The following is a 140663-nucleotide window of genomic DNA, read 5'->3' on the forward strand; positions in this document are numbered from 1 at the left end:
ATAAGAAGATATCATCCACACTTCATCGAATTTATTAAGAGGTGCATTGGTAGGTTTAATCATACATGAGGTAGGTTTAATCATACATGAGATGAGGGTAATCTTATCTCTTGAGAAGACAGAATCCACCAACCAGATATTACTCAAAGTACAGCTTTAACATACTCAAAATACTATACTAAAATTGAAATCAAACTTGAAATTGTGTTGAGGTAAAAGAAGTTTGACCCTTTAAGCTTGCAACTTGGCAGACAACACTGAGCTTGAAGGTCCACTTCCTCTATTACTCGTGTCCAAAAAGATAGCCTATTTATTGCCCAAATCAATCCTGATCTTTTCAGGGCACGTTTCAGCCGAGATTTTCCTACTGAGAGGAGTAAAGGTTGAGAAAGAAAGAGAGAGAGAGAGAGAGAGAGAGAGAAAGGTCATGGCCAAAGTTAGTGGTGTTGTCTCTGCTGTATTCATGGCTAAGGCAAATGGTAATGGTGTTGCCTCTGCTGAATTCAAGGCTAATGGGAATGGTTCACCTGAGTTCCATACAAATTTGCATAGAAAGGAGACAGTGGGAGATGGGGTTATGGCTGAGCATGGAAACACCATTGTCTCATCAGTTTCTCTGTTGCCTCCTGAAGCTGAGAACAGCAGCAATGGGGATGTTTGTTTCTCGTCTGCAATTCCTGGATGGTATGCTGATGCTCCCCCACTCTGGCCAGGTCTGCTTCTCCTCAACTCTTGTCACCTTTCTTTTTTTCTTTTCTTTTCTTTTCTTTTCTTTTCCTTTCTTTCCTAAGTATAACATTGGTATTTTATCGTATTTTCTTCTGGGTTCAAGTACCCTAATGGCCCGATTTCCCAAGGTTTGTATGCCAAATATTCTCAGCTTTGAGATCAAAGTGTGCAGATTTATAAAATTCCCAGAAAACAAAACTACTTCTTTGTCATCTTTTTATCATCATTATTGACTGAATTATTTTCCTAAAACCAGTCTTACCCCTATGGTTTGAAATTGACTGAATTTTCCTGAAACCAGTCTAACCCCTATGGTTTGAATAATGAAAACTAGGAAAAACACCCATCTTCTGGAGTGATCATGATTCTTACAATTTTTTGGATCCCCAAAGCAATTTTAACTCCATTGTCTCTTAGTCTTTATATTTAGTTCTTAACCATAAAGTTACAAAAATCCATTTTTGTTTTATTTTACGTAAATGATACAATAATATTTTAAGTCCGTTTGACGGTGTTTTTTAAAAGTGTTTCTAGTACTAAAAACATTTAAAAATATTTTTAAGGTAAAAATTAGGTATTTGATAATATTTAAAAATTTATAAAAACACTTAAAAGTGTTTTTTAGAAAAGTATTTGAGACGTATTTCTTAGAAAAATAAAAATAAAACACTTCAACAAATTTAGTATAATCCTTAAATATCATTTCCCGTTATCCTCCATTTCCCTTACACTTTTCGCATCTTTCTCACTTTTCTCTTTCTCTTTCACATTACTTTCATTAAAATAATTTTTTAACTTTTTTAAAATATATAAAATTTATATATTTTTTTTTGTAATAAAAGTTTTCAATTTATTATAATATTTTCCTTTTTTAATAAATATCATTTTTAATAATTTACCATTATTAAAAGTGTTTTTATACTTATACAATATATTATAAAAAAAACACGTTATAATCATTTTTCTAACAAAAGTGCTCAAGAAGAAAACAATTTCAATAAAAACACTTACACATGAAGCAATGCCAAACAGGCTCATTATGTTCTTTTGCAGCTAATTTTTAAATTAATTTTCATTTATTTACTATGAGTTGACTGGTTCCATGGGTCAAAGTTGGAATCTCCCAGCAGTGAGCCTCTTCAAGAGGCCACCACCATCTTGAGCACCTACTGTCCAACCTGAGAAAGACAGATCTATCATAAATGACAAGTTTAATTAAAAGTTACGTAGTAGGATCCCCTGCAGACAGCCCATTTCTTTTAACTCACCGTCTTGTTGAAACTTGATCCATTAGAAATTGAATGGCTCCATGGTGTTTTTCATCAACAATTAGAGGGGAAAAAATCTATCCAGAGGACACTGGACCAGTCCGATACAGATCTATAATCATAAGAAAAGGGCAACTCAAAGTCATATTATTTGGTACTTGTGGGGATCTTTTAATCATGGACCTTTGACTTTGTTTCCAAATGGTATGACAGTAATCATGTTTGCTATCACCATCGCAATCTGAATCATTGTTGTCTTTCTCGTTGTCCTTGTCGTGTTCCCTACACTAATATTCATGTGATTAATAAACCATTTTAATATGAAATGGCTGCATTAATTAGCGGTGGATAGGGGCCTATTATTCACAGTTCCTTGTATGATCATTTTCCATTGTTCAGAACCAATGCCTGAGAATTTGGTGTATATCCTGGCTATGGCTTATGAGAAATCATCTAAAATTCTGCAGGAGAGGCACATGTTTATAAGGTGGAGAAGGTGTTATTTCGAGGAAAATCTGAATACCAGGAGCTTTTCATATTTGAGGTGAAGTCGAAGGTCTTTGAGTTGGCTTTCATATATAGCTACTCTCCTCCAGGAATCATACACTTCCCGATGCTTATCACTATTACCTGTTGTTTATGTTTACAGTCAGCAACATCAGGGAAGATTGTTATCTTGGATGGGTATCTCCAACTCTCAGAAAAGGATGAGTTTGTATACCAAGAGATGCTCACTCACCTTGCCCTTTGCTCCATTCCCAACCCCAAGAAGGTTTCTTCTCCTTCTACTATCTCACTATCCTCGGGCATATATATATATATATAGATTTTGTTCATGTGCTCACCTTTAATCTTGTTTTCGGATAAAGAACTTTCTTTCAAACCTTTTTTCCTCAGGTACTGCTCGTAGGAGGAGGAGATGGAGGCATTTTACGGGAGGCTTCTCGTCATTCCTCCCTTGAGCAGATTGATATATGTGAAATAGACAAAATGGTGATTGATGTGAGTCGACTGTCAACCCTTTTTTTTTTTTTATCCCTGTCCTTTTCTTTTCATAGAGAGATTGCACTAATTCGAATCATATTCTCTGCTTGTGTGTTGTCTTCTAGGTTTATAAACAATTCTTCCCTGACATAGCAGTTGGGTTTGAGGATCCCCGGGTGTCTGTCTACATTGGTGATGGTAGGTTCAATTTCCTATTCTAGTGATTCCGGTAGTCCTCCGAGGCTCATTCTGTGTTGTTATGAAATATGCAGGAGTTGAATTTCTGAAGTCTGTTCCTGAAGCTACTTATGATGCCATCATATTGGATGCATTCCAAGAAATGGGTATCTCTCTCTCTCACTTCCTGTGTCCAGTTCACTTATTGAGGTTGAAATTATATACTTCAATTCTTACTGACATCAAAGTTGTGTTCAGGGCCTAGTGCACAAGAGCTTGCTGATAAACACATCTTGGAGTCGGTTGCAAGGGCTCTTCGGCCGGGGGGAGTCCTGTCTACTCAGGCAGAAAGCATGTGGAATAAAAACTTTATCCTCGAAGACATCATTGCAGATTGTCGCAAGATATTCAAAGGCTCTGTCAACTATGCCTGGACAACAGTTCCTGTGTACTCAAGGTATGCTCCTTTGGCCTCCTTTGGCCTCCTTGGATTATTTTTCATCGGGTTTAGCTATGAAATCACGCTTGTGAATTTTATTTGTAAATGTCATTTTCAGTGGGGTAGTTGGATTCATTCTTTGCGCCACCGAGGGGCCACCGGTTGACTTCAAGCACCCGATAAACCCAATAGATGCAGTGCCGAATCATGGTGTAGCAAAAGGGCCCCCTAAATTTTACAACTCAGAGGTGATCTTTGACATCCACGATTGATTTCATGTACATTCTACCATGTATACCGAGTCTTGATCTCTTAAGGAAGTTGCTGTGGTTTTGCTTCTTTTCCGTTAGGTCCATACTGCTGCATTCTGTCTTCCATCATTTCTGAAAGGGGGAAGCTCCAAGAATTGACAACCAGCTTATAAGAGTGCCAGGAAATCGCAGTAACTACGGTAATTTATCAGATTCTTCCATTGAAGAATTGGTTGGCAGTGGAACATGTAATAAAATGCTCAGTATTAGTTTTGAGTTGATTATGATCTTTAATTCAGTGCCAGAACTGATAGCTTTAGAGCTCCATTTTGTTCATTTTGGAGGAACATGAAATGCTGTCAAGAGTAGACTCAAAAGTTTAAAAACAACAAAGGGACTATCTCATCTCAAACGGCTTATATAGCAAATCTCATTCACTGGCAAGAGCAACAAGGAAAGTAGTCATTATTTCTTCAATGCAGTATTCAACAAGGGTAAAAGGAAAAAAAAAGAATATCACACTCTATCATGGTGGCTTAGAACCTGGGTTCAATCCCTTTACAGATGTACAAACTTGCAAAAACAAAAAATAATCAATAACTTTTAAGCGGTTAGCCAAGGAATCATGGGAGGCCAGGTCCACTGGACAAGGGAACTGTTGCTTCACAAGTCATCGTACCTCAGGCAGAAGTGTGATGTTCCCAAATGTCGTAATGATAATGTTGTCAAATTGGGAGTTGCTCCATGTCAAAATGATCTTTTAGATTCATGGACATTATGCAGAAAGTGTGTGGAAGAAAGAAATAAACAGCTAAAAATACAAGGACTCCTAGATCAGCCTCTTCACCAACTGCTGCCCTACGGGGATTTACCCAGTATATCTGGCTAGCACACCATAAACAGTAAAGGGTTGCAATGATTGCAATAAGTTTCACCGATTGACTCGTTTGTTTCTTAATGGACTTCGAGGGCTTCAATCTGCTGGATAGAAAATTTAAGTACCGTGACTGTGCTAATCACATTGATCCTATGAAAAAATGTGACACTACTGCCTGAAATAAAGCTAGGCAAGACTGGATATTTAATGTCACAGAAACAACACCTGTTGATGTAGATGAAGCCGCCAATTAGAGAAGCACATAAGAAGCCAACTACTACAACAGCATCAGGATTGACAGGTGCACGGTTCTTCCACCAGCCAGTGCTCAATATCCAAGTATACATGGAAGAATGTCCATTTTCCTATACATTTAGAAAGCAACTTATGATCAAACCATTTGAAGCTCATGTCAGCAAATTCATTAATTAGCAAAGAAAACAGAAGGTTCTACAGAATTGGTGATCCTCTCCATGCAATGCCTCTGTGCTGCATTTAAATACTTTATGCATCCTCAACTATTTCCCTAGCCAGAATACCTACTTATTCCAATAAAAAGATCCATCTCAAAATGAAGGAAATCTTTCCCATACAAGCATGAAATTGTTTTATTGAAACTTCCAGATATCATCGCTAAGAAAGGTTGGGGTGCCCTTTTGATCCAAGGTTACCAAATGACATTTTTGCTTGAGCTGTACAGGCTTCATAGTATAGGTTGGAAGCCTAAAGCATCAAAATTAATTTCTTAAACTTCTGCAAATGCATTAATGAGTTATAAGACCAACAGATGCCAAAATGTTCAATTCATGGCACGAAGAGCTTAGTTCATCAAGATATGCCATAACATAATTCATAAATTTTCCTAGCCTCAATTGGAATAGCACCCACCTTTAAAACATTACTACATGTCCTCAAAATTCTCAAAGCTTCTCTAGTTCCATTTTTAAGGCTATGTTTGGTTCCTGGAAAGTTTGAAGGAAAATGTGAGGGAAAGAAAATAGAGTTTCCCTAAAATAGAGTTCTCCTTCAATCTTTCCAAGAACCAAGCATAGCATAAGTATCCATCATCTTCATTCTCATCAAGAGTCACCTATGTCTTAGATAAAAAACATTTGAAAACAACCCACCTCATCTTAACACAACCAGCCTCACATGCAATATCCATAAAATTCATAGAACAGAATCATGAGATCATAATTCTAAATGAAAAAACTTAGACAATAGCCCTGTGTACTACCTCAAACAAGTGGTCCAAGAAAAAGTGTGATAAAGAACCAGCCGATATCAACAACAAGCATTGCCTTCTAGTAAGGGGTACCTGGACCATAACACCCACACAAGTAATAAAACTTACATTTGCAGTTCTCAACCCTTGTAGTATACACATAATAATACTACTATGGTGATGAAACATTTTAATAAGTCTCTTAAAATCATGATGAGAATGCTACTGTGTGCATGAAGAGTAGAGTTGTCAATGCATAGATAGGAAAAGTTGAAACTGAATCAAACTGATAACTAGTTGTATTAGGCTGAACCTGGGTTTATACTTTCTTGGCCAATTTGGAACCCTTCTCATCTGTTCATGGATTTCCAAGTGTACTTCATGGCACATTATGCAATTAAAATATCTCCAACTTCTAAGAACATTCAACTGATACTTATTTGTGATTTTGCTTATTCACTACATTCAAATTCAGAACTCAACTACCATTTCCAAACCATTCCAACATTCCCAAACCCTGATCAGAAACTCCAAATTCAACATCACAATACCCCAATATTTAATAAAAAAGATAAGAAAACAAATTGGTCCGTAAATTGGAAAACCAAGATCACAAATCCCTAAACTGAACACGAACAACCCAAACCCTAAACCCTAAACCCTGATAAGATACCAAATCCAATATTTCAAAGCCCCGATATTTAATCAACAATATGAAATAACAAACTGAGATGGAAAAATGCCAAAAACCCAGATTCTATATTCGTCAACCGAACTCAAACAACAGAACTAAAATCCAAAACAACCCAAATGATCCAAATTCAAACTTTCCAAACCCCTACCAAGGAAATAAAATAAGATAGAAAACAAACTTCCAATTAAGTAGAAAAGAACAGACCCCTGAAACGGAATCCAGAAAACCCCTTTGGAGAAGAACCCTGGAGAGCCAAGAGTAGAGAAAAGAGAGAGGAAGGCCCAGAATCACGATGTAGAAGAAGGGGTCGTGGATTACATCAGCCAGCGCGGAGCCGAAGGAGTGACCAAAGCCAAGGGTGGAAGTGAGCCACTCGGAGAAGGAGCCGAGGTCGGGGCCGAAGAAGGCGTTGATGGCGTAGGCGAGAGAGTGGTGAGGGCTGAACCGGCCATTGGAGGTGGACATGAGCCCTAGGCTCGACCCCAGCGCGTACATCATGTGCGGACCTGGTCCTGGCATTGCGCCCACCCCTGACTCTGATCAGCTCAAGAGATTCATCATTTTTTCAGTAACAGTCTAATTCAGTCTCCACGATATTTTGATTATTTTCACATCCTCAATACAAACAATTTTTTTCATATGATAATTTAAGCCTGGAATTTGTACGAGAAATATTTGTACAGTCTTGTCTATTGGGTTTTAGCCTTGATCATTCTAGCATGGATGTGGGCATGACCTAGGTAGATTGGGCCTTAAAGTTTTGCGTGGACCTAACCGTTCTTTAAACTTGAGACACAATTGAGCCCAGCTAAGCCCATCACTAGTTGGCCCAACCTAACCCAAAAGTTTGCTTGGTCCTTTTACTGTCCTCCTTGTGTGACATGTGGCTTGACCGCTAAAACAATTTAGTCTATTTTAATGGTGTACTTGTCAAATCCAAGATATGAAAAGGACATGGAAATCTCTACAAAGATTGATTTTCGATTAAAGAAAATTCTAGTTGAAGATAAAACCAAATAAGTGTCGATTAGATGTTCCGTCAAGGAAGTGACTTGGCTTCATCTTTAATGAGAGTGATTGAAGTAGACCTCGTCAAAATCATGATCATATTGGGCCTAGAGCTGAGATCAGGCTTATATAGGCCCAAAGCATACAAGTCATTCTTGGGCGGAAATCAAAGGTTACAACAAGAATATTTGCCCATTGTAATCTAAGGCTTTCATTCTTGGGCCCAATGAGATGGATTGATGACCAATGGAAACCCCTAACACGCCCAATACGGCAGCACTTCAAATGAAGGGTCCAAGATTGGACTACAGGCGGCTCGGTCTTACAGCTAAAGACAGCCAAGTTTCAGGACTTATCCCTGAGCCAACTCCTCAACCTAATCCCAAATCATCTCAAAAAAGAAAGGGGGAATGGGTCTGATAAAAGGAGACAAAGGTAGAAGATTCCACAAACATCCACTCAGGCTTCTTTGAACAATCCTTGACCCGGCGCCCATAATACCATTATTTTCACACCTCTCCCTCTAACCAGGTCTTCAAGCATTATCGTCAACAAATATTTAAAATTTTAAAATTTTAAAGATATATATATATATATATATATATATATAAAGAAAAGTGGGATAGTTGAGATGGGAGGCAGGAAAGAAATAACAGGATAAGCGATAGGGAACATTCCAATAAGAGGCAGAGACGGGGGGGAGGGAGGCGCGTGTGGGTCCCACCCGCTCCCCGCTTTTCTCTTTTAAAGGATAAGGACGAGTGAGATTGGCACGCCCATTCCACACGCATTGACCACGACACTCACCGATACGATACGACACGACACGACACCCGCCGCGAAACACGCCTTTCCAGATAATGCGGGTCCCACCCTCCCTCTGTCCGACGTGGCTCCCATCCAGCCAATCAACCCCCTCGCTTGGGACCCACATCACCGTCGCCCCCACACCCACGTCACCCACCCCTGTGTGAAAAGTGGCTGGGAATTGGCAAACAGTGGGGTTTTGGATTGAACGAGGAAAACCGAAAAAGACGGCCCTACTCTCTACTCCCCACCCCCTCTCCTGATTTTATCCACATCGGACTCCGCTACTCCGTTTCGCCCCTCCCTCTCTTCATAATGACGACCCTGCCACTCCCTCCCCTCGTTCCCTTACGTGGCACCCTCCCCCAAATTCCTCGTCACCCCAGTCAGACTTTTCGGCAGCCATGATGCAACAAAGCCATACGGATTGCTGACTTTCCTTTTTTTTAAAATACCCATCGAGTTATTGTGGTTCATGAAATTAGCCTAAGTTTTTTTTTCTTTCTCTGTTTGGCAGAAGTTGTTAGCAGAAAACTTTCCCAACTAACTTGCTTGAACTTACCTTCAATCGTTGAATTTCACAATCCAACGTTGTTTTCAATCCAATCAATCCCTTGGAAGCAACCGATTTTTCTAACCGAGTTTACCCCTGTTTTTCAACTTCATGAGCTTCTTGGTAACTATTGAAAACCGGCGTTACCTTGTATTGCAAGAAATCAAAAAAGATTTGTATGCGTAGAAGTGAGATAATGGGCACTGTAACGGAGTGTTTGTCGGTGCTTATGGTTTAGCGTCATCCAGTAAAAAAATTTAGAAGAATGAAACTTAAAAATGTGGATGCAACAAACGGACACTAAAATCCAATTAATAATTGAAATAAGGTGGGAATGGAATGGAATGAATGAAACAGCTGATGATGAGCAAAAGAAGAAGGGAACACAATCATAATTACTGTTAAGGAACAGGAGTTAACCGTGGTTAGTTTTTGACTTTGGACAGAAAGGGCAAAAAATAAATAAATGACAGGATAAGATAAAAGCTGTCTTATCCAAAGCGCCAGGTTGGATCATGGCGGTGTCGAGCGGCCGCGTGCCGTGTGTTCTTCACGCTCACGCTCTCCTGCCCCACCCGTTAAAGTGTTCCTTTGTTTCATCTCACCTAACTTATCCATATCTTTTTACTCACCTCTATCTTTACCTCTTTACACCTTTTTATTTATTTATTTATTAAATATCTTTTTACTTTTTACCTAAAATATTATATTATTTTGCTTCCTTACTTTCTTTAGGGTTGTTATTTATCGACAACTCATATGTATTTTATTTTCCGTAAATATTATTAATTTTAAAAATTCACTATAATTAAGAACTTAATAAATATATTTAGGAATAATATTGGATTATAATTCTTTAACTTAACTAAATCTTTATTTGGATCTAACAATCGTGAAACCCATTTTTAGGCTGTTTATTTAATAAATTTTATTTAAAGAGGGTATAGTTAAAAAAAATTAAAGTAAGAAAATAATTTTTAGAAACAGTTTTCTATATTTGAAAACTTAAAATATTTTTAACTTGTTTTTAATATTTTTAAATATAAAAATAATTTTTATTTTTAGTATTTTATTTTTAATCATTTTAAATGTTTATATAATTATTTTTTAAAACAACTTTTAAAAAATAAATTAAAACAACAAAAAGATGTTTTTTAAAAACATATATACAAAATGTTTAATAAAATTTTTATAATATCAGAAATTGGGATTTTGATTTTAGATTTTGCTTTTTTTATTAAAACAAAATCTAGAAAATTATTATATCATACTTTATTTATAAAAAAAGAAAACATTTTCTGAAAATTTTGCAATGCTAAAAATGTGTTAAATTACACATACTCAAATTTGAAAATAAAAGACAAGAAACTTATTTCAAATTCTATACCATTAACACATTAATAATGACATAAATGCACAAGATAAACCTGAAAATACTCAAAAACTTGAACATTCATATCCTCAAATCCTCAACATCATCATCATAATAGTAATGATTATTTAATATACAAGACATGAAAGTAATTAATTGAGGACAATGACTAAGATCACAAATGAGAACCCATTAATCCCCTTTTTTGGTCTGCAATTTGCCCCCAATTAAAAAATTATCTTAAATTCTTTAAGTCTTAAAAAAATATAAAAAATAAAAAATAATTCCTAAGATGAGTTGGTGGGGGGAAGTCTATGGTTATCTACATGCCAAATATAAGGCATTATTAAAAAGAGGAATGGGTCAATTTTTTTATCATGGGAAAAGAATATAAGAAGGTAGTCAGGCCAATAACACTATTGTAGGATAATATTCTTTATTCCTATGTTTTTATTTTTAATTAAAGACCTCGACTTTCTGATACCTAAACAATTAGGTTTTAGGTCACCCTAAGCGGCTGCTATCTTTATTTAATTTCCTACAAGCTTTAGCAAAATGGTCACATAATGGTTGAATGGTGACACATTGGAATTGTTCATTTTATAAATAATAATAATATTAAAATTAGATAGAAAATATAAATATATTTATTATTTTATTTATAATTGTTTAAAAAAATAGCTCTACAAAACAAATTTTTAATGTGTTATAAAACAAAAATTGGTTTGATAACTTGAAATGTTTTTAATATTTTTAAAAATGATTTTTATGTCTCGTGCTTTATTTTTAATCATTTTATATATTTATGTAATTATTTTTAAAATAATTCTAAAAAATAGTTTATAATTGTGAAACATGTTTTTTTGATTTTTTTTTTTTAAATAGAAACAATTACCAAATGACTCAATATATTTTATTTTTCAAAAATAGAAACTTCTATATGGAATGTATGAACTCTGGTTAAGTAATATAAATTAATTTACCTTATATAGTTAAATTTTTTAAAAAATGTGAAAAAATAATTTTTTTTACCTATATTTTCGACTTTCTAGAAAATAATGCATTTAAATTTATATGGTAAAATTTTAAAATTAGATGATGCTAGATTAATATTTTGATCAAAAATAATTTTTTGTGGATAAAAACACTATCCAAAATTATTTATATTTAAATATTAATTTATTTTTGGTAATATATGTTTCTAGTAGAAATATTACCTCAAAAACTCTAGATGCCAAAAAAATTATTCCCAAAATTATTTATAAGAAAATCTCAAGAAAAAAGTTGGATTTCACCAAATAATTTTTGGAAAAAAAATCTCACTCTTTTGAAGCAAGAAAATATATATATATATATATATATATTTAATAATTTCTTAAAAAAAAAGAATTTACACAAATATTTTTCTAAAAGAAAAAATGAAGAATAAATTAGAAAGAAAAGAAGAATAAGCTTAGGTAATGTTTGGTACCTAGAAAATTTGAGAGAAAATGTGAAGGGAAGAAAAAAGAAAGGAAAGAAAAAAATTAAATTCAATAAATTATTTTTATATGTTTTTTTAAATATATAAATTTAAATTAATTTTAATTATATTTGATTTATTTATTTTTATATTTTCTACAATTAAAAAAAAAGGGAGAAAATTATTTTTCTTAACTTTTTTATTTACAGTAATTTTTCGAAATCCAAAAATATCTCCCTATAAATCCATAAATTCTATAAAAATAATAAAAAGAGCAAATTATTTGAAACTGATTTTTTTATTATTTTTTATTTGACTTTCCTTATTCTTCTTTGCCTTATCCCTTCACTATAAACGGATAAAATAGGGGCAGTTACGTAATAAAGTTGGAATGAATGGGCATTAAAGAAGAAACCCAGAAAAAAAAAAAAAAAATCAGAGAACCCTAACGTGACTTAAGGCCAACCATGGTTAGATTCTGCAATAGAATAGCAATAATAGTAATAACAATAATAATAATAAAATCTCAAAGTATATCCATAATATTTTTTGGAGTCAATCTGGAGAAGCCATTAAGCTTCCTTTGTTGAACAAAACGCAGATTTTATTCAATAAAACGCATAAAATCTCAACAATATCCAACCTAACACATATAATCCATAAAAGTCCCTGATTATAATCTCAACAACAGTAGAGAGACTTTGCATACATGATATTATGACATTGTTGGTGTTCTCTTGGTTCCCTTTCTTCACCCTCTGAATTCTCCTATTTTCTTTCCTTCTTCTCTTCTTTTTTATTTTTCTCTCTCTCTCCCCCCTTTCAGGAAAATCTCTCTCCCACTGTGTGTTGACGTATCTTGATTCTTGCTTGCTGCCCTCTTAAGGCTTCTGCTCTTCCTGGGATCAGTTTCTTTTCAGGTACCCTTCTGTCTCTTTCTCTCCGTATGTGTGTGTGGATATGTCGTGATTGTGGAGATCTTCATCTCTGGGTGTGGGTTAAGGTTTGGGAATGTGAAGCTGTGGGGTTTTTGAGATCTGGGTGTGGTGTGTTTGTGAATTTTCTAGCTTCTTTCTCTATATGGGTTGCAAGCATTCGCTTTTGTCATTGAAACTTGGAAGTGGATTTCAGTTTTCATGAATCTCACTTCTGGGTTTCCAACTGTCAGTTCATGTTCTCCTTTTTTTGTCCCTTTTGTTTTCTGTTTTCTGTTTTTTTGGGTGGTGAATTGGCATTTTGTTTAGCAATCGATTTTGTTGTATTCGAATTACACGTTTGAAAAGTGTAAGAAGCAGGGATTGTATTTGAGAAATTGAGTTTCGTTAAGCTCTGTTTGTTTGGGCAGAAAATCTTTCCCAAGAAAAAGTAAATTTCAAGCGTTAAGAGATTGATGAATTTACCCCAATCTTCACAGTAAAGTATCCATGGAGATAAAGAGGGCCTTGGGGGTTAGAAAAGATGTAGAGAGTTTTTTGAGTTAAAAACAATCATAGTTGTGAAGGAAAATTAAAGTGAACCTAATGAATGAGATGTGGGGACAAAAGGATTTTTCTATTAAAATTCAGGTATTTTTTAGTTTTGGGGTAAGGTTTTATATAAATGATGAAGATAAGGATGAACTCCATTAATGTTCATACGGCCCGAATCTGTGTCATTGATTGAAAATCTTCCTTGTGCCCACAATTGAAAGACAGGTAAGATAAGTATATGATTTTGCTGGTGCCAAAGGGATTTGCGAGGATATTTGTGGGGATTACGGCACTTAACTCGATTTCCTTCTTGATGAGAAGGGATTATTTTTATCCGATTGGCTTTGTAAATTTAAACTTGAGATATCATTTCAGGCATCCTTTTATCAGTTGCCTACAAAAACAGGTGCCCATAAAAGGCAGAGGGCAATGAAAATCCCTGAAGCAGCTCATATTACTCTTTGCCAAGCTAGCAAACTTCCGTTGTGCTAGGGAGATGTAGGCATATGGTAGTGCTATTCACGATTCACATCTTGATGCATCTACACATGTGTATGTGTGTGTACACGCACCCACGCAATTTACGCCGATTTCCTTCTGGATGAGAAGGGATTATCTTTTATTCTATTGGCTTCACAGATTTAATTCCAAGATAGCATTTCAGGCATTCATATATCAGTTGCCTATAAAAGGCATGCAGTAATGAAAATCCCTAAAGCATTTTTAATCACATGTTTCCAGGCCAGCTAAGTTCCTTGGTACTTGGGTAGGCATGCACTAATAGTAGTGCTGTTCATGGTTCACTTCTTGATATAGCTCTTTGTAATCCATCACACACACACTTGCCTTCACATAGCCTCATTTTCATTGTGGCTTGTGAAAACTAAAAAGGGTGTGCCGGGTGCTGCTCATTTTATTCTGTTTTCTTATCGCTAATATTATTATCATGATTCTGTAAGTGACTTTTAAATTTCTTTACGTGGTTAATATTAGATGACCAAAGAATGTTAGAATAGATGGGGCAACTTGTGAATATGCCTCAACATATAAATTGCTTGAGGTTCAATGGGCCTTGATGATCCCATCATTTTTCTTTAGAATGATCATTTATTATCTTCATATTGAGAACAATGGCTTCTTCATGGTAACTTTTACCTGCTTGTTAGTGTTTGGTTCATGCAGTTGCTTACTCTTGCTATCCTGATATGTTTATGATATTTTCCTTTTCTGTTGATGTGATTATTTTTATTTTTAATTAGACATTGGTTTTGTTAAACATATAAAAGCAAGCACTTTCTTTTTCTTCCTAGAATTGTTTAGAATATATATCATGTTGAATTGAAGATGATTTCTAATATCAATGAATAAACAAAATCCTTTATGTTTGGAATAAAGGATGTGATGGACAAGATTTTGACGGTCCTATTTACATGTGGACAGAGTCCTTCTTCTTAGGTTTTTCTGCATCTACCCTGGATTGGTGGTAAGATCTATCTAGAAATCTTGAAAGAGTATGTATTAACTTGTTAAATATATCACTGAGGCACTTTGTTTCCAATGAATTGCACTCTTCAAGTGCCACTTGGAGAATTCACTTTTCAAAGTCATAGGGGTAGCAAGTGAAACTTCAAAAGATCATTTTGATTTTTTCCCTCTTTTTTCATTTTTCCTCTATTTATCTATAGCGCAAACATTTACTCCTGTATTAGGATTTAGGGTCTTAACTGAATCGGAAACAAAAAAATCCATGATCCATGGGGATGAACCTTAGATATGCCCATATTTTTGTGTCTGCATTATCCTTTGAATTTTTCATAATAGAATTTTTTTTGCCCTCCCCAGACATGACAGCTAATTTTGCCTTTTCTACAGGTAGTTGGTTACCTTTACTTGAGAGCATCCCTTCAAGACATTTTTTTTTGGTACGAAGGGAGTTGGTGGTACATCATTTTGTCCTCTTATAATTTGATAAGCGTCTATACAAACTCTTCTTGGTAGTGATGGTGTCAAGATCATCATATACAAGTTTCTTGGATGCGGCATCTGGGGAGCTGTTGAATTTCCCTCAAACACCTAGAACCCTCCCAAGGGTGATGACAGTTCCAGGAATTATTTCTGATGGTGATGGAAACGGAAGTAACGACGAGGATTCAGACATTTTCTCATCCAAATGTCGTGAGAAGAAAATTATAGTGGCAAATTTTCTTCCTCTGCTTGCTCAAAAAGATTTAAACACCGGCAGATGGTGCTTCAGTTTTGATGAAGATGCGCTTTTGTTACAAATGAAGGATGGTTTCTCATCTGAAACTGATGTTGTTTATGTGGGATCTCTGAAGGTTGATGTAGATACCAGTGAGCAAGAAGAAGTTGCTGAGAGACTACTAGCAGAATTTAATTGTGTGCCTACTTTTCTTCCTCCTGACCTTCAGAAAAAGTTTTATCATGGGTTCTGCAAACAATATCTGTGGCCTCTCTTCCATTATATGCTCCCCATGTCACCAGAGCACTGCAATCGCTTTGATAGGTTTCTTTGGCAGGCCTATGTTTCAGCCAATAAAATATTTGCAGATAAGGTCATGGAGGTGATCAATCCTGAAGAAGATTATGTATGGATTCATGACTATCACCTTATGATTCTCCCTACTTTTTTAAGAAAGCGCTTCTATCGAGTTAAGCTTGGATTCTTCCTCCACAGTCCATTCCCCTCATCAGAAATCTACCGAACTCTGCCAGTCAGAGATGATATTCTAAAAGCATTGCTGAATGTAGACTTAGTTGGTTTTCATACATTTGATTATGCTCGCCACTTTTTGTCTTGTTGCAGTAGAATGCTAGGCCTGAACTATGAATCCAAGAGAGGTCACATTGGACTTGAGTATTTTGGCCGCACGGTTTATGTCAAAATTTTGCCTGTGGGAATTCATATGGGCCAACTTGAATCCGCACTAAATCTCCCCTCCACATCCATCAAGGTCAAAGAAATCCAAGAACAATTCAAGGGAAAAAAGATTATTCTGGGTGTTGATGATATGGACATATTTAAAGGACTAAGTCTAAAATTACTAGCCATGGAACACCTTCTGCAGCATTATGAAGAGTTGCGGGGTGAACTAGTCTTGGTTCAAATTGTAAATCCTGCAAGGAGCACAGGTAAAGATGTTCAGGAAGCAAAAAGGGAGACATATGCTATTACCGAAAGGATAAATGCAAATTTTGGTTTTCCAGGCTATGAACCGGTGGTCCTGATTGATCATCCCGTGCCTTTCTATGAGAAGACTGCCTATTATGCTCTGGCTGAATGTTGCATAGTAAGTGCTGTGAGGGATGGAATGAACTTAATGCCATACAATTACATAGTTTGCAGGCAGGGGACTCCAAAAATAGATGAAGCTTTGGGAATTACCTCTGGGTCCTCTCGTACTAGTACACTTGTTGTCTCAGAATTCATAGGTTGCTCACCGTCACTTAGTGGTGCAATAAGAGTCAACCCATGGGATATTGATGCTGTGGCTGATGCACTAAACATAGCCATCACAATGCCTGGTTTAGAGAAGCAGTTGCGGCATGAGAAGCACTATCGGTATGTCAGCTCTCATGATGTGGCATATTGGGCATGCAGTTTTATGCAGGATTTGGAGCGGGCATGCAAAGATCACTACAGTAAACGTTGCTGGAGCATTGGTTTTGGTCTGAGTTTCAGAATTGTTGCTCTTTCTCCCAATTTTAGGAAACTTTCCCTTGACCATATTGTCAAAGCATATAAGAGGGCGAATAGAAGGGCGATATTTTTGGATTATGATGGAACAGTGGTTCCGCAATCTTCCATTGTTAAAACTCCTAGCCCTGAGGTTATCTCTATTCTAAATGACCTTTGCAATGACCCTAAGAACACTGTGTTTATTGTTAGTGGCAGGGGGAAAAACTCTCTGAGTGACTGGTTCACTCAATGTCAGAATTTGGGAATAGCAGCTGAGCATGGATACTTCATTAGGTATGTTCTTGTCTAATGCTTAATATTTTCTTGACCAGTGGTATTGCAGCTGGTCTTTGTGATAATGAGACTCCTTGTGAATTGAAAGAGAGAAATTTTAAAAATGCTGCCTTTCCTTGTCTATAAGTGGCTGTAAATTTAATTAATTCCACATGAAATAAGGGTTGCTTTGATTCTTCGTGCAGGTGGAGTCAGAGTTCCAATTGGGAATCAAGACCTTTACTCATGGACTTTGACTGGAAAAGAATTGCAGATCCTGTAATGCAATTATATACTGAGGCAACTGATGGCTCCTACATAGAGACTAAGGAGAGTGCCTTGGTATGGCACCACCAAGATGCTGACCCTGATTTTGGATCCTGCCAGGCAATGGAGTTGCTGGATCATCTTGAGAATGTTCTTGCAAATGAACCTGTGGAAGTTAAGAGGGGCCATCATATTGTTGAGGTTAAGCCACAGGTATACATGCTTTCTTTCTGCTCTTCTTTTACACTTCTGATGTTATTGTGGTCAAGGGGGCTGGGCCTCATAGTTGCATGATAACATGCAGGGAGTCAGTAAAGGTCAGGTTACAGAGAAAATTCTTTCCACAATGATCAGTGATGGGAAACCACCAGATTTTGTGATGTGCATTGGGGACGATAGGTCAGATGAGGACATGTTTGAGAGCATATCAAGCACCATTTATAGTCCATCACTGCCTGCACCCCCAGAGATCTTTGCATGCACGGTCGGCCAAAAACCAAGCAAAGCTAGGTACTACCTTGATGATTCTGCAGATGTTTTGAAACTGCTCCAGGGCCTGGCCAGAGCTTCTAGTATGAAGCCCAAGTGTAGCACACAAATACCGTTCTCCTTTGAAAGTGTTGCTTGAGATGCAGCACTGGTCTTTCTTTGAATCGAAGTAGAGTTGAAAAACAGAACGCCCTGATGGAAACTAGATACATGGTTGGATAGTTTTTCTACAGAAAAATTCTCTTTCAGGAAGTGGGATTAACTTTTTTGTTCACTGATATTAACGCATTCAAATATACATGTGGGGGCCTGGCTGATGGAAAGGTAGGTGGTGGACACAGTGGGGGACTGGGGGGTGAGTTTGGCAAAGGAAAGAAGTGGAGTGGAGGGTACGTACAAGTTACAACACATTTGTTTTTTCTTTTTCTAAATCTGATGGAAAAATGAAAGTGGTTCACTTATATATCAATCAATTCCTTGGTTGCACTGCATGTAAATGTCATCTTGTTTTGGAGCAGATTAATATTAGAACTCCAGATTTTCTCATGTTTATACTCCATACTCTTACTCATATATACGTGGCCTTCATTGGTTTGTACACTTCTAAGCTCTTACAGGGAACTTACTCTTATTTCTTCTCTGAAATCGTTTCTTCCTTCTTCTTCTTTTCATATGGTCAGACAGATGCCAACAAAGGCATTAGCCCCCTAGGGTGGGAATTATGTTGACTCGTGCCCAGAAAAAGAAAATCCCATAGAAATTAGCTAAAAATTTATACATTTTAATTTTAATTTTTGAAGATATAAAATTAATAAATTTAAATGGGTAACAGAGGACTCGTTTTAACACATTAAATAAATAAATTAAACTCGAGGTTGTCATTTTGATTCTTGAAGTCGTGTTGCCAAGCTTGTTTAAATGGCTTAACTATCATCCCTGGGGCCTGGGCCTGAGTGGGCTTTGTCGAGGACCCAAAAACGAAAAACTGAGTTCACTTGGGCCCAGTTGAACTAGCCCACAATATGTGGCTTGACCTGGTCGTTGACCCATGGACGCAACCTTCACTCCTAAGTAAAGTGATCTGATGATATTCTCATCAGAGAAACACGGAGGAAAAGAAGAAAGAAGATGGGTCGCTTCATTATTCTCACCCTTTTCCTTCTAGCAAAATTTTCAGCTTTTCAGGTAGGTCATTATTTATTTATTTATAAAATTTAAACTGTAAATCCCGATTTGGTTGTTGAGAAAATGTAGGAAAAAAGGAAAGAAAATGTAAGTTTTGATGGTAAACAATGCAGAAAAGATGATATTGTTTTCTTTGCTACCAAGCAGAGGGTGGGTGGAGTTCTCATTTTCATTCTGTGTTTATGTTGCTGGTTTCGCGCAGGCACACGCAGGAAACGAAGTTCGTGATCCGATCCTCAAACCCTCGTCGCCATTTTCATTGGCTCTTGAAACCCTGCAGAAACAAATCGGGCAAGCTCTCTCTTTCTCTCTCTCACACCGACTCTGCTTGGTTGCTGAGAAAAGGAAGGAAAAGAAAGGAATATAAAGTTTTGAAATATTGGGCTTTTGTTACTTGTTTGATTAAATTGGGTTTTCATCTTCTGCAAGCCAAATCAACCTAAAACATAAGCTGCTAAGGAATTTCTCTTCGTTTCTTTCTTTTCCTCAGTTTTCCTACCATCCAAATGGATGCTAATCGTGTGTGTGTTTTTTTTCTCTTATCTCCAGCTATACTTTTCAGAGCATTGGTCTTCTTCGCCGGGCAATGACTCACTCCTCATTCTCCGAAGAAAACAACAAAGCATTAAGCATTCTGGGTGCCAACACGATTGAAACTTCGGTTTCTCTCCAATATCTAAAGAAAGACATTGAAGCTTCTGCAAAAGATTTGAACCGCCGCATTTCAGAGATTTCTCAAGTGGAATCCTCTTGTGCTGTTGATGCAATGCGGTTGGGGTTGCAGAAGGTGATCAGAGTTTCCCCCAAGACCAATGCTTCAACCCCTGCAGTGGTTTGTGGTGCTTTTAGAGCAATCTTTGGTGCCATTGCAATGGATACCGGGAAATCCGATGATGCAGGAAAGGTTTTCTGGAGTGTCCATGGTAGTGAGGTTGGAGGAGCTGCTGCACTGTAAGCCAGTATTTTAGTTTATCTAGCATTAGATGATCTGTGCTTTAGACTCATGTCCTAGTTATGATTTTCGACTTCTAGCTGCAGGAACTGTCTGTTTATTGCTTATGTTATTCTATAGTAAATACCTCTATGTATCGTCTATGGTTATTCTAAAACAAACCGATCCTTGGGAACATGTCTCTGTGAGACTGCATCAAGTCTTTGTAGTGCTGTGTTTGGGGAATATTGTAATGGAAGTCTGTTGATTTGGTTTGTATTTTGCTGAGGTTTTTGATTGATTTCTTGTCTTATGCCAGCCATGTTTGTGGTGCTTGTGGATTGAAATTGTCTTAACTCTTAAGGATATTTAAGATTGTAGCATACCCTGTAGAGGGAGGTGGACATGACTTTTCATCATTATTTTTTGTTAACGATTGTCTTTACACCAAGTACAAAAGAATCAACTAACCAAAGATCAATCAAGTCCATTGATAACAACAATGTCTTCACAATTGCAAGTTATGAACATATGGGACTAGGCACAATGTTCAAGGGTTTTGTGTCAATCATACATCCCCTCCTGATATCCTTCCTGATGCCATCTACAAGTCAAAATAGGGTTTCCTGGTTTACCCACAATTGTGAAGAACTAAACAAGAGAGCTAAACCCACTAGAGCTTATAGCACAAGCTCACAAACCAAAATGGGAATGATTTTCCTTAGAAGCTATCAACTATCTGCTACCTATCCTTAGCAGATCCTCATTCTTCTACAATGATGCAACTAATGCACAATGGCTTAAGGAAGTTCCCTGAAAGAATATTATTGAAATCTAAGTTTGGAATGTTGTGTAGGGGGGTTTTTAATAGCTCTCAAAAGTATTTAATGTTAGGAAGAATTTCTCTGAGTTTCTTAGTCTCTAAATGGAGCTCAAACTGAGAGAAATAGTGTCAAACAATCCCAGAGGGGTAAAGTGAAGTGCATTAAACAATTCCAAACAGTCAGAACTCCAGCTCAATTGGCCCTGAATATTAACAAAAATTTAATCTTACATACTCAAAAGGGCATGGTTTGCCTGGAATTTCAGACTAAGGCCAGTTGACAAGAAAGAGCCTGGTTGACCCATGGGAGGCAGTAGCCACGGGTGCTGCAAGACTGGGGCCTCTGAACCCAACTGGGCTGGCCTCCAGGGAAGCCCCAAACTGCCAATCCTGGTTGACTGCCCAAACTAATGAGAGCTTTACTGTTTGCATCAACGAGTCAAGTAATTTGCTTAAAAGGATGCCACATAGTTTTCAAGTAATTTAAAGTGATTTATTTATGCTTCAAATCTCTTCAACACTTGGAAGTGAATTTGAATTTAATTTAATTTTTCAAAATGCCACAATTGTCCTTTGTCTCTAGTGAATGCATTTTTAAAACATGACAGGCAAAATTTAAAATTTTTTGTCTTCATATTTTCCATGAATAAGTAGCTTTAGTTATTCTTTCTTTCAACTTCTATTGGACAAGAAGCTAACTAAGAGGGTGTTTGATGTATCAGCTTAATGACTTAAACTAATTTAACAATTTAATTTAAGTTATTAAGTATATTAAAATAAATTATTAGTACAAATTGAAGTTAAATATGATTTTAAGTATTAAGTCAAAATAATTAACTTGGTTTTATTTTTTATTTTTTATTTTTTTTATCTTATTGAAAATAATTATAATAAATATTTTATTGGTTAAAATAATTATAATTAACTAATTTATTTTTTATTTGTTAAAATAATTATTTTATTCATTTATTTTTTGTCCACATCTAATAAAAATATATTTAACAATTTGACTCCAAATCCATTACTCAATTTTTGTAGTAAATATTTTAATGTTATCTTACAAAATATGTTTAATGAATGAATTTATTACTTAAAATTAATGAAAATAAATATTAATTAATTTTTTAATAATAAACCTTAATGACAATTAATGGGTAAATATGTTAATTTAATAATTTATAATAAATTTTAAGTTAATTTTATCGAAAAATCTTAATATTTAAAATAAAAAATGAGTAATAAATTAACAACTTAAAAATAATTTAATTTAAAATTAATTTAAGTTATGAAATAATAAGTACTAAGTTTTATCAAACACTCATAATCCATGAAAGTCATTATTGTTGGTATCAAACATTCATAATCCATGAAAGTCATTGTTGTTGGCTTAAATTAGAATTTAATCTTAAATCAATGCATGAGTTAAAATAAAGCTGGCCAGGAAAGGGGAAGAAATAATGGAGGTAAAGATGGAAAATCATTCATTTCACCAAAAAAAAAAAAAAAATCTTTAACATATGGGGGAAAGGATGGAAGGACACAAGAGAGTGTCACCTCAATTTATCGTGATATTTTGGTGATAAATAGTGGATTTTGTGAGAGAATCGATTGCTTATCTCTAAACAGCTAAAAACACTTATTAGAAACATTTTCTAAAATTCAATTCAATGGTTAGATTTAAATATGGATACAATCCAATAGTCATAAATGTTTTATACCGTTCAAAGTTTTTCTATTAGAACGATTCATTTGACTCACAATTGCTCCAAAATATTTTTTGGTTCTCCCAAATTTTTCTAGAGATAATATAATTTATAGAAAATATTAATATTTAATGAAATCAAATCATTTCAATAAATAGATTATTGCTTATCTTATCATATTTTCCCCTTTTTCTAACATTTGAATGTCCATTTTATTTTTCTTTCAAAATTTCGTTAGATATTTTTGGTATTTCCCTAAAGATTTGAATCCTTGATTCAATTATAAGATGAAATTTGAATTGTATTGACATTATCCAAGCCTAATTGACTTTTCATGGGATGGAGCAATTGAGTAGTGTGGATTGAGTCTTGAGTGTTGAGTGGAGGAGTGAAGTTGGTAATAAATTTTGGAAACCCGTGCATTGTAGAAACATTTGTCATTTTCAATTAGGAGAACAAGTTTGGTCAATTTGAACTCACCAAAACTTGAATGGTTTGGTCAATCCCCAATCTAGATTTTGGATCAACTTGTTGCCCACCACTTGGTTCAACCACTCACAGCTATACACATAATAAAAAGCCAAATGCATTTCCTTGTTTGTTTACACGGAAAATTTGGTGAGAAAATTTTGTGGATTTCACTCGAACAGAGGATGTTACCACTTCCTCAATGAAATCACCCAATAAAAAGAAGAATCATATAACATCTGATGAGGGTTTTCCCAGCCTGGCATAATCTCCCTCATTTATTTATATTTTTATTAGATGGTTTCCAAGTAGGCCCTGACCCACCACCTACCTGCTAGCAACGGCTCATACGCCATGTTAATTTCCCACATCACCCCTCTCCCCCGACTATGCACATGTTTGTTACCGGGGCCAACCGGTGAATAATGCCTAAATTTACCGGGATTATCCGGTCACCACACACACTACATATCACTCTCTCTCTCTCTTCTTAGTTTCCGTTACCATCTTCCAAATTTCCTTGTATATATATATACGCGTGGTACTGGAAGTTATGGAGATCGAAGAGAATTAGGGTTTGTTTTCCGGTGAACCACGGAAAACAATTCTCCGATGCCGACGGAGGATTCAAACATGGCTCACAAAGAAGTGGAAGCGCAAGCGGAAGCGGAGTCACCTATGGACGCTACCACCGGTCTCTTTTCTAGTAGAAGCTGCTGCTTCTGCATCCCCTGCTTCGGCTCCCACCGATCATCCACCGTCGGACTGGCGTGGTGGGAGAAGATGCGGACGGCCCAGAACGAAGACACCTGGTGGGGACGGAGCCTGAGAAGTTTCAAGAAAGTCCGGGAGTGGTCGGAGCTTGCTGCCGGGCCTAGATGGAAGACTTTTATCCGGCGATTCAACAAGACCAGAAGCGGAGGGGCCAGGCACGGGAAATTCCAGTACGATCCGCTCAGTTACTCTCTGAACTTCGACGAAGGCGCAGGGCACAACGGTAGTTCGGACGACGATCGTGGCTACGAATTTACCGCCCGGTACGCCTCAGTATCATTATCGTCAAAGTCGTCAATGGAAGATAAGGATGCAATCACACTCACGTGACCGGATTGGGCGGAGGAGGCTGCGTGGGGCTAAGGAGCGCCGGTAGATCGATGTGGTGGGGGAGGAGCGTCAACGTCATGAATCGTGTATGAGCTGAAAGCTTGACTTTGTGACGTGAACAGGCTTTTGATCCCAGTCATCACTCATCATAACAAGTTTCTGTTCCATTTTTTTTTTTTTTAAAAAAAATAAAATATATATAGTCGTTTTGTTTGTTTTCCGAAAGCAGCTGTGGTGTACAAAAAAGTGGCGAATCATCGAATAGAAGAAATCTTTAGAAGCAAAGGGTGTAGGTTGGCTGTTTGCATTAAAATATTTGTTTTTTGTTTGCTTGGTAATAAGGATCTTTGGTGGTATACAAATTGATTTTGAAATCAATGGAAACACATATTGGAAGCATATTCTCTCTCTCTCTCTCTCTCTCTCTATGAGCTGTTTTCTGCATCAATTCTCTTTTCTTAGTAAATAACATCCAATTTACATATTCTGCTGAATACAATTATCTTTCGAAGTTTCAGATTTTCTGCTATTTGCAGACTTAATGACCAGCAAAACCTCTCCCACAATCCAAGGGAAGCTCAAGAAATTAGGGTTCTCTGAAGAGAAAGTAGAGTGATAAGTGACATGGTACCAAGCTGAGGCCATTTTCTGATGTTGGTGTGGCTTGCAGCTACCATACAACCATTCTTTGGCTTCTTTCTGTAGGCTCTTAACTGATATCAGTATTCGATCCTTCATTTCTGTGAATCTCCTGTTATCCCGCTGCAGATACATCAACTTGTTTCGCAGATTACCAGTCAGCATTTCATCCTCACTCTCCGCCCCATAGAAATTCATTAATGTGGCCATTTTCTCTGCATACATCTCCTTGTGAAGTTTCGCAATTTCGAGAAAGGTTTCGAAGCCGTCCACTTCAAGATCATGATCATAGGCAGCGCCTGGGATCGTCCCTGACCAAACACAGCTGGACTTTTCATTCGCTCTTGAGGCAATGGTGGCACGGTAGAGCTTCCCCAGTGCTCCATTGGAGATGTACATGGGTTTGTCTACTCTCTCCATGAAATCCGGAAATTCCTTTGGTTTTAAAACCCTAGGCATCTCTGCTGGGGCTCCCGTCTTTGCAAAGTCCACGGCCATGGAGTGAAGGGTTGCCAGCTCAAGACATTTTTTACTCCGGGCTTTCTCTGGTTCGCGATCTGCATGTACCAAATGTGCAGTAGAGATGACACCCAGAGTGTCATTGATCATGTAATCAACAAAAAACTTTTGGATTTCCTGCAAATTTCAGCAAACAAACAACTTTTCACAACATATTATGGGGTTCTTCTCAGTTCCACACTGGTAGAAAATGGGTTCAGTTGAAATTACCTCTAAGGTCACATCATGATCCATTATGCGAGGTCTTCTGCTGGTGTAGTCCATGGGGGCCTCAGTTTGGCTTGGGATGAGACCTTCATCCCAGCATATGAAAAATTGATCTCCGTCGAGATCGCCACCAGAACACTCATTTGGATGAGGCCTATAGATTTGTGATTATCATTGTTACTATTCAAAACAGAAATGGTAAATGCAGAAAATCGGTGAATGAACTAGAAGAAGCATCTGTTTCTCGGTATGAAATATTAGAGTTCTTAAACAGAGAATGCTGAAGCCAGACTACTCAGAAGGCAAAAAAGGGCATATCATTGAATTCAAATATACGAGACATATATTCTGGCACTCTGCTCTCCATCAATCAATAGCAGTAGCAGTAATAATACATTAGAAAACTTAGCCTATATGATAAAACATGAAATAAACTCTCTTTTTCTTTTCACTATCTGATCAAATCATTCAGGGAAAGATCTCATATTATGGATCTATTAATTGGATAATTTGAATTTGACAAGCATCTCATATCATGTTGGGGAAGGAAGGAAAATATGCAGAGAAATGCAATAAGCCCTGTAAGGAAAAATTCTAAGTTACCGAATCAGTATTATTCATTTGTTGTATGTTTGAAAAATCAATTTCATCTGTTGAGAAAGTAAAAGAACAAAATTTGAAATATCAGAACCTATAATGAGTCCTTAATTGTTCAACTTGAATTGGGAGCTATGGCTCCAATGCAGTACAATAGAATGACTCAACATATAATTCTTGTCTAATCATCCAAGGATAAATTATATCCTTGATGAAAATATTTCACTGAAAAGATGTAGTGTGTGTGTATAAAGAGAGGTGTGTAGGACAGAGACAGAGAGGGAGATGTGCTTCATACCTTTCCCCTTTCTGAGGAAAAAGGATACAATCCACCAAACCTTTCTCCTCCAATTCTACCTCATAAACTGCATCAAGAACTCTGATATCTCCTGGATGAAGACATGGGTTTTTGGTTACAATCACCTTCCCTATTACTACAGAGGTCGTGTCATCCACCTTCTGGAAAAAACTCTGATTGCAGCATTTGCGCTCTGCTTTTGTCATGGTTACTCGGACATAAACTTGGCCATAGTTTAAAATTCCTGTCTCGTCCAAGCACCCAATTAGAACACGGGCCTTTGGGACAAATATCCGGCATCTAGTTCTTATATCAGACAATTGGCTCTCACGATAAGCTTGAAGCATCATTGAAAGGTAAGGCTCCACATTTGGCTCGTAACCCTGAAGCAGCATCTTTGCTAGAATGTTTTTATTATCAATCCCACCCATGCTCTCTAAAACATCCAGAGCGGCCTGCCTATTTGACAGCATTTTGTCGAGAAGATGCATTTGTTCATTTAGCAATGCTTCAAAATTTTCATCCTCCACTCCCAGGGTAGACAAGAGGGAAACAATCTCCCGGTTCAAATAGCAAGGCGTATACTCACTCCACTTAGTGACATTAAGCATCCTGTTTTGTGATTCAAATTTTAACATACTACTGCGTAGAGAGAGCTTCCGGAAGGAATTCCGGTCAACAGCTATAACACCTTTATAACCACCATATCGAATTTGGAATGCTGAAGGTGTTTGATGCAACCCACACTTCTGAGCAACTTGCTTAGCAAAAGAGAGTGAAATTTTTCCAATTCCATCTGAGAAGCAGTAGCCAAAACCATCAGAGGTAACTTCAATATCAGGAATAACCTCAACATCTTGTACTGGGACAGGGAGAGTTTGTACAGAAGAACTGAACAATTGACCCATCCTTGCTGCACATTTTGACACACTGCGGATCTTTTTGAAGCAGCCCATCCATTCTCTAATATCATCTACTCTTACTTTGTCATTAGAAGCAAACATCCAAACAGAATTTGAACGGAGTTGACTAGCAGAGAATGCAAGAAACTGAAATCTTTTAGCTCCAATTACAATTCCCTCACGGAGAATAGATAATATTCGATGATATATTTCAGTTCTGAAAGGGTCGGCAAAGAAAGCTTTACGAATACTCATGGAAAGGGCATTTGAAGGAAGTTTACTCCAATCTTCTTCAACAAAAGAAACTCTCACGAAATCTGAAGCATATGCTGCATAGTGCTTTACAACATAATTAGAAGACTCAAGCTCAGGACCCAAGCAATAAATCTTTGACGGGGTAACAAGGACTCTATGGCAACTCATTACATTATTGTTTGTTAACCTGCTGTGAGATGATGGTGGAAGATTCTTAATGTTCATGTTGATGATATGTGCCTGAGCCTTAATAAATGATATGGGATCATAATGAGTAGACTTCCGTTTATGCAACTTCTGAAGAATCATAATAGCAGTGTCTACAGGTAAATTGCTAAGTATCTCAATCAAATCAGTGTCAACTGCAGCAAGGCTAATCTTTTGAGCATGGACAAGGGAGTTGAGCTGGAAAAGGATTTCATATTCTAACTTAGGACCTGATTCACATTTCACAAGAGGAACTAGCCCAGAATCTGAACAAAATGCTTCCCCTTGTTCTAAAGTTAGCTCGGTCAGATCTTTATAATATGGGAAACTAGCAAAAATATCTAAAGCTGGAAATCCTTCTTTAATTTCCCAACAAAATGAAGTTGACTGTCCAAGTGACTTTATACTTGAAAAATCTGTCGTCCGTAGCCAAAGGAACTCAGCATCTTCCTTGGAGATATGGTACCGATCAGCACTGAACTTTGAAGCTATATTAGGGCCTGCAAATTTTTGGAAGATCTTTGGTGCATACTTGAGCTGGAACACAACAGTTTAATGTGAGATAATTTTCAGATAAGATCTAGTCCAAACAAATAAATAAGATCCAAAGCCTAACTCTTTAAAAAAAAAAAAAAAAAAAAAAGAGCATTATCATTAGGGAAAAAAAAATCACATAAACTTGTAAGTTTCACCCCAATGCCATATCTTATATGTAGCTTTATCCCTTCACTCTAATTTTTCATTTCCCATTATTTTCGACCCGGGTGAAGGAGAATAACATTGATTCAGAAGATTCAACATATACTAATAACAATGTGTCCTTCATTTTCATGACATCAGATGAGTTTTCCATGGAGCAAGGATGACATGGATACCTATTTAATATTTCCTAAGTGAATAATTCAACATAAAACTTATAAGCTTCTGTCATCCTGTGGCCTGGCTTAAGTGAGTGTGATTCCCATAAATCAAAAAGGGATTTTTTTGAATCCCAATGAGTTGAGGCAAATAGAACTATTTGGCTTAGTGGAGGGCAGTTTCTTAGCAACCAGCCCAAAGTAAATATCGATATTATCAGATCAAGACCTAGAATTCAAACAAGACTGAGACATAGAAGAAGATAAGATACAAATGTAATGAAAAGAAGACAGCCCAATAGTTCAAATAACACAGCTTTCTTTCTTTTCCTCCTCAATTCCAGACAAAAATTATCAAGAAGAAGAAGGAACTACATTGACTTTTCTAACTTTCCAAACAACACAAATACCTCCAAAACATGATCCCAGATAAGAACTAACAAATAAAAATTTCATACACGGGAAAAATATTAGAACATTGTTGGTGTAGTGCCAATCGGATTTGGGTCTGTTTAGCTTCCCTGAAGTCAGATGGACTTCTTCCCTGCACAAAACGATGTCCGAACAGGTGGTCCGGGCATGCCCTTTCGAAGCTTAAGTCAGAAAGTAATAAGGACGAATCCAATTATTTTGAATGGCTCAGTACCCGCGTACCTTTTTCATGCTTCTCAGGGGGGTTTTATAGAGTGGATGGCACCATCGCCATAGCGCTGATGGTGCATTCATGCCTTTTTTGTGATGATGATTGCCATCAGGGTGGAAATCAAACCTTAGAAAGAGAATCAACGCCATCATCTCTGCGCAGATTGGACAATCACACCAAACAAAATCTGCAGATTGGTGTCATTTGTTGGCTGTCGAACAAGAGTCTTGAACCATGTAGTTGACTATGTATTTACATTTGTCAATGTCGCTGATTGCGCGTAACAATTACTAGACATTGACTTTTAGGTGCAAATGTCGTCGCTCAAGCACAAGGTGTGATTATCCATTTATTCAATGTCTGGAATCTCCAACTGTGTTGGTTGGTTCATTTGGAAATCCCAGTTGGCTTAGTTTGTCCATTTCATCTGACATTTAGAAAGAAGAAAATCTATCTCCTCTTGCGCTAGACAAAGCTTATTTCGGTTTAGACAGATTGATCTCAGAAGGATCATCAACTTACCTTGGACGGACCAAGGGTTTTTGATTTAGGGGAGGACATATGAAGGTAAACCCCCCACAATGCCCCTTTAATTTGTCTGCTTCTATCCGGTCGGGTAGCCAGCAGGTTGAAGCAGAACGGATTATTTGTCTCTTCAAGTTATTTGGGTGCCTAGGAACACGTGTCATTTGGGGATGCAATGATGGGTCACATCAATCAAGGTTGGTTGTGAAGCAACATGTCTCTTCATTTGGCTTTGGAAAACATTTCCAAGTGGCTTGTCCTTTGGAATACCTAGGTTTTTGGATCCTTATAAATAGTGGAGCTCCATACTTTTTGGGTCACCTTTTGGCCTTTTCCTACTTTGGAGTTTTCCTGCCTGCGTTGCACTTCCATTGCCGCTGCGCTTGCCACCGGTCGCTGCTCTTCGCCTTCCTCGTCACCGGCCTTAGACTTGCTTCCGGTGGATTTCTTCCCCACTAGAGAGTGTTCATCCCTGACTCTGGTAAGTTTTCCATCGCTCACTTTTCCTTTTGCAATGCTTGTTGTTCTTCTTTGGACCGCGTCGACGGTAGTTTGGTTAGAGAGAAAATGGACACCTTGGCATCCAGATTTAGGGTTTCTCAGTGTCTTTGCTTGTTCTGGGTGCTTTGTTTGAGAGAGGATGGATGTGCCAACGGTTGGATTTAGGGCTTTTCGGTTTCCTCTTTTGTTCTTGTGTTGTCGGTGCATTTGTGTTTTTGTTGTTGGTTCCTGTTTTTCGTTGTCGTCGCGTTGGGGCGGTGGGAGCGATTCTTCCTTAGTCATTGGCAAAGAGATTTGCTCTGCAAGTTTTGATAGCCAAATCCATCTAGTTTCAAGCTTTTGGTCCATCTAGGTTCATTTTTGTATTGCTGAGGCAACACTAAACGGTGGATGGGTTAGGTGATTGGTTCTGATAACTGCGTTGACCTGTGCAGGTTTCCACACGGCCCAGATCCACTTAGCATAATGGCAAGAAGAGGAGTCGCATCTACTAGCGGAAGGCCTCAACAAAGTGGATGGAAAAACACTAGAGTTGGGCGCTTCAAATTAGAGCGTCCGGTTGGTGTCCTATCTGAAAGGGAATTCTAGACTCATTTTCATATTTCGGACAATATCCCGATTCAACTAACAGACGACGAGGCTCTATCCTTTGCTGACTTTCCCAATAACATGATGTATTTTACCAAGGAGCAATTCGCTGTTGGGCTCCATTTAACTATCCCTTCTTTCTTCAAACTATTCCTTCATTTCACATAAATCCCTCTAGCTTTTCTTCATCCAGATGCTGTCTGGGTGTTAATGGGGTGTAGTGTGCTAGACATGCTCTTCTAGCTGGATCTTTCCCTACTAGAAGTCTTGTTCATTTATACTCTCAAGATGAGCCAGAAAGAAAGGTTCATCTTATCTGCCCATATTCCTTCCCTCCAACTGGTGACTGGTCTTCCAAATTCATGCAAAGGCTAGGCCAAGGGGCATGTTCTAGTATCCGGTCCTTAGAGTGGTTCGTCCGAGGGACCGGATGGAGTTTTTTCTCCATAACGTTCGTTGGAGATTCCGAGTAGGCCACGTTTCTGTCACTTTCTTTATATCTTGCTATCATTTCTTCTTTGCTGTAAATTTACTCACGATCTTTCTGTTTGTGTAGTACAAGCAAGGAGTCTGTCACTTTCTTTATATCTTGCTGTCATTTCTTCCTTGCTGTAAATTTACTCACGATCTTTCTGTTTGTGCAATATAGGCAAGAAGAGGCGAGAACGCCTTGTAGAGTGGGTGGAAAAAGCTTCATTCGCCCGGCTCAACAAGCTATTCAAGATAGACGCGGCCGAACGAGCTTACAAGGTTTTTTTATCGGACAAGAACTTGCTAGCGCTGATCAACAATCCCAAACCGTTTATCATCCTTGTATTTCCCCAGCTAGCTCCTCCATCTCTGGTGCTTAGTGAACACTTCGTGCTGAAGGATTTGCCTTTCTACGAGATTGCTCGTTTAGCGGATTTTGAGGCACGCCAGGCTCGTCTGGAGGAGCGGGAGAGAAAACGTCAGTAGGGGACATTGAGGCAAGCTCCGATTGCATTTGGTGACCTGGCAAAGATTCCTTCTTGGATTGTCTTGAATAATTGCCAGAGGAGAACTTTGTGTCCCCGGGGTAAGATGCCTCAACAGTCCGTCTCGAGGTAATTTGTCAGCTTTGAGTGTGCCAACTTTGAGATGGAACCACTGTCGATATTTGAGCCCGCAATTCTTCATTCTCTTCTTTGAGTCATTTCATTTGACAGAGCAGAGTTTATATCTGCCGATCATTTTCTCATTGACGTCTCTCCATCCTTTTACACCATACAAAATAATCCTCGCCACCCATAGCTGATGATTGGCTTCTGGAGGGTGTTGACATCCTTAGTTTTTTCGGTTTCCACAGACGACGCCAATGTTGGTGTAGTGCCAACCGGATTTGGGTTAGTCTAGCTCCCTTAGAGTCAGACAAACTTCTTCCCTACACAAAAGGATGTCCGGACAAGTGGTCCGGCCACGCCCCTCCAAAGTTTAAGTCAGAAAGTAATAAGGATGAATCCAATTATTTTGAATGGTTCTGTATGAGCGTACCTTTTTCATGCTTCTCGAGAGGGTTTTTATAGAGCAGATGACACCATCGCTATAGCGCTGATGGTGCATTCATGCTTTTTTTGTAATGATGATTGCCATTAGGGCGGAAATCAAGTCTTAGCAAGAGAGTCAATGTCATCATCTCTGCGCGGATTGGGCAATCACAACAAAAAAAAATCCGCTGACTAGTGCCATTTACTAGCTGTCGAGCAAGAGTCTCGGATCATGTAGTTGACTATGCATTTACATTTGTCAATGTCGCGAATTGCATATAGCAATTACCAGACATTGACTTTTAGGCGCAAATGTTGTTGTCTAAACCGTCGTTCAGGCACTGAGTGTGATTATCCATTTGTTTAATGTCTGGGATATCCAGCTGTGTTGATTGGTCCGTTTCAAATCCTAGTTGGTTTGGTCTATCCATTCTATTTGGAATTCAGAAAGAAGGAAATCTCTCTCCTGTTGCGCGAGAGGGAGCTTGTTTTGGTTTAGACGGATTGATCTCAGAAGGATCATCAGTTTACCTTGGACGGACCAAGGGTTTTTGATTTGGGGAGGACAAGTGGAGAGAAACCCCCCACACATAACTAGAAACCCAGTAGTAGCTTACCTTGGACGAACCAAGGGTTTTTGATCAATAGTTCAAAACACAGGGCTTTACTTCCTATGTCCCATCAAAATCAAGCAACCATGATAAGAAAGTATACCTTCAAAAGCAGCGCATTAACTTTCCCACCTCCCAAACAACATGCAGAGCTCTCCAACACATCGTCAAATGGAACCTCCAACTTGTACCGCTCCCCATCCTTGTCCACCCAAAACTCCACCCTATTCCTCTCAGGCATAACCAAAGTTTTCACACCCTCCCACGACTCCAAAACCAACATGCAATCGTCTTCAACTAAGAAGCCCACATGGAGAACCCCCGAGTCGACTTGGTTTCTGGGCTCAACGGGTCGAACAATAATGTCATCGAAGGTGGCAGAGATGGAGAGGCTTGAGCCCCGGAAAACGAGGTCCCCTTGCAGAGAAAGGAGGTCGGCAGCGCGCTTGGCTTGGAGGGTCTCGAACTGAACTCTGCCGAAGCCTCTGGACTTCCAGTTTTTGTGCTCAGTGGCGATTTCCAAAGCGTAGATTGTATTGGGTCCCAGCTTGGACTCCAGGAAGCTCCAGAGCTCCTTGGCTATTGCTGTTTTAGGGATGTTTGAGACCTTCACTGTGGGTCTCTCCCCTACGGCCATTGTTGAGAGAGAAAGAGAGGAGTACTATGATTTGGACATGAAATTTTGTACGAGGGTTTAGTTGAAAAAGAAAAGTTTCTCCTTTTTATTTCTTTCCTTTTTACCCTGAAATTTTTATTATTATTTTATTATCGATTATCTTAAACATTAATATTTACCTAAAATTGGAATAAATTCATAGAACTCAACAGGGCATCAACAAAAATTTCTTAAAATTAATGGGGTTAAAAGATATTTAGATTTGAGCTTTCTTAAGTTTGAAAATTTGTTTGTGTCAATGAAAATTTTTATTTTATTTTATTTTATTTTTTATCTTTTATTTTAAGAATATAGTGGAAGTCTCCTCGACATACATCAAAATGAATGTTGTGGATGTGCTGACAGGGGACTTAAAAGACACAGATTTCTGAATTTAACTATCAAAAACATCAACAGATTTTGGTAATTAATTTATGCATTGATTGATCTAAAGAATACAGAGAGTTTTCATCACATGGGCAAACCCCATATTTATGGGGCAAATGGAAGACTCATATGGGGGTCTGAAGAGCTTGGGACCTTGTTCTTCTTGGGCCAGAGCCAGATCTTGGAGACTGAGAAACTCTCACCTCTGATCCTACTGCTGATTTTCTTCCCTTCCGCATCCTCATGATCAGTTGAACAATTCCCATATTGGTCTCTTGCTTTGGCATGCTTCTCCTCACTGCTAGCACCATTGTCATGAGACAAAGCCACTTGAAGGTTTGAGTCGCCAACCACATACTGGCATGGCCCCATTGAGTAGCATCTTCTGGCATCCAAATAGGAGCTGCTAGTCCCCTCTTGTTCTCTCTCCCCACTTTGTGTTCCTTCATTATTCAAGCTTCTAAACTTACCAAGTCTCACAGGGAAGACCCTCCTCTGGCTGCCAGTTTCTTCCACAGTCACTGGCTTCTGACTAGAGGAACACCCTTCATGATCTCCTTCACTAGGAAACGTGTTTGATGCTTCTCTGGGATCATCTCCATTCTGCACTGGATTTTCAAGAGGAAGGCCAGAGCTTAAAAGAGTCCCTCTACATAGAGGACATGTAGAGTTTGATAGGAGCCACGTGTCTATGCAGTTGATGTGGAAAGCATGGCTACACATCACAAGCAATCTCAGCTGATCATTTTCTGAAAACTCACTTAGACAGACTGCACAATCAAATGGCTCTTTCAAGCCCACAATATCCTTGTAGGTGAATACAGGTAGAGCATCTATGAAGGCTTGGTCTAGACCTCTGTCATGTAAGCGAAAGAGTTGCTGCAGTTGTCTTTGGAAAGCATTAGACCCAGAGGTTTCTATGTACCTACCAGATTGATAAAGTAATGAAGATGGCCTCTTCATGAGAAATCTAACAAGGAGATGGAGAAGGCCAGAGATGAAAAATATGATAGCTAGAATCACTATAATCAGAAGAAGTGTTGGACTAATTCTGCTAACAGATGATGATGGTGATGGGGTTGATTCTTTTTCATAGATAGTGCTACTATAGGGGTATGAGAATGAAGAGACAGGAGATAGAGGGGGTGGGTGGATCAATATATCATCTTTTTGCTTGAGTTGAGATGGAATTCTAGACATTTTAGAAGATGAGTATGCTCAACAACACATCTTTTCATCAGCTTTATGAGATCAAACACTCCTTCATTCAGGAGTTACTACATGCCCTCTGAAAGGCATCCTATCTTGCTGGCTTAAAGAGGAAAGAATCAGTCTTTTTTCTCTTTGGGAATTGAGTTTGATAGCTGAATAAATGTAAAATTCTCCTTACATGTATGAGAAAAGCCTTTGCTTTAAGAAGGTGATTCTGTACTAGAAAATGTTCACTTCTGAGTTTCGTTGCTTTGACATGAAAGCTTGGTGATCAATTGTGCAAGACTAAAGAAGAAGATGAGCTAGGAGATTCAGAGATACTGAACTGCAGATTACCTACCTCTCAGTTCAATGACACCATTGACAGAATCCCAATGTGTTTGGTTGATGATGATGATTGGTTCTGCTTTTAAGTTCTCTTCACCCCAAATAAAGCAGCCTTCTTAAAAGGATTTTCAATTTCTGTTATGTAGTATGAAAGGTGTAAGGTGGTTGAGCTGTATCTCATGTGGATCCTTTAATCTATAGACTTTGAATTCAAACACCTCTCAAGAGAAAAAATAAGAGGGAGGAGACCACAAAGAAAATGAGAAATGATTAAGAGGCCCCCCACCATAGACAATATGACTGTCTACAGTTGTGTGTGTGTGACTGTCTACAGTTGTGTGTGTGTGACTTCTTTATTCATCAGGATTTATCAAAATAATTGTCTACCCATGATGACTTTCCACAACATTACCTACTAATAATCCCTGAAACTTTCCATCAATCTCGGGTACGGGCAGTTTCCATTGTTTATGCTAGTCAAAAATCCATGGATGAGAAATGAAACCAAAGTCTACAAATCCAGTGGTGCAGTATATGTCAAGCTAGCTAGACTGTCAAATGTTTAAACTCTTGGCAGTTTCGAGTGTGAGCACTAGAGACACTAGTGCCTCCCTTCATATATCATACATGAAGTGGACGCCGACGCGTAGATATGATGACAGAAGAGAAATCCATGAGGTAGACAAAACCTAATGGTAGGCCCATTCTCCTTTCCCTGTACAGCGCATGGCGCCTCATTAAACCGATGATTGTGCCCACTTTTAGCCTCATGCTTGTAGTGGCTGACAGTTTATCCTGGTTGCAGTGATGTTTGTTAATGCCCAACCAAGAAGGAAGTTGGAAAGTTCCTCTGTTTCTTTGGATTTTGATGTTCTCTCTTCTTCACATCAAACAAAATGTACTGCTCCAAAATTAAACCCCACTTTTGTTTTCATTGTGAACTAATGTTGTTGTTGATGTCTACTTACATAACAAGAAATCAGCAGTAAGCTCCAAGTGAAAAATGCATTCCCTCCCAATAGGTTACTTCCAAAGAGGCAAGTGTGAATCTGTTCTCTGTACAGTGCAATCTCCTAACTGTTCTCTGTGGAGCACAAAAGAGATCATTACAAAGTGGAAATGCACATTAGCTGTATAAAAGTGAAGTTGGAACCATCTTATCCTTTCTCCAAATGAACAAAGTTGGATCCAGTGACATCTTTTAGAGCCTGCTTTAACTTTCCATAGAAAATAAAACCAGTCCATTTTGCTTGAATTTGAAGGAAAGTAGGGAACGATATTCGTGATTCCTATCACCTTTTTTCCTTTCTTTTTTGTGACTTCTCTTTGTTTTGTTCTCTTTTTTCTCTTCCAAGTGGACACACTGCTAGAAATGTTCTCATGAGACTTTTCTAATAGAAACTTGACAAATTTTGGAGCAGATATCTTTCCCAATTAGGTGAGTGAGCGACCACACATTCATGAGGAATGTGGTAGGATTACAAGAAAAGAGTGCAGGATACCTAAGATGAAAGATGTAGGATACATCAAAGAAAAATACAATAATTCAATGATAATCTTGGGAAAAAAAATTGTGTTTGATAAACTAACTGTATTGCCAGATACAAATGGATCAGTGGTGAAATATTTTCTATAACCGGCGTTTTCATATTCTCTGTTTCTTTAAAGCATATGGCTGAAGTCTTCATCATATGGAGACTATGGATCTTTCTTCTTCCTCTTTTATTGTGTTTATCATTCCAGCAACTTGATTTATGGTTGGCCTCTCTCCGGGAGAAGGATTTATGCACTTCAGTGCAACCTGTAACAAGTTCACCATCCTCTCTTCACTTGCACCTTCCAAAATCAGGGCCTTGTCAAAAACTTCCGCTGTCCATTCCTCTCTAACCACTGAATGCAGCCATCTAGCTAAATCAAAGCCACTGTTCTGGACAAGCTTCCCTGTCAGCAGTTCAAGAAGAATCACTCCAAAACCATAAACATCTACCTTGAAGGTGCTATATGCAGTGTATCCACTTGGACCATTGGATTTGAGATTCTCGGCTTGGGCAAGGAATTGTTGGTCTTGGTCTTCAACTACCATTAGCCCATATTCGCTGATACATGGATCCATGTCCTTTCCAAGCAAGATGTTTGTGGATTTTAGGTTTCCATGAGCAATTCCATCGTCATGGAGCTCACTGTACATGAATGCCAATGCCTCAGCAATGCTAGCTGCAACACCTAGTCTGCTTCCCCATTCAAATACTTCGCCATTTTGGGTTCCTGAAATTAAGATGCATTAGGATACTTGTGCTATTATCTCCTTTACATTCGAATGTTTAGACACTTGGATAAAAAAAAGGATAGAAGAAGGAAAAAATCAAAAAGGAAAAAGGGCAGATCAAGGGAGTGGAGCAGTACTGATAACTCAAATATGGGGAATATTCAAAGTTCTGGGACAAATTTTTGTGTTGGGTAATTTGTTTTTCCCCAACATAGAAATCAATTAGGTTTTTCAGCTAGCCAGTTGTGGGGTTTGAGTTTAATGACTTCAGTTCTAGACTGTATATGCTTCTGCTCATGATTACTTACTGGGTCATTTTTCTAGTACAAGCGCTTCAGCATCATTCATGACGGTGGACATAACCACAAAAGTATGATTTCTGAAAAGCCTTGTTTTCTAGTTCTCCTTTTCAACTTTTATTTCCATTTTGTTTGAACCCTCTCTCAGGCCCCCTAAGATTGCTTTTTAGTACCAGAAAGTAAGCTGTGATGAAATTCTACAATGAACATTGTGGAAATGAAGTTACCATAGAGAAGCTTGAAGAGGCTGCCATTTTGCTGATATTCATACACAAGGAGCTTCTCCTGCTTGGAACAATAAAAAGCGAGGGGAGGCAATACATTTGGATGCTTCACTTGATCTATCTTCTGCATTCTCCTCTTGAAATCCTGACTAGAAATCCCCCAATCTTTGATCCTCTTCACAGCCAAGACCATCTTGTTCTCCAGCACAACCTTGTAGAGGCTTCCATGCTTTCCTCTCCCAATCAATTCAGCAGGAGCTCGGAGCAAATCCTCAAATCTCAACCCATTTATCACCGGACTTGAAAGAACTGTAAGCGATGATGAAGTCATTCCAGCTTCAGCAGATGTTATCGAATACTCCGATCTATTGTCACTGGTTTTTAGCTGGCTGGAAACACTGCTGGGCTTGTTGCTACTAGACTCCATGCTCACTCCCTTCTTTATAACCTCAACCTTTTCACCTTTCGGCCTCTTTTTTCTGAACAATTTGTAGACAAGAAAGAGCACAATAATCAGGCCAAGGATTATATACCCTGAGTAGGTGAGAAGCTGCTTGCTGGAGAAACCTTTTGATCCATTTTTAGAAGGCAGAGATGGTGGGCATGTGTTTGAAAGCGGTGGTCCACATAATCCTGGATTACCAGAGAAGCTGCTGGCAGAGAAACGTCCATCGACATCTGGAATAGGACCACTGAAATTGTTGTTGGAGACGTTGAATTGCTGGAGGTTGGAGAAATCAAATTTTGGTATTTCCCCACTGAGTTGATTGTTCTGAGCAAGGAATGATATTAAGCCTGAAATTCGTGGCAAATCTGGCAGCACGCCGGAGAAGTTATTGTTGGATATGTGAAGCCTTTTCAAGTTACTCAACCGGGAAAGACTCTGGGGAAGCTCGCCTGAGAAATGGTTTCCACTTGCATACAAGTGGGTCAATCGCTTGCAGCTTGATATCCCTTCGGGTAACTTTCCAACAACACTGTTGTTGTTCAGGCTCAATACTGCAAGTGTTTTCACTTTGCATAGAGACTCTGCATCCAGAATTCCATCGAGATTGAGTCCATCAAGAATTACTTTCCTCACATATTTCGACTGGGAGTCACATGTCACCCCCTCCCATTTGTCAGTGCAGGGGTCTGAGTTCATGCTCCAATTCGAGCTTCTTCCTGCATTTCCAGGTGAAATGTTTGTCATGAATTGAATCAAAGACCGGTTAACCTCATCTTCTTCTGAGTTTCCCACTGGGAGGAGAAGTAAAACCAAACCAGAAAGTACCCAGATGGGAATTCGATCCATTTCCCGTAAATGAGATCAGTTTCTGCAGAGCTCTTGTATATGAGGTAGACTTGAATCATTGGAACTGTGGAACAAGAAGGAGCCAGCATTGTTGATATGATTTCTTCATCAGTTTTGAATGCCATTTGGCTGATTTTACAATGACGGTTTGCAACTTGTGAATAGAGAAATAGGCCCAAAAGGCAGAAACCAGCATTTAAATATTATGCGCCGGCAGATAGAACAGGGCCAAATCCAAGCAGATTTGAGTGTTTGGTGGTTCCAAGAACATTATACTAATACTGAGAATTTGCGGATTGATTCAGACCTTTCCAACAGGCGGCCACAAAATACAAATTTGAAGACAGAATGGAAGGTCAAGATTTGGCCGGCCGGCAAAGTGGTTGTCCATCTTCTATCCAAAATTCTTCATCAGTTAATTCAAGCATGCATTTTTCTCTGACAAGTACATACAAATGGAGAAAATGAAAAACAAGCTTAGAGGAGATTAAATAAAATTTGAAAAATTAGAAATACAAGACAACATATATTACTGAATTTAGTCATTAATTTCTTACAGTTTTACATGTAGGTAAAACTACAAGTAATTGATTTTACTTATCACTGAAATTACTTATGGATTTTCCTGTTCTTTCAAATTTTCATTTGATCCCCTGTACCAAGTATACCAGGGCATAATTCTTAAACAGTTGTGATTTTACAGGCAAATGAGAAATTGTAAATTGTAATACAATCATGGGAAGGACAAACTGGTGTTCATGTGGGGTCTTTGTGCCAAGATGACAAATCCCCCAAGAATTTTTCTCATGGATCTGCATGTCCAGCAATATCTTCGTCGCTTGATGCGCTTTTTCCATCACTGAAGTCCTCATCTTCACTGTCCTCTTCAAGTCTTTCATTGGTAATGTTCTCCTTCTTTGCATATCGCTCACAGTACTCTGTTTCCACACATAAAATGGCAAAACTTAAATTCAGTATCCTTAACCCAAACTTGCTCAGTATCCACACATGTTCCCTACTTCTTTCAGACTTTAAGGCCTATGGGTATTGTGAGAAACAATCTCATGGAAGAATGGGTTTCAATAACATACAATAATAACCAAAATTTTAAAATATTAAAGCTCCTCTGAAGTAGATGCTCCTACTAACAAGAAAAGGAAGTAGATGCTATCCACTTCTAGTGCAAATAATTTCATAGCAGAGCTGGTTTGGTCAACTAAAATTCTAAGGAAGCATCTCATATCTGAGCCTTTAGCAGGGCATGGATCCCTGAGCACAGTAACTGTTAAACACCTCAAGTTCATTCGTGGACCTGTCTCCAATTAGCCTTGCCCAAAAGACTTTTGGTTTCAAAATTATTGGATTTTGTTTGAAGACTTGGCCCAAATTATCTTACCAATCAAAAGTTCTCCGTATTTATATGTTATATGGGTCCCCTGCTAAACAGTTTGTCCAAGTATTGTAAGAGCAGTGATGTGCTTATAGACTTCCAATCAAATGGAAAGTTTTGGTGAAGTTCTAATTCAAGTTGTTATACTCTCCTAGATGCATCCACATTTATATGTGTGAAAAAATTTTACCTTTTACTTTTTTCTCATATTGATCTTTGTTCTTCATCATCATTGATGCTGCATCACCATTAAGTGGGTCTGAAGCATTTGGATAAAGCAAGAGCTGTGGAAGAAAGACTTCAAAGACATTTAAAAGATCTGTGACAAGCAGGAAACATAATTAGATAAATAATGCCCAGAAACTGAAAGATATAAAACAAAAAAAATATTAATAAAAAACAAGTCTTGGCTGACTCAGATTAAAAGATCTGAGACTGTAATTGTGCATAAGTGAACATGAAGACATGGAAATATAAGAAGACATGTGCACATATTTTGCAATCATATGATACTCAATTTTTATGGAGGACTAACAAGCAATACTGACCAAACATTGGACTCCATGATTGGTTAATAACATCCAAGCATACAGAACCTGACCTGCAGTTCATAAAAAAATATGCAACCAATTTAGCTGGGACTTGCCAACTACTTCAAAAAAAAAATTAAAAATGGAAACAAAGTCGTCAAATCTGACAGCGTAAAGAGATTTCAATAAACCAATTATATACTCTCATCACAAACAAAAAATATTCTATGAGAGAGCCAATTACAATATTTTGAAGAACAAAACAAAGTAAAAGTTCAATTTTTGGGGGATCAATTTCTGGAAATTAATTCTCCATGGCTTGGAGTTCCAAAAGCAGAAAATTTAGTATACTGAAATCAGAGATGAATCTGCTTTCTAAGGGTGAAAGAATGCTCACAACTCATCAACATTTGGATGAAAAATCTTGTTGACAAACCCAATAGAAGGAGACTTGTAAGGATAAGCATCTGGGAGTTCAACACGAATTTTCCACACCCCACCCTCATAGAGGCCTGCAGCCATCACAGCCAGATCACAGTTAAATATCAAATACAAAAGAACATAACCTTAAACAGCCAAGTGGCCTTTCTGTCATAGAAATTCAAATTTCCTACAAGGTTTTCTCAGTCATATATCAAATGCCAAGTATAAAAAATAAATAAAGTAGTGTAAAATAAGAAGAATTGGAAGGTAAATGGAATAAATTTCTTCCTCCATTTTAATCTGTACATCCCACATATTTATACAAATACTCCTAGCACAAAAAATAGAAACTTCCTACCAATTCTATCAAATCACCTTGATTACAGGATTGTCCTAATCCTCGCCTTAATTACAAAAAATATACAACTATAATATTTCCTAATTACATTTTTCCACACTCCTCCTCAAGTTGGTGAATAGATGTTTTCCATTCCCAGTTTGGATACACTTGCTTGAAACCCTATACTACTTAAACCTTTGGTAAGAATATTTGCAAGTTGGCAACCCATAGATGCATAAGGAGTACAAATCAACCCACTATCTAGTTTCTCCTTAACAAAATGTTTGTCTATCTCTATGTGCTTCGTTTGATCATGTTGCATTGGATCATGTGCAATACTAATTGCAGGTTTATTATCATAGTAAAGTCTCATTGGGCCATCCCATTTAATCTTCAAATCTTCCAAAGTAATCTTCAACCATAGGAGTTCACAAACTCCTTGAGCCATTGCATGGAATTCTGTTTTTGCATTAGACCTCGCCACCAAACTCTATTTCTTACTTTTCCATGTTACTAGATTCCCACCAAGAAAGGTGCAATACCCAATTGTTGATCTTTTGTCAACCACAGATCTAACATAACCTGCATCTGTGTATGCTTTAAGTACTAGTCCTGAGTTTTGTTTAAATAGAATGCCTTTTCTTAGAGACCCCTTATGGTACTGTAGCACTTAATTAGCAGCTTGCAAATGAACCTCTTTTGGATTGTGCGTGAACTAGCTAATCACACTCATAGCATATACCACATTAGGTCTTGTGTAAGAAAAATAAATGAGTCTTTCTACTAGATGTTGATACATCTCTCTATCTAATATAACATCTTCCTTAGCCTCTCTAAGCTTATGATTAGGATCTATTGGTGTGCTTGTTGGTTTACATGTCAACTTCCCTATTTCCTTGAGAAGGTCCGTTACATAATTCTATCGAGAAATTAAGATTCCCTACTTAGAATGTGCAACTTCAATTCCTAAGAAGCATCTCAACTTTCCTAACCCTTTAATCTCAAACTCCTTAGTCAAGCATTGCCTCAAAGTCTATCTCTCTTTTTCATTATTTCTTGTCACAATGATGTTGTCCACATATACTAGAAGAGCTGTAACTCCCCCCTGAATCTGAATGTTTGATGAACAACATATGATTTCCTTGACTTTGTCTCTATCACATGTTTTTCATTATTTTAGCAAACCTTTCAAACCAAACCTTTGAAAACTATTTTAGCCTGTATAGAGCTTTCTTCAATTAACACAGCTTTTTAGTGGCTAGATCACTTCCAAATCCAACAAGGACTTCCATATAAATCTCTTTTTCCATATCTCCATTCAGAAATGCCTTTTTGACATTGAACTATTGTAGATACCAGTTATAATTTCCTGCCAATGATAACAAAACTCTAACTGTGTTCCTCTTGACAATTGGGGCAAATGTCTTCAAATAATCCACACCGAGTATATCCTTTAGCCACCAATCTTGTCTTGCACCTCTCTAATGTCTCATCTGCTCTATACTTAATAGTATAGACCCACTTATGTCTCACTGGTCTTTTTCTTGCACGCAAATCTACCAACTCCCAAGTTTAATTTTTCTCCAAGGCCTCCATTTTTACATTCATGACTTGTCTCCAATTTTCATTAAATAAAGTCTCAGACAGAGCGGTAAGAATATAAATTTTGTTCAAACTTGTAAGAAAACTCTTATGGGAGGAGACAACCTTTTGAATGATACAATATGGGAAAGTGGATACAAAGGATGTTTAGTACATTCTCTCGTTCCCTTCCTGATGGAAATAGGGAGGTTTTAGTCTATGGGTTTTTCAGACTGAAGTTCTAACTTAATTTGTAAGGGAGGATGAAAGATTGTTACCTCATTTCTAAAAGTTGGTTTAGATTTCTGGACTCGTATAAGTCGAGGAACTATAGCTTTCTTCCTTGAGTACGCTTTGCCAATCATTTGATTCTCAAGAGTAAGCTCAATGGATGACTCGGGTTCAAAGGATGGTATAGATATTGGATCGGACACTTTAGGAAGGTCAGTAGGGTCGATGAGAAAGGCATCACTGAAACAGAAGTCTTGATCCTTGTCTTCTCGATGGAATTCTCTTCCTAAATATAAGAAGTGGGAAAATAATACTCACTTTCATTGAAAGTAACATCAGTTGAGAGAAAAAAAATAAAATTTGGATGGTGGATGGTAACACTTATATCCCTTTTAAGTTTACGAATATCCCACAAAAACATATTTGACTACTCCTGGGTCCAATTTTCCCTTTTTTGGACTGTGAATATGCATAAAGATATCCACATTAGTTCTACACTCACAACACCTCTGATTTGCTTGGTGTCTCAAGGTAGTACAGCCCATTCCGTTCCTTAGCAAGTCTAATTATCTTCCTTAAATTCTAGTCCTGAAATACATAGTGAGCATGGTAAAAAATCACATTACAACCCAAATCTTTTGTAACCTTTTGTATACAGACAAGATTAGTAGTTATCTTTGGAACATGAAACACTTTTCTAAATGTGTGTAGAACTAATGTGGATATCTCCTACACCTACAATGGTGGTTAATGAACCATCAGTTGTGGTTATTTTCTTAATGCTTGGACAAGGGTTATAATTGTGAAATTGGTGCGTCGAATGAGTCATATGATATATGACATTTGAATCTATAACCCATGAATTAACAAAGGTTTCATCTAAGGCTTTTAATCCAATGGAAATAGGAAACTTACCTGAAAATACCAGTGAGGAGGTACGCGAAGGTTTCTCAAGTGTTCTCAACAAAGTTCTTAGTTTTTCAATCTCCTCCTGGTTGAATTCACCTTGTTTAAGGGATCTTTCTTCAATTGGTTGAACAAAAGACAAGTGTGCTTGTCCAATATCCTTTGGTTGCCCTCCATTGTAACCAATTGTCATTTTTTCAGATTGAGCAGTGGTTTCTAATACCTTTAACATACCTCTTTTTCCTTCTTCTTTTTTTGTTTTTGTTTTTTTATTGTTGTTTTTTAATTATTATTATTTTGTTATTTTACTATAAGGCTTAAATAACCTAACCTAAACACTTAACTAGTATGATAGCCAAACTTTAAATACTCCTATTAGAGCCCTCGTTGGCAATCAGAGGTGTTGTCGTGAGATAGCAAAGCTGATGGCAACGACTAGATCCTAGGGCAACGACAACGGCAACGCCGACAGCAACACAAGGCAAAGACAAAGCTGACGGCAAGGGCTGGCAGCATGATCTCCTCGACGGTGAATGATAGCAGACGCTATCCTTTGTTGTTTCCAGTAGCGCAATGAGGTTTGTCATCATTGGCAGAGGCTTAGAAAACTTGTGAGAGAGATCAATGATGCCGAAGAAGACGAGCAAAGCTGAGGCAGATAGGGCTAGTAAGAGTGCTACTAAATTCGATCACAAGGAGCGTGAGGCTTGCGAGAAGGAAGATCTATACTAGTGCGAAGCCGAGGGCATGATTTTGATTTTGTGAACAAGGGTTTTAGCATGAGGACAACGACTGAGGTCTCCGGTTGTTGAGTTCATGATCTGGGTTTGCGGCGCAAGTACCAAGATTGTGTTTGCAGCAATGGCATAACTTAGACGAGAGAGAAACCTTAAGGTTGACAATGAAGGTTGACTCAAATGAGAAGGAAACCGTCAAGTAGACAATGAAGGCCAACTATGATCTTCAACTTAGCAATGAAGGCCAAAAAAATTCTTTCCAAATTTAAGAGCCTAAGGCTTTGATACCATGTAGAATAAGAAGAATTGGAAGGTAAATGAAATAAATTTCTTCCTCCATTTCTATTTGTACATCCCACATATTTATACAAATACTCCTAACACCAAAAATAGAAATTTTCCTCACCTAATTCTATCAAATCCCCTTCATTATGCGATTGTCTTGATCCTCTCCTTATTAGAAAAATATATTCTTATAATCTTTCCTAATTACATTATTCCACAAGTAGGAGTATTAAACACAACAGATATAAAAATTTGGCTCATCATAGAATATGTTTTCCCTGATATTCAAGAACCATAGCTCCAAATATGTGGTAAATGTCTGATCAAAAGAAATTTGGAAAATGTGCTGACACCAACCACAAACCACCCAACAATTTCAAATCTGGCACATTTATAATAACATCTGAGTTTCTTGTGTCTGTAATGAATTTGAGGGGTGAGGGTTGACCCAGAAGATACTAGCTGGTCCAAACAATCTCTGCACAGCCACAGGACAACAGATAAAAACTAACCAAAATGTGGCTCTCCTTAAATCTAGCAGTTTAACATTTAATGTAATAAGTTTTAGAAAATCATAGTCATGAATCTAGTGGCCCAGAAAATATTGAGATGTAACCAGAAACTGAAGGATATGAACATCGCACAAGAAGTAAATGCACCCGCTCCAATCGAAGGGAAAATTTTGATAAAAAGGCAAAGGAATAATTTATACCTACCGTTTGATTTCCTGAAGCATTCAGGAAATGTGACCTAATAAATTTGACTAAGAGAAATAAGTGATTAGCTAGAATAACTTGTCCACAAAAAATATTTCTATCAATAATGAATGCAAGACGAGGGGAAAATTAACTGAAAACTCTTCATGATGAACCACAGGAAAAGGGAGGGGAAGGAAGAACAAGCTATTTGTGCTCTTTCCAGCTCAACTTGACAAAGGTAACCTAAAGATTTGGAAAACCAACAATCTATTGGGTCCATATGATTCAAAACCATAGCTCTCAATTTGGTCTGGACTAACATCCAAAGCCTAAAGAAAAGAAAAATAAAAAACAAAATATCAACCAAGGCCAAGAAAGATGAAAAAAAAAAGTTCATAACATTTCTTTTTTTGTTGGTATGCTAGGTAAAAATTTGAAAATTTCAAATTTCTTAATCAATATAACTCAATCAGCCAAATTGAAACGATGTCCTCAAATAAATCTATTCCAAATTCCTCACCATTCCACCAACACTTGGATAAGCAAATATATTAACAGACACATATGTGCAACTGTACAATCTCAAATACAGATTGTATCCATCAAAACAAATGGAAAGCTGCCCTAAAACTACAGATTCTGCATGTTACTAAGAAACAGATCACTTAGCCAAGTGAGGGCCTAGACACTTGGCATCCTTGGTGACTCAGGGATTTTGTACCTGCTTGACATGCATAATTCTCTTAGCTTGTACATTATTTCGGTTTTCTTCATAAGATAATTAGTTTACTTTGCTTTGGCATAGACATAAATGCTCTTTTTCAGTTTCTTTGTATATCTTGAAAAAAAAATTCATCCTTCGCTGCATTCCTTGTACTTAACAAGATGAATCTAATGAATTTTATTGTCTTGTAGTATTTAATAAAAACAAAGATAAGGAAAAAAAGACACTAAAACAATATACTAGAGAAGTGGAAGGGTAAAGACAGTACTTTCTTTTGGTCCATGGAATTCCACATTGAATTCATTGAGTCCATCATTTATCGTCTCCACGTTGTAATCACTCATCATCCTAATTAACATAACAAAAGTGGTAATATGAGCCACAACGAAGATAATTCTGAACTGATGCAGCTTCAATATCTTAAAGTAAGTCTCAAAATCTAGATTAAAGGAACTAAATATCCTGCAAAAATAAGAATGGGAAAAAAGTATGATACACAAAGTAATATAAGTTTGATATGATAGTGCCACTAAGAGCCATAAAAATCTCTTAGCAAACCAAATGGAGGAATGCAATTTCAGAATATTTAAATGCAAATAGGCACTATAAATGAGGCACAATGGTTACATATTACCTAATATGCAAGACACTCATAGTAAGCAGTGTGGTAACTTATAAAAATAGTTTGCAAAAATATAAAATTAAACAATTTCAACATTTGAAATGCATCATAGCCTGGTTGGAGTGTCATGCTATAACATGGAGGTCACAAGGTCTGAGGGTTCAGAAAACAAAAATCATAACACATTTTGCCCGGCAGGAGTGGATTGCTGATCAAAGTTCAGAGTAGAACTCCAAATTCATGGTAACATTGAGGCTTCATGACCAAACATATTGTCTGATTGCCTCAATCATCACTTTAAAGCTCTCTATAATGTAAAAACTAAATCTTATCTCTACTAGATAAAACCAGAAGACCAATATATGAGTGTTTGATCCCTTTTTATGCTTGCCTCACTTGTGGTTCCTCCTTAAAAGGCTCATATTATCCAGTTTCTCTTCACTCCAAATATACAAAGTAACATGTCCCATGTCATATGATATTTTTTTCTGTAGTTTAATCAAAAATATATTTTTTGGCTTCCCGCCAATATTTAACTCTCCATTATTATTATTATTTCAATATGCATGTAAAAGTTTCACCCTATCCAGTTGTTTAAAACAAAACAAGTCTGCAGTAATTGGAAACTAAAGATAGAATATACTGCACAATAAAATAAATGGTATTTAAGCCCCAAAGATTTGGTTATGAAGAGAAAGTGTTCCTGAAAATAACAATTGATTGAACAAGAATGTGGGTTAATATGGTAAATAAGGGGCAAAGACAGAAGTAAGAAAATGAGAGTTACATTGCCAAAGAAGTGAAAGAAGTAAGGAAACATGCACTCTTGAGGCTTAGCTCAAGTGGTAAGGGGTTAGGGCGGTGATGTGGGAGGTAAAAAGACAAAACATAAAGACGAGCAAAACAGAAACTCGTGTAAAAAGATACGAAAAAAAGCTTTTGGTCATTCCATGGTAGTAAGTTATAATACACGGACACTTTCATTTCAGCTGAAATACCCAAGTCAAACGATGTAGCTGGATGATATGGAGATACAGCTGCATTATTATCTCTTTAATTTTTTTTAAATTATATTTTCTCTCTAAATTTTTTAAAAGTTATGCTAGATAATAATATAACATTATCTCATCTTTAACTAATACCAGGAGTTTGAACTGCATTATTTCTTTTAATTTTTTTAAAATTATGTTTGTATTGGTTCAAATACATTTATTTCTCTTTTTATCTTTCTTAATTTTTAAAAATTATACTAGATAAAATTTTAACATAAATATAATAATTAATAGTTCCTTTATCTTTTTCTCAATTTTTAAAATAAAATTTAAAAATAAATGTAATAATTAACATTATATAACATTACAGAAAAATATCAAAATTAATATCTTAAAAAAAAATCTATAGATAAATTATAATAATTATTATAAAAAAAAAAAGTCAAAAAAAATTCATATGATAAGAAATTAAATATGGATTATATTTTTTTAATATTTAATTTGTTAGAAAATTTGTATTACAAAATCAACATAAAAATTTAAAATTTTAAACTAATCAAAATTATATTAGTCTTAAATATTTTTCTCATGTACCATCAAATCTTATTAAAATATAAAAGACATAATAAATATATTCTCCAATTGCAATTGATGGTATAGTATTACAAATGAATTATTATCTTACTTACTATACTTGTATTTAGTGTTAATTCACTTTTCATTAATGTCATACCCGAGGACTTGCACCCATAGTTGAAATCATTTTCACTTGAATTCTCATGTCCTAAGATTTTAGGATGCAAAGGATTCGACGCATAGACATGTACTTGCACCACCCAAACCCATGTCAAAAAATAAAAAATACATATCAACAGGATAATGACTGATGAGACTTCTCCACCTCCCCCCTTCTCCTCTTTGTTCATCATATCCTCTACCTCCTCTTTGGTCATTGGAGCCCAAAACCCCAACCAATTAAGGGGAAAAAACAGATGCATGAGTGATGGTCCTTCCTTTAATACACGAGATGTGCTTGGACATAAGTTTTCCTTTTACAAAACTCATAGAAAGACTAACTTAGTGAAACTAAAAGACAATATGTATACAGTTTATGACCACTTCCTAGCCTTTTTTCTTTTTTTCTCCAAAGCTAGTGAGGCACTTGACTTAGGCATCTCTGCCCCACTAATTTTCTATTGCCCTAAGACTAAGGCAATCCATTTGAACCTCCCCACATTAGGGCCTAGTCAAGTGTCCAAAACAATTGAAAGTTATCACCAAACTTCCTTCCAACCAAATGTCATCAAACATGTAAAGAGAAACTAAAATAGTAACAACAATGAAAAATGACTTAAAGTGGAGATATAAACAGCAATAAGAAGCTTACAACTTCATGACATCCATTTCTCTCCTCTTGCTTGGAGAAGACATTTTTATCCTTAAAATTTTCCCAACCAGCTACAAATCCATCAAAGAAATCAAAATTTTCAGAAAATATTCCCCTAAATTTCATGTGAAATTAGAAATATAATGGTTGAGCATAAAAGAAACCAACATATGGGATTAGAGAAACAACAACATACTGTCCTCAAAGAGATCCACAAGATTATGTGATGATCCGAGATGGTGAAGTAGATAGCCTCAGTTTTTAATGTCCAAAACTAGAAACAGGTTATTGCATATATCAGTCGGAAAGAACAATATCAGAAAAGCAAGACATTGAATAACAAGATCATGCACAACATTGCAACTTCAAACAGAAGTTCAGCTTATGCAAGCCATGTAATAAAAAGAATAGAAAATTGTTACATCTAAAAATTTTCAACAGCTTTAAACTGTAATGGATTTTTTGTACAAACCTAATGCATGTCCCTTTTCTAAAACTTTCAAGTAAGATAGATTTCCACACTAGAAGCATACATGATAAAGATATTGTGGAAAGACTAGTTCAGATTCACTGCTGAAAATTACGAAGTATTGTCCATATTTAGAAATTTTACAATATTTTATTCTTTGAATATTTTAGAATATTTTATTCTTTGAATTTGAATTTGAATTTTAATTATGTCCTGTAAATAGGTTATTCCCTTAAATAGATTTAAACCATTGTATCCATAAATATGATTGTAGGTCCTATGTACATTGTGGTAATGAGAATCAAAAATTCATTCTCAATTTGTCTTTGTGTTCAAATATCATAAAGAAACCACCTGAAGTTGAAGATATCCTATGTACACTTATTTACCACTTATTCTCCATGTTATGGTCACTTAAAAATTAGAACTGCAGATGGTAGCTTGTATCTGGTTGCAGGGAAAGGTTCTATATTTATTTCAGAAAATCTATTTCTCAAATGTGTTCTCCATGTTCCTAATCTTTCTTACAATCTTTTTTCAGTTAGCAAAATAGCCAAAAATTCTAACCGTTTTGCAAAATTTTGTGACTCTAATTGTGAATTCCACGACCAACATTCAAGGAGGATGATTGGTAATGCTAGGAAGGCTAATGTACTCTATTATTTTGATAACAACTTCCTCAAAGGTGGAAAAGCTCAAGCTGCGAGTAGTAGTGTGATTTTTATTCTTGTTAAAGATGAAATAATGGTATGACACAACAGGTTAGGTCATCCTAACTTTTCTTATTTGAAACAATTATGTCCAATTCTATTAAAAAATTTGAATCATTTGATATTTCAATGTGAAGTTTGCCAATTATCTAAATATCACCATGTTCATTTTTTGCCTCATCCTTATCAAGAATCCAAACCATTTTACCAAATTCACAATTATATATGGGACCTTCTTGAGTCACAAATATAAGCGAAACCAAGTGATTAATTACATTCATTGATGGCCATACTAGAGTCTATTGGGTGTATCTCTTAAAAAAGAAATCTGATGCCGAGGAAATGTTTAAAGAGTTCTATTTCATGATTAAAACCTAGTTCCACACTTGAATACAAGTCTCTAGAACTAACAATAGAGAGGAATATTTCAACTCTATTCTTGGTAGATACATTAAAGAAAAAGGCATTACCCACCAATCCACATGCTTTGAAAATAATATAGTTGAGAGAAAAAACCATCATTTACTTGAGGTGGCTATGTCTATAATGTTTGCTATATGGGTTTTCCAAAATATTTGTGGGGTGAGGCTTTTCCCATGGCATCTTACTCAATCAATAGGATGCCCACTAGAGTCTTGAAATTTGACACTCCTCCAAATAGATTACTGGTCATTTTCCCACATATTTGCATCTCTACTTCTCTACCTTTGAAAATCTTTGGTTGCACTGCATTTGTCCACATCCATAAACAAAACCCTTCTAAACTTGATTCTCAATCAAAAAAGTGTGTATTTTTTGGGTATTCTCCTAAACAAAAATAGTACAAATGTTATAATCCTATTTCAAACAAACTTGTTATGACTATAGATGTGACATTTTTCGAAAACCAACCTTATTTCACCAAAAATCATCTTCAGGGAGAGAGTATTGAGAGAAAAGATCCTTTTTGGGAAGTGATGGAACCCTTACCCATGTCATTGTCATGTCACCCACAAAAATCCCATTTAGAAGTGTTACTTATTGAGCCTTTATCCATTGTCCAGCCTTTACCCAATGGACCAAACATTATAGATTCTAATTCACTAGCATAACCACCATAGAAACAAAGTCAAACTAAGTTGTGTCCTACTCTTGAAGTAAAAATAATCAAAATAGAGAGTCACAGTCGAACATAAGCCAAGAAACTCCTCCAAATGATGGCCCATTAGATGAAACAGGTATCTCTTTGCCAAACCCATGTTCAATTCCTAAATCTAGTAGTTTAGAGGGTGCTTCACATGACTTTAATGTTCCCATTGCACTTAGAAAGGACGCACGTTCCTACACTATGCATCCTATTGCAAAGTATGTCTCATTCCATAGACTTTCTCAGAACTATAGAACCTTTACGTTTAATCTCTCTAATGTTGCATTGCCTAAAACTATACAGGAAGCCTTAGGTCACACTAAATGGAGGACGACAATCATGGAAGAGATGAATGCTATTAAGAAGAATGATACTTAGGGAAATTATTAAATTGTCAAGAGATAAAAGGATTGTGGGTTGTAAGTAGGTGTTTACGATTATATACCAGGCAAATGGAAGCATTCATAGGTACAAGGCAAGGCTTGCAGCCAAAGGATTCACCCAAAATTATTTTTTTGATAAGAAAAAGTATTGTAATGTGAAGAGGGGCTAAAATAGCGACTCAAGATGTACAAAACAGAAAGGGAAACACTCACTCCCTAACATCTGAAACAAAAAAGAAAACCGTCTACAAAGATATACAAAAAACAATCCCTCCCTCAATGGGAACCCACCTAATCAATGAACTCAAAAAAGGTTGATGGACCATCTTTTATAGACAATTTAGTCTCCGATCAAAGTGAGTTAAAAAAAGAAGTTTTCAGCCATTGGATGTCCACACATCTTCAAAGGCGATTCTATTCCTTGTCTTCCAAACTGTTCAAAAAATGCAAAGAGGACCCGCTCTCCAAACTATCTTGCTTTTTTTTCCCATAAAGAATCCATTCCAACCCAAGAGGGTTTCCCTAACTGAAAAGGAAACACCTAAGACACCCCAAAAAGAGTGAAATGCATCTCCCACAATGTCCTTGTATTTTCACAATAGAGAAGGAGGTGGTCAATGAATTCCTCATCCGCTTGTCAAAAATAGCATCTATTTGCTAAGGCTCATCCCCTCTTTTTAACTTGGTCCAAAGTTAAAACTTTGCCTTATGATGCTTCCTATGCAAAGAAACTTACTTTTGGTTGTACACATGATTTCCAAATGATCTTCATTGGAAACAAAACTGAAGCGTCTGTCTTTAAGGCCTTGTAAAGCGACTTTGTCAAGAAAATTCCATCATTTCTTTCCATTCACCGCACCCTATCCTCCTTTTCCACGATCACTTTCTGACCACACAAGCGTAATAGAAGACCTTCCACCTCATCCATCTCCCAATCATTAAAATACCTAATGAATCGAGGACTCCAATGCCCCTTTCCCCTCTACTGTCCTGGTCCAAACATCCTTCACTCAAGCTTCTTTGGGATCAACTAGGGCAAATAAGGAAGGGAAAGAAGCACATAAAGGTGTAGCCCCACACCAAATATCCTTCCAAAAACTCACCTTTTGGTCATTCCCCACCACAAAGAAGAGTCTACTGCTAACGATGTGCCCAAGCTTCCTAATTGCTTTCCACAACCCTACACCATACCCTTCTCCGACATCCCAAGAACACCACCCTCCTTGTTCCTCCCCATATTTCCCCTTAATTACTTGGTTCCATAAAACCCCACTCTCATTCGCAAACCACCAACTCTATGTGCAAAGGAGGGCCTTATTGAGCATAAAAAGGCTCTTAACCCCCAAACCCCCTTTTCTCTTATTAAGACACACTGTTGCCCATCTTACCAAGTAAGGTCTCCGTCCTAGGGCCCCACCTCCCCACAGGAATCCTCTTTGAATCTGCTTCATCCTTAATCTGACCTCTCTTGGCAATTGTAGAATAGACATTAAATAAATAGGCAAGTTAGACAATGTGCTTCTAATCAAGGTAATTCTTCCTCCCTTATAAATATATTGACATTTCCACATAGCCAATCTCTTAGGGAATCTCTCCTCCACTTCATCCCAAGCTACCACAAACTTGAAGGGAGCACCCAACGACATCCCCAAGTAAGTGGAGGGTAAGTGGAGGGCAATTGAATTGACTCCCAAGAAACCTTTGCCCCTATTGCAAAGATTAATTCAATTCAAGTACTACTATCTCTTATTACAAATTTGAGATGGTTGATGCATCAACTCAATGTGAAGACTGTTTTTCTAAATGGAGAGCTAGAGGAGCAGGTTTTCAGCTGATCAAAAAAAAAAGGAGCAGGTTTTCATGGACCTACCATCGTGTTTAGGAAGCGTGCTTGAAGCTGGAAAAGTATTTAAGTTAAAGAACTCTCTCTATAGACTAAAACAATCACTAGAGTTTGGTTTGATCAATTCACCAAGGCTATCAAAAGGTGTGGATATTGACAAAGTCAAGCCGATCATACGTTGTTCCACAAGCACTCAACAACGGGTAAGATAGTCATACTCATTGTATATGTGGATGATATTATCTTTACCGGTGATGATGAAGGGGAACTAAAGGTCTTGAAGAAGTTCCATGCAAGAGAATTTGAAGTAAAAGACCTTGGCATGGAGTTTGCAAGGTCTAAGAAGGGAATATTTGTGACACGAAGAAAGTTTGTACTTGACTTACTTGAAGAGACCAATTTACTTGGTTGCAAACCAGTGGAAACCCCTAATGGAGCCCAAATTTAGGCTACAACTAGCAAGTGCAAATAAGGTGGTGAATCAGGAACAGTTTCAAAGGTTAGTTAGGAGACTCATTTATCTAGCTCATACTCAATCGAACATAGCGTTTGCTGTAAGTGCTGTGAGTCAACTTATGCACTCACCAGGGGAAGAACATTTTAAAGGAATTGATCGAATTCTCAAGTATTTAAAAGGGAAACCAGGAGTGGATTTACCGTTTGAGAATCATGGCTACTCACGAATCGAAGCTTACATCGATGCTGATTGGGCAAGAAGCATGACAGATCGACGGTCCACATCAAGCTACTATACATTTATTAGAGGCAACCAAGTGACTTGGAGAAGCAAGAAGCAAATCATGGTAGCTAGAAGCAGTGCAGAGGCTGAATTTAGAGCAGTAGCTCATGGGATTTGTGAACTTTTAGGGCTAAAAAATTTACTTGAAGACCTCAGCCTATGAAGCTCTATTGTGACAATGAACCAAGGATCAATATAACACATAATCCATTCCAACATCATAGAACCAAGCATGTAGAAGTTGACCAACACTTTATCAAAGAGAAGTTAGATGGTGGACTGATTTGCATGCTTTATATCCCTACAATCAAGCAATTTGCAATGTTTTTACCAAGGGACTACACAAGGGGCAGCTCGATAGCATAACTTGTAAGCAAAGTATGAAAGACATTTTCGAGCCAGCTTGAGGGGGAGTGTGGAAAGATTGTTCAGATTCGCTACTAAAAATTGGGAGATTCAATGATGGAAATTAGGATATTTTATTCCCTTAAATAGATTTAAACCATTGTATCTATAAATATGATTGTAGATCCTATGTATACTGTAGTAATGAGAATCAAAAAGGCATTCTCATAAAGCACCTGAAGTTAAAGAAAAAAAACAAAATGAAATTTTTTATCTAAACCTATATGACAAAATTTACAAATAATGACACTAAAAACTTTTTTTTGTTGCAAAACATGTATATATGATCTCAATTAACTTTACCACATATTTCCATGATAACTACAGGATTTGTGAATTTATGACCCATGGTAATGATTGAACTAACATAGTACCATTCTCAAGTGGTCACCACTTTTAAGTATAGGAAAACTAACAACTCAAAGCAAAACTTCAATATCACCACATGAGATAAAGTGAATCCCGGAAGAAGTGTAGGGAGCAATGAGAATTGAGATAGAGTAAGGCCACAACATGGTACATATAATAGCAATGGTAAGAGTAAACTTTTATTTTGATGATTTTTGTTAGCCTCACTGCAATGACTCAACCAAAAGTACTTCACTTTTAAAGTAAGATGTGCTCCCATCAAAAAACTTGTTAAGCCAAAACACTTATTTCCCTAAACATGTAGGGGAAAGGAATCATATCCTAAATCCTAACAGGAAATATCGTTTACTTAACCATAAATGATGTGATAAAACACCTTTTCTTATTCCTGCTGAAAGTTTCCACAAAAGAATTTGGATCTACATTAGCCCTGATTTTTCATTCACCTATTACTTAAGCAAAATTAAATTATGAATACTACATGGGCATAAAACCCACTACAATCATAGCTTTGTAGATTTGGGTAAAAATGGCATGTATATAAATACAACAATTCATATTATATCTACCTTTTCCCATACCATATTGCAGAAGTAAATAATACTATGATTTCACCAACAGCTATTCAATTTGTAAGTTTCGGATGATAGGAGATTGAAGTCAAAATCTCAAATGTCACATAAAATTGGGAGAAAATTTATTCAATGCTAAATTTTCCAGTGAAATGGAGAAGGCACTAAGTACAAAATATAATCCCAATTAATATATGAACACCGATTCAAACTAAATAATTTTAAATTGAAGAAATTCAACAACTACTATCTTCTATCTTCCTGTTAAAGCAATTGCACCAAATGAGTACTTGATCATATGTTAGAAAAAGCAGCACATTACATCCAATCGACGACAAAAGAGATAAAAAAAAATGTGAAATCTTGCAACAACAATTCCATTCCCAATCAGTTGTACAGTCTAAAATTTCAATTTTTTCTGTCCTCTTATCCTTTTCCACCAATTTCCTTATCGCATTACATAACAAAACAGAAGGGGAAGCACCGATACAAAATCCATCATAGCATCATCCAATTTCAAAAACTCCACAAAAAAAACATAGCATTTCTTTATCAATTTAATCATTTCAGAGTCTAAAGCTTGAGAAAGCAAACCAAAATCAACGAGTAAATAAAACAATCACCCCGATTTGACCGCCGAGAAAATGAAACAATTGAAACCTAGGAATCTCACAATTGCCACTCAAATTTCCTAGATCGATGCTTCACTTGTTTTTATCTTATAAAGAAACCCTGGTTTTTTGTCCGATCGGGAAATCCCAATGTCCAAACAGAAAAGAAAAGGAGAAGAAAATGCGGAGAAGAAAATGAAAAGGCGATCTCAGCACAGAGAAATATATATAGGGTAGAGATAATGTCGACATTCTTACGAGTACGTGTTGAAATGATAGTATTGCTACGTGGCACGACATTTTTTGAATTTATTTTCTCTTATTTGAAGTAATTATCTTTTGTATGAGTTTAAAATCTCATAATTTTAAATTTTCTTTAACAATTTTTTATTTATTTATTTATTTATTTATAAATGAGTAAACTTTCATGTCAAGTTCTTAGGACTTTTTATGAAGACCTAAACATCGATATACTGATCCTTCTACATCAATCAGTAGATATGATTCAAATTTAGGACCATATGTCATTTAGTAAAATCACACTTCTCAATATTCATATTGATCAATTAGGTTACCTAACAAGTAAATTTTATTTAATAAATTTCATACTAAAATAATAATATTTAATGTTTCAATGGAGATGTTTTAACATTATTTTTTATTTTTTATAATTGATTTTTTAGTTGAAATTTGGTGGATTTGAAATCCTCTTTGATTTTGAGGTAATAAAGAGATGGATAGGATAAGATTTTTAGCATTTATCATCATAAAAGGCCCATACTTCATAGCCAGACCCAAAACCCCTTGCAGAGAAGAAGAGGACATGTTCTCCGTCCTTCTATTGTATTGTGTCGATTGTGGCATGGTAACAACATTAATTGTGGCAAATAAACACCTATGAGCAAAGAATATTTATCATTAAAAGTGGTAGAAATTCAGTGAAATAATATGATTTTTATAATTATCAATTTAGAGGATGAAACGAATATATCTTAATTTATAACTCTATAATCTTGGTGGTTTTCAAATTTCATGTCACATTGGATTTTAACAATTTCATTTGAAAATCAATTAGTATTTATAAGGATAAATTAAATCTTTTATGATATTGAATGTCATGTCTTATAGACCAATTCTAAGAGATGAGACCTAATTTAAAAGTCATTATTTGGGTAATTAATTTTCAAATTTAAGAGTTATATTATTGCACCCCATTAATGTGATATCTCACATCAGATAGGAAAATTCTTGCTACATAAGTATGAGTTCTTCTTAACCCTATAGACACGTTTTAAAACTGCAAGGGCTCATTTGAATCCAAAACAAACAATATCTATATGATTGAGTGCAGATTGTTATAAATGGTATCAAGACTCAATCCCCAATCCCGATGTGAGGGTTTGTTTGACAAGGTATCTATATATTTGACCTCCACAATTTCATGGGACACAATGAGGACATTGTGTTTGCATGATGGTATTTGTAATAACCTACATCAGATAAGAAAAGTTCTGACATTATATAAGTATGAGTCTCTTTAACCCTATAACTCGTTTTAAAAATGTAAGGGTCATTTCAGGTAAAAAAAAAAAAACGATATCTACACAATTAGGTGCAAATTATTTGTAGATAATGTTTCCTATTTAATATTTGTCTAACTATATTTTTGACATTTCAATTTTTTCTAATTGACATACATAACTTTCTAGGTAAGGATTTGACACTATGCAATTAGAAAATCCCCAGTAAGGTACATTCTATTCATGACTTAAAAATAATAAAGGGTATTATGTAAAACATTCATATTGCATCAAATTTCAATTTTAAAACTTTTTTTATTACTAATTTTGATTTGAACTCACAAAGATATACCTATGAGATCTAACTTAATTTATCCACCCTTGGGTTTAACAATATTTCAAATGCCATCTAAGTCATGTAGGAGAAAACTAAATGGGAAACATCAATCAAAAGGCCAGCTGAATAATTATAACATTTTAAAATAAATAAATAAATAAAGGAATTTCACCATGATATTCAATATGTATAAATATTAAAAGAGGTAAGGGAAGTGAAATTCAATCATTGAGTTTTATTATTTCTTTTCAAAAGTTTATACAAGAGTTTGATTTGAGTTATACAAAGAAAGAAAGAAATAATAAATATTTGAAAATTAAGAAAAACAAATATTTTATATATTAAGGTGTAATTTGTTTTTATATTTAAATCTAAATAGAATTTAATTTAATTTAAATCTAAATAAAACTTAATAATATTAAATATTAAGGTGTTCGTTTTTTATTATTTTATTTTATTAAATATTAAGTATTAATATGGTGAAAGTTGCGTTTTGATTGTTTTTAAAAGTTATTTTTAGCATTTAATAAAAAATCAAATATTTTGACATTTTTTATTCAATCAAAATATTAAAAAAAAACATTAAGTAAAAAAAATTAAAAGAAAAAAGTTGAAAACAAATAATTTGAAATTTGAAAGCAGATTACATTTAGTATTAAGTTAAAAAAACAAATACCACTTAAGATAATACAATATTATTAATATTTGATTGTCCATAATTTATAGAAATATCCATCAGAATGAATTCTTTTTATTATATATTTGATTCCATTTTCTTCTTAATTATTTTAATTCTCTTATGTCATTATGTGTCTTCCCCCATTATTTTCATTTTGTGTATCGCTCTCATGATTTCCCTTATTACATATAAACTTAAAAATGCAAAAATTTTAATATCTCAAACCTAAAATGAGAACTTTGTTAAAAATAAAAATAAAAATAAAGAAAGACAAATAAATAAATAATAAAAATAAAATATTAGAAATCTTAAGTCTATATATTTACACCCCTATTCTAATTAATTAGACATCATTTATTAGTGTTTCTAAAAGAAGGCTTTAATTTTGTTTATCAAAGGAATTACTTTCAAGTCATAAAAATATTATAAATGTTTCCTAAAATCACTATCAAATAAATTCTTAGTATTGAAGGATTTGAAGGAAGGAATTCCTAGCGTATACACGTAGGTAAGCTTAAATCTTTGTCTTATCTTATAATAAAACAAATAGGAAATTGGTTGTATAAATTCTCACTTAAGGAAATTAAATAATTAAAATTGGTTCAAAATTTATGTATTTTAAAATTATTTAATCTTTAAATATATGAGGAAAATAAGTGAAATGAATTTGGAGTATATAAAAATAATTTATCGATTTTTATTTTATTTTTTATTTTTTTTCACTTTTTCTTTTATTTTCTTTTTCCTTATATTTTTCTTCAAAATTTTCAAGAATCAAACATAGCCAAAATGTTGTCCATGAGACCATGACTCCGGTGCAAACAAACCTATGTTCTTTTTTATGCATAAGAATCCAAAATTTTTTATTATAGATTTTCTGACATTACAAGGAAAAAGATATATGGTGATATTTATAATGAGTCACTATAAACATAGGGTGTCGCTACAACATAACGTCACTTTATCTACTGACACCATAGAGGGTACCAATTGATAACGTATTTGGAAGCAACACCAAAGCAGATAAATGGTGACACATTTAGAAGCGACACCATATATTTCTAGTGATGCTTAATTTGATATAGAATTGTGTGAGATATATCAGGTGTTGTATTAAATGCATCACCTTTGAGTTATGGCGTCATGTTAAATGCATCACTTTTTAGTTATAGTATCACATCATTGTAAATGATTATGGAAGATATAGTTGTTTTTGGTTGATTAGCCCATTAATAAATAAGATTAACCTATGCATATTTTGTCCATAAATATAATAATCATATCACATTTAACTTATATTTCGTAATGCTTATAGATTAGCCTATAAAACATTACATCATCTAGTAATATTTGTATATCAAATGTTCACAAAACGATAGTACATCAAACCCACCAAAACTAATAAAGAAATGTGAATGCACATTAAAACACGATTTAGAAATGTTAAGCATCCCAACATTCATGTATACCTTTGCATGTCATATGTATAAAATCGGCTAACCATAAAATGACACAAGAGTTGCATCCAAAAACCAAAAATTTTCAATACCAAATAAAGTAACATTTATGTCCTATAATGTATGACATAAGACTCATATCTAAAAACCAAAAATCTTGTTGTCTCTTTCTCCTTTCTTTTTATTCTTCATATTGTCCTCCCAATAATGTATCTTGCATTTCATAGTTTAATGAGTTATTGAAAATAAAAATTAATAAATGTTATAAAAAATAAACAAATCTAAGTACTAATGTTTTCTTTTTTATTTTCTCCATTTTGATATAAAAATAGTTCGTAAAGAATAAGTAATGTCATACAATACTAATAGAAAATTCATATAACAACTAAGGGACTCACCATACATGATCACGATACATCAACATGATTCATGATTAGTTATAATATAAAAGTAGTCAATTCTCCTCTAATTTCATCAAATTCTACTTAAGGATATATTTTTTATTTTATTTTTATCATCAAACTGAAATCAAATGAGAATAACATTAATATCACAATAATTGAAAATATGAAACTATGTACAATTCATTAAATGAGTAAAACCTTTAATGCAATAACTGTAGAATCAATAATTAGCTCTTTAATGAATCTCATAACAAAGTAGTCACATTTGAACTCAAATAAAAATAATTCAAGAAAATAAAAAATAAATCAAAACTATAAAATCAAAATATAAATCTAAAATTTTAGAAAATACTACTCTTCCACTTAAAATCTGCACTTTTTAAATTTATTTTTTATATTTCATTATGCTTTTAAAAATCATTTTTAACATTGAATTATATATATATATATATTTTTTTTTCTTGGAAGGATTTTCTTAATTTTGATATTTTTTTAATGTTCATTTTGTGAAATTTTAGTAACAAAATATAAAAATGTTTTCAACTACTAATATGATAGGACATGATATTATAACAAGCATGAAATTAAAACAAAAAATATAAGATGAGATATTAACCAAAATACCATGTAAAAGAATAAATAAATAAATAATCAAAATATAAGATTTGATCATTTTTATAATTATAAAAATATTCATTCCTATTTAAATTTTAAAAAACAATTCATTTACATTAATAAATAAAAAAATAAAATTAATTTTTCATTGTTAATTCCAACATTCCAAACCAATTCCAACATGATATGAAAATTGTTTCATTTTTCTTTTTGTGGGAGATGACAATATTAAGAATAAATTTCTAAAAAATTATTTTTCAAATATCACCAATACATATTCTTATCACAATATACTATAATATTCCTAGAAAACAAACAGAAAGTCTCATCAAAGGAAATTTCTTATAAGATCAAAAGAAAATTTCATACTATAAAATGTTTATCCCTCATTCTGAGTATAAAAGATATTAAAAAATTATTCATTTATCTTATTTTCATTCATTTTGGGGTTTATGGGTTTAACAATGAAACAGAAGATATGGTGGAATGTTAAACCTAATTTTTACTTTCCTATAACTCAATAAAAAAACACTATTTACACAATCCACATTACAAATATACCAAATCAATTAATATAAATCAATTATGTTAATAAAGATTTTGACATTAATTTTTTTAAAAATGAAAATGATAGATCTAAGAGATTTTGGGTTACCTGAGAGTTCACGAAATAGAGAAGAACAATTATGTGTTAACTATGGGTGTGAGAAAGGTAGAAAAAAATTATGGTTAGGATTATGGAATGAGATTTTCAATGAATATTAATCAATTGTACTAATAAAGATTTTGACATTAATAAAAAAAATAAAAATGAAAATGATAGATCTAAGAGATTTTGGGTTACTTGAGAGTCCACAAAGTAGAGAAGAGCAGTTGTGTGTTAACTATGGATGTGAGAAGAGGTAGAAAAAAATTATGGTTTGGGTTATGGAATGAGATTTTTTTGGATAGTGGGTATATGGAAACAATAAGTTTTTTTATATACTATTATTATTCTCAAAGTGGACCCATTAAGTTATAGTATTTAAAATTTTTTATTTTATATAGTGTTACTTTTAAAAAATTGACATTATAAACTTAAAATTAATATCATCTATCTTAATTAAAAATTTTTACATGATGTGTCATCTTTATGAGTTTTAAGTCATATGATGTATAAGATACATATGAAAAACTAATTTCAAATATCATAAGATTATGTTTAATTCTCGAAAAGTATTAAGAAAATAAAAAAATATTTTAAAAATATTTTTTTCATATTTAATTGTATTATGAAAAATATAAAAATAATAATAATAATAATTATAATTAAAATTAGTTAAAAACTTATATATTTTCATATTATTTAATTTTTACATCAAAAAGTTAAAATGAGTTAAATAAATTTGAATTATCATATAAAAATAATTTATTAATTTTAAATCTATTTTTTTATTATTTATTTATTTTTTATTTTTGTTCTATATTTTCTTTGGCTTGGATTTTACCTCAAATTTTCAAGAAAGCCATGGGATCATGTGAAGAGTTGAGGCTTCCCATTTCTCCCACAGAAACAGTAGCTATGTATTCTACTCTGGCCAGCAATCCCATCATGTACAGGATACAGTACTTAATTGTTTCCTCATCCCCAACTGATCTACCAAAATTAATTATGAAATTAGGTGCCATGGCCTGGTAGAAGAACATGCATGCCTTAACCTCTTTCAGTATCCTCTTCTTCAACAGCTCAACACCCCCTAATGGGTTGAATTTCAACCTAGTCTCACTCTCTCAATAAATGACCTGTTTCTTGGCTGTAGGATAAGGTGCCATACAACTGTGCAAAAATGGACTGAGATTTTGTTCTTTTTGAGTAATATTATTAGTCAAACTGTGACATTTAGCTAGCCTTATCTTCACTATTCCTGCTTCATAGCCACAAAAATATGCCTCCCATTGTTGAAAAATTAGAGGAAAAATAAACATAGAGAAGAGTCATATCCAGGCTATATATATAACACACACAAATCATTCAATTTACAAGAAGGCAACTTCGATTTGAATCTAGTGCACAAAAACCATGAAAAACTCATATTTGTGGTACTACACAGAGAAAAATATGTAGGAAATAAAAATGCAGTGATTCATGGCCCATGCAGCTTGAGAATGGCTTCCAGTACATTAACTTGCAACTTCAAATGCAGAATGTAATCAGCAGTCTGCAGGAAAAGCTGGTCCGGCTGCAGCCCATGCCCACCAGGCACCAGCCTCTGGAGCTTCTGGAACTTCATTAGAACCTTTCTTGGCGCTCCCCTCCTCCTTGTATTCTTTTGAAGACATACATTTTTGTATGAACCCATAATGTAAGAATGGAGAGAAATAGAGAAAGCCGAGATAAGAGTAGTGGGTTGTGTTGGTTTGGAGTATAATATAAATGATAAGAGTAGTCAAGAGAGTAAGCATGTTGTGATGTTTGCTAGCTACCTAGCTAGCTTTGTCCTTGTGGGCTTAAGACTTGTGGAGAGAAATCTGTGTGAACAGGTCCCATTATTTGCTGCTATCCAACACTGGTGGCTGTGAGTCCTGTGAGTCTGTGAGTCTGTGACTCATGATCAGTCCAATGGCTTTCAACCAGCCCTGACAGCTCTCGCACCCTCATTCTAGCCACTAGTTTTGGCATCTGGACAATATCTGTCCTCGTAATCCTCGAATCCTGACAGCTGTCCAACTCCCGTCCTCTATTTGATCTCCACGTCAGATCCTGATCTTAATTTCCATTGCCGGGAAGAGTACTGGTTAGTTAGCTGGCAAACCAAAAGCAAAGGCAGTACGTGGCTGACAAATCATGCTTTTGGCCTAAAAGATCAAGAGCCCCAGGTGTGGATGTATACATGTGATGATTCCGTGTGTTTCAGAAAGGCTTAGTTACTGTTAACGCATGTGGCTTTTACAAATTCATCCACAGGTATTCTGGCTTTCCTTCGCTTAAGCAAAATATCTTTCTGCTGCCTGCAACCAAGCGTATGGGGATATGGAGATAAGGCAGACCACCACCATATAAAGGCGTTGGTGGCCTACTCACGTCCTTTGCTATTACTAGACCTTATCCCTCCTTTTGGGGAGAGGCAAGGAGGAATTTATGGTACCACCAGTCATTTTCTATAGCAATATTTGTGATATACATCATCCCCGTGTTTGTATACTGCTGATGCTTACTAAATTTTCTCTTGTAACATGTTGGTGTAGGTAACCTTGCCCCCCTGTCTGATGAATGGATGAATGAATGATCGAGCAAGTAAGAGGTACTGATCCACTAACACAAATTCCTACAAGTTAGCAAGGGTAATCAAAGAATTCTCGAGTGTGCCTCTCCAACGACCAGGTTGGTACAAATTTACACAATGATTGGTTCAAAGTTACTAGCGAAGTTGCACAAAAAAAGTTTGCATAAAATGATTGGGTCAAAGTTTGTAGCTCAATTTTAAGACTAAACATGCTAGGGATTCTGGAAACCATTTTTAATATTTTTAATAATTGAATAATACAATTTTTTAAGTATTAAAGATGTTAAAACCGTTTCCTAAAATTACTATCAAACAAGTTATAAGAGTGTATTTATAGTGATTTTTGAAAGTATTTTTAACTTTTTAAATTCTTAAAAGATAATAATTTTTAAGTATTAGAAATATTAGAAATATTTTCTATAATTATTATCAAATATACTTTGACAGTAATTTTAGGAAATGTTTTTAACTTAAAATGTGTGTGTTTTTTTTTTTTTTTAAATATGTTTGACAAAATTTATGAAATAAAAATATGAAAAATCATTTATAATGTTGAAAAATCACTTATAGTATTTTCTAAAAAAACACTTGATAAGTGATTATCCTAAAAATATTTTTAAATAAATATTTCTATTAAAAACACTATTAAATTCACTATAACCGGCAAGATGAGTATGAGAAATGAATTAGGGATCTAACGGGCAAAAACAAGTTTTTTTTTTTTTTTGGAACTAAGTCATCCATGTATACCCATAGTCAACCAAAATTAGGTTGACTATTACTCGGATGACCTTACAAAACTAGAACTAAGTTGCAATTGGCTAATCAACCTTAGCTTTTTAAATTATTGTTTGGACTGTTTTATGAAAATAGAATTGAGTCGTTATTGACCGGTCAACCTTAACCTTCCAGACAACAACACCATGACTAATATATCTTGGTCGCTACCGTCTTATCAATCTACCCATGTGGTAATTGACAAATGATTGAGAGTGTCCAAGGGGTATAAGTAAACTCCAAAATTCCCTCTATCACTTTTGCTTGCTCAAGCTATTACTTGGATGATCGTACAAAAATAGAATCGAGCTACTATTGATTAGTCAACCCTATCATTTTAAACTATTGTTTGGAATGCCTCATGAAAAAAGAGTTAAGTCGCTATTGGCTAGTCAACCTTACCATTTTAGATGACATCAGGACTATTGTATTCGATCGCTATGGTCTTGTCAAGTCTGACCATGTGGCAATTGACAAACTATCGAAAGGGTCTCTAGTTAATCCTACAAGTCAACTCCTTGATTCTCCTCATGTTACCTTTGGGTGGACTCATTACTTAGGTCAACAAAACTAGGCAATGTTAGGAGGTATTCATGGCATAAGAGAATGCGTCCTGCCTTGGCCTAGTAAATGGATCATAGTTTGGCATTGGTGCTCGGGTTTTGAAGTAGTGGGCTTTCCTCTAGCCAAGCTTCTTTCTGTTTCGATTCATAGTGTCCGGCACAGTGGCCACCCTTGTCCGGCCTATACAAGCTTGGGCCTTGGGCCATGGTCCATTAACGGGTTGGACCCAGGCCCACTTGAGTGGGCCGAGTGAGCCAGCCGCTTCGGTGTCACTTCTTTTTAATCTGTCTCGGATGGAATCAAATATTAAGACTGATGTAATTACCTTGTCAGGGGCTTTGCTTTCTAGTATTTGAGCCACTCAATTTACCTGTCTACTGTTACCCGAATCCGTGGCAAAATATCTCCAAGACAAATCTGGGAACCTTAATGGAGGAAGAGGGCTCATACAGACATCCTGGCCCTCTCCGGACTACGTATTTTTTTTTTTTCACTTTTCAGTCACATGTTTTCACCATTAAAATATCTGGAAGATGTATGGCTATAGTGGGAACCTTAATGGACATCCTTTTACCATATATCAGTCTCCAAACCGTGCATCTTTCTTGTGTTTTCTTCGTGTTTCCATTGAGTCACATGAGTAGAGCTTTGGCTACCAAACAAATCTCCAACTTGTTTTACCCAACTGGGGTCTGGGAAGATTGAGGATACACAAAACCTTTGATATGTAAATGGACCTCTAGGATACACAGCCCTGTTTTTCCCAATTGGAATTAAGCAGATTCCTGGTTTAATACAGACCCCTACTTGTTTTGCCCTGTTTTTCTAGGAAAGTAATGTTAAATTCATCTTTGATCTCCATTATCACCAAAATATACGCAGGATATATATATTTATCAATTCATTTAAAACATGCATTTATTCACATGGAACATACCCGAATCCATTTCTGAATTTTGGTTGAAGATGTATGGATCTTCTAAGGCCGAGAAGGGTAACCACCATCACTGGATTCTCTCTGGCAATAGGAAGCGGGAGAGATTAGGGTTCTGTTCTATTAAAAAATGTGATATCCTAAAATGAACAGACCCTTGACCTTTTATACCATCCTGCCTTAGGGACCATACCCATTGGGCTATTGGGCCTCACGAGTCTTAGACCCATTATCTAAGGCTTGTGATGGCGTTTGGGCTCTACACATAGGTGACCCATACTCTTGAACGAACAGAAAACAAATCGAAAGAGGTGAATAGCATAGTCATGAATTATTGTGAGATATGTGAGTCCATATCTTAACAAGTAATCGTAGAAAAATGACTAGAGATGAGAAATTTTCACATAGAATAGTCAAACACAGTCAAATTCTACCTGGAACAACTGCACATGATATACCAGTGACAGGATAAATCAATAATGGGACATACTGAAAATTGACAGGTTAGAAGGTACCTCACCTGATCTTATATCATCTTACATAGCCAGCAGTAATGATACCAGTACATGAAACTGCTAGTCTCACTAATGTTCTTTCCTTTCATTTATCTCCATTGCTACCACCTCGATATCCAGTTCCAGTGGCTTTTGGATGGATATTAGCCTTGGTGGTGTATCATGGTAGCCAGACAAAGGTGTGGACGGTGTTGGCTCAACAGATGGGAGCTTTGAGAGGAGTGCCTCAAGGCTGCTCATAGATGGAGTGATAACCATTGGCTGATTGGCATGATCATAGAAATTCATTGCTGTCAGGGGAGGGCAAGCTGCTTGGAAAGGACAGGTGTTGGACACAATGTTGTCACTGCCACAATTAATCTTGGATGGAATTGATGACGATGACCATGATGCTGGATGAGGTAGGAGGAAACCGGGGATACTAAGGAGATGAGTGAATTTCTTTTGTAGGATAGTAACATAATTGAGGTCTTCTGTCACCTGAAATACTATGAAGAGTATTTAGTGGGTGAAGAAACAGAGGTCCAACATATACATACATAAATGATAAAACATCTATATATAATCAATGTTCAGAGAGAAGAGACAATGGACCTTTTTAACAGATCCCAATTGAAGAACGCCTTCCTTCACTGCAATCAAAGCTATTGTCTGCAAAAAAAAGAACCATTAGTTGTTGGACCATAGGTCTTGCTTCAGGAACAAACTTAAGAGGATCAAACTTCCCATGACCACTTTGTGAAAATTAAACTAGACACTTAGCTTTTAATCTCCAGATTGCATATAGGTATCAAATACCTGCAACTGTTGTTCCAAGAAGATGATTACTGGTAATTTTAGAACACACCTCTCCAAAATAAAAAATAAAAAAGTACTTCACTTAACAAAAAAATGGTTTAAACTTCACTTAACAGTTGGTGCAAGAGATTGCTTTGTGTTATACACTCAAACAAGAATTAATCAGGTCTTGGAAGTTTTAAGCAAAGAAAAGTAGCAAGAAACAGTGATTCTTGGAATGAACCTTTATACCGGTCTGAAACTGAGCCCTCCATGTCCTTGGATGCTGCAAATAGTAATTCAAAGAAAAACAGGCAGACAGTAGCGAGACCAGATCAAATGGAAATTAAAAAAATATCACGTTGGCATAAGCAGTACTTACAAGGTCTCCTGAGTTTTGCCATGCAGAGAAAAGATTGTTTTCTGGATCACTATGTTCTTTGTAAATCCATTTATGACTATGATCTGCAGCAACTTTTCCAATCAAGCTGCCAAAGACCAAATCATTTGTTTAAGTTTGAAATCAGTTTCAGTCCTGAGTCATATGAATAACATCTGGTAGCTTCTACTTACTCCTCTCCATATTTGTAGATTTCATGTGACATCTTGAAAAATAGCTCTGGTTGCAGTTCGAGGAGTCTAACTTCAGAGTTTCTGTGAACTGAGGATCCTGCTCCAGGATTAATCTCAGTGGTTGAAGCAATGAAGTTGCAGAAGCCATCCTCCCATACCAGTATCCTGGGACATACTAACCATGAAAGACCATTCAAGTGAAATAAAGCATGGGGAGTGCAGAAAACCAGAAAAGTGAAACTTCCTAGTGAATACCAATTCCTCCTGTTTCCTCTTGACCTGTCAAAAGCTCCTTCTTGGAAATCCCAACTGTTAGAAACTCAGGAAGTTAAAAGCACAGCAAAAGAAAACATCTGCCTAACTTGGAATTAAAATTATGGGCTCCTTTACTTATTGGAGCCAAAAACAATCACTGTTGGTCATGATCATACTTACTTTGGTTGTGGATAGTTTCTAGGTAAGATTCTCCAAAAAACTGCATATACCCACAGGGAGTCTTCATGAATACACAAGCTTCTTAAGGTATGTTGAAGGAGATGAATAGCAGGTATTGAGTTGAAGTGTTCCTCCATCAATCAATGAGATTAAAACACAGGCCTCTATCTTCAGATATATTAAGGGACCAGCGGTATTTAATATCTTACTTTGAGGCCACTAAGAAGGAAGTTCCACACTTTCACCTCTACACCTGATGGTGAGGACCTTCCAGAGGTGAGATTGATGGCCTATAAGAGAGCTTGGTGTGTAGGCTTTCTTTATCCTGACACTAGGATATGTTGAAAGATCGTTACAATTCACTTTTAACCAAACCCTCCACAAGAAAAATATAGGACAAAGTAAAATTTGTATGTAAAAGGCCCCTACTAAACTAAATTTACCATTCTTTTTCTACTTTGCATTTGTCTCCATGTTGAGACAGTGACAGGCATTGCATCATCATTATTTTTGCCCTTTGGCTTCTTCCTAATATAGAAAGAATCGCACATGTATGTGCGTCTGAGAGAGAGAACGGGTTTGATAGGATATGCTTCTGTATTCCTTGTCTTGATCATATTCTATTAGTGATTGATTCACTTAGATTGAAATCCCCCATAGATTTGTAGTATTAATTGCTGATGTAAACAGAAGTGTATAGGGGTGCAGTTACATGAGCTGTGGATGTGGCAGTGATCTTGATGGAGGTAGTGGTGGGGGAGCAGAAGAGCCAGAATATGTTCAGGATATATAGAAACTGTCACACATAGTGGCAGCCACATCAGAAAAGCTCATAGAGATTTGCTCTCAACCTTACTGATTTTAAAATGATCGAGCATGTCCTGATTAGGTAACCACCTAAGCATTTTACTTGGATTAAAAGCAGGGCAGTTTCCCCACTACACAAGCTGGTGAGGTGGGAAAAGGATGCCAATAGTTTTAGTCAAGATAGTAGGTTGTTCAAGGGCTCATCCCTTTCTCCCAGAGATGCATTTGAAAATTATGATTCTCTAGTTTTTTTTACTGCTATATAAAGAGGCACTAGATGGGCTTAGTACTATGTTTTTAGCCTTTTACAATTGAAGTAAAGGTGTTTCTGGTTGAAAGAAGCTTTCTAGTGTGCTTGCCATGCTAACATTGGAGAAAAACAGAGACATAGAAAAGAAGAAACCAGTTCTATTTAGCAAATCAAGCATACCAAAAGTCAAAATCAGAAAAAGAACATGGAATACCTAATACTGAGAAATGTGCCAAAAAGATCCTCAATAGATTTTGTGTATTGCTCCAAACTAGTCCATTTTGTTCGACATGGCATCTGCATCTGGAGAGGCTTGAACAAATGTAACATGTCACTACTCACAAGAGACATGGAAACAAGATGCAAACCATTCCTTTTCTGCTGAAAATCCAACAGAGCCATGAATGGGATTTGCTTATAAAAAGGATGACATACAATATTAACTTTCAGCATCTTGTGGAGCTTTAGGAAATTGAAATAAATACATTTGAAATCTAACATAAAAGATAAATTTCAGTCTTATGGGGCACTAGAAAATTTGTGGTAAACAGAATTGAATTTGGTACCAGTAGGACTGGACTTCCTGCACTTTCTTTCCTAACATAGGTGAGAAGGAATCACATTTCCCGATAAAGGAGGGGAATGATTCTTTGTACCTACAGAACCCCAGCTTAAGCACTTCTTACCATGCCTGCATGCATGTGTGATGAACTTTATACTAGCCTTTGATTTAACATTCTCAAGGAAGTAAATGTCCATTGGAAACTAGGGGATGGACCAGCAAGTCACACCCAATGCAATCATCAACCCCATTTAGCAAAAATAAGTGGTATAATCCTTTACCTCCTTCACTAGTAAACATCAAATACCACAATTGCAGAAGGTACCTTGTTATATGTTAGTTCTGAATGTCTGATAAATATATACATATATACATATATATGTTAGTTCTGAATGGCATGACTCTAAAGCACAATACAAGGGGAAGCAGGTGAGAAGAAAGGGTCCAAAAAAGATTCTCTGAACCATTGAATGAAATCTATCAGAAGTGTCAGCGACTAGGCCAACAGGTTTGTCTCCTACAACACCAGTTGGAACTTTGGCAGCTTTGGAAATGATTTAAGGATAGAGAAGGTAGAATGATGAGACAGATGGTAAACCCTAGATTGTTTTTGGGCATAAATGTACTTATTAATTTAATCTCTTCATAATTATAAAATGTATAGTTTTTTCTTTTTTTTTTTCTTTTTTTGGTGCTTTAACCCATCAAGAATCCAATTGATAATCCAAAAATGGTATGAAAGGAAGAAATTCCTGAGGACCACATTTTCACTCTAGGCATGTATTCAGTCGGTGCAAAAAGATTCAGTTATAGGGTTTGAGTTGCAGCTAGCAACCAAATCAAACCAGTTATTCCAAGAAAGTTTCTTGGTTGTGACCAAGATTTAGAACCAAAACATAAAGAAACTGCACATATTAAGCACACTAATCCTTACTATGTTCTACCAAGAGTATTATTTAAGTTCTTGAGAGAACATAATAAAAAATTCAAGAATCCTCCAGCACAGCTGGAACTTGTGGAGTAACAATGGGAGTAATGCTAGCGTCTCTAAGTATATCCTTTGACAACACATAATATCTAAATGTTATTTATTATGGGGCTTGCTGTGCATGCTGTAGAAGCAACTCAGACAACTAGTTCGGAAAGAGCATCATTTTTCCTAATCCATCCATCATTTCTTTTTCAAATAAAGCCAAAAAAGATAAGAAGCCAGGGTCATCTTTAGTGGCTTCTCTTTACTAAACTCATTACATAGCAGGGGTTTATTTCTCATGCAACTGAAACCAAGCACCAACGAAGGTGGTCAGGGCCTCTGAACAAGTGGATTTCCCTAGTTCAGATTAGGAATCTAAAGAACATGAAAGTGAAATCCCAGCAAAACCTTCAAAATAAAGGGCTTCTGACTCTTGGGGCCACTACATCCCTAACTAAGTAGCCCCTGTTTTTAGGAGCTTGTCCTTTTCTACTTTCATCCAAACCATGTCTTCTCAGGTCAAACCAGTACATTGGTATTTCAAATCTTTTCAAAGAAAGAATTTCCCACTATGTCATAGCCTAGCAGTTCAGATGAGATGCATTTATATCCGAGAGGTATTTGTCTAGAACCAGGAGGCTTAGAATTTCTATTGTCCAATGCCATTTGAATTGAGTAGTATTCTCCTTCTGCCTGACCCAGAAATCAGGTTCATTGATCCAATCCATCATTATTGATTAGCAAACTGTATGGCGGGAATCAAACTTATACATTCACATGATTTTCTTCTCCTATTCTTATTCAAAGATAAGGCCCTGAATCCTCATTCAATGGTGCTTGTACCATGACATGGTCTCCTCCAACTATGCATGTGGGTCACAGAACAGTGGAGTCCAGTAGTCTCGAATACAAGACTCACTTTAGCTTTGCTTTATTATCCATATCCTGACGTGTCATTGAAATATCACTCTCCCCCATATCTGCATGAACCTCCATGATTTTCCATTATCTGATGGACTGTTACCCAGTTTTCTGTGATCATCTCACTGTGCTGGTTGATACATCACAGAACATATCCCAACAATGTCAACATCAGGGATTTGAATCGTTTTTAACATCATTGAATGTATATCAAAAGTTAATTGAAATATTGGGATTTAAACTAATCAAAATTTAAACTGGATTACATTAGATAATCACAAAGTTAATATTTACCAAGCACCATTAGGTAGGGCAAGGTTTGAATTCTAGACATCTGGTGGTCACTTCCAGACCAAAAAGGCACCCAATGAGGCCAAACCTGGCCACCTGTAGGAATATTTGTGAACTGGAAAACCAACTAATATTCAGGAAGTCCCAGTCACTCCTAATTTGGACATCACACAGAGAGGGGATGATGATTTTGTTTTCTATAATGCTTGGGAGGCATAAATCCTTCTTTTCTTAAAATCCTAAGAAATGGAAGAAACGAAGTAGGCCCATTTCAAATGCCAAGACACAGAGAGAGAGAGAGAGAGAGAGAGATTTAAATGCCTGTGTAGATAGTGATAAGTAGTATATATCACAATGTGAACTTAATATCCATTACATCTCATAAATACAACCAATACTGTTCATCACTGACCTACTTTATACAAGGGATTACAAACATAGTTATGGCCTTCTAAATAAACATTCTGCTGGTAACTACAACATTGTCAGCAGTTTGAAACAACTATTTAGTAGTCATCCACATTTGAAGCTGCTAAAGAGAATCAAGAATATCAAGCAGGCAACTTATTCAGAAGAACAATAAGATCTAGGAGTTGGAGTATAACAATGAGGACTCTGATCCATTTCAATCAATCCTCAAACCTTTGCATTACAAATCCTTGTAAGCAGAACCTTTTAAACTATGCTTTATTCTATCTTCACTTCTATAGCAAATAATGGGATTAAAGCACATAAATATGTAGGTGCTTGGAGCTCCAAAAGGCACAATAAACATTTGCTTAAAATGAAGTTGCAAAAGTCAAGTCAAAGTTTGCTGACAAGGAATATGATCCTTCACCATCTAAGAACCACTTATCAAATAATAAACCAAGAACTAAAAGAAAGAGGAGAACATTTTTACAGTCTCTATCTCAACTGCCCGCAGCCATTAGAATTTCTCCCTGTAATATTAAGCAGTGCCAACCTTTAGTTGCAAGTGTAGCACATTAGACATCACCATGGGCTCTCATTAGCATCTGAAAATGAGAATTCCCTTGTCTGAAACTGATTATGCCAGCTGCAAGCACTCCTACCTGCATTTGTAAGTGCAGTTGAAATATTGCGACCATTAAGGAAACTGAAATTGAGTTCTGAACAAAAATTTGATTCACTAAATATAATAAAAAAATAGAAATATCAGTCTCTTATGAAGATGAGAGCAATCAAAGCACAAGATAACCCCTACATGCAACTCAAGATCACTGCTTTCTATTACAGGAAGGAGAAGGAACAAATCTATTAGTTTGACACAGCTGAAATGCTACAGAAGAGAATAATGCATGTTACATAACTTCTACAATAAACAAATAAGTAAAAATATGAAAAATTATAAATAAATAAAAAGACAACAATCTGAAAACTAAAAGATTAAGAGCAGATTGCAGGAACTCCACAAGCCAAGAAAGGTATGAAGCAAGCATAACAGAGAGGTATAACGGGTTTGTTAAATAGTCAAGATACAGAAAGAAGAGTCATTGGAGGACAAAGTCAAAAGATAACAAAACTAGCAATGGGTCATGTTTAATTGTGTTGTGTCAGTGGAAGCTTTAATGCAAACATATTAGTTAAGGAACACAAAGATTAAACAATTACACACACAAGGTTTTAACCTTGTTTGGCTAACCATGACTATAACACGATGAGAGAGAATCATTTCACTATACTGTAGAGAATATTATAGAGGACAGAACCAAATACAATTATTGAGTTTTCGAAACATCCTATGTTTCTCCACTCCTTATATCCACATCTTGAACTACGAGCCCCTCGCTCCATTGGGTGTCTTCCATTCTTCCCCACATCTCTATTTAGCTCATATGATCTCTACAAACACATTTTCATCTCATGACGTAAAATATTTATAAAGATATTCCAACTCACTTTCCTTATTCTATAAAGAAATCTAATATCACTTTAATATATCAACTTAGAAAATATTTCATACAATATTCTTTACAAAAAAAGAATCTTCATTAGGAATTTGGGACACTTTCTAAAAAATTGGGTTCATGTTATATTGGAATTTCAAACCAAGAACGCCCAACCTCAAACCTACCTATCCAATTGCATTAAAACAATTCAGAAAAATATATGGAAGAGCATGTTTAATATTTTTAGAAGAAACATAAATTAGGTTGGATAGAGACCTAACTCCAACTCCAAAGCATTTATAATTGACTTGGATTCAAGTGACCAAAACCCAACCCTTTATTATATGGGTTAACCAAAGTCCATTTGTTTAAATAGTTTGGGCTATACTTAGAAGACTAGATTACAACCTGTCACCTCTAGAAAATAGTGCTTCTTTTTGTTGGAATCTTAGAATTTCCCTTTTCCCTATTTGTTTTTTATTTCTTCCTTTGAGATGTCTGAAGTATCTCAAGAAAATCTAAAGGGTTCTACTATAGAAACAAAGTAGAATCATCCTTCAGGGGAGTTTCAAAACATATCGGCAGCATATAGGTTGAATGGAAAGAATTACCTGCAATGGTCCCAATTAGTGAGGACTTTTTTGAAGGGAAAGGGGAAGCTTATCCATTTGATTGGTGGAGGACCAGATTCAAGTGATCCAAAATTCACTAGCTAGGATGAAGAAGACACAATGATTATGTCCTAGCTTTGGAATTCTACAGAACCAAATATTGCGGGAACCTGCATGTTTCTGAATTCTGCTCATGAAATATAGGAGGATATAAGACAAACATACTCTAAGATGCGTGATGTTGCCTCTGTTATGAGATCAAGACCAAAATTGTTGCCACAGAACAAGGTTCACGTTCAGTTACTGAATATGCCAATATTGTAAAAAGTCTTTGGCAAGAGATGGATCATTATCGAAGTATACAAATGAAGTGCAGTGAAAATGCTGACATGCTTCAAAGGATTGTTGAGAGGGAAAGGATTGTTTGTTTTTTTGTTGGCCTTAATGTTGAATTTGATTTAGAGTCCAAGTTCTTGGAAAAGAAGAGTTGTCAGCTATGAACGAGACCATATCTATCATCCAAGCGGAAGAAAGTAGGAGGGTAGTTATGCTTGAACCACAATCAGTAGAAGGCTCAACAATGATTTCTATCAATACAGGTGGAAAAGAAGCTAAATCCAACGATGATGGACAAATAGTAGGTAATGAGAGTGGGCCTAGAGATTTTTTTAAGTGTTCAAAACCCATTGGATGGTGTAACTACTGTAAGAAACCATGACATACTAGCAAACTTGCCACAAACTCCATGGGAGACCACCAAATCCTAATCAGTCACAAGGCCACAACTAGAATGGAGGCTTCAGGGATGGACAACATCATGTACAACATTTATCTAATGGTCAAACCCCTTCTAACGAGATCATTAGCGGTGAAAAGACTTAGTTTAGCCAATAAGACATTGACAGGTTGAAGAGCCTGTTGGAGACTCTAGAAAAACCCTCTGGTATGTGTTCTTTAGCACAATCAGGTATGGCTTCCGTTTCTCATGCTTTAAGTGCCTCTAATATTTCTTTTTCTAGCTCCTAGATTATTGATTTAGGGGTTATAGACCATATGACCTATTCTTTTCATAAATTCTCTACCTATAACCCATGTCCTTGCAGCAAAAAGGTTACAATTGTAGATGGATCTCTGGCCACAGTGGTTGGTCAAGGAGAAATAAGTGTGCGCCCTGCCTTAAAATTAAAAAATGTCTTACATGTTCCAAAGTTGTCTACCAACCTTATTTCCATCTATCTAGCAAGAGATCTACATTGTAATGTAACCTTTTTCACTACGTATGTTTATTTCAGGGCAGGCATACAGGGAAGCTGATTGGACTTGCTAGAGAAAAACATGGACTTGTAGCACCAAATATTTAGACAAGTAGTGGGAACTGAGTTCCTATGTCATTTTTCTCTGAAAACTCCTCAAATAAGGACCAAATTTGGCTTTGTCATTTTTGTTTTGGTCATCCTCCTTTTAGTATTCTTAGAGTTATGTTTCCAAGTTTATTTCAAAATGTTGATGAGAACAATTTTCATTGTGATGTGTGTGAATTTGCAAAACATCAACATGTGTCCTTTCCTTTGAGTAATAAAAAATTAGCATTTCCTTTCAAATTAATTTATAGTGATATTTGGGGACCATCTAGAGTCTCTAATATTTTTGGTGCACGGTGACTTGTTTTTTTTATCGATAATTGCACTCGAGTATCATGGATTTACTTGATGAAGCAAAAATATGATGTAATTACAAATTTTCCAACCTTTTTTAGTATGATCAAAAACCAGTTTGGGATTGGGCTCAAAAAATTAGAACTGATAATGCTAAGAAATACTGCAATCAAGTTTTGTCACCCTTGTTTTAAAAAAAAATGAATTATACATGAGTCCTCTTGTATTGACACACCTCAGCAAAATGAGATTGTTGAATGGAAAAATGGTCACTTGTTAGCCGTTACCTAAGCCCTTTTGTTTTAGAAAAATGTTCTAAAATCTTTTTGGGGGGAAGCAGTTCTTATTGATGAACATCTCATAAACAGGGTACCTTTTGGAGTCTTAGCAATGAAAAGTCTAATGTAATGTTTTTTAGAATTTTTTTCTCAACTTCTATATCTCAAACAAATTTACTCCTCGAGTCTTTGGTTGTGTATCATTTGTTCATGTTCATACTTATAATCATAGTAAGTTGGATCCTAAAGCTATTAAATGTGTTTTTGTTGGGTATTCTTCCACTCAAAAGGGGTACAAGTGCTTTACTGAGACATTTTCGACAGATGTGACCTTTTTTGAAAATGAAAGTTATTTTTCTAGCCTTTATCTTCAAGGGGAGACATCATCTATGGAAGATAAGAGTGTTTTTGCTTGATCCATCTTTGTCTTCTTCATCTTATTCTTCCTTGTATGGTGAAACTCCTAAAATAGTAAATGTTCCTCTTGAACCTGAACTTGAGTCCCCTGAACCTAAATTCCTTAGAGAGTTAATGGGAGTCGACTCTTCAGAACCTGCAACTACAAAGCCATTGCAGGTGTACTCAAGGAGGAAAGCTACCATAATTAATCCTGTGCAAGTTCAAGAGTTCGATCTGTCTCCAAGTAATGAGGTAATCAATGCTTCCTCTTCTTCTTTAGCTGAATCTCAAGGTTATACTAACATTGATTTACCTAAATATCAAGGTTATATTGACCTTGATTTACCCATTGCTGTTAGAAAAGCTATAAGATTTTTTACCAAACATCCTTTCTCCAATTTTGTGTTTTTTAATAGATTTTCACCTTCTCATTAAGCCTTCCTCACCCAACTTAACACCATTACCATTCCACAAACCTTGTTTGAGGTACTAAGAGATGGGAACTAGAAACGGGCTATGAGAGTTGAGATGGAGGTGTTGGAGAAAAATGGGATGTGGGGGATTGTGGAGTTACCAAGAGGGAAGAAACCCATTGGTTGTAAGTGGGTGTTCATGGTGAAGCACAAGGTAGATGGTTCACTTGAAACATATAAGGTAAGACTTGTTGCGAAAGGGTATACATAGACATATGGTGTTGACTATCAAGAAACATTTGCACCAATGACCACAGTGAATACGTACTGTAAGAATTTTGTTGTCTTTAGTTACCATATTTAATTGGGTTTTGTAACAATTTGATGCAAAGAATGAGTTTTTACATGGAAATCTTGAAGAAGAAACTTACATGGAAACATCACTACGTCTTAATATAGGTTTAGGCAAAAATAAAGTGCCCAAGTTAAAGAAAGATTTGTATGGTCCTTCTACGGTGTAGTTTAGAAGATTTACTGAAGCAATGATAGAAATAAAGTAAAAAAGCAAAGTTAAGAAGATCACGCACTGTTTATAATTTAGCTTCAGGAGGAGTCATAATCTTGTTGGTTTATGTTGATTTAATTGTGATAGGTAATGATTTAAGAGAAAATGAGAGGTTTCAGTGGTATTTAGTAAACAGAGACAAAATAATTAGGTAACTTGAAATATTTCTTAGGAATAAAGATAACATGATCCAAGGAAGGGATATTTATTTATCAGAAAAAAAGTGTTAAGACTTGCTCAAGGAAACTAGAAAGATTGGTTGTAAAGCAGTTGAAAATCCCATTGGGCAGAATCACAAGCTTAGAGAGGCAACAAATGACAAGAATGTAGATCGAGGAATGTATCAATAGTTAGTTGGGAGGTTGATTTACCTGTTGCACACAAGACTAAACATTGCTTATGATGCCAATGTGGTTAGTTAGTTTATGCACAATTCAAAGGAGATTCATCTTCAAGTTGTCAACTGGATTCTACACTACCTTAAGGGTACTCTAGAGTATGGGAATTTTGTTCAAAAAAGGCCATGAAATGAGGCTAGAGGTCTATACTGATGCTAATTGTGTAGGATTGATTATGGACAAAAGGTCTACAACAGGATATTGTACCTTTCTTGGAGGAAACTTAATGACTTGGAGGAAGAAGATGCAAAATGTGGTGGCATGATCAAGCTTAGAAGTAGAATTTAGAGTTATGGCACACGACATCTATGAGTTGTTGTGGACAAAGATAATTCTTAGAGATCTCAGAATTAAATGAGATAGTCCTATGAGGCTCTATTGTGATAAGTAAGTTAACCATTAGTATTGTATATGATCCAGTATAACACGATTGAACCAAGCATATTGGAATTGATAGGCCCTTCATAAAAGAAAAGTTGGAGAGTGAGTTTGATATGTGCCCCCTATATTTCTACAAACAATCAACTAGCAAATGTTCTCACAAAGGGATTGAATGGCTTAGCGTTTCATGTCATAGTAGACAAGTTGAGAATGAATAATATCTATTCACCAGCCTAAGTGGGAGTGTTGGAAATTGCGGTATTTTCTATAAAAACACTAAGTTGTGTACAAGCTGTATATGATGTATTTATTATGATAGAGTAAAATCCCTCAATTATAGGGATTGATAGATAAGAGTTTCCCTGGATAGGATTTGTATTCCTAGATTACAGGGATTGATAGAAGAATTTTATTATACATTTTTGTGTTACTTTTACAACTCCTTTCGTTGATATGGAGATTTGGTTTGAGTTATGGTGATGCTAATGCAAATTGCATCTTCATGCTGAAAATGTTTATCAATGAAAAATTCACTTTTATCCCTAGAGGTTACACAAAGACACAAATCTACTAAAACAGTGGGAAAGATAACAAGAGTAAGGCTGAACAGAAAAAGTTGATCCAGTTTCTGAATATAGACCAGATGGCATATGACCTAACAAAATGGCCTAAATTTCTACGAGATGTATCAAATCAACTCAAAACCAGCATGCGGGCATACTTGACTTGAAGTTCATGCAATACCCATTTCGATGCTCAACAAGAAATCCAATGTCATAAGGCCATCAATTTCCATGCATAAAATTCAACTGAAACGAGCAAATAAATTCACAGCAAAGCTTCGAGATAGAAAATTTTTGTACAAGGAGAAATGCGTGGTGAGTACCAATGGGAAGTAATGGTTCTTGAGCTGCTTCTTCTGATTCAAGAAGCCCTCCAAATTGGGTTCGACCATACTCATATTTTTTTTCTCAATCTGTATTCCAATTCACCCTAACAAAACCAAGCAAAACTCAAACCAATTTGTTTTTGGCTTGGCTTGGCTAAAGCTAAAGTTCTGTTAGGCGTCATCCCACCTTTTCCCCATAATTAAAACAAGTCAACCAATATAAAAATATTACGTGAGTGGCATGTCATGCAATAAAAAAGGGCCCTATCTTTGACCTAATGCCATTTTTATTGTTTTCTTTTACAGAAAGTGTTGAATTGCAGAAGCAGCAAGAACGTGGGTTCACTTAATCATCTGATCAAAGAATCAAGGAAATATCACAGATCAGTGGAATCCAAAAGACCAGTGAAAATAGAGAGAGAGAGATGGGGATGAAGGCATGGTTGTCAGGAATGGTGCCAATTGCAGCTATGGTGATGGAGTGTCTTGATGTGGGGTTGGTCACTCTCAGCAAAGCAGCCATGTCCAGAGGAATGAATCACTTTGTCTTTGTTGTCTACTACAATGCTCTTGCCTCCCTCATCTTCTTTCTTCTTTCCTTCATCTTCCACAGGTCTCTCTGTCTTTCTCTCTCTATCTCTGTCCAAGCAAGAAACAAAACTAAGTTCTCTTTTTTGGTATTACTCTCAGCTCTTTCTTTTGGATTTGCAGAACAAAGAGGCCTCCTCTCACTTTCTCTCACTTCTGTAAATTCTTCCTTCTCGGCCTTCCTGGGTCAGTTACTCTATCAAACAGCTTCTCCTTGTTGGTTCTGAAGTGGATTTACTTTCTTTTGTGGTGGAAGTTGGTTAATTTTTGTGGGTTTTGTGCAGGATTACTGTGATGCAGAACTGGGTATTCACAGGCGTAAGCTACAGTTCACCCACACTTTGTTATGCTATGAGCAACTTGATCCCTGCTTTCACTTTCTTGCTTGCTGTTGCTATCAGGTAAACATTAATGGAGAGAGATTGTGTCTACCCTTCAGCTAATTGAGGGATTGGGCAAATGTAAATAAAATCATGATGTCTTTCTACCTTTTAGACACCATCTGTATCAAAATTGAATGTTGTCATCGTTCTAATCGTTTCTTGTACTTTGTTTTGTCTGATTGCTCAGAAACTGAAAAAGGAAAAGATAGTAGAGAGAGAGGCGAAATCTTTGCTTTTCATTGTTATTTGCTTGAGTCAACAGTGTTGAGGCCTCGTATTCTCAGCGATCCACGTAATTGCCAAATGGATGGATATACGATCTCAACGAATACGGATTCCTGATTCAGTTGTCCCTGCAAAAGGCGTCCGGACAGGGGGTCCGGACACACCCTCCGATGGTTTTGTCAGCCATGGAAAGAGAGATAAAAGCAGATGACACAGTTGGCCTTTTACTAGGTATTGAGAAGCTTACCTTCCTCTTTGTGCGAAGGTTCATATATATAGCATTTAGGAATTCTCTCTCCTCCATAAATGATGGAAGGCTTTTTGGTTTACCATGATGCCACTAGGTGGTGGCAGGGACATCCTCATCCTACGAACGGCTGTCAGAGATCGTGGGAAGTGACTAGCTGTCACTTCTGTCTTTTCACTCTGCAGGTATCGGAATATGATTTGTGACAGGATGTCAGAATGACGTAGTGGGGCACGCTCAGTTTGGCCAATGATCCAGATGAACATATCCGGGTGGAATATGAAAGGTCGCCGGATGAGTGATGGTGGTGGTCCGGATAGGAAAACGCGCCACGTGTACTCTTGGGGAAATCCAGATGTGGATACTCCGAGTAGGATCATGTGCCACGTGTCGTCAGGGATGGGTCCCTACAATGCCCCCCTTTTTAACTTGTCGATTTTGCCTTAGCAAAATGGGCGGGTTAAAAAAGAATGATTTGCTTTTTGAAACCGAAGTTTGCTTTTTGCTCTCATTGGGCCGCGTGGCGAGCGGGGGCGAAGAGACAGGAGAGCATTTATGGCGAGCCGCCGTCTCTGGGTATTCCCTAGGTAATGTGTCGGTTTTAATGATAGCGTTTTGCTGGACGCTTGGAATACCGAGGGGCTGTTTTTTATAAATAGCAGCCTGTGGACTCTCGTTGCTTTTTCTTACTGCATTCTTCTTTGTTTATTGCTTCATTTGCTTACTGTTTGTCTTCGCTTGTGAGTATACCGGCAGCATTCAGGTGGTGACAGTGACTGCATTTGCGATTTTCGATCCTGCTTTCCAGTTTACACTTGGTACGTACTCTATTCTGATTTCTCTTCTTTTTATATCCTCTTTTCTTGGTTTGGTTTTGATTTGCTTGGGGAAGCTATTTGGGAGATTGACTGTTGATGTTAGCTTCTAGGGCTTTTTCCTGCGTTTTGTTTGTACTCGGGTTTTCCTATTGCCCCCCTGCGCTTTTGGTGGGGTATTGAATCTTTTGTGGGGTAGGGTTTCAGGTTTTGTGGGGTCGATTTCGTTTGTTTGACTTGTTGGATTCTTTCCATGCAGATTCCGCTTCATCTTTGGGCTAAAAAATGTCTGCTAACAAGGAAATTACCTCATCTCGCCCGTCTGGAGACGTTCGTGCTGAAAAGTCTGTGGAAAAGTTAAATGAGAAGGAATTTTGCGATCGGTTTTGCGTTCCCAATGGTGTGTCCGTGGAATTGTTTGATGGAGAGGGCGTGTTGCCTGAGGAGCCGGAAAATAACGCGATACTCTTTACCAAGGAGCAGTTTAATGCTGGGCTCCGGTTCCCTATCCCGTCTCTGCTCAAGGAGTTTCTGCACTTCACCCAGATTCCTCCAGTGTATGTTCATCCCAACATGATCCGGGTGCTGATGGGGTGCAACATTCTGAGCATGCTGTTTGATTTGAACCTCTCACTACTGGAGGTTCTCTTCGTTTATTCAATTAAGAAGGCAAAGAGTAATATCTTCAGCTTCGTCGCCAGCCTTCCATCTCTGCAATTAGTGACCAACCTACCGGATTCGAATAAAAAGGCCGCCAAGGGTCAGGTGCTGGTCAAAGGCGTATGGGCAGGTTTGTCTGAGCATCCGGATAGGCCCTTTGTTCCCAATCGGTCTCTGGGGATTCCAGGTATAGCTAAGCTACTTTCTGCCTTTGCGTAGTTTGTAAGTCAGCATTGTTTTTAGGTGGCTGACATATTTTGCTTGTTTGGGTGCAGACCAGGATAAGAGAGGAAAACTGGTGGAGTGGGTGGAGAAGGCTTCGTTCGACCGTTTGAACAAGCTTTTTGAAATAACTTCAGCCGAGCGGAGATGCGAACTGCTTCTTTCTGCGCAGAACCTCCGCTTGGTCGTCCAGCAGCCTCAGGCATACGTGCTGAACATACTTCCAAGGCGGCTGGCTGAAGAAGTGGTAGTCGGGGAGCACTTTACTCTTGAAGACCTTCCTTTCTATGAGGGGGTGCGGAAGGCAGATGCCCGGACACGCAAGGCCCTTCTCAACAAGCGGGAGAAGAAAAGACAAGAAGGGGTTCTGCGGAAGGCTCCGGGTGGGAAACGGCCTGCGTCCTCTCCACCTGCTGGTGCTCCAGTAAAAAAGAAGAAGAAGCTGAGTAAGAAAAGTAAGGGTAAGGCAGTAAAAATCCCAACTCCTCCAAAAGAGTTTGTACCACCTCCCATTGGCTATGAAAAGGAATGTAATATTGAAGAGCCGAAAAATCCTCTCCCGTCCTCTGTCTCAACCACTTTTGAATTTATTAGGGGCCTTAATCTTTCAGGGCCCTCGGTGGCACCAGACGTTCGAATGGCTCTCCTGGCCGAGGAAGCAGCCTCAATAAATCAACCCGGATCATCTCACCCGGATGAGGTTGCCAACTTGCCTCCTGTTACACCCCCAACAAGAGAAATGGGGGCAGAAAGACAGGAGTTGCCTGTGCATGAGCCAAGCCCTCGTCCTTTTGTGCCTGTGAAGGGGCCAACTAGAAGAAGGTTGCGTCTGGTACGCGACTTGAAGTCTGGCCTCGCCGGGCGGCTTCAGGATCGGTTTGTAGAAGGCATCGAAGTCAGCTGTTCATCCGTCCCGGAGGGTCGCCCGGAAGGCGGTGAGGCGGAGGTGGCGGAAGAGAGCCCAGCCATCCCTGTGCTGGTGCCGGCTGAAGTTCCACCTAGAGAGGCCCAGCCGGTTGAGAATGCTGAAGGCGTGGCTCCGCAGGAGGACTCACTCTCCAATGCTTCCTTGGCAGAGGGTCCTTTTGATGATGCCACTTTCATCCCTGTTAGCCCTTTCAGCTATGCGGAGATGGAAGAGAAGCTAGAACAGATTCCTTCTGGCGCAGGCGCTGGGGTACCTTCGGCCCTGATGTTCGAGACAGTAGAGACGGTATAATTTGCGTTTTGATCCCTTTGTCATACTGATGCGTTTGTCATATGATTTGTAACTTGGTTTTTCTTTGTTTGAGTATTTTTCTGCAGCTGGTGAGTGGCCTTCGCGGTATGGCTCTTCAACGCAATCTTCTTTCTCACCTGTTGGAGACTGCTGAGTATACAAAATCCTTCGTGTCTCAGCGAAAAAATGATGAAGAGAAGTTGTGTTTGAGAGTGGAGCAGGCTGAAGCCAGTTCATCTACTGCTCGAGAGGAGAATAAGGTTCTTCGAGAGGAGAACGAGTTTCTTCGAGAGGAGCTTGCTGAGGAAAGAGCCGAGAGGATTTTATGGAAGTTCGCCTTTTTGAGGCGGAGGATGAGCTGACTCTTTTGAGGAGGGAGGTGCGGCATCTCCGGACAGAGGTGTCTATTGAGAGGAGGCAGAGAGAAGAGTTGCAGTTGCGTTTATCAGGGCAAAAAGAAGAGCTGGAGGGTGAGTTTGCTGCTGAAAGGGAGGAACTTGAAGCGGAGTACCAGAAGCAAGTTGATGACATGTACTTATTCGGCTACCGCTGCTGTATGAAGAAACATGGCATCAAACGGGACGTTCCTTCAATTCCTCCGAGTGAATTGGAGAAGCTGCGCAGAAAACCTGCTCAATGAGAGTCTTTTTTTTGTGAAAGAAAATCTGCTATCTTCTTTCTGTACTTTTGTAGTCCGGAGGGCTTTTTGTATATGATTCGTTTCATAAGTATCAATAAAGTATACTTTTTTGTATTCCTATCTTGTGCCTCTTCTTTCATTGGTAATACTGCTTTAGATTAGATACATTCCATGGTCGCTGCAATGGGGTTCCATCTAGCTTTTGTAAATGATAGGCTCCACTTTCACTTGCTTTGGACACTATGTAGGGGTCTTCCCAGTTGGCTTGAAATTTTCCTGCTCCTATGTCAGTAGTATTTTCAAAAACTTTTCTGAGGACTAGCGTACCATTTTTGAAGCTTCTAGGCTTTACTTTGCGATTGTAGTGAGCCGATGCCTTTTGCTGATAGTCTGCCATCCGGATGGCTGCAGTTTCTCTTATTTCGTCCGCCCAGTCCAAACTTCTTCCTAATTCTGCATTTGCATCATCCTGCCTTCCTGCTTCGGTTCGGATAGTGGGTAGCCCAATTTCGGTGGGAATGATTGCGTCCATTCCGTATACGAGGGCGAAGGGAGTATTTCCTGTTGGACGTCCGGGTGTGGTTCGATAAGCCCATAGGACGCCGGGTAGTTCCTCCACCCATTTTCCTTTGGCTTGCTCGAGTCTTTTCTTCAAGGCAGTGACTAGAGTCTTGTTTGTGGCCTCCGCTTGCCCATTACTTTGAGGATAGCGTGGCGTAGAGTATGAGTTCCGGATGTTGAGTTCTGAACAGAAATCTCGGAAAGTCTTGCTATCAAATTGTGGACCGTTGTCTGCTATGATTGTTTGGGGAATTCCGAAGCGACAAATGATGTTCTTCCATACGAATTTGGTGACATCTTTGTCTTTGATGCTAGCATATGCTTCAGCTTCTACCCATTTACTGAAGTAGTCTGTGGCGACGAGCAAGAATTTCTTCTGGGCGGGTGCGGCTGGTAGAGGTCCTACTACGTCCATGCCCCACTGTGCAAAGGGCCATGGTGCTGAGATTGTCTTCAATTCTCCGATGGCATATGTGGTATGGGGGCGTGCCTTTGACATTTGTCGCATTTTTTGACGTATGCTGCCGCGTCTTTTTTCATCGTAGGCCAGTAATAACCTTGCGAATGGGCTCTATGCGCCAGTGATCGCCCTCCAGCATGATTTCCACATACTCCCTCATGTAATTCAGCTAATACATAAAGTACTTCTGAATGTTTCAGACATCTGAGGTAGGGACCTGTAAAGGATCGCTTGTACAGGTGCCCTTTAACTAGGGTGAAGCGGGCGGCTTGCACCCGGATCTTGTGCGCTTGCTTAGATTCTTTAGGCAGGGTGCCCGTCCGGAGGTATTCAGTGATATCTTTCATCCAACCCTCGTCATCCGTTTCGTCTGCCTTAATGGTGTTGCAAGTGGAGGCTTCCGTGATGGAAGGTTTGGCTTGTACATATATAGGCAATAGTATTGCTTCCTTGGTGGGAAGGGAGGCAGCTATACCTGCTAGGGCGTCGGCACGCGAATTTTCGGTCCGCCTGATTTTTTCAATTGTCCACTCGGTGAACCGCTGCAAAGTATCTTTTACTTTGTTTAAGTATTGTGTCATGCACTCATCTTTGGCTTCGTATTCGTTTTGAACGTGTCTTACCACGAGTTGGGAATCACTATAGACTCAAAGCCTGGAGACGGATAGAGCCAGGGCGAGATCCAATCCGAATAGGATGGCCTCGTACTCCGCTTCATTGTTAGAGGCGTGGAACCCCAGCCGGATGGCTTGCTCCAGCTGTTCTCCGGTTGGGGATTGCAGCAGGAGCCCTACTCCGGAGCCAGATGACCGTGAGGCTCCATCAACCCGCAATGTCCACCATTGCTTTTCACTTGGTTCGTCATGTTGGACGGGCCTTCGAGAGTATTCCAACACGAAGTCAGCCATTACTTGGCCTTTTATGGACAATCTGGGCTGGAACTCTATTCCAAATTCACTCAATTCTATGGCCCATTGAAGCATTCTTCCGGTTAGGTCCGGCTTGTGTAAGATATTGCGAAGGGGTTGGTCAGTTAATACAACCACTGGGTGTGCTTGAAAATAGGGGCGGAGTTTCTGGGCTGCACTTCGAAGAGCTAAGGCCGTTAATTCCATCTTTGAATATCTGGTTTCTACATCTGCCAACGCTCTGCTGATGTAGTAGATGGGTTTTTGTTCCTTGGGCGATGGGCAGCGGAATAAGACAGCGCTAATTGCCCATTCTGAGACAGCCAGGTACATATACAATTTTTCTCTGGGGATGGGGCTGCTTAGGATGGGTGGTTGCATGAGGCGCTGCTTGATTTTTTCAAAAGCGTATTGACAGCTGTCTGTCCATCCGCTTGGTCCTGCTTTGCGGATTGCCAGGAAGAAGGGTTGTAGCTCATCGGTAAAACGGGCTATAAAACGCCCTAGGGCGACGAGCTTGCCTGTGAGGCGCTGTAATTCCTTCTTGTTCCTGGGGGGTGACGTTTCTATAACTGCCTTGACTTGATCTGGGCTCACCTCTATCCCTCTTTGACTGACCATAAAACCCAAGAATTTCCCAGCGCTTACGCCAAAGGCGCATTTGGATGGATTCAACTTCATGTCGAACTTTCTTAAGAGGTGAAAAACTTCTTGTAAGTGGAGAACATGCTCTTCACGAGTTTTGCTTTTGACCACGATGTCATCAATATACACTTCTACTGTGCGGCCAATTAGAGGTTTGAATATCTTTGTCATCAGTCTTTGATAAGTGGCGCCAGCGTTTTTGAGACCAAATGGCATGACTTTGTAACAGTAAAGTCCGTGTGGTGTTATGAAGGCTGTTTTTTCTTGATCATCTGGAGCCATGGGGATTTGGTGATATCCGGAGAAAGCGTCCAGGAAGGAGAGCATCCCTTGCCCAGCGGTGGAATCCACAATCTGATCTATTCGTGGCAAAGGGAAACTGTCTTTTGGACATGCTTTATTGAGGTTGGTATAGTCGACGCAAACCCGCCATTTGCCTTCTTTTTTGGGTACCACTACTACGTTTGCCAACCAGTCCGGATATTCTACATCTTTGATGAATCCGGCTTCCAGCAGTTTGTCAATCTCTGTCCGGATGATCTATTGTCTGTCCGGGTGAAAACGTATGACCCTTTGCCGGATGGGTTTTGCCGCTGGTAAAACGTTAAGCTTATGTGAGACTATCGAGGGGTGAATTCCCTTCATATCAGAGTGTGCCCATGCGAAAACGTCATGGTTTTGCCGGAGGACGTCTTGGATGTTCTGGGTTTCTTTGGGCGTTAAAAGGGAACTGATATGAGTAAGATGAGAATCTTCTTCTGAAATTTGGATTGTTTGTAAGGGATCTGCTACCGGAGGATCTCTGTCCACCGGACACAGTGACTGCTATTGGTCGAGTGCATGGGTGGATTCGGGGAGGGGTTCATTCTCCCGACCGGTCCCTGCTTCTTTTGCTATCTGGTAGCATTGGCGAGCGGCTAGCTGGCTGCCATATAGGTTGATTTGCCCATCTTCAGTGAGAAAGCTTACCATCTGATGATATGTGGAGGGGATGGCTTTCATGCAGTGTAACCATGTGCGTCCCAAGATAACATTGAAGGGTGATAGATCTTGTACTACCGAAAATTGAACGTTGAGAGTGACTGGGCCAGCTTGGACTGGCAGCACAATGTCTCCCAACGAGATAGTTGATGCCCCGTTGAATCCGGATAAAACCCTTCCAGGGTTTTCGAGACCGACTAAGTTGTGTCCCATGTGGCTTATAACTGATGCTTGCACCAGATCGGCTGAGCTGCCTGGGTCAATTAGGATGCGTCTTACGTCAAATTTGTCTATTCCCAAGGATAGAATGAGGGCATCACGGTGCGGACGTAATATCCGCGTGGGGTCTACTGGAGGAAAAGTGATTGTCCCGTCTATGGGGTTAAGGCTCCCTTCGGTTATTCCAGGCCGGATGGAGTTGATACGCTCACGCACCATCGCTTCGCGTAACAACTTCTGCCTTTTCCGTTTGGAATTGAGCTCTTCATCCGATGGGCCTCCATTAATGTAGTTTATGACGGCTTTGGGGGCGGCTGGAGCCATGGGGGCTCCAGAGTCGCGGCCCCGGGAGACGTCTCCATCTCTAGCCTCTGAGCGGAGGTATTGCCTTAAATGTCCCGCTTTTATAAGTCTTTCCACCAAATATTGGAGGCTTCTGCACGTCTCCGTTGTATGGCCATGCTCCTTATGGTAAGCGCATTTTTTACTATGATCTCTCCTGGATGGATCCGATCCGAGGGGTCTAGGCCACTTGAAATCGGACATGCTCTGGATCATAGGGAGAAGCTTCTCATAAGTTATAGAGAGTGGTGTGAGGGGTGGCATTTCCGGGCGGCTTGGCCCTTCTTGCCTCCGATCGGATGGCCTTGGCCTGTCTGGAGGTTTAGTGTTTCCCTCTGTACTACCCTTGGACGACTGTCCGGCAACCAATACTTGCTGGGTGGCTGCCCGTACGTCATCTTCAAGCATTGAGTATTTGTTTGCTCGTCGAAACAAGTCGTCCATCGTCACAGGAGGCTTTTTAGCTAATGACTTAAAAAATGGAGTGCCTGGACAGATGCATCGCTTGAAGATCTGTAGGACAGCGTCCATGCTGCAAGCTTCCACCTGTAGGACAGCTTGGCCAAATCGTTTCACGAATTCCCTCAAGGATTCATTATCCTTCATTTTTATATTTTGTAAGGTGTTGATGTTTTGCTTATGCCGAGCGGAACATAGGTATTGTCCCACGAAAGCTTCTGAAAGGTCTCTGAAATTATCCACCGAGTTAGGAGGTAGGCGATGGAACCATGAAAGAGCTTGTCCTTGTAGACTGGCAGGGAATACTTTGCACAGCAGCGGGTCGTTGCCTATATCGAGGGTCATGAGCTGTCGATAATGCATGATATGGTCGAAGGGGTCACTGCACCCATCGTACGTGGAGAACTTTGGCACGAGAAACCCCCTTGGGGGCTCGTAATGAATGATATGAGAGCAGAAAGGCGTGGAGAGCATGTCATCTAACCTTTTGCTAATGGAGCCCATGGGTGGCTCGCTCAGGAGATTTTTCCCAATGGTTCGTACCGCTTGGTGCGGTGAAACGTTCTGCATCATGGGGGTGACCAAGGGGTCTCGGTGCGAGAGGACGTTCTGTGGTATGGGGGTGACCGTAGGGTCATGGTGCACTCCCCCTGTGGTGGTCATCGGTGGCTTGGGCCTGTCAGTTTGCTGGGGACCCAGTCTCGCGCGCATGGCGCCCGACAACTGGGATCTCCTGTCACGTCGTCTTTTTGACGAGAAGTGGGTGGAGTCTGAGCTTTCTTCACGGGGAGCTCGAGGCATAGGTGTGTGTGGCTCATGCGGCCTAGCGCTGCGTGTTTCAGGGATTGCTCCCGCTGTTCCAGGGTAAATCGACTCCAGGTGAGCCCTTGAGTTGGCCACTTGGCCCCTGGAGTGCTGACGACGGGGAACTCCTGTCGACGATGCCTGGATACGTAGTATTGCATTTTCTTCTCTTAACCTTGTCGTCTCCTGGAGGAGAGTTTGTAGCTGTCGCTCACTTGCTAACTGCCTTCTTTCGATGGCTTGGCGCCATTCAGAATTATCTTCCTCTCTTCTATCAGATGAGTGACTTTGGGAAGGCGTAGCCATTTTTGCTAGTTACTGAATCAGTGAAAAAGGTTCCCACAGACGGCGCCAATGTTGAGGCCTCGTATTCTCAGCGATCCACGTAATTGCCAAATGGATGGATATACGATCTCAACGAATACGGATTCCTGATTCAGCTGTCCCTGCAAAAGGCGTCCGGACAGGGGGTCCGGACACACCCTCCGATGGTTTTGTCAGCCATGGAAAGAGAGATAAAAGTAGATGGCACAGTTGGCCTTTTACTAGGTATTGAGAAGCTTACCTTCCTCTTTGTGCGAAGGTTCATATATATAGCATTTAGGAATTCTCTCTCCTCCATAAATGATGGAAGGCTTTTTGGTTTACCATGATGCCACTAGGTGGTGGCAGGGACATCCTCATCCTACGAACGGCTGTCAGAGATCGTGGGAAGTGACTAGCTGTCACTTCTGTCTTTTCACTCTGCAGGTATCGGAATATGATTTGTGACAGGATGTCAGAATGACGTAGTGGGGCACGCTCAGTTTGGCCAATGATCCGGATGAACATATCCGGGTGGAATATGAAAGGTCGCCGGATGAGTGATGGTGGTGGTCCGGATAGGAAAACGCGCCACGTGTACTCTTGGGGAAATCCGGATGTGGATACTCCGGGTAGGATCATGTGCCACGTGTCGTCAGGGATGGGTCCCTACAAACAGCAGAAACATAGAACTTCAATTTTCATTTCCTTCTATTTCCTTCATTTTCTCAAAGTACCAAATATCCGGCAAATGAGTATCCTTATGTTTTAGTCCTAGTGAAATCTCTCACCATGAACTAAATCACTCGAATAAACTCAGGTTACGTGCTTTCTATCTTATAGACTTGAAGATTTGGATATGAGAAGCTCAAGAAGCCAGATAAAACTCCTAGGCACCCTGATATCGATCTCAGGAGCATTGATTGTAACCCTTTACAAGGGCCCTCCTATTATTGGTGGTGGTTCAATGTCCTCCAACAACCATCTTCTGAAAACTGCAGACAATTGGGTCATTGGAGGCCTTTTTTTTGCAGCTGCTTGTCTTTCACTTTCAACATGGAACACTTGCCAGGTAGTATATATATGCACCAATCACAAACTTACTCCAAACATATGTTTTCATTTTTACCTTAAACTTGGTGAACTTGGGACTGACTACGTTCATACCTTAGTCAAAGGCACCAATTCTTGTTGAGGCCTCACGTCCCTGTAATCCACGTAGCTGTCAAATGGACGCACGCTCTCAACCAATATTGAGTTCTGGTTCAGTTGTCCCTGCAAAAGATGTCCGGACGGGGTGTCTGGACACACCCTCTGATGGTTTTGTCAGCCATGACTAGAGAGATTAAATAGTTGGCACAGTTGGCCTTTTACTAGGTATAGCAAGCTTACCTTCTTCCTTGTGTGAAGGTTCATATATATAGTGATAGAAACTCTGTCTCCATCTTTAATGATGGGAAGACTTTTTGGCTCGTCATGATGCCTCTAGGTGGTGGCAGGGTCATCATCACCCTACGGGCAGCTGATAGAGATCTTGGGAGGTGACTTGGCTGTCATAGATCGTGAGAGGTGACTTGTCATCATTCCTGTCCTTTCGCTCTGTAGGCGGCAGAATGTGGGCTGTGGCAGGCTGTCGAAATGACGTAGTAAGACTTGCTTACTTTGGTCAATGATCCGGACAACAACATATCCGGATAGGATATGGCGGTCGTCCGAATGTGGTGTTTGCGAGTGCCGTGTGCTTCTCCCTGAGAGAATCCGGATAGGAGAAGCGCGTCACGTGTCCTCTTGAGGAAATCCGGATGGAGCTGATCCGAATAGAAATGCGTGCCACGTGTCATCAGGGGGAGGGATCCCTACAATTCTGTCAAGCTGCTACCCATCAAATATCACCGTAATTTCCTTTGTCACATTGTTTGGGGCGATTCAGAGTACAACAGTATCTCTGATTGCCGTGAGAGACTCAAATGCTTGGAAACTAAGGCCTGATATTGAACTCATCTCTATAATCTACTCAGTAAGAACACTTGCATCTGCATTTTCCTGGGTTGCACCAATATCATGAAATAAGCTTTGCTGACCTTAATTATGCAACCTTTTTCTTAATGGGCAGGCCATTATTGGAGGTGTGGTAGCATTTTTTGTACAAAATTGGTGCATAAGGAGGAAAGGGCCTGTTTTTGCGTCAATGTTCAAACCCTTGGGCATGGGAATTGCTGCCATAATAGGTGTCATCTTCCTTGGCGAAACACTCCACATTGGAAGATAATCTCTCCTCTCATACCCTCCTGTTTCTGCCATGGGAAAGGACTTGCTTGGGATAGGATGAAACCACCTGAGAAATGGCTGACAATTTCAAATAATTTTTGTAGTGTTATAGGAGCAATTATAATTGCCACAGGCTGTTATGTAGTGGCATGGCCACAATACAGAGAAGAGGAAGAGAGTAAAGTCTGTGAAGTTGTCATGCTGTCTTCAACCTTTGAGAAGGCCCCAATGTTGGATGAGCCACAGGGAAGCATAAGCCAATTTGATGGGTTTCACTGTGGATACAAGGAATATAATTCTGTTTATTCTGTAACATAAATGATAATTGGATTTTACCCTTCTACCCTCCAAATGCTTTGGCACATTGTATCATTGAAGGATATTTTCATCTGATTTATCTGATTTTTAAAAATACATTGGAATATAGGATGAAAATTATTCAAAAGTTATAGAAATATTAGGAAAATTTTTAAAAATGATAAAATAAACAATAATATAAATATTAAAAAAAAAAATTATTCAAGAAAATAATATATTTATTACAAAATTTATAACAATTGATAATAATATGTAAAACTTGAGAATATATTTAATATTAAAATAATGATCCATGTAATTTAATTGTATTCAAAGAAATTATGATATATGAATAATTTTTTTTAAAAAATTTATTTCTTTTATATTTAATTAATATGCAAAAGACATAAAGAAAAATGTGTTAAAGAATTATTATGAGTTGCATTTGCTATCTTCTTAGCAATCAGTTAAATAAAATTTAAAAGTAAAATAATTAAAATTAATTTATTTATTAAAATTTTATTTTGATATCTTGCTAATATATATATTATGAAAGTTAAAGTTTTACATGATTTTCTGTGGTCCAACACCATTTGAATTAAGAGATTTTCTCCTCTGCCTGGTCTAGAGAGATCAGGTTCGTTGAGCCAGCTGTATGGTGGGCGTCAAACTTAACACTTTCACATGATTTTCTTCTCCTATTCCTGTTGGAAGATCAGGTCTTCAACTTCAATTAAGCCTCATTCAATGGTGGATGTGGGTCATCAGAACAATGGATGGTTTCTGACACAAGACTACTCACTTTAGTCTTGATGTGTCACCGCAATGTCACTCTCTCCTCCATATTCGAATGAACCTCCATGGTTTGGCATTTTCTGATGGATCTTTACCCAGAAAGATTTACTGTCATCACCTCAGGATGCTGGTTGCCACATTAGAGGACATATCCCAACAATGTCAACATCTATGTGTATCAAAAAGTCACATGAAAACTTGGAATTCAAAATGGCTAAGCAATCCAAATGAAACATAGATATCTTAAGGTTCCTAGAGAATATGACTAACAGCTTGTATAACTTTAATTCACATTAGAGAATCACAAACTTAGTTCCTACCAAGCATCACCCGGTAGAGCTAGGTTCGAATTCTAGACTTCCAATGTTCAGGCACAACCAAAAAAGAACCCAATCAGGCCAAACCTGCACCTGTAGGAGTATTTGTAAACTGGAAAACCACCTACTGTTCAGGAGGCCAGAGACATTCCTCATTTGGACATCACACAGAGGAGACTATCATTTTGTTTCCTATAATGCTTGGGACACATAAATCCTTCTTTTCTTAAAATCCTATCAAATGAAAGAAACAAAGTAGGCGCATTTGAAATGCCATGAAAAAAGAAGAATAAGAAGATTTATGTGCCTGTGTAGATAGCTAGTAGGCATCTATCACAATTTGAACTTAATATCCAATACATTTCACAAACACAACCAGCACCGATCATCACTGACCTACTTTATACAAGGCATCTCAAACATATTTATAGCCTTATGAATGAAGGTTCTGCTGGTAACCAGAGCATCGTTAGCAGTCAAACAAAAGTTTAACAATCATCCTTGAATATCAAGGTAAAAGCATGCACAATTGGACCTGCTAAAGGAAATCCAATATTTGAGAGAACAATGTTTCTTCATATTTCTTTAAATAAAGAAGGACAAGAGCATATCCAGAGTAACAAGAAAGCAAGCAATTTATTCAGCAGAACAATAAGATCTATATGTTGGGAGTATAACAATAAGGACTCTTATCCATACCAATCAATCCTTGTACACAGGACCTTTTAAACTCTTAAAATGAAGTTGCAAAAGTCACATCAAAATTTCCTGACAAGGAGTATGATACTTTACCATCTAAGAGCCACTTATTAAATAATGGAGCAAGACCAAAAAAGAAACAGGAGAACATTTTTACAGTCGTTATCTCAACTGCCTACAACCATTACTTCTTTTCCCCATAATAGTAAGCAGTGCCAACCATGAGTGCAACTGTAGCACCTTGGACAACCACACGGGCTCTCATCAGAAGCTGACCCAACCGAGAATTCCCTTGTCTGAAACTAACTAGGCCAGCTGTCAGCACTCCTGCAGTCATAAGTGCACCTGAAGTATTGCAACCATCAAGTAAACTGAAATTGAGTTCTGAACAGAAATTTGATTCACTAAAGATAATTAAAAGAAATGGAAGAATCAGAGTCTGTAATCCAAGAATAAGGTAAAGTGCAACAGCTAAAATGGAATTCAATATCTGTGTATTTTATTCCAGAAAGGTGAAGAAAAACATATCTTTGGCAACAGCTAAAATGCAATGGACAAGGATAATGTTACATTACCTATACAGTAAATGGATGAGTAACTAAAAATATAAAAAATAATGATAATACATAAATAGAGAGACGATGATCTAAAAGCAGATTGCAGGAACTCCACGAGCCAAAAGAAGTGTGAAACAAGTATAACAGGGAGATATAACTGATTTGTAAATAGTCAAGATGCTGAAAGAAGAGTCATTAATAATATCAAAATATAACAGAGCTAGAAATGGATAATGTTTAATTGGATGTTATACCGGAATGAGGTCAAATCAAGAAATGCTCAACCTGAAACCTAACTATCCAATCAGATTTAAAACAATTCAATAAAATGTATGAACTTTTTAAAAAGAAATACAAACTAGGTTGGTTCTAGATAGGCTAAATTAGGGACCTAGCCCCAACTCCAGGGCATTTATAATTGGCTTGGATTCAAGTGACCGAAACTCAACCTGTTTATTATATGGGTTAACCGAAACTTATTTGTTTAAAGGGTTTGGGCTGCTTACAGCAGGACCAGATTAAATCCTGCCACCTCTAGAAAATAATACTTCTTTAGGACTCCTTATATATATATATAAAGTAGTTAACGAGAAATTACCATGAGTTGTATAAGCTATGGTGACGCTGATGTATATTGCAACTTCATGCTGGATATGTTTACTTCTTCAGCCAAAAAAATATCAGTGAAAATTTTCACTTTTATTCCCAACTCTTACAAAAAAATTTCTACTAAAATAGAGGGAAAGAGAACAAGGGGAAAACTGAATAGAAAAAGTTGGCCAAGTTTGTCAATACAGAGAACATGACATATAATCTAACAAAAAAATTCATCCTATATACAAAAACCAACTTTTAAACAAGAGCATCATTTGCACATGTAACAAACACAAACAATGAGCAAAATTTTCCATCCTTGTATGTCAATTCCAATAAATTCGCACATCAAAATCTAAAATAACTTAATTTTTGTCTGCAGAGAACACAACAGCAACAGAACTGAATCTATCTGTCTTTAGCAAGGGTGCATATTATTAACCATGGATGAGCCAAGAGACATGAAACAACCCTCCATTTGTCTTGAGGAAAAGTGTAGAATTGTCATCAAACAAAATGAGAACATTTATGTGCTGCAAACATGATAGAGACGAAGTATTTTGAACAACATTTTCCTTTCCAAACTCCAAACAGAGCATAAATAGATTATGTGATTTGGGACCCTAAAACATCATCTCATATAACCTACAAAAATAAATCAAAACATTCACCATATGGGCACACTTGGATTGAGCTTCATCCAATTTTCCATTTCTTTTTTCAAAGAGAAAGCCCAATTTGATGATACCATAAATAGAGTATAATTTTGCAAGAAAGGACCAATTCCACAGAAACCAGCATATGGGCACACTTGAATTAAAGTTCATCAATTCCCATTCCCTTCTTTCAAACAAAACCCAATTTGATAAAACAAAATGACCTAAATTTCCAAGAAATGTATTAAATCAACTCAAAACCAGCATATGGACATACTCGAATTGAAGCTCATTCAACACCCATTTCTATTCTCAAAATGAAACCCAATTTCCAGAAGCCATCAATTTCCAAGAAATGAATAAAATTGAACAGAAACCAGCAAATAAATTCACCAAAAAGCTTCAAGATGGAAAATTTTATACAAGGTGAGGTAGGTAGTCTTAAGTACCAACGGGAACGAGAGGGTTCTTGATACGCTTCTTCTGATTCAAGAAATTCTCCATATGGGGTTCCGACGTACTCATCTTCTTCTTCTTCTGAATCTGTATTACAATTCACCCAACCGAAACCAAGCTTAAACAGTTAAACCAAATTTGTTTTGGGCTTGTGCTCTGTATTTTGGAAAACCAGTAACACGTTGCCAGCCAAGCCTTTTTGTTGGATTTTTTTTTAAATAAATAAATAAAAATAGACCCAATTTTTAATGGCTTAGATAAAATATTTTTAAATTTAAATTTTTTTATGTGACCTTAGATAAAAGAGTTATTTGATTAGAAGAGTAATAAAAACCCAAAATTTAAAATTTAATCTTTTTTTTTCTTTTTTTGTCTCATTTTTGACAAAAATATGTTCATTATTTTCTTGTAAAAATAATTTTTTGTTTAAGATCTATATATAAATAATTAAAATGATCAAGGTATTTATGTTAAAAATGAGTTATTTTAAAGAAAATATAAGAAAAATTAAATTCACAATTTAAAAATTATTGTATCCCGTTTAACCAAATATTTCTAGAAAAATTATTCGTATGCTATTATAAAAGGAGTTTACATAATTTTTTTTACCTAAAATATTCTTCTCATATTCCTATTTTTTTTCCTTTTATATCCAAAAATACATTTACTTCTTCCATATTTAACATTTCTTCCTATTCACCACCTTTTTAAATTATAATCTTCAAATTATAATATTTTTTAAATAAAAATTTTTGATTAAAAAAATTAACTTTACTGTTAAAAGGAAGAATTATAAAAATTTTGAAGTTGATTTAACATCACACTATAAATAATTAACTAGACTCTAATACTTTATTCATTGTAGGTAAACTTATAAATTGATGTCTATAATCTAACAAGATAATGTTACCACCTATCAAAATTATTTATACAATCCTTGAGTTGTAGATCTCACTTATTATGTGATCAATTGACATACACTAACTCCAATAACCAATGTCAAATTTCCAATAAAGAATTGTTATGGTTATAGTTTTTAAAATTGTATGTCCTTTAGATCACTCAAGGAAATACATTATGTCACTCTCATGAGATATCATAGTGCTTTTATTAAGAATTCATGTTACTACTAGTCTTCATCAAAAGTGACTCAATCTATAGGGACGTATGACCACCTTAAAGTCTCACTCATAGGTCAAAATCTCCTATTGACTTTGACGTAAGCTCAATATCCTCTCAAAGTTAAAAATCCATGCAATATAATAGTTTGACGAATTATGACAATTGACAGCCTCATGATTTGTCAGAGATCTTATCTAATGTATAATTATATATACTAGTATACTCACCATGAGAAACTCATCCTAATAGTCAAGACAAATCATTCATTCAATTAGAAGGTAGAGTATTACAATTTTTACTAAATTACCCAAATCTATAAACTAACTATGAACAATTTATCATCTTATAAAGAACTCATGATTTATATCATTTATACAATTTCTAATGCAACCAAGTTATATGCAATGCAAGTGATATAAACATATATGCTCAAATAATCAATTAATAAATATGAGATAGGAAATTGAACAAAAAATATAAATAAATAAATCTATTGATGAATCTAAAATTGTTGCATCATATCATGCTTTCCAAGGCTCTATCCCATAATTTTTACTACTTTTATATCCAACAACTTTTTTTAATAACTAATTTGTCAATGTTTTTACCATTTGAATCCTTTTATTATGTCAAATATCATTATTATCATTAATATTTCTATGATTAGTTTCTTCAATCAATACCAAACATTCATTCACTTTCCTTACCATTTTGCATTGATTATAATGAGTTAGTGTCTTGAACCATGTTTGATTCGAAAAAATAATTAAGAAAGAAAAAAAAAGGAAAATGAATTTGTCATATTTGGTTTTACTATAGAAAATATAAATAAAATAAAATATAATTAAAATTAGTTAAAAACTTAATCATTTTTAAATTATTTAATCTTTATATGAAAAAATTAAGATAAATTAAATGAATTTGAGGAACCTAACAATAATTTATTAGTCGTAAATCAATTTTTTATTTTTCCTCAACTATTTCTTTCCTTATGCTCTCCCTCTTTATTTTCTCTCTCATATTTTTTTTTTCTCAAATTTCCCAAAATTCAAACATAACTTTAGTCTTTTTAATTTTTTTCTTAGACAATGAATGGTTGCTCATTTTTAGAGATGAGTATGTCTCTTCATTTTTATTTTTATTTTTTTGAATCTCTACCTTTTCTTGACGTATAATTAAATGGTAAACTTCGATAGCACAAAACCCTTTTTAACCATTGAATATTTATCCCCTTATAAGCTATATTTTATACTCATTTTTTTCTTTAAAAAAACTCACTATTTTTTTTCTTTTACTCTATTGTTATTTTGGTCCCACCTATGAAGAACATTTTTCAAAGAATTATACTTTGGCATGATAAAAATTATTGAATGATTCAAAATATCAATTATCATAATGCATTTACATGACTAGAATGGTTTTCTTATTTAAAGCTTTAAAATGGTTTCAATTATTTAATTTGATAATTAATTTTTGAGACTTAATGAGATCTTTAGGTTATATTTGGTTCCCAAAAAATATTAAGGAAAAAAAATGTTAAGGAAAATGATTTTTTCATGTTTGGTTGTCCTACGAAAAATATTAAAAAAAAATTAAATATAATTAAAACTAGTTATAAACTTATGCATTTTAAAATTATTTAATTTTTATGTTGATGAGTTAAAATAAATAAAAGGAATATTACATAGATAAATAAAAATAATTTATTGAGTTTTAATCTATTTTTTATTTTTCTTTACTTATTCTTTCCTTTTATTTTTTTTTTTGTATTTTTCCTTAAATTTTTTAGGAATCAAATATAACCTTAAATTCAAAGTGTTCACACCTCAAGACACGTATGGTTAGTTTTTTTTTTTTTCTAAAAATTTGTCTTGGACTATTATAACTGGTTTTCTTTAAAAATGACATTATAAATATTTTTCTAATTTATATTTTAAAAAATTAAAATTTTAAGCAAGTGATTTTTTTTAAATGCAATAAATAAAAATCAATAAGGACGGGAAGTGTTGTACTCTTTTCTTGAATCTGTAGTATACATTAAAAGAAAACAATCACAATTCAAAATAACCAATAAGCTTTGGTCATAAAAAATGTATAATAACATTGGTATGTGTATGTGTTTGGGTAATGGTATCTTAATTAGGGATTAGGTATCTTCCATCCGTCAATAATATTATTAATGCACATAAATCTTCGAAATTTGATTTTATTTTGAGTACAAGATCTCAAATTTGGAAAAGAAAAAGCTCATACAAAAAGGGACTCGATGTTTTTCTTATTCTCATCATTTGGTAATAAAAATGAAAGAAAGATGAGTTGATAAATTGTTAAATAAATATTTCATATATCTCTGGGGTATTTATACATAGGATAGTCAACTATACAGAATAATAAACAATTATACAAAATATTTACAAATGTATAAATCATAGTAATAGAATAAATTACAATTGTAATTTATAATCGTAACTTACCTATATCATAACTATAAATCACAATTGTGAATATATGTTGGCTAGATGTTTAATATTTATAAAAATTTAAAATAAAGTGAAAACAAAAAATGGGTATCTCACCACTATTGTAGAGTTTGCTTGATGGTGACTTAAAAATAAGTTTTTGTTTTTAAAGATAAAAGAACCATTTTTAAAAATTTATGAACTTGTTTGGTTGTCATTACACTATAAGAATACGTACAAGGGACACCCTTACACCGTACCCATACACAAGAAAAGGCCCAAGTTGGCTTAATGTCCTTTTTGTCCTTGCTTAATGCCTAACCATCATCATTGCCCTTCTTAAGCTCTACCAAGGCTTTCACTCAATGCACAACCTTGCAAAACTTAAAGGTTGAATTTACTTGAGGTGAGAATGCTTAAGTAAGACGAATCGGTGGTAGAAGCGTTTACACCAACCTTTGCCATGTTTTCATTTAGAGCCTTTATGGTCTAACCATGGCCTACCTAGGCCTTGGGCATTTTGTCCTTGGCGCGAATAACCTTAGCAACCTCATCTTGATTTAAGCAAAGTCAATCATCTAGATCAACGAGAAAAGCCTAAGAAGTCACAAACTCAAACTTGGCAAAGTCAACCTTTCTTTAGAGTGTCATGACCTTCTCTTAAAGGCCTTTGCTTGTAGGCCTTCATTTTCTCTATGTGACATTAATAACTACAAAAGTGCCAACCACATAAAGATAAAAAAATTATAAAAGGCATTGATACCACTTCAAGACAAATGTGGTGTACTAGGCCTTAAGAAGCCTGAAAATCTAATTAGCTACATAGAATTCATCGTCAAACTACCTATCCTCCAAGACTTGCTTTTGGATGCCCAAACCATGTTTATCATCCTCTAGGTCAACCCGATGATGGTAGTAGATTTTGTAAAGGAGAAGGGGTTGAAATATTAATTTTGATCTTTAAAGAAAATGATTCATTCACTAAAAACCACTCCTTAATGGTGGAAATGGAAGTGACATGGAGATCTTTAATCTCCCATGCTATCTTTGGAGGGCCCATGAAATAAAGTATGATCTTCTTCTCTTATAGAATGGGAGTGATGAGGGGCTATAAGGGTTTTTCCTCTTAACCCTACTCACTTCTATCTGAGGTAGGGATAAAAGGGGAAAATCCTTGTTCTTCTTCCTTTAAATAAGATGAGATAATCTTCCACAACCAAATGCCCCTTAACATCAAGATCAAACATTGACAAGAAGGTGCCTTAAAAACCATCAATAACAAGATAATAGAAGTCATACCTGGCAACTTTTGGTAGATAGGAAAGGTGTGGAAGGCCTACTAAAGGGCCTCACCCTACCTTATGATGATGCTCTTAGGAGGACTCAACCTTCAACAATAAATAGAGCTTCAACTATATCCTCGTCTTTGTCTTAGGCTACACATCTCTTTTCTCTTTAAATGTCCTCTTACAAGCTGACAACAAAATCAAAATCCCTAAAGCCTTTAGAGGGTTAAGCATCAAAGTCTCCATGTCCTTCAATTCCACCCTACCATGAAATTAGGAGAAAAACTTCTCAAAGATTAGAGAAGGGGTTAGAAGCTATGTGAGTGTGTAGAAAAATAATGTAATTACATCATGGACGACACCCATAGGGATGTGCTCCCAAATACATTAGATAAAGCGCGCATAACCAACAAGCTTGAGCTTGAGCATAGAATAATAAAAACGTAAACCAAAACTAAGAACACAATGACCTTTCTAAAGTGATCATGTGAATGGTGGGCCACTTGGTAACCCATGGGCTCTACAAAATAGCAAAAGAAAATGGCATTAAAAAGGTCGACCAAAGTAGTAACAATAAACAAATAAAAACATAAAAAAAAATAAGGATGAGTCATCCTACCATCTCCACTTTCAGACAAAGGATGGGAGGGTGTTTCTTGGCATGGTTGCTACTCCCAATCTTTGCTAATCAAAAGGAATCCTTGGTTATCTCATTTCTTCTTAAAGTCAAGGATGCCAGAGGACAAGTTCTTTGCCTTGTCATTAGGAGACATGTACCAAGTCTTGATGTTATATCTCTTGATTTGGTGTAAGAAGAGCAACTCCTTAACCTTAATAATGTTCATATTGGAGTGGTGGAATGACACTTTTACAAAGACAGGAAATTGTATTAAAAACAATGGCAATGACAAGTAAAAAACCTTGTCTTCAAGTGTTTCACCAACACATTATCTCCCCCAAGGCACAAGGATAGTTCATCCTTATGAGAGCTACCCAACATCCTTATACTAGAAATGATGTGACAATGGAGGAGGGCCCAAGATGAAATATCACACTTTGTGTACCTCAAAGATGGAAAAAAAAGAAGCAGAGAATGTAGAAAACCTAAGAAGAAAATGAACAGAGAAGTAGAAAGAAGAAATTGAAACAAGGGAGCAACTTATATTATCAACCACCCACATAAGAAAATAAGGAGGAAAATTATAGGGATGCCCAAATCAAATGAAACATGTTACACTAGAGGCATGTGTCATAACAAGATCGGGCAATTCACAAGGCAATGTCCTAAGGAATAGTCGTGACATTCAAGGTGACAAGACAAGCATCAAATGCACTTTCCCAATATGTAAAAATGACTTATTTTGCGAAAGACCACATTTAATATGATAAAATGTACATTAAATGTGATTGAACTCCAACTCATAATTATGTTGTGTATAGCGCCTTAACCCAAATCAAGGATCACATAATCATTACTTAACTACACATCAATGAGGCATAGATTAGGCAAAATTGTTCAACAACTAACATAGAAAGTTCATCCAACCAATTAAACCCACAAATCCTTAATAAAACCTTAGGATTGAACAAACCAAGGTACACACATACATTAATTATCTGTATTTGTTCTCTCTTCGTCAATATCCTTATAATTAATTTGAGTATAGGGGAGAGCTTTGTCATTTTGTTCCTAATCTAACTAATCTTCATCTATATTAGAGATCAAGGACAAATGATTCATCATGCAAAAGTGCAACAATATTGAATCATCTCATACCAAAGTCCAAATTTAGTTATTAATATGGATAGTAAAATTTGAACTTTCAAAGGATTGAAATTTAGATAAAAATTATAAAATTAAAGTAAAAAAGGGGAAAAATGCTAGAGATGGAGAAAGAAAGACAGGGGGGTCAAAGAGAGAGAAAGAGAAAGAAAATGGGTCAGAGAGAGGTAGAACGTCACAATCTTCTCTTGGATTGGCTATTACTTTGGGCCAAGATAATTTTTTTGTTGTATCGAGTCTATTGACTATTACTTTGGGTAGAACCTCGTTTATAGATGTTGAATAAAAAAAATGCAAATTTAGCCTCAACTCTAAAAAAGAGCAGCAAAAACATGGGGGATCTCACCTAATAATTTGATCAGAAACTGAAATAAGGAAACTTTGGTTTCCATATGTTGATATGGAAATATTATTAAAACAGGAACCCAACTTTCCCAATTTCAAGTAACCATATTAATACCAAAAATATTTTGGATTTCCTGCACTGGTTATGTGGTTTTTAATGCCAAATTTACTCTCCTCTTTTTTTGCCAAGTAAGCATCCACATGTTAAAAATGAACAAAAAGAAAAGAAAAACCAAAAAATAAACTCCCTCTCTCTTTCCTTTCTCCATTGAGCACCAAAGAAAACTCAAGATTTAATTTGTTTCTCTTTCTCCCTGTTGAAACCCAAAGAAACCGTAAGATAAAAACTTTAGCTCCATCTTCATTTCCATCGATTCACTAACTCAAAAATGTTAGGGATTCAAAAATCTCTCACCCAATTAATCAACTTTTTGCCCAATCATTTTGATCATCATCATCACCATCACGGTCCTCCAAGATTGGATTTCTGGATTCGTATTTGGGCATGCTTGAAACTCGTCCTCTCATCACCAAAAGCATTACACTCCCCCTCTTTTTCTCAACTGCTAACTTGACATCCTAGGATTAACCCTAGATTTTCCTTTTTTTAAAAAAAAATATTTTGGGAATTTCATTATTATGTTTTCTTTCCTGTTTCTTATTGGAAATTATTGCATTTTTTTTCATGTTTGACTGCATTCTAATCGAGGCAAAGAATGATGAATTGATTGAGTGAATATCTTTGGAAATACTTAAAAATTTGAAATATTTGGTTAAAAGGGATAAAATAATCTCCAAATCGGAAATCTAACCCTTCTCATGTTTTTTCTGGAAAAGTAACTCATTTTTTATATAAATACCATTTTCTATTTTAAGTATTTATATGTAGGTTTTAAAAGAAATGGTTATTTTTACAAAAAATAAAAATAAAAATGATGAGGGTATTTTTGTCCAAATGATCTCAAAAAAATATGAGATGTTAAATTTCAAAAATTGGGTTTTGAGATGCCCTTTTAATCAAATAACCCTAAAAAATTTTATAACCACATTATTTTCCTTTGATTCTGTAATTGTTCTTTCTTACACTTTAAAAACATAAATTAGTTGTTTCTTGTGCTTTGTGGTGTAGCCTTAAGGGTCTCCAAAAAGCCCGCGGCCCAGGCCCAGCGGGCTAAAGCCCGACCCGAGCCCATTTCTGGATGGACCAGTCCATGGGCCCCAATTTAGGCCCGACGGGCTGGCCCGCTCGTAGGCCCATAGGCCCGCCACTTAAAAATATATATATATATATAAAATATTCAAGAAATAGAAAAGGCTACATTAATAACTAATGCAAAATAATAACATTAAAGAGAACCATCTCAGTTGGTGGCTAGTTCTCTTTGAATGCTTAAGGGAAGGAGAACTCCTTCCCTTCAAAACTCAAAAGTATTTAATTTTTACCCAAGGCCCGCCCAGCCCGCCCAACTTGAGGGCCCACGGGCTGGGCCACGGGCCTTAGATTTACCAAAGGCCCGTTGGAGACCCTTATGTAGCCTATAGAGGGACTCATATCAGGTTTTATTTTTTTTGTTTTAATTCTTTGTTTATTAATTTATTTTTTCAATATTGGTCCTCATCTTGATTTAAAGAATAAAAAATTAGAATCCTGAATTTACAAAATCCTGAAGTCAATTTCCAGGCTTGACCTGAAGTTAATTCAACTTCTAGGAATCAAAGCTTGACTTAAAACCTTTCATACCTATGCAAGGTGTTACCATTTTAACTTCCGGGCTCCTCCAATTTTCTTATCTTCCTTCTACAGTTTGAGTAACAAAAACTTATTGAGAGACCTTCTTGAGAAAATCAATGGTGGAAGTTTTGGCGATGTGGATGCAGTTGTACTGATCGGGATTGGCCTCTCCCCATCCATCGAGCAGCACCATGCCCAAAATCTTCCCTTTCAGGATCTTTAGGTGGTCCGACAGTTTCCATGAGAACCCTCACCTCTCATCTCTTTCTCTGTTGTTTCTTCTGAAATGAATGAATCTAAATCAAATCTAAAAAATAAAAAAATCAGACCGAGATACAATATTATGAAGGTTAAAGGGTGTATGTATAGAACAAGATTTGACTCCGTGAGAGAAGGTTAAGCAAGAAAACTAGATGCTTCACCCACCCAACCCCATTTTTTCTTCAGATTTCAAAATTAGGGTTAGGGTTTAATACAGAAGGAGCAGAGAATGGATGTCACATCTCTGCTTTGTGCTCTTCAATCTTCTTCACTGTGAGTTGTAGACATTAGTGGGTTGTGAATCTTTGAGAGAGAGAGAGAGAGGGAGAGAGAGATGGGGGTGAAGGCATGGTTGTCAGGAATGGTGCCAATTGCAGCTATGGTGATGGTGGAGTGCCTTGACGTCGGGTTGACCACACTCAGCAAAGCAGCTATGTCCAGAGGAATGGATCGCTTTGTCTTTGTTGTCTACTCCAATGCTTTTGCCTCCCTCATCCTCTTCTCTATATCCTTCATCTTCCTCAGGTCACTCTTTCTCTTTCAGTCCCTTTCTTTCCATTTCCCCCATCAATTAATCCTTAATTTACCAACAAGAAACAAAACCCATGTTCTCTTTTTTTATTTTAATTTCTGTTTTTCTTTTGGATTTGCAGAACAAAGAGACCTCCTCTAAGTTTCTCTCTCCTCTGCAAATTCTTCCTCCTCAGCCTGGCTGGGTCTGTAACTCGATCCATACCACTTCTCCTTGTTGGTTCTGAAGTGGGTATGCTTACTCTTGTGGTGGAAGTTGGTTAATTTTTGTGGGTTTTGTGCAGGATTACTGTGATGCAGAACTGTGTATTCACAGGCGTAAGCTACGGTTCACCAACGCTTGGCTCTGCTATGAGCAACTTGATCCCTGCTTTCACTTTCTTGCTTGCTGTTGCTTTCAGGTAAACACTGGGGAGAGATTGGTGTCTATTCTTCATTCAATCGTGGATTTGGGTCAGTTTAAATAAATCTTTTGTGATTTTAACTCTCAAATTCCCTATCAAAATCATGGTGACTTCCTCCCTTTCAGACACCATGTATATCAACATCTTTGCTTTTCATTGTTATTTGGCTGTGTTGAGTTTATTGTTAATACAGGGAACTCAACAGCAGAAGTATAAAACTTTGCTTTTCAATTCCTCTTCTTTTCCTCAATCTTCTCAAGAACCAAACACGGTAAATGGGTATGGTTAGATGAAATGTAAAATGGTTCTAGTTAAATATCTCAGCATGAACTAAATGACTTGAATAAATTCGGTGTGTGCTTGTCATCTTCTAGATTGGAGAACTTGGATTTGAGAAGCTCAAGAAGCCTGATAAAAATCCTGGGCACCCTGGTGTCAATCTCGGGAGCACTGATCGTAACCCTTTACAAGGGTCCTCCCATTGGTGCCGGATTGATTAAATCCCCATCAATCTCCTCCAACGACCATCTTCAGAAAACTGCAAACAATTGGGTTATTGGAGGCCTTTTCTTTGCTATGGCTGGTCTTTCAATTTCAGTATGGAACATTTTCCAGGTAATCTGCAAATAGAAAGCTTACTCCAGACATATGTTTTCGTTTTTACCTTAAACTTGATGAATTTGGAACTGATATGTGTTCATACCTTACTCATAGGCACCAATTCTGAGAAGGTACCCATCAGAGATTACCATAGTTTCCTTTTTCACATTGTTTGGGGCAATTCAATGTGCGGCAGTTGCTTTGATTGCAGTGAAAGACTCGAATGCTTGGAAACTAAGGCCCGATTTTGAACTCATCACTATAATCTACTCCGTAAGAAACATTTATATGAGAGCATTTTGCTGGCTTTCACCAATATCATGAAACGAGCTTGATGAACTGATCCAACCTCTTCTTATGGGCAGGCTGTTTTTGGAGGTGTAGTGTCATTTTGTGTACAAACATGGTGCATAAAGAGGAAAGGGCCTGTTTTTGTGGCAATATTCAAGCCCTTGGGCATCGGAATTGCTGCCATAATGGGTGTCATCTTTCTTGGCGACACTCTCTACATTGGAAGGTAATTTATCCTGATTGATACCTCCCTGTTTTTGCCTTGATCATTAATATCAAGCAGGAGGTGTTCAGAAAGGAATGAAGACATCTGCAAAATGGCTGACAATTTCAAACGCTTTTGCAGTGTTATAGGAGCAATTATAATCGTCACAGGTTTTTATGGAGTGATGTGGGCGCAAACCAAAGAAGGCGAAAAGGGTGAAGCCCAAGAAGTTGATGGGCTGCCGTCAACCTCAGATAAGGCCCCTCTGCTGCAGAGCCGCAGAGATGAACAAAAGTGGTCGGATTAACTCTGGATGCAACCAATAATAAACCATCCATGTACACAAAATCATGTTTATTCTATTCATAATATGTTCCTGATTGTCATTGAAGCTCTGTAAGTGCCCTCTAGAACCCAAATTTTTTAATATAACCAAGTTTCTTTACCCTTTGAATGGTCAGCTCAGAGCTCTCACAAGTCACAACCAAGAGCTGTTTGGAGTTCCAACCACCTATGAAGACAAAGGCAGTGATTATGGTGTTAAGTAATGGTAAATATAGGATTTCTGTAAAGCAGGTCATGAAAAAGATTTAACAATTGCTCCCAGATAAATTGATTTAAGATTTTATTGAGTTGAAACGAGTTTAGTTTCGTTATCAGATTAATAAACAAGAATACATTTAAATGAGAATCTAGAATCCATCTAAAACAATTCAGATATCCTCACTGTACTGGGTGTTGGAACAGAAAGGGCAAAGCCATGGCCACCTACACCTGAGCGCAAAATATTTACAATCTTTCCATGTCCAAGAATACAATAGATTTTAAACTCTTCTGCCCCTCAAACGGTCTGGGCACATTGTCAAAGTCAGCAAGTTACCATTCATATTATTCAGTCAATCCAACCTTTATTCAGTGACAACAGTGCCTTTTGTGTGCCATATTCTGCATAACAATATGAAGAGAAGCTCTGCAGTTTATTTATTGAATAGCACTAGATTCCACTCACAGAAGGGCAAAATGCCACAACCAAACCCTTCCAAGCCCCGTTAGGGAAGGTACACCAAGCCCCATTAGGGAAGGTACACCGTCAAATTGTATTTTCGAGAAAAGTGATGTACAACCTGTTCAGAGTATGTGACCTGCCTGTCTCTCCAGAAGAAAAAAAAAATGAAAATAAACATTAATTCATCCGGGAAATGAAAAAGTACCAAATCAGAGGACCACCAGCCAAGTAATGAATCCTCCATGATACGCTCCCTCACTAAAAGACTAAAAAGTAAAAACCATCAATCCCCAGTGAGATTCATCCTGTTGTTGTGCAGAGCAGGACTATAAACTTAGCACCATGTTGAAAGACAATTTGGAAAATACCATCAACAACCCGCCCATAACTAAAACCGTCTATAATCTACTATTCCAGATGATGTTTCCAGTGACTAAAGAAGCCTACCAAGCTGGTATTAGTATTGTTTTCCTCACTATGCAGTATACTAGGTTGAAGAGTAAGGCAATCTACCACCCAACATTTTGACCCCACCTCATGTCTTAAGATCATCAGACATTTTTGAAGGTATGCAGTGTGTTGTAAGAATGTCCAATGTTGCTGCTTTGGCAGTCTTTGTTCTAAGGACCACGATCTGCATCACAAAAACAGAGAGTAACAGAAAAAAACAGTGAGTCAGTGTGTTGAGAACAAGATAGATAGATAGAGAGAGAGAGAGAGGGAGGACCTGTTGGTATTCTAGATCAAATTTCAAAAATTCGTCATCACAGCTCTCTACCATGTTAGCCAAGCTCTTCAGATTCTTCACAGGCTTACCATTGAGAGCAAGAACCTGGCCAGTAGAAACAAAATAAAGCATTCAACAACTGAAGGTAAAAGCCAGCTTCTTGCATCATAAGCATTTGCAAGACTGCCATTCTGACCTGAGTGTTAACAATGTCCTCATACCCAATATTAATATCAGCAACCAGCACCTTCACAAAAAAAGCCAAAAGAAAATGTAAATTAGTAAAGATCAGCACAACAAATTCAGAATAAACATCAGAGCCACATGTGTGTTTATGAGTGTATGTGCAAAATAATATGGGATCAGCACAATACATTCACCATGACATCAGAGCTACATGTACACGTGTGTGTGTGTGTGTGTGTGTGTAAGGGGGGGAGGGGGGAGAGAGAGAAAGAGAGAGAGAGAGACCTGAGAAACCACAACAAGTTGCTCATCTTCTGATTGGGGCATTGAATGTAAGAGTTTGTCTAAAAGCTTGACTGGAGCTTCATATTCGTAATCCTTTCCATACTGGCCACACAACAAAGCAGCATTGGGACAATGTAGCAGAATACAAAAACTTCATAAACTTGATCTCAAGAACTACTAATAAAAGCATGGAGTATGCAGGATAAACTTACACACATGCATGTCTAACATGCATCAACAGGATAGCATCAAAATTTATGGTTAAGAAAAAACGAATGGATTCAGAGCATTAATAAAAACCAAATAGTCACATAACCCCAAAAACAGGAGAAAAAAAAGGGAAGAAAACAAAAGAAAACTGAAAATTTGACAAAAATATGAAGCACAATACTTCACCAGCTCACAGACAAAGATATACCTTGAAATACAACAGAAACATATCTAAAAACTTACATAAGCCCTTCACAAAATGATGTTGCTGTTTACAAGACAGCACATAGAAATTTATAATATTTAGCAGTTAGCTGCTACACATCTCCTCTTATTATCCTTGCATGCACCTGCTCCAGTATAGACCACAAAGACATGGAAAGGATGCAAGAGACTTGATTTCAAAAGATATTGGAGAAGCTCACAAGTAAAATGGTAGGAAAAGTGTGTGGCCTGAGAGAAGCTAGCATTTGATTAACCAGCCCTGTTGGGTTATCTTGGAGTCAGTTTGGAGTAAATAAATTGCCACTAAAATGGATGTAGGATGAGTGGGAAGGTCAGCAATTTCTTTTCTTTGTGCTGTTCACCTGGTAAATGAATGATGAGCACAACTGATCTTTGGCCGCTATGAGCAGACATAAATTGGAATTGTACAACTAGAAAATTTCAGAATTAGTGGCACAGTCAGGACCATGTAAAATGCACAAGTAAATGAAAACAAGACTAGACAAATGGGATTAACAAAACAAAATTCACAGAGCTGAACAAGCAGCAGGTACCCAAATCATGTGTATGTGGACGCATAGAAATGTGCAAAACTGCACATGCACTCAAGTAAATATGCCAATCCTTATCACTAATAAAATAAGTAGGAGAAATAACACAGCCTAAGACCATCTATCCTTGTGAGGTCGCAAGTGATGAGGGATTGCATAGTAAATATGCTCAGCAGTTCAAATAAAAATCTCACAAAAATCATCAATGCTATCACTCTATGATTTCATACATAAACAATTTTCAGAGCTCCATTTAGAAAATAATTTAACATATTGAAAAAGACACAATAAAAGAATAATTCATCACCACTTCAACGCAATGTCATACTTTAAGTAGTTCAACCTCAACAATGCTAGAATTTTTGGAAACTAGGATTACAAAAAGCAGCAAGCAGAAGCAGGTATGGTTTTATTTTCCAGAAACAAATATATACACCCAGACAAGTGTTTCAAAGGGAAATGTGTACCTCAGAACGGAGATATGGTACAGATACAGTAGAAAAAACAAATCCTGCAATAATGTAATATGATGGAGGTTTGCCCTTGTTGTGTGCTGGAATAATCCTTCTGTGAGTTGCAAGTTTGATATTAAATTTGAGCATCTTAGAATCACGAAGAACTGTAATTGTAGCATTATCTCCAGTATATTTCTGGGAGACAAGGTAACTAAAGCCAATGCGTTCCCCATGTCGGAAAGGAACTGAAAATCATCAACAGGAAAGAAAGTTACAAGTCAAGAACACAATAAGAACGGAAAAGAGTAGTGAATAAGAAGAGACAAGAATGAACATGTGGCTTTCCATATAGGAATGTCCCCAGACCCAAAATCTGCACTCTTTGTCAAGTTACAACCATTTACAAAGGTAATTTCACTCCATCAGAGACTCTTCAGCGCACATTATCATTTATGAGTTTGCTTTCCATATAGGAATGTCCCCAGATCCAAAATCAGCACTCTTTGTCAAGTTACAACCATTTACAAAGGTAATTTCACTCCATCATCAATTTCAAAGTGCATCAGAGACTCTTCAGCACACATTATTATTTATGAGTCTACAACTGTCTAAAATGTACTTTTCAGCACACATTATGAGTGCTTCAGAGACTACCAGAGTGAATAAACAAGGAAATTGCATCTTGAGATAGAACATAAGGGCCTGTTTAGGAACTTTTTCAAAAATGGTTCTCTAATATTTTTTAGAATAGTTTTTTGGAACAGTTTTAAAAACAGTTCTCTAATGCTTTTTCAGAACAAATGTCTGTTTAAGAACTTAGAATGTTCTCAATCTGTTTTTGTCTTTTCAAATCTATCTTAAAAATAATTTTTATCTTTAATGCTTTGTTTTCAATCATTTTCCACATTTGTACAATTACTTTTTAAAACAAAAACTCAGAAAACAGGTAAAAAACTGAAAACACATGTTTTCAAAACAAGGTCTCAAAAAATTCTTTTATGTCAAAAAATTACCAAACATGTTTTTGAGTATAGAAAACAATTTTTTTATTTTTAAAAACAATTCCCAAATAGGCTCTAAAGTTCACAGAAATGAAAATATAAAATAAAAATAAAAATACAGTTTTGGATCATGTTTTACAATAAGGTAACACAAAAAAGGTACAATACACTATCAGAATACCACAATTATGATAAATGCATTTCAGTAAGGCATACAAACTTGAAGATACTCAGTGCAAATATGTAGGTGTGGAGCAGATAGGGGAACACTTACCTGTTCCATCATTAGCAATATCAACACCATCAAAACTTAGTATAATGTCTGATGGCTTTAAAACTTTAGATTCTGGGGCAGTAGGATCAATTCTTCTAACACGAACGCCCTTCTGATCAGGTTTCATTCCCATTGCCATTCGCAAATCAGGATTTTCCATCTTCTGCCACTCAAGGCATAGGATTGGGAATCCTGGAACATTTAAAACAAAATCTTGATAACAAATATCATGGAATTAGAAGCAAGGGAAAAAAAAAAAAAAGGGTTTGAGCATTACATCATAAAGCAAGGGAAAAATTTTTAAGCATTATGTCATAGAAAATAATTGGATAGGCAACAGCACTACCATTTTGGTATCATAAGGAAGTTATGCACAAAGATAAACTGTCAGCTGTTCAAAAATCCAAAAAGAACATTATCAACCAAAATAGTTGAAGCCACAATCAAATACATACCAGTATATGCTCCATTCTTCTCATAATCTTGGATAAAGTGCTTGATGACTGGTGTTGGTATGACATAACCTATATTCTCTGCATCTTCATGTTTAAGAGACTGAAATGCAATGCCCACACAATTGCCCTTCTCATTGAAGGCAGGCCCACCAGAATTTCCAGAGTTTATAGCAGCATCTATCTGTAAAACCATCAAGGATAGGAGACATCAGAAAAATGGATCAACAAGCCAACAATAACTAAAAGAGAAAAAGGAGAAATGTGACCCCATGACCTGTAAACCCAGAAGCTCAGTGGACCCATGAACATAAGATAGGATCTCTATTCTTGATACAACACCACTTGTTACAGAAATCGTGTCTCCCCCAATTGGGTACCCCACTACAGTCACAGCATCTTGTAGTGTAGGCAAATTCCCAAACTCCACAGGGGATACGCCTTCCCAAAACTCATCATCGTTAACCGTTAGCATAGCTACACATCAAATACCAAAATTTGCTTTAGTGTAACACTCCATAATTCAATCCACATAATAACCCACAACTATCCCTTCACTTCATGGATGACAGACCAGGGGAAATGGAATGCCCATGCCCATGCAACTATCTCACATCTCTCATGCTCTCCATTGGTGGTGAGACTTCCATGGGTAGTGGAGATTCATCCCTCTCATTCTCACCATGTGGGAATTTTGCAATGAGAGAATTCAACCTAATCTTGCTCTCAAGTCCTCTTCCTTCTATACCACTATTGATTCACTCATAATAACATTTTACATCAAGATTTGATGGCACTAAAAAAGGTTAAACTTTTCAAAACCAATAAAAGCACGCAATTTCCTTGAGGATATTTCTAAAGTGAGTAGCAACCATGAAGGATGTCTTTAAAAATATCAAGGAAGAATAAATTTTTTTATGCCTCTAAATATTCAAGTAGCCTAATTCAAGTATCATTTGAAGCATCAAATGAAGTGCTCAAGATGTTCCTTGTGCTATTGCATTATGCCATCAATCTTCTACCTAATCCCCACTTGGGATGATTCAAACATAAACATCATTTTGACATCTCGCCATTGCAAGTCTGTAACCACCCAGAACCCAATACATTTCTTGTTCTTAGCTCCCATAAGCATATGGCTTACGCATCCTTCAAGTTGATTTTAAATTAATAGCTCCCTTGACCTCTAAAGGGGACCCGAAAACCACGTAGCACTCAATCGCTTAAAGAATGACCTCGAGTATACACCACACAATTATAATACAGAATTGATAGTCCTAACATCAAGTAATTCTTCCCTAAATTCTGATTCAAACACACCCTTAGGTGTTAGAAAACGAAATCTTAATCCTAAAAGAACAAAAACAATTCAACACAATTGAAAATGGGGGTAAGGAAACATACCAATATCGCACTCAGTCCCAATGGCAAGCACAGTGGCCAAATACTTGACATCAGAACCCCGTTTCTTGAGCTTCACCTGGGTATAATGCTCCACAGAATGGGCATTCGTTAACACCCTCCTCCCACCAATCACAAACCCACTACTGCTCGAACTGTACTGCCTCTTCCTTTGCCACGGCAACGAAAAATTCGGTTCTGTGTGCACGCAAAACACCTTCACTACCGCGTCCATCGCCGGCACCACCCTAGCAACAGCCTCTATCCTCGCGGGCTGTTCCGCCGACAACCCATCGCCGGGCACTGACATAGACACTACGAAATCAGCATTCTCCGCGGCATGAGACGTACGCCTCGCGGAAGACAGGACGACGGGTTTCTCGTGCATATCTGATAGTTGAGGGTTTTTCCGGGGGCGGCCGCGGGGACGCCGCTCGGTGGAAGACTCAATGAGCTCGACGTTGCTGACGGAGAAAACCTCGTCCATATCAGCGATGGTTTGGTAATCAAGGGTTTCCGGAACTGGGTCCTTAGGTTCACGTCCTCGTTTCCTGTTGGTTTTCCCCATGGGAGATTGCTTTCTCCGAAACGCTGCGTTTCACCGAGAGAGAATGCCCAATTTCCACAGGAGGAGAGAGAAAGCTGGAGGTGTTAGAAATGAAAGAAAGAGCGTACGAAATTGCAGAGGGAGGGAAAGGGCAAAGTTATAAACAGGGGCTCCGATCGCCCACAGCTTTCAAGTTTACAGTTTTGCCAATCCCATCTCTCATGTCTATTATGATTTGTATGAGAAAATGGTCCAATTTGAGAATTGCCTTCAATGTGTTGCAGATTAAAGATTCTATTTCTTTTCTTTTATTTTTTCTGTGATTATTGAGTACACTTTCCATTTTTTTTTAAATTTATTGAATGCATTAGTATTATTGTGCATTTTGAAATTGTCCCGTATTTTAGTTTCGTGATAATGTTATTGATTAAAAACTATTTCACTCAAATTACAAGTCGATACAAGAAATCTCGATTTTACTTGATTTTTTTTATAACCTATCTTGTATATAATATCTAATTTCTAAGAGGTTTTATTTGAATTCTTATTAATTTATACGATGGTTAGACACGGTATTAAGATGGTTGATAACTTAATTCACTAGGTAGAAGTAACAATCGTTCCAAAACTTAGATGGATCTCTCGAGAATTTGAAAAAAAAAAAAAAATCATTCCCAAACCAAACCAAAAGTGCATGAGGCTAAGATGGATCTCTTGAAATTTTGAAACCAAAAGGGGATGAGACTAAGATGGATCTCTTGATGATATAAAATTTTATGATCTTGGATTTGTACAAGGTTGAGGAAAAACACAATGCAATATGATAAATCAAAGGACGTGTCAAATATTTAAAGAAAATTGCTAAATATCATGAGAGAGAACCTAAAAAATATATGAAAACAAATCAATTGCAAACCAAATATATATAACGAGAGGGAAAGAAAAGGGGAAAAACATATATCACAATTTTAGAGATCCAACAAACCATATACCAATTTGCAAATCTAAATAAAAAAAATAAGTATATAAAAAGCCTTCATTTGAAAATCACAATTATGTTGAAATTTTGAAAAAAAAAAAATTGATAAAAAAAGAGCTCAAACAAAATGAAGACTAACCTCATGTCGACTAAAACAAGGATGATGAATAATGAAAGATGACTTGATTCCCCAAAGAAGGGCATTTTGATCGAGCCTAGGATGGGAAAGCCAATGGTAAGCATCAAAGGGACCTAGGGTTAGGGATTTAGTAAGGTGAAGTGGGTTGGCTATCAAAAAAGGCCAATGAGGAATTTTTATTCAATTTTTCATTTTATATGGAAAGGTTTGGAAGAATAAGGAATTACAAAGGGTAAAATTGTCATTGAGTATATAATTGACGAAAGAGTAAATCAATAAAAGAAAAAGACAGACAATAGAGATTAACGATATTTTGGATAAAATAAAGATGATTGATAATTGCATATGAGAGGAGCACAAAAATAAATGGTGGTTTTGATTAGAGGTTTGCTCGATAATTGATGAGATGGTAGCAAAATGAGCAATCAACATTAGTAGATTTAGGGTTAGGGATTTAGGTAAGGTAAAGTAAGTTGGATATCAAAGAAGACAGATTAAAGATTTCCTTTTTTTTTGGTTTATATAGAAATGTCTAAATTTTGAATTTACAAAAGGTAAAATTGTCATTGAATATATCATTGGTGAAACAATAGGTCGATAAAAGAAAAGCCAAGCAAGTAGTGATTATACTAATATAAGATAAAATAAGGACGGTCAATAACAATAAATAAGATGAAGACAAGAAAAATAGGTTGTTTTCGCCAAGGCTTAGCTAATAGTGGCAAAGAAAGTGGTAAACATCAGAGAATTAGGGTTATGGATTTAGATAAGGTAAAGTAAGTAGGCTATTGAAGCATGTAAATGAAGGATTTTCTATTCAATTATTCATTTTATATGGAAACGTTAGAAAAATTATAAATTTCAAAAGCAAAATTGTCATTGATATAGAATCTATGGAAGCGTATGTAAATAAAAGAAAAGCTCAAGCAAATAAAGGCTAACCTAATGTCAATATAATGAGGATGATCAATAATGGTAGACAAGAGACATTATAAAAAAGAAGGCCCTTTTGATCAAATGTTTGGCTAAGAAGGTGAGTAGTCAACAGTGCAAAGATTTAGGGTAAGGGATTTAGGTAAGGTAAAGTGAGTCAACTATCAAAGAAAGTAACTAAAGGATTTTCTATTCATTTTTTTTTTCATTTTATATGGACATTTTTGGGAAAATTAGGAATTCCAATGGTTAAAGTTATCATTGAATATATAATCGATGGAAAAGTAAATTGATAAAAGAAAAGTTAGCTAAATAAAAACTAATTTAATACTAGAAAAATAAGAATGGTTGATAATAGTACTTGAGACGAGGTCCATAAAACAAGGTCATATTAACCAAAGGTTTGCTAATGGTGGCAAAATAAGTGGCTAGCAATTAAGAGATTTAAAGTTAGGAATTTAGAAAATAAAATGAGTTGGTTACCGATGAAGGCAAATGAAGATTTTTTTTTTCTTTTTGTTTTATATGGAAATGTTTACAAAGATTAGGAATTCCAAATGATAAAATTGTTATTGAGTATATAATCAATGAGAGAGTAGGGAAAAAGAGTAGTTTAGACAAATTGAAACTAACATATTATTGGATTGACTAGGATGATTGACCATGAACTAGGAGCTCAAGCAGGGATCACTTGATCTATAGGAAAATACTAACTCCTTGAGAATCCAATTTTGAAATGGAATCAATATTCCACTAAAGAGAGTCAACTATACTCTAGTATCCTATAAAATTACAACGAGGCAAAGTCTGGGCCTATGACCTAGTATTCATTACATGTAGACTCCCTATAAATTGGTGTTCATGATTTAACAAGGTAAATATTATCATCTTCTCAAGATCACCTCTCTAATTATTGAATTATAAATCCTCATATTATGTGATCAATTAACATAATCTAGCTCATAAAGAGGATATATCAAATTCTACTTAAGGAATTACTATAGTCATAGTTTTCTTAATCACATTTCCTTAAGATCACTCAAGAGGACACATTGTCTCAATAACATGAAATATCATGGTGTCTTTATTGAAAATACATATTGTTACCAACCTTCATCAATAGTGACCTAATCCATAGGGATATATGACCATATTAGGTTCTCACTAATAGGTCAAAGCCTCCTATTGATTTCTACACATACTCAATTGTAAACTCTCCATTTTTGTCCTCATGTGGTGGGCAAGTCAACCACTTCATATCCAAGTTAGTTGTGTAACTATTGTCCATGACATCATTGCCACCAAGTAAAGAACCTCGTCGTTGGGGAAGTAGATCCTAATATAGACATATATAGTCTAGTTTGAATGGAGAGTCTATATCATTCAATTCATTAGGCCTAACTCATTGTTTAGGTGGTGATGAACCCAAATTAAGATGAAGGTCATGGGTTTTGCTAAGACCTTCTCCCACTTAATCTTTGGGAAATAAGAGTTTAACTTTATTTTGGTAAGTTCCTCAAAATAAACTCTCTATCATGAGATTTTCCAAATCCTTTATTTATTTTCTAAATTAGAACACATGTGCTAAAAGAATTGATCTTATATTCCTTATCCTTAAACTATTCTTATCCAACATAATTTTTTTTTTTCTCTTAAGGAGAAGAGTTTGAAGGATGTGATGTTATCCTCCTTATTTTAGGGAGAAAAGCTTGGAAGACTACTGTAAGTGTCTAATTTGAGCCAAAATATGTGCTCTAATGACACATATTTGATACGATTTGTACACTAAAGGACACTCAAATCATCCAACTTAACCTAAATCAATGCTAAAGCCTTATTCATAAGTTTAACTTTTATTTTGGAGATATATCTCGGGTTTATGAGAAGAAAATTGTGCAAGTTGAAACCCTTTTATATTTTGAAATATTAAGGGGTTAAATGAGGAAATGAGTAAGTCAAGACTCATGGACTATAAGGAAAGGTAAGATGAGGATATCATGAGTTTGGGATATAAAGAATGACCATTACAAAATAAGAAAGAAGTCACACAAACATGAGAAATGAGGCATGAAGCATATTCATCAAGTTGCATGAAAATTTGAAACTCAAAATCCGGTGGCAACATATACTCTGATCAATGATAAAAATATCAGTAATCACGGATATATCAGTACTTTGTTTTTATAGATATATCGAATATATCGGTGAATATTTTGGAAAAAAAAATTGATAAGCCTAAAATTGTTCAATACTCATGGAAATGTAAAAAAAAAAAACCTCATAACAATGTAATTAGAAGTATAATAGACAATTTAAAGTTATTTTGTTGAAGAATTTGATATATATCTATGATATGATTTGTGATATTAAATGCAATTATATCATGTTGGTCGATAAGAAATGTTAATTTTGTAATTATACACTCATTATGAAGCTACATGAAATGTCTCATTTCATTAAATATCAATAATTAATACATATTACATTGCAATGACCCTTTAGTACCAAAATGAGGACCGATGTGGTTCAATGGAATTGGTAGGTGAAGGAACACCGTCTTGTTGTTGGAGACAATATTGGTACCAACTCAATGAGTTTCCATAGTATTGGTTCTTGAGTCTTACCTATTGTCTCTACATGGATAGGATACTCAAGATGCACCCATGTGTTCATGTCAAATCCTCATTCCATCTAATTTGGAACTAGGTATGATATTTGTGTAGAAGGTGAAGAACTCGACATACCATACTCTTCATCGATTGAACTTGAAGGTTGACCATAGCTCATCATATGAGGAGAGTAAACGTTAACCTTATTGGAGGAGTCACTAAATTGAGTCTCTATACTTATAAATTCAAAACTCCCTAAAAGTAACTCCTATATGGTGTCATCGTTTGTTTTCTTTCTTTGTAGGGTTTCACAATAGCTTCTATTCTTAGACTAGCTCTTCTAGAGCCATGGTCTTCATCTTATGTGCAATGTGTAAAATTATTTTCACATGTAAATTGGCTCATTAGATATTGACTTTGTTGGCGTTCTCCAATATCTCATCCCGCATTATCACATTCATCATCAATTCCACTTCTTGAACCATCGTAACCAGAAACACAAGTACCTGCAACACTAAGTCTACTACTTTGGCCAGCACTCGTTGAGTCTACCTCTTAGTGGGAATTGAATGTCACTTGAAGTGAATCCTTAGTATCTTTGGTAAAATTTTCAGAGTGAACTTCTTCGGACAACACACGTTCTTCATTAATGCCAAATTCTCGAGCATGAGTGATAATTCGTGGATCAGGATTTCCAACTTCATTATCCAAGTGTATAGGCCTAACCCATTTGAACAACTGATTATTTTTTTTTCACACATCTCGATTGAAATGTCAAGAATATCAAGGTAATCTTTCTTAGTAACTTGATCATTTTTTGCTTCCATATCATGTAACTTTAACTTCATATTATAGTAATAAAAAACTAATTGCTCCAATTGAGGGTAAAGCAAACAATTTCGTTGCTTTGTGTAGATGAAAGCGAACGTGCTGCAATTTATCTCATAGACAAAAGAAGACACATTTTGTGAGAGAACTTTGATGGCTAACTTCCTTAATGTAAGTGTTTGATTCTCATACATGAACCACCATTTAGTTGCAACCAAATACATAATTATATAAATACTTATGTGGTGAATTTGCAATAATGATAAGCAATTTTTTTTTTCTATAAATACTCACCAAGCACCATAATTGACCTTGTTGCAACTGTCTCATCGAATCCTCTCTTTGCATCTCAAAAAAGTACAAGCTACGTATTCAACATTAAATTGAATAGTATGTGATTAGAGCCAAAATACGTGCTCTAATTGCACATATTCTATGATTTGTGTACCAAATGACACTCAAATCACCCAACTTGACCTAAATTGATGTTAAAGCCCTAGACATGAGTTCAATTTGTATTTTAGAGATTTATCTCAGGTTCAAGGGAAGAAAATGGTGCAAGTTGAATTATTTTACATTTTGAAAGATCAAGAATGGTTAAATGAGAAAAATAAGCGAGTCAAGACTCATGGACCATGAGAAAAGGCAAGAAAAGAATATTATGAGTTTGGAAGTTGAGAAATAACCATTATGGAGTAGAAAGAAGGCAAGAAAACATAGGAAATGAGGCATGAAGCAAGATTCAACTATATCGAAATTTAGAACTCAAAATCTAGTGGTAACATGTACTTTGAATTTCAGGACAAATTTGGAGTACCTACTGAAATCCATTTTAGGTATATTATATATTGTTTCGAAGATGAGGAAGTTAGAAATCCAACGCTTCAAATTCTGTACAAATTGGAGCTAAAATGATACCTACTGAAATCCATTTTAGGTATATTATATATTGTTTCGAAGATGAGGAAGTTAGAAATCCAACGCTTCAAATTTTGTACAAATTGGAGCTAAAATGAAGAAGTTATGATCATTTGAAGACAACTGCGTGAAGCTAAAGTGCCATTTCGAAATGATTTCAAAATTCAACTTACGAATTCGAAATGACCCCAATTTCGAAATCACCCATTGCCACTTTGATGTTTCACCTCCTCTACCTCATGAATTGCATCTAGGGCACTTCATCCTCCCTAAGTGGGCCCCACACGACTAGAAATCATGATTTCATTATTTTTTTTAAAATCATTTTAGGTAATTATTTGTAAAATAAGTGGCCAATAGGAACATGCCACGTGTTAGGGTTTTTGGTGAAAACTATAAAAACTCGATATTTAGGTTTACTAGGGAGTTTTTTTTTTTTTTTTTTTTTTGCCTTTTTTAGGAGTGGAGATGGCTTAACGATTCTTGGGATGAGAGAAAAAAACCTTGAAGGTTTTTCTTGGTCTATTTTCTTTTTTCTTTTTATTATTGAATAAATTATTGTTTTTAATTCCTTTGACATCAAGAATGGTTTTTTCTTATTCTTTTATGGCTTATGTATGTGAAGACATGCCCATAAGATGATAAAAAACCAACTTGGGGCTTGAAGTATGAAAAACTAAGGGCTAGAAACTTGCAGGAACAATGGATAAATTATTATGATAATGAGATTAATTATTGGTTGAGTTACAATTTATCAATTTTTATTCTATCCTTGTGAGTTAGTTTACGGAATGATACGGTAGGTTATTACCCGATACTAGTAATTCTTGGTACCTCTTGATCATTAGTTATCATGGTCTTCCCTATCGTTATTTGCCCAAAACAAAGTTATAAAGAGTAGGAAATGCTAAAAAGCCAAATCTTAAACTAGTAATCAATCTAATTCATTTGATGGTTTTAGGAATTTATTTTAAAAAGGAAAAAAATTAGGTTTCGAAGCAATTTTGAGTTATAGAACTCAAGTTGATCGTGAGCGGCTAAGAATCCCAAAACCTTAAGATCACTTTACTTAAAAACTCTTGTTCTCTCTATTTCTATACCTTAAGTTAGATTGTGGAAAGCCCCAAACTTGAATTGATTGAATTAAAAATCAGTAATTATTCTATAATTTAAATAGGTTCATTTAGGAAATTTTCATCCATATTTTATTCTGATTCATTTGAATTAGATATTTCTTACCTTTAGTAAATAATTAATCATTTGAATCTAAGAACAAATAAACATATTAGAGCTGATCTCAAAGGACGACAACCCGGAACACTACTAAGCTATGGTAACTCAATATCTGGTTTTTCTTGGCCAAAGTTACCATGTATTTAGACTTTAGTATTTTATTTACAATAGAGATTTACGGTCAGTATGTTAATATCATATTTGTTAGTAAACGTTCGAATAAATTGATGAATGAAATTATTGTTTTATTAAATTGAGTAAAAAAACCATTTTTTATTTACCTCATTTCCAAATTGACCAAAAGATTCAGTAGTTGGGTCTAATTTTGCAAAAACATCATGGGTCATTTAAAGTAGTTCCAGATCACTACCAACTCCACGCCTATATTGAGATCTTGGATTTAATAAGTATGCTACAATAAAATTAAGTAGATTTAGTATTTTTTTTTAGAGAAAATTAAATAAATTAAGAGTAAAAACTTATAAAGATATATAGTACTTAAGTACCTATTGCATGAAGTGGATGTCTCAGTGTTTGTTCCCAACAATCTTTTATTATTTTGAAGATCCAATCTCTAGTTCCTTGACAAATGAGGTTCTCTTTTATCACATGCATAAGCTCGTATACAAACGACATTGTAGGAGCAACTTTAGAATCCATAAGTCGAAGCACCACATATAATGGCTCATACAATGAAACTATATTTGTCACTTTGTCCCAATACGAATGGTCAAACATTAATTGCTCCAAATCTCGTCCAACTTTTGTTTGACTGAGCTTGTGTTATGCTTATTCATTACTCATAAACAATCTTTTCAAATCGACCATTTTTTTAAGAAGACCATCAAGAGCAATATAATTGGTAGCAAACCTTGTAGCTCCCGATCGAACAATGCCTTCACCACAATACTTTCTCATTTGTGCAAGTAACCAACCATGGTTATAGATGAAGTTGGTTATCTTGCGACCATTGTTTATCACATACAACACTGATTCTTTTGCCAATGTCTTCAAATATTAATTCAATGTAGTGCATCACACACAAAGTCCAATATAAGTTAAACTTCTTCATCAATAGCTTTATTGCTTTCATGAACACCCACCTGTTATCTGTGACAATTTGGACCACATTTTCTTTGTCAACTTCTTTGATAACAAACTTCAATAACTCTTATATATACTTATGGTCTTTGATATTGTTTGATGCATCGATTGACTTAAGGAACATCGTGGTCTCTTTTAAATAGACCATGAAATTAATAATACTTAATTTCATGAGCTCTGTCCATCCATCTGACATTATTATGCACTTATATGTCTTCCATTTTTCTCTTTGTTAGTTCACATAAGCTTCTTTTTTTTTCTACTCCATTTTCAAGTACTTGTTCTTTATTTTATATGGAGATGGAGGTTCGATTCTCATTCCTACAATTCATATATAATAAATATTTAAAACATGTCACAAAAGACTACACTTATTAAAAGTCTAAAACAATATAACAATTCAAAAATGAGTAATTACTTGCTTGTTGTGTACCAATAATCATATTCTTGAAGTGATGAGGGTTTGCTTTTTGGGGTGCGACACTTCATAAATGAAGAATTTTCTTATTAAGCATCCCATCATTTCTTTAATTGAAGCACCCTTGAATATATCTTTGATACTTGTCTTGTTGCAAAATACTTGTAGAGCAAAGGGGCAATAGGTAGCGATTGGTTCGAATGTCACATACTTTGTGATTTTCGCATCATCGTCGGTGTACCATTAGGACGCGAAGACTCTTATTTTACGTTTGCTTCCTATGATGCTCTCATATTGTTTTCACTCCCATTTTATCGCTTTCGAGGCATGAACTGCAGATCAATATGTATCTCATTCATCTGGGTGCATATTTGTTGGATGCATATACACATCTTGATCCTCGACATCTTCATCATTATCTTCATCTATCAGTTGTGTATCATTAGCCCTCATTGTGCCATGTAATTGAGCATGAATCTCTTGAATATCTACAACTTTCTTTGTTTTTGCTTTAGTTTTGTCATGCACCATCAATCGTATCTCTTCTTTCACTTCGGGGGGTACTCTAGGACACTTTTTGGTGTTGTTTATGCGGGTCTTTATGCATTAAATGGAACTTGAATCACGTGATGCCTCCACTTTTCATCAATAGTCCACATAAATTACAAATTGTCCAATTTATGTTTCCTTCTATTAGTGAACAATACTTCCAAGTTGGATCCCGCCTTGTCATGGGAGGATCACCTCCACTTGCACTATCCATTCTAAATCTATTGCAAAAAAATACAATTGAATGTGATTTCAATGTAAAAAAAAAAAAGTAAACATTTAAAATTAACATGTTGCAATTGAATGTGAAAATAAAATTAAATACTCATGTAAATGAACATATTCCAAATTCACTAAGTTATGCTAATAACTAAATTAATTAAATAATTTAGCTAAGTTAATTTACTAAATCTAAATCTATAAGAAATCTACAAAATATACTAATTAATTATAATTGAATGTGAAAATAAAATTAAATAATAATTTAATATGAACATGTTCCAAATGTACTAATTATTGTTAATTAAATTAATTAAATAATTTAGCTAAGTTAATTTACTAAATTTAAATATATGAGAAATCTACAAAATAAACTAATTAATTATAATTGAATGTGAAAATCAAATTAAATAATCATTTAATATGAACATATTCCAAATATACTAATTATTGGTAATTAAATTAATGAAACAATTTAGCTAAGTAAATTTATTAAATCTAAATCTAAATATATGGAAAATCTAAATCCAAGAAATGCAAGGAAACATTTGGAATGAGCTAAGTTAGAACCCCCCTACTACCTATTTCAAGCAAAAGGCATGCATTTCGAACATGAAAACATGGAGTTTTTGCATGAGCAATGGGTGAATTTCGAAATTTCCTGTGAATTTCGAACTCACCATTTTGATTTCAAATTGAACCATTTCCTTCCACTTATGAGTTCAAAATTGACTTATGACTCATCCAAATATCAAACTCAGCCACTAGTGATCAAGTTTGAACCCTGAGACACGTTGAAACTATTAGGATAGAGCCCTCAAAAGCATAACATGATGTAATAAATTTGGAATACGTTATTTATTTAATGATGTTCTAGTTTTACTTTTAATATATCCTTATTCCATGTATTATACTTTATGAGTATTCTTGTTTACATCTTTTGCATTGTACGTGACTTAGGTGCATTAGGGGTTGCACAGAAGATCTAAGTCATGGGTTCCTTGCAAATGGATAACTTGTTTACAACTGGTTCATGGGTCTAAGCAACTCATTAGAGGTTGTAGTACATCACCTCCTAATTGGAGGGATAGTTGGTATCGGCTATCGGGATGGGTTTCTCATGGTGAGTACACTAGTGTGTATGATTACACATTGAACAGGACCTACAACGAGTCATGACTGAAGACTGTCAAGTAGTGATAACCTTACCAAGTTGCTTCATTGTGTTGGCTCTCAACCTTAAGAGAATATTGAGTTTGTGCTAAAGTTAACAATGACTTTGACTTACGGATGAAGTCATAAGTTGATCATATATTCCATATGGATTGGGTCACTATTGATGGAAGCCGATAGTAATTAGTATTCTCAATAGAGACACCATGATATCTCATGGAATTGAGACAGTGTGTCCTCTTGGGTGATCCTAAGGAGGTGTGTTCATGGAAACTATGGTCATAGTAGTTCCTTAAGTGGAACTTGACATAGGCTTTTTGAGAACTAAGACATGTCAATTGAATACACAATAGGAAGATCTATAACGCAAGGATAGTAAAGATAGTCTTGAAAGATTGATAGTTTTCACCTTGTTAGACTATGGACACCTGTTCATGGAGAGATTGAACACAATGGATAGTAGGTCATGGATCCAAGCACGTAGTGTCTCGTTGTTATTTACATAGGATATTGGAGTTCAGTTGATTCTTTGTAGTAGGATGTTGAATCAACTTCAGAATTAGATTATGAGGGAGTCAGTACTCTTATGGATTTTAGTGATCCTCACTCTAAACTCATATACCTTGTTGGCATGGATTATGAGGGTTAGATTGGTTCTAGGTTCACTTTTGCACATAAGGAGATTTTGGTAATTACGCAAGATTGCACAATGATAAGTGAATAAGGTCTCTAGATTGCACTAATTGATTAATTAGTAAGCCCTATTGAGTTAATTAATCAATTAGGACCCATTTTAGGCTATATTAAGTGACCCAAGCCCATGTGGACTTAAGTCACTTAAGCCTAATTAGGAACCCTATAAATACCCCTTAGGGATTAGGGTTTCCATAACTTCTGTCTTCCACCATCCAGAGAGAAAAAGAGACATAGCCTTCATTTTTTTTTTCTTCCTACCGAAAGTGTGCCAAGAACAAGGTTGAGTCATCGGGCGGAAGATTGTGGGTTTATGAGACTTCTAACAACTTCAAGGTCATCTTCAACACTTGGATTTTAAGGTTTGGGAACATTCAAACTTAAAGATTAGTTCTTTAACCCTAAAATATCAATTTTAAAAAAATTGTTATTGTTTTCATTACTTAAATCTAAGATGCCAATAGAAATAAGTTCCAAATGCCTCCATCCAATTTGAAATGCATTGTATTCATTTATAACTCGTAATTTTTGAAGTTTTTTAGGTTGTTTATGATTTTTCCTTGTAATAAGTGGCCAATGAGAGTGTGTCACATGTTAGGTCATTGATGATACTATATAAACTCTCTTAGTTCTAGGGTTTAGACATCTTGGATCTTTTTTGGGAGTTTGACATTAAATGTGGAAGAAGATGAGAACTTTGGTTTGTTTCTTTTATTTTTTATTAAGTCTATTGTTTTTAGTTTTTTTTAATTCAAATTATGGAATTTTACTTTTTTATGGATTGTGATTGTGATTTCACCCCCATGAGAGGATAAAAAGCCAACTTGGAGCTTGAAACATGAAAACCTAAGTGCTTGAAAACTTATAGGGACAATGGGTAAGTCATTATAAAAATGAGATTAATCAATGGTTGAGTTACAATTTATCATTTTTTTTATCCTATCCTTGTGAGTTAGTTTGGGGAATGATACGGTAAGTTATTACCCGATACTAGTGATTCTTAGTAACTCTTGATCATTAGTTATCATGATCTTCTTTATTGTTATCTACCCCATAACAAAGCTATAAAGAGTAGGAAGAGTTAAAAGATCAAATCTTAAACTAGTAATCCATCTCATTTATTTGATGGTTTTAGGAGTCTATTTAAAAAAAAAAAAAATTAGGTTTTAGATGCAATCTTAAGTTTTAGAGCTCAGGTTGATCGCAAACGACCAAAGATCTTAAAACTTAAGATCATATTACTTAAAAGGCTTTTGTTCTCTCTAATTTCTATACACTAAGTTGGATTGTGGAAAGCTTAGCATCTTAGATCTAAGCAATGGAAGCAATACCAATTTTTTAAAAATTGATCTTTTAGGGTTAAAGTACTAACCTTTCGGTTTGGATGTTCCCAAACCTTAAATTCCAAGTGTTGAAGATAACCTTAAAGTTGTTAGAAGTCTTGTATCCGCCCGATGACTCAACCTTGTTGGCACACTTTCGATAGGGAGAAAATGAGGGTGAAGGTTATGACTTTTTTTCTCTTTGGATGGTGGAAGACAAAAGTTATGGAAATCTTAACCTCTATGAGATATTTATAGGGATCCTAATTAGGCTTAAGTGACTTGAGCCCATATGGCCTTGGGTCACTTAATCTAGCCCAAAATGGGTCATAATTGATTAATTAACCTAATAGGGCTTACTAATTAATCAATTAGCCCAATTCAGAGACTTTGTTCATTTATCATTGTGCAACCTTTCATAATTACCAAAACACCCTTATGCACAAAAATGTACCTAGAGCTAATCCGACTCTCATAATTCATGCCAACAAGGTATATGAGTTCAAAACGGGGACCATTGGGACCCATAGGAGTACTGGCTCACTTATTATCCAATTTTGAAGTTGATTCAACATCCCACTATAGATAATCAATTGAACTCCAGTATCTTATGTAAATAATAACAAAACACTAAGTGTTCGAGTTCGTGACCTACTATCCACTATATGTAGACTCCCCATTAACTAATGTTTATAATCTAACAAGGTAGTGTTATCACCTAGCAAGATTGTCTTTCAAATCCTTGAGTTACAAATCTCATTTATTATGTGATCAACTGATGTACTCTAACTCCAAGGAGCACATGTCAAATTCCACTAAAGCAATTGTCGTGGACACAAATTTCATGATCACGTGTCCTTTGGTTCACCCATAGGGACACATTGCCTTGATCTCATGAGATATCATGGTTTCTATATTAAGAATACCTATTGTTAACAACCTCCATCAATAGTAACCCAATCCATAGAGATATATGATCACTTTAGGGTCTTACCCATAGGTCAAAGCCTCTTGTTGATTTTAGCACAAACTTAATATCCTCTCAAGGTTGAGAGTCCATGTAGTATAGTAGTTTGATTAATCATGATAAATGATAGCCTTGCGTCATGATTCACCGTAGGTCCTATCCAGTGTGCATCACATATACTAGTACACTCACCATGGGAAACTCATCCCGACGATCAAGATAAGTCATCCCTCCAATCAAGAGGTGGTGCACTACAGTCTTTGCTAGATTGCCCAAATCCATGAACCAACTGTAGACAATATATCTACTTATAAGGAACCCATGGCTTGTATTTTTTGTGCAACTTTTAATACACTCAAGTCATATACAATGTAAGAGACATGAATTGAATACTCAAATCAATGTCAATACACCAAAAGAATAGTTAGGGGATAGTTAAAATCTAACTTTGTTACATTATTTCTTGATTTTAAGGGCTCAATCCCAACAATTATTAATTTAGTTTCCTTCACTTAGTTCCATTTCATAAAAGTCAATTCCCATATTGCTATTCACTTTAGGATTTACAAAAAAAATGGTGAACTTCTCTTTCTTTCTTAAAGGTAGCTAATGTTTTTTCTCACTTTTTGGAAAGCAAAATACAAAAGTCTAAAGTTTTAAATCCTAAGAGAATAGTTATAGGCTTCCTTATGGATTTAAGTGATTTGAACCCAAATTGAGCTTAAGTCACCCAATCTAGCTCACTTAAGTCTTAATTAATTAACGATAACCCGATAGAGCAAATTAATTAATTAACCCAATTCAAAAAGTCCATTCATAAGATTTAGCACAATTTTGTTTTTACCAAAATGTCATTGTGCACACTTTAAACTGCAAACCCGAAATTTCCCAAACATACTTGCCACCATAAAATAGGAGTTCAAGCGGGGACCACTAGGACCCATAACAAAATACTAGCTCTTTCATAATCTAATTTTGAAGTTTATTCAACACTTTACTAAAAAAAAAGTCAACTACACTCCAATATCTTATTTAATTACAAAGTTTGGGTTGTATCCACTACATGTAGACTCCCCATAAATTGGTGTCTATAATCTAATAAGGTAATGTTATCAACATCTCAATATTATGTCTCTAATCCTTGAGTTACAAATCCTCCTATTATGTGATCAATAAACATACTCTAGCTCGTAAGAGCATATGTCAAATTCCATTAAATGAATTACTGTAGCCATGGTTTTCCTAATTAGATGTCCTTAGGATCACCCAAAAAGACACGCAATCTCAATCTCATGAGATATCATGGTGCCTCTATTGAAAATGCTTGTTGCCATCATTTTTCATAAAAAATAACCCAATCCATAAGGAATATGTGACCACCTTATGGTCTCACCCATATGTCAAAGTCTCATGTTGATTTCAGTGTAGACTTAATATTCTCTTAAGGTTGAGAATTCATGTAATATAGTGGCTTGACAAATCATGACTATTCAATAACTAATGTCATGATTCACCGTAAATCCTATCCAATATGTAACTATACATATTAGTACACTCACCATGGGAAACCTATCCCAATGTCCAAGACAAGTCATCCTTCCATTTAGGAAGTAATGCATTACAATATCTACTGAATTGTTTGAATCCATAAACTAATTATGAACCACTTATCATTTTACAAGGAATCCATGACTTAGATCTTCTATGCAACTCTTAATGCATCCAAGTCATGTATAATCCAAGTGATATGAGCGTAAATGTTCAAATAACTAATTAATGCATAAATGAATAATGAAGAAAACTAAAATCATAAATAAATAAATTTATTAATAAATTTAAAATATGTTACATCATGTCATGCTTTTCTAGGGTTGTATCCAACAATCTTGAGGATATATGATCATGAAATATATGATAGTAGTAATTCCTTAAGTGGAATTGACAAATATCTTAAAAAGTTAGAGTATGTCAATTAATCACATAATAAAAATGATATATAACTTAAGGATTGAGGAGGTAATCTTGTGAGTTTAATAGAACATACATCGTAAAATTATAGACACCAATTCATACGAAGTTTGCATGCAATGGATAGTAGGTCATAGAATTGAGTTTTTGTATATATATAATACTGAAATGCAATTGACTCTTTATAAAGAGATGTTGAGTCAATTTCAAAATTGGATTATGAGAAAGTTAGTATTTTCTTATAGGTTCTAATGGTTCCCGTTTGAGTTCGTATTCTTTGATAACATAATTTATTACGCTTAATTGAGTTTTTTATTCATATTTGTGCATAAGGGCATTTTGGTAAAAATGCAAGATTGCATAAGAACTTGTGAATGGTCTCTCTAGATTGAGCTAATTGATTAATTGGAACCTAATATGACTAATTAGTCAATTAGGACCTAAATAAGTTGGATTAATGACTCAAACATATGATGAGTTCAAGTCACTTAAGCCCACAATAAGCTTATGTAAACTCTCCTAAGAGTTAGAGCTTCATTTTTAGTTTTCCTACTCACTCTAGAGAGAGAAAGGGTTCTAATAACTAACCTTAGAAAGGATTCCACCCCTTCAGTGTTAAGATTTAAGGAAGAATCATTGTGAAGATCATTGGGTTTATGAGATCTATGATGATTACTACGCCTTCAACATATCTCTTCATCGACAAGATTTAATCTAGGAAAATCTAAATCTTAGATATGATACCTTTGTTCTCAGTATCTTATTCTGATATGCAGTTTTGCTTCTGCTATTAAATCTAGAGGCACCTTTAGGATTTAAGACTTGGAATGAAGTGATTTAAAAATATTCCAACAAGAATAGGCTAATTGGCCAAAACATCTCCTCCAACTAGTTATGTTAGGCGTTGATTCAACTCCATAGAAAGTGTTCCAATTCATTTTTAAGCATCTTCATACTAACAGTATCTAAAGTCATTGGGTCTAAGCTAGGTAAGTTGGGGAATATTAGGTACGCCCAAAGAGTTTCATTTTCCTTGAGCAAACAATTGGTCCATTATATAAAACAACTAATGTTTTGAGAACCGAATCAGATCGGTTAGTTCGACTAGTCCGATTGTCGATCGATTGGCTCTCCAATTCGATTTGAACCTTTGGACCATTTGAAGGTTGAACCAGTGTTGAATCGCCTACACTAACGGTTGAACCGATGAACCACCTAAACCAAATGGTTCTTAGTGAACCAAATAGTTCAAATAATAATAATTTTTTTAGAACTTTGTTAGACTAAAACGACATCATTTTGCTATCTTTGAATGAGAAATGGTGTCTCATCTCACTCCCTACTACTTCCAAATCCTATTTTAGTTTCACTCTCTCAATCTTCTCACCTCATTACTTAGTTCTCAGCAGCACCATCACCAATCATACTACTTGTTATTGTGCCTTCATCGTCATTGTCACCCACTTGTTGTAGTGATAACAACAACCACTTCATCGTCGTTGGTAAGGAAGCAAGCCCTCCCTAAAGATTTGCATACCCACCCCACCTACATGAGCACTCATTTGGATATCAAACCTTTCCCACCGACAACCTTACACTGCAACACCAATCTAGCTATCAAAGCTCCCTTTTCTTGTCAAGAGTCTGAACAACACAAAACCCACCATTATAATAATTAATAAATTAATAATGACCCTCACTATACAACCTTATCTCAAAAGTCCCCTAAACACCCAAAATTGCAAAATCACCCCCTTTTGTGTCTCTGGTTAGTGGAGATTTAATTATTTATAAAAATACTATTATGTTTATAATAATTATGACAATTATTTTCTATTTGAGTTTTTGTAAGTTTGAGCTATTTTATTATTTATGCAATAAAAATACTATTATGTTTATAATAATCATGAAAATTATTTTTTATTTGAGTTTTTGTCTATATTTAGATGATGCTTTGTCATTAATTAGTTTTTAAATTTATTGATTTTAATTATTTTTAAATTTTATAATATATAAATTATATATTTATGATATTATTAGTATGTTCATGATTTAACCACGTCGATCATTAAATCGTGAATTGATAACCCTTCGATTTTGAAAACAACTTTTCAACTGCCTATGGTACTCTACTTGCTTGATAGGTCTCCTTTCATACCTACAAGGCCATGAATTGCTCCTTGATTGTTAAAGCTGAAGTACCATGCCTCTCCATCTGAACGAGTCGTCACCATTACTGTAACTATTAGAGGCCTTTTGTTCTCTTCCCCACAATCTAGTCACCAAGCCCGCCATCCATTGACTCCACTTCCACCAATCCTACTGGGAATGGATAGGCTCAAGGACCTATTGAGATATTCTAATAATAAAAGAATTTTCGAAGAAGATGCGTGTGGGATGGACCAAATATAGAACAACCTTAGCCTCAATTTTGAAATTTGCCACACAAGCACCTACCACACCTTCTACCAACCTGCTCCAAGACGGGTGAGTGGGCTCAAGCACCTTTGTTTTATCAAAACAGCCGAAACACATCAGTTCTAGTCATTGTAACAAATCCACCATCGCAACAGATATGTTCTGTATTATTCCAAGCCCAACAGCTTGAGAGTTCCTGCAGTTTCCTAAACAGTCCTCAACCTTTTCCATTTCTCTTTCTTTTCCTTTTTCTATTCCCCTTTTTCTTGACTTTTGTGGTCATCCTTCTTTATCAAGTTGCTTAATCTTTACTTATGCCCGGGACTGACCCTTTTTTATGTCTGCAATCATTCTAATGGCCTCCCCATTTCCACTCTCTACTTCTGCATCAAATGGTGGAATACCCAACCTTGCTCCAATTTTTTTTTCTTTAAAGGGATCATCTTCAATTCCTATTAGCAAGATAAAAATAAAGGGTAATATGCCTTTTTCTACCTTCTTTAAAGGATGGAAGACCAGCCAATTTTAGCCCTCCGATGACAAACCCAAGTCAAGTAAAAAAGAAACCATTCCTTGTGGTCCCAAGGTTTACACAACTCCATCATTCCAATCCATGTTGCCATTATGGTGGCATTATATAATGGCTATGGTCCATTTTTGTACTCCAATGTTGCAGACATGGACTTCATTTCTTTCACAACACCAACCAACCTTTGCATTTACAAAGACTGAGAAAGCTACCCAATAAACCCTTCTGAATTTCCATAATTTAAAAAAAAAAAAAAATTGGAAAACCAATGATTCAAGGATTGTATTCTCCAATTTTAAGATTTATATTTTATTTTGAGGTGGTTGGGGGTTGTATTAAATAGACATGAGAATATGTGTTATTGATTGTGACACTTTTTATCAATTTTAAAAATGATTCACAAAAAAAAAAATATAAATAGAATGATACTAGATTTCTAAAGCACCAAATCTTAATGTAGAGAATATTCCACAAGGCATAGTGTGTACAACCCCTTCAATTTCATATTTCATAAAGGAAAAACTACCTGATATTTAAAATAAAATAAAAAAAAGGTAGGAGGGGGGAGGGGGGAGTGAAGGCATCACATCACGGGTGCACCGCCCAGAAGCAGGAAAAAGGGGCTAAACCGCTGTCCCAGTCTTAAATGTGCGAATACACAACCTTTGATTCAGGGTCTCATAAATCCACGCTGTCTCGCTCTAAGTAAGAAAAAGATTAATTAAAAAAAAGGGTAGAAATTCGAATGAAAATCCAATCTTTATTTGCCAACCCAATTGGGAAAAGAAGGAAAAGTTTGAGAGAGGCGGTACAGAGGAAGTGAATGAGTGAGAATCATGTGATTTTCTCTCACCGGCTTCTTCTTTTTCTTACAGTCTTCAAAAAGTTGAAAATTTTGGTTCTGGGTAGTCTCAAGATTTCTTGTTTGGTTTAGTAACAGTGAAGAATGGCTTCAAGTGCATCGAGGTTCATCAAATGTGTGACGGTAGGAGATGGGGCTGTGGGGAAGACTTGCATGCTTATTTGCTACACCAGCAACAAGTTTCCATCTGTATGTTCTTTCTTCTTTTAGAAGATCTATCCGGAGTTCTTTTGTTTTTGTGTTTTTTTTTTATATATATTTTCTTTCCTTTTTTTGGTTGCTTGTGTTTGGTTTATTGTGTTATTTTATGTGTTTCTGCATCTGGGTTTTGCAGCTTTTGTGTTCTCCTAGTTTCGAAAGTCATTCAATTTATTCTCTCTCTGAACATGTTAGCTTCAGGGTTTGACTGTGGGTCTTTCTCTTTTCTGGGTTTCTCTCTTCATTTTCTTGGGTTTTTTTTTTTTCTTTTTCTTTTTTCCCTTCATCCTAAAGATTTTCTCATTTGTTGTTATTGTTATTATTTTTTCTGTTGTAAAAGTTTGTTTGATCATCAGGACTATATACCAACAGTGTTTGACAACTTCAGTGCAAATGTGGTAGCTGAGGGCACCACTGTTAACTTGGGCCTCTGGGACACAGCTGGTAATATTTCTCTGTAGCACAATCAAATTCCAGCTCATTTTTCTATTCTTTTACTCTCTTTTTTTTGCTAGATTCATCGTGAAATTTTCGAATTGCAGTGGGTCTACCAACAACAGCTATACTAAATTTGGAAATTTTGTTTTAAAACTTGTGTTATCAATCTTGTTTATAGGGCAAGAAGATTACAATAGATTAAGGCCCTTGAGCTATCAAGGGGCAGATGTCTTCATCTTAGCCTTCTCACTAGTGAGTCGGGCAAGCTACGAAAATGTACTTAAAAAGGTGAATTTATCCCAGAATTGTTGGATATGAATTCTGATATTTTCCTCTGTATATGGAAATTACTGATGTAAGAATGCTTTATCAGTGGATTCCTGAGCTTCAGCATTTTGCCCCTGGAATTCCAATTGTACTTGTAGGCACAAAATTGGGTAAGTCAGGAATTATCTATTATTGAATTTTTTGAGACACTCTTTATAACTCTATTTTATTGGTTGTTATTAAGTTCTTTTTTTCGTTTTCTCTTCTCAACTGATTCTAAAGTGTATGATTGAGACTAGTGGATGCTCCCCCACTATAGTTACTCTGAATGTTTCAGCTGTTACATCATTGAATAAGCTAATTTGCAAAGTTTATGTCGACGGAGGAAATTTTGTTTCTTCCAAATTGTCGCTTTTTTGTTAACCTAGAAAAACAATGGTTCTTGAGGAGGTTGCCGGTTGTTCTATTGACATTTTTCCAGCATGAACAGAAGCATAACAATAGATCTTATTATCTGAAACCCCAAAATGATTTTCTTTGCTACTAATAGAATCTTATTCAAACCATGGTAATGGTGTTTCTTCTTATCTAAATTACAATAATGATAGTTGTGTAGATGCTTTATGATGCCTGTCCATGACGACACAATTCCCTGAAGGCCATGCTTCTGCTCCACTTTACCACCCTAGGACTATTTGTGAAGGGTGTGCTACATGTGTAAAGATGTGTGGAATATTGTTTTAGGCACTGTAAAGTCTTGTTATGTTCACTTAAATGTGAATCCCAACTCATAAAGTCCAGGGAGAGCCAAAAGTCTTTAAAATGAGATCCTGGTGTGTGTTAACACTGAAATGGCATTAGCTCAGCTCTTGAATGAGGTGATCTCATGGCAAAAGCATCTCCTTCATAAAAATTGGGAAATACAAAGCCTTAGTCCAAATTGCATGGTAAGTAACTAAAGACTTTATTAGAGAGAAATAGGGAGAGAAGCCTTAGTCCTAATTACTTGGGAAGTATTTTACACCTTGATGATACCATACCTGATACTCACATCCAAACCCATGCAGCATGGCTGGTCATTGAGAAGATAATTCTTACCATGGTTTCACAACCATGATTAATGAGATTTCTGTACCCTTATTGATTGGTTCTCTGTATTGATGGAATGGATCATGTCTGCTCACTGATTTTGACAACATCTGTTTTTTATTGGTAGAATCCTTATCATAGTGTCAAGATAATGTTATTGCTGTTAGATCTTGCGTCCATGTGCAAATAAAAAATATCTTGGCTTTTCAATGCCCTTAATAAAGAGAAATTTATGAACTGTGTGACACTTCAGGTACCTTTATTTATTCAGTCTATGGATTGATGGAATGGATCATGTCTGCTCACTGAGTTTGACAACATCTGTTTTTTATTGGTTTCTTCCTTTTCATAGTGCAAAGATAATGGAGTCCCTTTTAAATCTTGTTTTCCTGTTTAATAAAAGGAGATCTTGGCTTTTCAATGTCCTTAATAAAGAGAAGTGTCACCTTTATCAAGGGGATGCCCATCAGTAGCCATATATCTTCAATAAAAATAACCTTTGGAATCTATTGGATCCAAGCTTAAAGGACCTCTTGTTTGATCTAGGGTACTACAGTATAAAATATTGACCAGCATTATAATGGTGCTACATCCCATTTGATGATACTGGATATGTAAACTAAATCCAGGATTTCCATTGATTATTGTAAGGTTTATGCTTATAGAAACTGTTAGCCTGTCATCTTGTGAAAATAATGGGATCAAGAATTTGTTAGGGTCTTCTTTTCTGATGTTACTTATCAAGCATACAGCACTGAAAAATGGATGGGGGAACTTAGAATAAATTATTATCGAGCCACATTTTCCACTGAAAAAGTTACATTTGAGTCTTCTGGCTTGTTTTGATGGATGATTCTTGATTTTGTTTTTAGTGAAGAACAATCATGCGTATGTTTGCCTTGAGGAGTCATATTATTTAACCTTCTCCTTCTATGTTCAGTGTTGATTTTTCATTATACTTTATAGTACCCATAGTCAGGCATGACAAACCACTTTTGAATATCGATAAAATCTAAATAGGAATAACAAGTTTACCATAAAATCATGATGCAACTGCAGGACCTTCTCCAATCCTTAACATCAAATCCAATGATCCAAAAAAATTCAGCTGCATGTTTCATCTTATTATTTTGTTTTCCCCTTATGAAAAAT

General features: G+C 36.3%; 17 protein-coding genes, 1 long non-coding RNA gene and 1 pseudogene across 28 annotated transcripts in view; 8 read left to right on the plus strand and 11 right to left on the minus strand.

Moving 5' to 3' along the window:
- Positions 1–392: 392 nt before the first annotated feature.
- LOC117905087 (spermidine synthase 2-like) lies at positions 393–4173 on the plus strand. Its single transcript, XM_034817986.1, has 9 exons — positions 393–713; positions 2465–2541; positions 2647–2769; positions 2895–2999; positions 3107–3179; positions 3254–3325; positions 3417–3615; positions 3716–3845; positions 3948–4173. The coding sequence occupies exons 1-9, from the start codon at positions 428–430 to the stop codon at positions 4005–4007; spliced, it is 1125 nt and encodes a 374-aa protein (XP_034673877.1). The 5' UTR covers positions 393–427; the 3' UTR covers positions 4008–4173.
- A 77-nt stretch (positions 4174–4250) lies between these two features.
- LOC117905088 lies at positions 4251–7336 on the minus strand. Of its 3 annotated transcripts, none has more exons than XM_034817987.1 (4): positions 6849–7317; positions 5963–6043; positions 4951–5090; positions 4251–4829 (listed from the first exon to the last, which is right to left on the minus strand). In XM_034817987.1, the coding sequence occupies exons 1-4, from the start codon at positions 7161–7163 to the stop codon at positions 4574–4576; spliced, it is 792 nt and encodes a 263-aa protein (XP_034673878.1). In that variant the 5' UTR covers positions 7164–7317; the 3' UTR covers positions 4251–4573. The 3 variants fall into 3 exon arrangements, with proteins under 3 accessions (XP_034673878.1, XP_034673879.1, XP_034673880.1); XM_034817988.1 differs by having other exon boundaries at positions 4251–4826; positions 6849–7300; XM_034817989.1 differs by lacking the exon at positions 5963–6043 and having other exon boundaries at positions 6849–7336.
- A 5075-nt stretch (positions 7337–12411) lies between these two features.
- On the plus strand, positions 12412–18641 carry LOC117904433 (probable alpha,alpha-trehalose-phosphate synthase [UDP-forming] 9). Its single transcript, XM_034817023.1, has 4 exons — positions 12412–12766; positions 15188–17306; positions 17492–17765; positions 17857–18641. Exons 2-4 carry the CDS (start codon positions 15316–15318, stop codon positions 18178–18180), a joined length of 2589 nt encoding a protein of 862 aa, XP_034672914.1. The 5' UTR covers positions 12412–12766; positions 15188–15315; the 3' UTR covers positions 18181–18641.
- A 283-nt stretch (positions 18642–18924) lies between these two features.
- Positions 18925–20458, plus strand: LOC117904434 (protein NUCLEAR FUSION DEFECTIVE 2). Its single transcript, XM_034817024.1, has 3 exons — positions 18925–19226; positions 19429–19517; positions 19776–20458. The coding sequence occupies exons 1-3, from the start codon at positions 19170–19172 to the stop codon at positions 20179–20181; spliced, it is 552 nt and encodes a 183-aa protein (XP_034672915.1). The 5' UTR covers positions 18925–19169; the 3' UTR covers positions 20182–20458.
- Positions 20459–23664: 3206 nt separating this feature from the next.
- LOC117904460 lies at positions 23665–24593 on the plus strand. The gene has a single exon (XM_034817069.1). The coding sequence runs from the start codon at positions 23764–23766 to the stop codon at positions 24253–24255; it is 492 nt and encodes a 163-aa protein (XP_034672960.1). The 5' UTR covers positions 23665–23763; the 3' UTR covers positions 24256–24593.
- Positions 24594–24690: 97 nt separating this feature from the next.
- LOC117904459 (RNA-dependent RNA polymerase 2) lies at positions 24691–33788 on the minus strand. Its single transcript, XM_034817068.1, has 4 exons — positions 33213–33788; positions 26516–28416; positions 25624–25774; positions 24691–25530 (listed from the first exon to the last, which is right to left on the minus strand). Exons 1-4 carry the CDS (start codon positions 33744–33746, stop codon positions 24733–24735), a joined length of 3384 nt encoding a protein of 1127 aa, XP_034672959.1. The 5' UTR covers positions 33747–33788; the 3' UTR covers positions 24691–24732.
- LOC117904461 lies at positions 28972–33200 on the minus strand. The gene is made up of 2 exons (XR_004649592.1): positions 29391–33200; positions 28972–29280 (listed from the first exon to the last, which is right to left on the minus strand). It is a non-coding gene; the product is annotated as an uncharacterized LOC117904461 (long non-coding RNA).
- Positions 33789–34131: 343 nt separating the features above from the next.
- LOC117934458 (RING-H2 finger protein ATL46-like) lies at positions 34132–37168 on the minus strand. The gene has a single exon (XM_034856150.1). The coding sequence runs from the start codon at positions 35349–35351 to the stop codon at positions 34257–34259; it is 1095 nt and encodes a 364-aa protein (XP_034712041.1). The 5' UTR covers positions 35352–37168; the 3' UTR covers positions 34132–34256.
- Positions 37169–37248: 80 nt separating this feature from the next.
- LOC117934457 (probable inactive receptor kinase At2g26730) lies at positions 37249–40205 on the minus strand. Of its 2 annotated transcripts, none has more exons than XM_034856148.1 (3): positions 40081–40205; positions 38483–39837; positions 37249–37955 (listed from the first exon to the last, which is right to left on the minus strand). In XM_034856148.1, exons 2-3 carry the CDS (start codon positions 39771–39773, stop codon positions 37378–37380), a joined length of 1869 nt encoding a protein of 622 aa, XP_034712039.1. In that variant the 5' UTR covers positions 39774–39837; positions 40081–40205; the 3' UTR covers positions 37249–37377. The 2 variants fall into 2 exon arrangements, with proteins under 2 accessions (XP_034712039.1, XP_034712040.1); XM_034856149.1 differs by having other exon boundaries at positions 38483–39643; positions 39753–40202.
- A 97-nt stretch (positions 40206–40302) lies between these two features.
- Positions 40303–58046, minus strand: LOC117934460 (ubiquitin-conjugating enzyme E2-23 kDa-like). 2 transcript variants are annotated; one of them, XM_034856151.1, is made up of 8 exons: positions 57859–58046; positions 50816–50893; positions 50620–50690; positions 47887–47966; positions 42091–42205; positions 41712–41764; positions 41354–41482; positions 40303–40711 (listed from the first exon to the last, which is right to left on the minus strand). In XM_034856151.1, exons 3-8 carry the CDS (start codon positions 50661–50663, stop codon positions 40578–40580), a joined length of 555 nt encoding a protein of 184 aa, XP_034712042.1. In that variant the 5' UTR covers positions 50664–50690; positions 50816–50893; positions 57859–58046; the 3' UTR covers positions 40303–40577. The 2 variants fall into 2 exon arrangements, with proteins under 2 accessions (XP_034712042.1, XP_034712043.1); XM_034856152.1 differs by having other exon boundaries at positions 57830–58046.
- A 10778-nt stretch (positions 58047–68824) lies between these two features.
- Positions 68825–70961, minus strand: LOC117904985 (protein RICE SALT SENSITIVE 3-like). Its single transcript, XM_034817832.1, has 7 exons — positions 70697–70961; positions 70517–70570; positions 70262–70426; positions 70071–70176; positions 69933–69974; positions 69506–69562; positions 68825–69391 (listed from the first exon to the last, which is right to left on the minus strand). Exons 1-7 carry the CDS (start codon positions 70831–70833, stop codon positions 68981–68983), a joined length of 972 nt encoding a protein of 323 aa, XP_034673723.1. The 5' UTR covers positions 70834–70961; the 3' UTR covers positions 68825–68980.
- Positions 70962–84532: 13571 nt separating this feature from the next.
- Positions 84533–86998, plus strand: LOC117904081. The gene is made up of 5 exons (XM_034816603.1): positions 84533–85104; positions 85193–85600; positions 85751–86352; positions 86445–86618; positions 86705–86998. The coding sequence occupies exons 1-5, from the start codon at positions 84543–84545 to the stop codon at positions 86996–86998; spliced, it is 2040 nt and encodes a 679-aa protein (XP_034672494.1). The 5' UTR covers positions 84533–84542.
- Positions 86999–87132: 134 nt separating this feature from the next.
- Positions 87133–90217, minus strand: LOC117904373 (annotated as a pseudogene).
- A 180-nt stretch (positions 90218–90397) lies between these two features.
- On the minus strand, positions 90398–92047 carry LOC117904374. Its single transcript, XM_034816953.1, has one exon. The coding sequence runs from the start codon at positions 92045–92047 to the stop codon at positions 90398–90400; it is 1650 nt and encodes a 549-aa protein (XP_034672844.1).
- Positions 92048–92075: 28 nt separating this feature from the next.
- LOC117904082 (WAT1-related protein At4g15540-like) lies at positions 92076–95266 on the plus strand. The gene is made up of 5 exons (XM_034816604.1): positions 92076–92437; positions 93524–93752; positions 94611–94697; positions 94794–94908; positions 95082–95266. Exons 1-5 carry the CDS (start codon positions 92076–92078, stop codon positions 95264–95266), a joined length of 978 nt encoding a protein of 325 aa, XP_034672495.1.
- A 1701-nt stretch (positions 95267–96967) lies between these two features.
- On the minus strand, positions 96968–99487 carry LOC117904314 (RING-H2 finger protein ATL48-like). Its single transcript, XM_034816860.1, has 2 exons — positions 99313–99487; positions 96968–97401 (listed from the first exon to the last, which is right to left on the minus strand). The coding sequence occupies exons 1-2, from the start codon at positions 99386–99388 to the stop codon at positions 97241–97243; spliced, it is 237 nt and encodes a 78-aa protein (XP_034672751.1). The 5' UTR covers positions 99389–99487; the 3' UTR covers positions 96968–97240.
- An 8573-nt stretch (positions 99488–108060) lies between these two features.
- Positions 108061–110798, plus strand: LOC117904501 (WAT1-related protein At3g28050-like). Its single transcript, XM_034817131.1, has 7 exons — positions 108061–108832; positions 108961–109023; positions 109123–109239; positions 109617–109857; positions 109957–110115; positions 110208–110359; positions 110480–110798. Exons 1-7 carry the CDS (start codon positions 108642–108644, stop codon positions 110643–110645), a joined length of 1089 nt encoding a protein of 362 aa, XP_034673022.1. The 5' UTR covers positions 108061–108641; the 3' UTR covers positions 110646–110798.
- Positions 110799–111296: 498 nt separating this feature from the next.
- On the minus strand, positions 111297–117865 carry LOC117904500 (protease Do-like 9). The gene is made up of 9 exons (XM_034817130.1): positions 117115–117865; positions 115988–116187; positions 115714–115894; positions 115259–115450; positions 113996–114228; positions 112543–112644; positions 112268–112318; positions 112072–112176; positions 111297–111978 (listed from the first exon to the last, which is right to left on the minus strand). Exons 1-9 carry the CDS (start codon positions 117677–117679, stop codon positions 111880–111882), a joined length of 1728 nt encoding a protein of 575 aa, XP_034673021.1. The 5' UTR covers positions 117680–117865; the 3' UTR covers positions 111297–111879.
- Positions 117866–137283: 19418 nt separating this feature from the next.
- The window catches only part of LOC117904021 (rac-like GTP-binding protein 3), an 8748-nt gene continuing 5368 nt past the window's right edge, over positions 137284–140663 (plus strand). Inside the window, exons 1-5 of one of the 7 annotated variants that reach the window (XM_034816550.1) lie at positions 137284–137362; positions 137592–137708; positions 138058–138161; positions 138334–138443; positions 138529–138592. In XM_034816550.1, coding sequence (XP_034672441.1) covers positions 137650–137708; positions 138058–138161; positions 138334–138443; positions 138529–138592 — 337 coding nt within the window. In that variant the 5' untranslated portion in view covers positions 137284–137362; positions 137592–137649. The other 6 variants (XM_034816546.1, XM_034816551.1, XM_034816547.1 and 3 more) reach the window with 6 other exon arrangements.

Source organism: Vitis riparia, chromosome 17, assembly GCF_004353265.1.
Source record: "Vitis riparia cultivar Riparia Gloire de Montpellier isolate 1030 chromosome 17, EGFV_Vit.rip_1.0, whole genome shotgun sequence".
Taxonomy (NCBI): Eukaryota; Viridiplantae; Streptophyta; class Magnoliopsida; order Vitales; family Vitaceae; genus Vitis; species Vitis riparia.

Excerpts from the sequence above, each read along its gene's own strand:
- LOC117905087 (XM_034817986.1), top strand. The coding sequence starts at position 428 with ATGGCCAAAGTTAGTGGTGTTGTCTCTGCTGTATTCATGGCTAAGGCA. Across the intron at positions 3,180-3,253 it reads GTCTGTCTACATTGGTGATG|GAGTTGAATTTCTGAAGTCT; the intron begins GTAGGTTCAATT and ends TGAAATATGCAG. Across the intron at positions 3,616-3,715 it reads ACAGTTCCTGTGTACTCAAG|TGGGGTAGTTGGATTCATTC; the intron begins GTATGCTCCTTT and ends TGTCATTTTCAG.
- LOC117905088 (XM_034817987.1), bottom strand. The coding sequence starts at position 7,163 with ATGCCAGGACCAGGTCCGCACATGATGTACGCGCTGGGGTCGAGCCTA. Across the intron at positions 6,044-6,848 it reads TTCTGGATTCCGTTTCAGGG|GTACCCCTTACTAGAAGGCA; the intron begins GTCTGTTCTTTT and ends GTTATGGTCCAG. Across the intron at positions 4,830-4,950 it reads GGCTTCATCTACATCAACAG|CAGATTGAAGCCCTCGAAGT; the intron begins GTGTTGTTTCTG and ends TTTTCTATCCAG.
- LOC117904433 (XM_034817023.1), top strand. The coding sequence starts at position 15,316 with ATGGTGTCAAGATCATCATATACAAGTTTCTTGGATGCGGCATCTGGG. Across the intron at positions 17,307-17,491 it reads GAGCATGGATACTTCATTAG|GTGGAGTCAGAGTTCCAATT; the intron begins GTATGTTCTTGT and ends TTCTTCGTGCAG. Across the intron at positions 17,766-17,856 it reads TTGTTGAGGTTAAGCCACAG|GGAGTCAGTAAAGGTCAGGT; the intron begins GTATACATGCTT and ends GATAACATGCAG.
- LOC117904434 (XM_034817024.1), top strand. The coding sequence starts at position 19,170 with ATGGGTCGCTTCATTATTCTCACCCTTTTCCTTCTAGCAAAATTTTCA. Across the intron at positions 19,227-19,428 it reads CAAAATTTTCAGCTTTTCAG|GCACACGCAGGAAACGAAGT; the intron begins GTAGGTCATTAT and ends GGTTTCGCGCAG. Across the intron at positions 19,518-19,775 it reads ACCCTGCAGAAACAAATCGG|CTATACTTTTCAGAGCATTG; the intron begins GCAAGCTCTCTC and ends TCTTATCTCCAG.
- LOC117904460 (XM_034817069.1), top strand. The coding sequence starts at position 23,764 with ATGCCGACGGAGGATTCAAACATGGCTCACAAAGAAGTGGAAGCGCAA.
- LOC117904459 (XM_034817068.1), bottom strand. The coding sequence starts at position 33,746 with ATGGCCGTAGGGGAGAGACCCACAGTGAAGGTCTCAAACATCCCTAAA. Across the intron at positions 28,417-33,212 it reads TTAATGCGCTGCTTTTGAAG|CTCAAGTATGCACCAAAGAT; the intron begins GTATACTTTCTT and ends GTTGTGTTCCAG. Across the intron at positions 25,775-26,515 it reads TTTCCTCAGAAAGGGGAAAG|GCCTCATCCAAATGAGTGTT; the intron begins GTATGAAGCACA and ends ACAAATCTATAG.
- LOC117934458 (XM_034856150.1), bottom strand. The coding sequence starts at position 35,351 with ATGTCTAGAATTCCATCTCAACTCAAGCAAAAAGATGATATATTGATC.
- LOC117934457 (XM_034856148.1), bottom strand. The coding sequence starts at position 39,773 with ATGGATCGAATTCCCATCTGGGTACTTTCTGGTTTGGTTTTACTTCTC. Across the intron at positions 37,956-38,482 it reads CCTCTTCAAGCTTCTCTATG|GAACCCAAAATGGCGAAGTA; the intron begins GTAACTTCATTT and ends TCTTAATTTCAG.
- LOC117934460 (XM_034856151.1), bottom strand. The coding sequence starts at position 50,663 with ATGTCTTCTCCAAGCAAGAGGAGAGAAATGGATGTCATGAAGTT. Across the intron at positions 41,765-42,090 it reads CATCCAAATGTTGATGAGTT|GTCAGGTTCTGTATGCTTGG; the intron begins GTGAGCATTCTT and ends TATGAACTGCAG. Across the intron at positions 40,712-41,353 it reads ATATGAGAAAAAAGTAAAAG|AGTACTGTGAGCGATATGCA; the intron begins GTAAAATTTTTT and ends GTGTGGAAACAG.
- LOC117904985 (XM_034817832.1), bottom strand. The coding sequence starts at position 70,833 with ATGGAGGAACACTTCAACTCAATACCTGCTATTCATCTCCTTCAACAT. Across the intron at positions 69,975-70,070 it reads GGCAAAACTCAGGAGACCTT|CATCCAAGGACATGGAGGGC; the intron begins GTAAGTACTGCT and ends TACTATTTGCAG. Across the intron at positions 69,392-69,505 it reads AATTGGGATCTGTTAAAAAG|GTGACAGAAGACCTCAATTA; the intron begins GTCCATTGTCTC and ends ATAGTATTTCAG.
- LOC117904081 (XM_034816603.1), top strand. The coding sequence starts at position 84,543 with ATGTCTGCTAACAAGGAAATTACCTCATCTCGCCCGTCTGGAGACGTT. Across the intron at positions 85,105-85,192 it reads TCGGTCTCTGGGGATTCCAG|ACCAGGATAAGAGAGGAAAA; the intron begins GTATAGCTAAGC and ends GTTTGGGTGCAG. Across the intron at positions 85,601-85,750 it reads GCTGAGTAAGAAAAGTAAGG|GGCCCTCGGTGGCACCAGAC; the intron begins GTAAGGCAGTAA and ends TTAATCTTTCAG.
- LOC117904374 (XM_034816953.1), bottom strand. The coding sequence starts at position 92,047 with ATGCTCTCCACGCCTTTCTGCTCTCATATCATTCATTACGAGCCCCCA.
- LOC117904082 (XM_034816604.1), top strand. The coding sequence starts at position 92,076 with ATGGGTGGCTCGCTCAGGAGATTTTTCCCAATGGTTCGTACCGCTTGG. Across the intron at positions 92,438-93,523 it reads ATTGCTCCCGCTGTTCCAGG|ACTTGAAGATTTGGATATGA; the intron begins GTAAATCGACTC and ends TCTATCTTATAG. Across the intron at positions 94,909-95,081 it reads GGGAATTGCTGCCATAATAG|GCTGTTATGTAGTGGCATGG; the intron begins GTGTCATCTTCC and ends TAATTGCCACAG.
- LOC117904314 (XM_034816860.1), bottom strand. The coding sequence starts at position 99,388 with ATGAGTACGTCGGAACCCCATATGGAGAATTTCTTGAATCAGAAGAAG. Across the intron at positions 97,402-99,312 it reads GAACCCTCTCGTTCCCGTTG|GTGCACTTATGACTGCAGGA; the intron begins GTACTTAAGACT and ends GCAATACTTCAG.
- LOC117904501 (XM_034817131.1), top strand. The coding sequence starts at position 108,642 with ATGGGGGTGAAGGCATGGTTGTCAGGAATGGTGCCAATTGCAGCTATG. Across the intron at positions 109,024-109,122 it reads TTCCTCCTCAGCCTGGCTGG|GATTACTGTGATGCAGAACT; the intron begins GTCTGTAACTCG and ends GGTTTTGTGCAG. Across the intron at positions 110,360-110,479 it reads GACACTCTCTACATTGGAAG|TGTTATAGGAGCAATTATAA; the intron begins GTAATTTATCCT and ends ACGCTTTTGCAG.
- LOC117904500 (XM_034817130.1), bottom strand. The coding sequence starts at position 117,679 with ATGGGGAAAACCAACAGGAAACGAGGACGTGAACCTAAGGACCCAGTT. Across the intron at positions 115,451-115,713 it reads GAAGAATGGAGCATATACTG|GATTCCCAATCCTATGCCTT; the intron begins GTATGTATTTGA and ends TAAATGTTCCAG. Across the intron at positions 112,319-112,542 it reads AACTTGTTGTGGTTTCTCAG|GTGCTGGTTGCTGATATTAA; the intron begins GTCTCTCTCTCT and ends TTTTTTGTGAAG.